Raw genomic sequence first — 120,119 nt, 5'->3', positions numbered from 1 at the left:
AAACCAGAAACCAGGTGTGAAAATGCTGTGATCTGCCCATTTGCACGAGAAAAGCTTGAAATAATGAAGCCTAAATGTCCACAAGAGATAGAACTCCCAGCTACATGGTTGACAGCAAGTAGCTAAAACAAATGGTCATATGCTGGGTTTGTCCACTTGGCTATTCGCTGTGTCCCTGTGCAGAGTCAGATTCAGTTATCTCCTGACAGCAGGTACAGCCCACCTGTTGCTCTGGTGATGGTGAGAATTTACTGTTGGAAGCAAACAGCAGGAACCAAAAGCAATAACAGCAGGGCGGCGATCACAGCGGCGATGCAGTGAAGATCCAGCAGAGAAATTCACTTTAAGTCAGCGGCTCTCACCTGCTCGACGTCTTACCAGATCCATGTTCTTCCTGTCCTGTGTGGTTGCACTTTATTTGCTGTCATTCCTTTTCTCCCATAGAGTGATGTTTTAATTTTAGATTTCTCTGCAAATATGACATCTGTTGCACATCTGTCCGTCCTGGAAGCAGGATCCTCCTCTTCCTCTGGAGCTCTGCGTGAGATTTCTTCCTTTTTTCTCCATCAAATGTTTTGTGTTATTTGAACAGGAATAAAAAAAGGAGAGATAGAAAAAGAACAAATAAACAATAAAAACGATAGAAAATGAACAGGAATATTTAGGGAATCTACAGATTGAGGGGATCATATAATGTATTGATTGCAAAGGCTTGATTGCCATGTGTGCCATGTGTATCCTTTCATTTTCTAACACTGTTTACAGATCTGGATCCAGATCTGAACATTTTCTGTCGTTAAAACAGCAGCTTTCAGGGATTTTGCAGTCTTGCAGGAGTTATGTGCTCTCTCAATGCTTTCTTGTCTTAAAGTCCCACGGCATGGTACCAAACACCTCACAGTAAATGAACAAACAATGGGGACAAATTGAACTAAAAACCCACACAAATCCTTTAACGCTCCTTGTTTTGATGATGGCGGAGTCCCATAGGACTGGGCTGAGACCGTGACTCACATCATTTTCATACTGAGCAAACCGTGCAGGGACCCCTGCAAAAGCTGCTGCATTTAGGTTCCTTCACTCGTTTATTCTCTTTTAATCTGAGGAAAACTGGACTTTGTGGTTCCTCCCTCAGGTTAAAAGCTGTCCTGTACATTTATTAGACTTGGTAAATTAATTGACAACAATTCCATTGAGTTCTCTGCTCCAATACGTCGAATAGCTGTTAGTTAAAGAGGCATCTAATCAGGGGTGTGTGTGTGTGTGTGTGTGTGTGTGTGTGTTACATGTGCATGCTTCTGCCATGTTGAATGGAAAGCACCGGGCTCTCATAACCTCTTCTTCTACCTTTAAAATTGTTTCAGCTCCCCGGTGGCGTCCCACCATTTCTCTGCTATTAGATGAAAACCTCGTATTGGGGTCTCATATCTCCAAAATGTCAACTTTTTGGGAGCTAAAAATAGCCTGCTCGCTTTCAGCTTGTCCGCCATGTTTTTCTTCTGCATGAAACAAAGAAAAAGCATAAACAGTGCAGGTGGCATCGTGGAAATTTCCATCACAACAGTAATTTGTTGAGGTAGAGGTGATAGAACGACTGGAAGGGCTTTTCAAGGATTACAGTCCAGCTTGACTAATTATCTGTTTCCTTATATGAATATTTTCTGATTATATAATATCTCTCCCTCTGTTATGCTGCAGCAGTCCATCCCAGAGGCATAATTACTCCCCTGTCTACATCTGTTTTTGTTCCCTAAAAGCAGTTTGAGTTTGTTTTGGGTAAATTGGGAGTTTTATGTCAAGGAGCAGAAAGAAAAGAGAGGGCAGACTGACAGAGGGGGGAAACTCCATTCAGCGGGGCATCTATCTGCAGAGCCCAGCCTTAATTACACACAGCAACACGACCGCCGCTGAGCTGCCTCGTTAGCAAAGAACGTCTCCTTTCCGGAAAACACCTCAAATGGAGCCTTGACGAGGAGGAGGAGGGAAGGAAGGGAAGAAAGAAGATGAGGTGACATAAGAGGATCACGTCAGAGCTATTCTGTAGCTTTCACTCACAAACACACACACACACACACATACACACACACAAACTCCAGTATGTCTTCTCAACGCTGGTTTTTGATTGGTCATCAGATGGCATACCAGACTCTTGCAGCAAAGAAGGGTCGGGTGTTAATTCCAGTGGTGAGTCATCACTAATTGCTGTATCTGGAGCCTCACAAGTCAACAGTGAGAAATAAGACCATGATTAATGAGCATCATTACTGTACCGGTGTCAAGCATATGTGATGTAAAGTTTAAAACACGAAGCCGCTCTCTGAGTGTGACTCCACCGGTGGCTGTCGCGTCTAATTTCACGACTGAGTGAGTCATCGATGTAGCTGTCGTCTGTGTGGACGCTGTCGTGGGATCAGTCTCCCTCTCCACCTGAACAACATGGAGATTTGACCGCAGAAATTAATGAAGTGAATGTTCATGAACCTGTCCCCGGCAGATGTCTCTGTAGTAGCTTGTCTGATGTTTCAGGTGCACACACACACACACACACCACTTCATATAGCTGCCACATTTTAAGGTTGCATGCGAGTGTGTGAGGACATGCTGAATACGCCTTATGTGTTAATCTTATACCTGTTGGTGAGTCACCTCACTTTGCTACAGTTTGATAAAAGTTGTCGTGCTGCTGTGAGGCTTCACTTTACCTGCATGGGATCGATAAAGTTAATCTCACCTTCTATTACACCTTCACTTTCTATTAGGGCAAACTTTATAAAGTCTGGTGTTTATTCTTCATATTTGGTAACAAAGCAGTTATACATGTTGGGAACCAATTAATAAATGTATAATAAGTTGTTAATAAATTGATTTTTTTTCTACAGCCATTTTCCAGAAGGTGATCAAAGGGATTTTCACAACAACAGTTGTTGTTTACAGCTTGCAGCTGATCTACAAAGCATTTGTATAATGATTTAATAAAAGGCGACTCATTAGAAACTGGTTCCAGTTCATCTTTTGTTAGCTTTGAAACAAGACTTCAAAGATCTGCAGTCATGCTAGCAACTCTGTACTTTGACACAGTTGTGCTTTGCGCTAAATGCTAGCGTCAGTATGCTAGCATGCTCACAATAACAATGCTAACACGCTGATGCTAAGCAGGTGCAATGTTTACCATTTTCACCTTCTTGGTTTAGTGTGTTAGCACTTGCTAACTAGCATTAAACACAAAGAACAACGAGGCTGATGGGATTATCATCAGCTTTGCAGGTATTTGGTCACAAATCAAAGTATCGGACAAGTGAAGTATCTGATCCATTGATGGGAGGAGACGTGAAGTTAGGGGGTCTGCAGAGTTATTAGAATTCATCTTGAGATCGAGGGATGTAAATGTGTCCAAATGCTGAGAGATATGACAGTCCACATGAAGCGACTGTGTACTGTGAATGTGAAAAGGATCACTTGTTGCCTGATATGAGACACAAGTGTCGACTCTCTGCTCTGTGTTTCCACCTTCAGTCTGACTTTGCCTCCAGTCTGACCGATTTCCGTGGGGGAGGTGGATTTGATTTTGCAATCACTAGAGACCAACGTGTCCGCCTTGCCTGGGTCCAGACCTCTGAATCCGCCCACTCCACAGCTATTCTGTCTGATATCGGGCCATAAACCTCTTCAAAGCAGAGTGCTCTTCTGATTTCAGAGCAAGTGGTACTTTTAATCATTTTAGAACAGCTTCAATAGCAGCATCTTGTCTATTGCAGTCATTAAAAGTGTTGTCATGCATCCTTGACAAAAGCATGATGGCGTCAGTCCCGCTCAGGACGCTGATTGGCTAATAATTAGGCCCCCCGTGGCTGATTGGATTGATTGCTTTCATGTCATGATGACAGATGAATCAGTCAACTTGGTGGACGGATTCAAAGGTCTGGACTGGGCAAGATCACTTGGTGACATCATTAGAAAGCACAATGTTTGTTTCCATAATTACGCTGATGACACACAACTGTACGTCTCTGCCAAACCCAGTGATGCTGCAGCTACAGACCCCATTACTAACTGCCTGCTGGCAATAAATCAATGGATGAACAATCATTTCTTCAAGTTAAATGAGGACAAAACTGAAATTGTACTTGTTGGCCCTAAAGCAAAAAGAGAAATGCTGTTTAATAATCTGGGAAATTCATTCCCTGGATTAAATCTGAGGTTACAGGTCTTGGTGTTCTCCTAGATTGAGATCTAAGATGAAGGCCATTTATAAATCAAAAAGAGGCTGAAAAACAGATCCATGCCTGTATTTCAAGCCGACTCATTTACAGTAACACACTATTTATTTACTGGCCTCCAGATCATTTAAAACTCTGCAGCTCGGCTGTGAACCAGAACCAAGAGGAGAGAGCGCATTAGTGCGGTTTTAGCTGCTCTGCACTGGCTTCCTTTAAGGTCCTCCTCCTTGTAAACAAAGCACTTAATGGGCTTTAAAACTCTGCTGCTCGTCTACTGGAGGTTCCCATCAACAGCCAAAAGAAAATCAGGGATGCAGCCTTTGTCAATGACGCCCCAAAGCTCTGAAACAAACTGCCATCAGATATCAGGGAAGCAGCTCGCTGAATATTTTCAAAAGAAAGCTTTCCCTGTTACCCCTGTTTTAATGTCTATTTTGTGTCTTTTCTATGTGAAGCACTCACTTGGTGCATGTGATCTCTTTGTTGTGAAGCATTTTAAGCTGCAATTCCTGTATGAAAGGTGCCATACAAACAAAGTTTATTAGCTGAAGAGCCAGCTATTCCCCTCAGAGGGTGGAGACCAAAACAGAGCGATAAGAGAGTGAATACTGGACTTGCATTCACCTGGTGGTCAGAAGCATAACTCCAGATGATGGTTGTATTTTTCTGTGTGTCTGCTGGATGTGTAAATAGGCTGTAAACTGTTTGCTGACAAGTCCGCCATTACAACTTAATGGTGCTGTGGTGCATTCAGAAGCGTTGTGCTTGTTGTTTCCACAGTAACCAAAGAATCCAACACATTCTCACCCCCAACTGGTCAGGACACCTGGTCTGGACCCCTGACCCCCGTCATTTTGCACATGCAGGGGAGTCCAATTAGACTTTTATAGACACCAAGTAGTTTTGTTGCATGAACTGAAATGCGACCATTTCACAACGTGAACCATGTCTTTTTAATTGTTGTCAGTCAGCTTTATTTTGAAAATCAAATTTGACATTCCATTTTTATTATCGTTAACTTGATTACGGGGCCCTGCGCGTTGTAAAATGGCATTGAAGGGGTACCCAGTGCCTTAAAAAGTGCCGCCAAGGGAACCTTACCAAACGTCTGTATGCTGGGAGTGAGAAAACATTCCTGAAGTAATTATGGCTTCACCGTCTAATTAAATGCCCCTCATGATAGAACCAGGATTCAACAAACACAGCACAGCAGTAGAAGGTTAGCTCAGTATAAAACAACATGAAAACAAGCCCTGCTGTCAGACATAAGTTGATTCTGTATTGATTGCATCACATGTTGGTCTGGGAGACACTCTGTGCTGCCTGTGAGGTTGATGATGATGATTGCAGATAAATCAGGGCAGAGATTCCTCCAAGAGTCAATCAGCTGTGCGTCCAGGTGTGACAAGGTGTGTTTACCTCAGCAGGTGGGAGCTCCTCTCTTCACACCGTGGTCATAATTATGTGACTGATTTACTGACTGACAGACAGACTGCCAGCGAGAGGCAGCTTCTGGATTTTCTGTTTCAATGACCTTGAACAGCAACAACACTCGCCCAATTAGCATGTCCTAGTCCAAGCAGTCCAGGTTATCCCAAAATAATATCTTAATTTCATATCCCACAACATGCCCCAACACATTTTCTCACCTCTTTTTTTTCCTCCCTCCTTCTTTATTTGCTCTTTACCAGCTTTGCAGAATCCCTCCGGCACAATTTATGCGCTCAAGCAGCTGCCGATTGCCTCCTGTCACAATGAATCCCTTCACTTGATCTGTCAGGTAGATTCTTTTCCTTTTTATACACCCTCTTTAAAATCTCCTGGTTTATTTGACACAATCTGCATCATTAACACGTAGGGGGAAAAGCATCTGTTTCAAACCTGTGTGGGGGGAGGAGATGATTAATGCTAAATCCTGTCAGCTCCTACCATTAAATCATAATGCTAAGCCCCTCAAAGGCTGCCCGGTACACTGAAGACACAAGATGTTTCCGGCGGGGGCTGCAGAAGTCCGACATAAACTGTCTGTCATGTTGCAGAACATTTCAAGCGTAAAAAGGGATGATGAAGCAGCTTTGATCCTCCCTCACTGGGATTAATATTTCAACTTTTATGAAGTGAAAGAAAAGAATATTAAAGAACAAAATATCAAAGACCAGAAAGAATAATGACACTGCACTGAATAATAAACTAATCATGAGGAAAAGTACCTTACTCCGCCCTTTCCTTTTGAACCCTCAGGACGAAGCCGCAGCTCTGAGTTCACTGGATCGGTAAATAACATACACTTGGACAAGTTCACTCTGTCAGCCCAGCATCCTTCAGAGGCGCTCTTGTGCGTCACTGTGAGGTAATTAAGGGTTGTGGGTTCGGGACCTTTTCTGCTTCTGTCTGCCTACACGGCTTACATTTGGCCTTAAATAATGCACGCTGTTCCCTCTTCTGTAATTGCAGTGTAGAGAAACAGTTCGGTGACAGGTTTTTTGCAGCAATGATAAGGATTTCCCTCATCTCTGCTGCTTCTCTGCACGTGTGTGTGTGTGTGCGCGCGCGCGTTTCCACCAATGCAAAGACACGTGACGAAACACACACATGCAGTCTTAAGCACAAATACACAACGTCACATGAACACACACACAATCTATTCTAACAGAGCACATTGACATTAGAAAGTTTCCGATTTTATCTTAAGTAAATGACTATTAAAAGATTTATATGGTTTGTGTGATTACATTTATCTCCAAGCTGGAACATAGGTAAATAGGTTCAGTGAGGTTACTATTACATATTTTTTAGAGCCTCGCTGCTGAAAAGATTAGTCAATTAACCAATTAGTCAACCAGCAGAAAACGAATCAGTTTTGATAACTGATGAGTTCCTCTGAGGTCGACTCTGTGGCTGCAGGTTCGATCACATTGTCTTCTGCTGTTGTCAAAGTCAACATTCAACTTTTAGTCACTTAATAATTTTATTTATCCACGAACCAGACAAGAATCTGCAGCCATGCTATGCTAGCAGCTCCCTGAGTCAGCGTGCTAACATGCTCACAATGACAATGCTAACATGCTGATGTTTATCACGTATAATGTTTAGCATGCTCACCATCGAAGCATCTTGGCATGATAACATTTGCTATTTAGCACTAAACACGAAGCACAGCTGAGGCTGATGGGAAATGAGTTTTCCAGATATTTGATGATAAACCAAAGACAAATAAAAATTTTGACCTGATGATGGCGCTAAAGATGAATAATCCCATTAGAACATGGCGGTCTGGGACCCGTGGTGATCTGTACAAAGTTTCCTGACATTTCATCCAATAGCTGTTGAGATATTTCAGTAAAAGCCACAAATGTGAACCTGTTAATGATCTAAAGTCAGGAAGTCCACAGGATTCATCCTCTGGGGCTCATGAATCAATTGATCCGTGTTACTATTCTTTAGCACTATCACTGATATTGAGTTTTACAGTTGGGAATTTCCACTGTGGCCACTCAGTGTTTGCAGACGTCAGCACCTGAAACTGACTGAGGATCAGTATCTACTTGCACGAATGAATGTTCGACAATTACCGCGAAGTTATATAACAAACAGATTAATCATTAAATCCTCGCAGCACCTTAAATGTATTTGAGCTCTGCTGGGACTTCAATCAATTCCAATCTGAAGTTTCTGTCATTGTCAGAGGTACAGTAGATACAAAGTCATTGCTTTGCCGCTCAAGATGGGGAAAAAAATCAATAACGTCTGAACTGTTCCAGGCTTTTCACAGACATAACATGGCGACTCGAAGTGACAAGGGAGGTCACACAGAAGAAAAGATCCAACCAGGCTGGAAATAGCTGCACAGGCTGAATGTCTTCACCAGGCATCATTTCATGAGCTTTGTATGAGGATGAAAACTTCTGAGAGGAAGCTCTGAAAAAGAAGCTTTTAAAACAGGAGATAGTAATTTTAAACCTTTTCTCATATATATATATATACATATACTCAATTAATACTTCGCCATGTTAAATTTCCATCACAGAGATCATGTTATAGCCTCTACCTGAGCAGACGGCTCACATGTTGGAAACGTCTCCTCTGACACGACAATAACTGGACCATGTAAATGCTGAAGAGTCGATTCGGGCAGTTTGAACTCTGTGATGCATCGACTGCACATACATCAAATTATGAAGGAAAATAGCTGATGTTTGGTCTGATAAGACATGATCAGGTCTCTCCCGAGGTCCTGTTATTATTTGTCTTCCATCATTTTCTTTTATGTGAAATATAAAACAAACTAACATGAATTAAAGCCCCTTTAAAAAACAAGGTAAAAAGGTTGTGGACGACTGGTCTGAGATAGTGTTGTGACGTTCACGAACGAACTGGTTCTTTTGAACGGCTCGTTAACATGAACGATGGGAACCGAGTTGCAGCTGGGAACCGTTCTTTTTTTTTTCCGGGTTACATGGGGAGGTGCGCTGCCCAGCTGCGCGGTGCTTATTAGATCTGTAAATAGCATCACGCCACCTTGTGGACGCTGCCTTCACGTGAGAGCGCCAGTAACAAAAAAAAAAAAAAAAAGCAAAGCACTGTCAAAGCAGTGTGATGTGGCGCCACCCTGTGGAATATTTACAATTAATCCAGATCAGACTTTAAAATCTAATCCACACATGTCAAATAATGTTATAATCAATATTTTAGAATAATTTAAACTCATATTGGTGGGACATCTAAATTCATTCCTCCTAGTGGTTATTTCCAAGATAAAACGAGTTAAGGCCAGACTGCCTTCTTAAAACTTGAGCCAGTTTTTTGAATGGCTCTTTGAAAGGAACGGCGCACCAAGATCCGGCTCCCCTCAAAGAGCCATAAATCCCATCTCTAGTCTGAGAGACAGTAGTGACAAGAGGATTCACTGGACTTAAAGATGGATTCAGTAATGGTTTGTGCTCCAGCTGTTCATACAGTGAGGAGGTCTCATGGACCTTAAAGCAGACCTGATCTGAGGAAAACTCCAAACTCTGAGGAAACACCTCACAACCAGGTGTGAAAAACAAGAAAAAAAGCGGAGGAGGATCTCTGAACTGGACACCGAAGTTTGCATGTATATGTTTTTGTGAGCATTAAGTCTTAGCATGGAGATAGGAGGCGAGGGATGCATCATAAGAGAAAAGCAACAAAAACCAGCAGTTTCTGGGGATCAGCTTGATGTGAGCTTCTCGTCAAGAAACCTCCAGGACGCCCGTCTGCAGCTGCACTCACAAGCTGAAACAAAATGAGTTTGACGTCTTAAGATGTAAAAATGCATTTTCTACTCAACTAAGCAGTTTGTCACACCTCCACCTGTCACTCTCGTGGTGTGTGTTGATGCTTCAAGGGAAGTCGCTGTGGTAGAAACACACTTAATAAATGGCAAAAAGACTAATACACAGCTCGACAACATCATTCCTGAATCAATGGAGGCAATCAGTGGACGCATAATGAGGCAGCGCGGTGGTGTACATTCAAAACCCGCTTTCTTCGTAGTTCTGTGAGGTTTAAAGTATTTTGTTTTACAGACCGGCAGCAAAATGAAGATAATTCACTGACCCTGAAATGAGTTATTTTGCTTTGTGGGATGAAATGACCAAAAGAAACAAGGCTTTCAAGGGGAACAAATGTTGGCACGAAAGTTGTGCATTATAAAGTTGTTTTAGCTGCTTAGCGTACGTTCATTTTATCCCTTTCTTCCAGTGTGCGTGCCTGAATGGAAATGTTAACATTTACACATGACAAATATGAAAATGGGGCAGCCGATTTGTGCCTGACAACACTCTGCATCACAACTTGTAATTTGAATTTCAGAGTCTGTGTTCATTTCACAGTTTTTTAAGAGTCCGTCGAGCCAGACAGCTCCTGGTGTGTCGGGTCAGAAGATGGCTAACGGCAATCAGCTGTGAGCTTTTTTACAATAATCTTAATTTTATAAGACAGGAAAGAGGCGGTGTGGGTTCAAAGCAAGGATTTGTGACACGCTTCTTTAAAAATGAAAAACATTGGACAATTTCACCAAATGTCCAGTAAAGATACGTTTACTCTGGTGGCAGTTATGACTTTAACCCACATGACGATCGTCACCTGACCCTAACCAAGATGTTTCTGTGCCTAAACCTAAACCGTTAACCAGCGAGGTGACAGATCAGAAAACTCGTCCATTCTGGAGGCCAAAGTCGTGGACATGTTGGAGAATGCAGTTTTGCTGACTTCCAACGGTTTGCTGCAGTGACTTTTAGTTCCCATGAGGGGAAATCTTGATGCTACAGTTCAAACGATGTTCCTGTTCCGGTTGCATCACGACAAAGCCGGCGTGCACAAAACCAGCTCCATAAACAGAAGAAGAACAACCTGACCTCAACACCTGCCAACACCCAGCATCAGAGGTGGACCTCATTCATGCTCTTGCGGCTGAATGGGAGCAAATCCTGCAGCCGGTTCCAACATCCGATGGAAAGCTTTAAACCAGGAGCGTGGAGGTGTTCAGCAGCGGATGAATGAACATGGTGTGGAATCATATGGGAGTAATGTTTGTGGGTCCACATATTTAAGCCATGGAAAGTGTGTGAACATAAGCCGTATGCTAACTAGCTAAACGCAGGCAGCAATGTCCAACTGGACGTCCTCCAGGACAACACACTCATTTCATTTGATGAATCAAACAATCCAAACAGCTGATGTGGTCATGTGACATACCAGCTGCGAAACATCTGAGGTGGTAAGAAGCTTTCACAATCATCCATCCTGTTTTCTCAAGAGCCGTCCAACATCAGCTGTGACACTTTTTATTGTCTTCTATTTTTCACACGAGCGCATAAAAGCAGAGAGAGCCGCCGTCCAACCAGCGTCCAAAACTAATTAGACTTCCTGAATAATTAATCCTGGAGAGCAGTGGTTATTAGTTGTTGTAATGACTCACATTAGTCACTGAGGTCTTCTCTCTTTGCTGGTGGACCAACGTATCGTCTTTGTTTGATAATCAAACTTGAGTAATGTCTCGGTGAGGACATTACTTCAGGCCCAAAGGTCAATAGTGAGCTGCCTTAATCTCCTGATGTTCACTGATAGAACATCGCTCACGTCAGGCTGCGTCTCCTGGAACAACATGGACGCCTCGTGAGAAGAAAGAGGCCGTGCAGCAAACATCCAACACTTAATGCTCGTGTTCAGCGAAAAGGACATTTTATTATTACAGGAAGTGATGAGAAATGCTTTTAGAAAATGTCAAGCTGGCGACGGCAGTTTCTCTACTTTTGGAGACGAATTAATCGCTTTTCTTTTTGTATAATGGCTCTGATGGCATCGTGTGACATTAAAAAGAAGCTTATTCAACAATCCACTTTGAAAACTCGCACGATGTCGAGTTTGTTGAGTTCCAAAGTTCATCGTCCATTTTCCGGAGCTTTCAGTCACATCACATGACCTTCACCTGCAGACTGATGTCATTGAGTGTCATTTTGTGGCTTTATAGTCAACTGGACCCCCATCAGCCCATTAAGCTCATATATGATATGATAGACAGTTCGACAGGAATCAACTAATGCTATAAATATTCTCGTAATATTCAAGCTAATACACCCGTTTTGTTTCCTGTTTGCCTTTAATTTAGTTGATTAGAAATTAAATTAGAAAAATAAATGTAAGATATCTGATATTCTGTGTAAAAGGTATCAACAGTTTGTGATGTGACATTAATAATCACACAGAAAAAAAATTGTTGTTTATCATGTCTTCATATTTTTATATTTCCAGTGAGATAGAACTGTGTGTCATTGATGTGAATTTATTGATGTTTGTATATAATAACAGTATTAATATGACTACAGGAGCAATGAATTAGACTAGAGGCTTTCAAATGTCCCATTTCTATGTTCTCTGTCTCAAACTGCTGCAAGTAGTTAATGTTAATAGTTAGTTAATTGTTAGTAGTTAATAAAGTAAACCAGGCAGTATGATCCTCTATTATCTGGTAAAGTCATGAACCCTGCATTGATTTGCTTTTAAGAAAATATATAACTTTATTGAACCCACGCTGGGGAATTAATCATGATGTTTTAATCTCCTGCTTTTTACAAAAATGTTCCACTTGCTTCGGATTTTGGTTGATATTGTGGGAGAAGAATACGTCTGACAGTTAAAGGTGTGAAAGCTCCTTTCACTGCAGGTGACAGCGAAACTCCCTGATCGGATGCCTGGAGGGAAAACCAGTAAGACCAGAGCCACCTCACCAGAGGAGCTCATGCAGGTTTCTGAGGATATTTGTGAAGAAACGGCGCCATCTTGTGGTAGCAGCCACAGTGGCACAGCATGGGGAGAAATTCTTGTTGAAGCATCACGTTTCAGCACAAAAGTGTTTTATTTCCATTTAGTTTGGTATCTGCTTCATCTTTGATTAGGAGAGTCAGTGAGAGGGAGGGTCTGAGCTTGTCCGGCACTCGTTTCATGCACATGGAATCAGTCTAATGACTGAATAAATTAATGAATCCCAACAGCTGGATCCTTTTCATCAAAATCTGATTCATCAACTGTTCATCGCTGTCAAATCTGAGAGTACAGCAAAGACAGAGAAAGTGAAGTCAGGTCATTGTGGAGGAATCATTCAGGAGGAAAAGGAAAACAGCTGAAGCATGTGTTCAACATTAATCTGATGATAAACATCTTTTAAATAAGACTGATTCACAGCACAAGTTTTTCAATCAGGCTGAATATAAACAGGAAGTTAAGCTTTGATAAACGTGTGTTGAACATGGCGCCTGTACGACGGCACAGGACCACAAAATCATCAGAAAGAGTTGGAACTAATTTGTGTTTTGAGTGAAAGAGCATTTTGTGGCATCGGTGAGCGTCCGAGCAGCAGAGCCAGCGGCCTTTAAAAGGTCAGCTTGTTCCAGGTGATACGCCCACACAGGTGTTCTCACTTCCTGCCCCTGATGAGAGCTCGTCTCAGCACTGCGGTCGGGTTCAAGCTAGTTTTGTTCTACCTGTTGGCTTCGGAAATCTTGGACCTCTAACCCACACTGAGGTTAAATGTGAATGTTTTCCAGATAAAATCCAATTATTTGTGTCAGTTTGTTGAGTTTGGTGACCTCAGTTTGTTCAGAGCATAACTCTGTCCAACCTTAACCTGAGCAGAGGTCCAATTAGCCATAATTGGTGAACACACCTGTGTGGGTGTGTGTGCAGGACCTACTGATGACTGACAGGTGCTATTTTTAAGATGATCATTGTGTGTTTTGGGCACATTGACTCTGTGGATGGCAGCCGGTCGGTCTGTTGGTCCAAACTGAAATATCTCAACAACCAATGGATGAATGGCCACAAATGTTTGTACACACACTCGTGGTCCCCTGAGGATGAATCCTACTGACTTTAGTGATCCTGACTTTTACTCTAGCGCCACCAAGAGGTTGACATTTTGTTTTTCATTGAAATATTCTCAATATTCATTAGATGTTTCGCCAGTAAATTCTGTGCAGACATTCCTGTACCCTCAAGACTAATTCTAACTAACATTATACAATACATAATCTAAAATTATTGACTAAAATAAGTGAAGTTTCCTCTAGAGCTGTCACCTGTCGTTGGTTTATGATCGAATAAACTGATGACATTCCCATCAGCCTCGGCTGTTTGTGTTTAGTGCTAATTAAGAAATGTCAGACAGTTAGACGGTGAGCATGTTAAACATTAAACCTGCTGAACATCAGCATGTTAGCATTTTCACAGTGAGCATGTGCTAACATGCTGACATTCCTGTTTATAGGTTTAGTCTTTTATTGTTTACTTGTTATACATCATATGTCATATTATTGTCAGACGGATGTTTTGTACTGACATTAATTTTGGAAGTATTAAAAAAAATCCAAAACTTTGGAGGTGAATGGACTTCATGTACTGGAGTCCACAGCAGTGTGTCCTTCAGCCCTTTACAGAGAGGTCTGGAGATCATTAAGATTATTATTCAAATATGACAATATTCTTATGCCTGATTCTGAATGGAGCTTTTTCCACATTAAGACATGTGGGAGATGCTGATATTAATCAGTCTTTGGGAGAACTCTTTGGACTTTTATTCAGCACATTCAGAACGTCTCAGCTGAGGTTTTTACTACAGTTTTCAGGCTGATGTAGAGACACATTCACAACAGAAACGCCCACATTTCTGTCTGGAAGGAGAAACAGATCTGCTGTTAAAGACTTCAACAGGTTTTGAGATGTGCATGGTTGTTTGCATGAATGAAAGAGGGAGGGTTTGTTAATCAGAGCAGAATAGAGAATATTAGCGGAATGTAAATTTTCAGTAAGTAGAAATATTGTCTTTTTTTGTGCATATAAATGTAGTCAATGCTGCTGGAAAGACGTGGTACATCTTTTAAACTGTATTTTTCAAAGTCATCATGAACAACAGCATGAGTGACTAGTGGTTAAGTGGGAATACAGCGTGTGTCTGTTTGTAATTTGGGTGAACTGACCGTTTAAACATGAACTCTTGACTTCCTGTCCCTCTGCATTGAGTCCCGCCAGCCGTTTCTCTTCTGCTACCTTGAAGTAGCCCAGTCTGGAGCGATGTCATTAACATCGGGCCCACACGGCGACGCCGGCGGCTCACACAGATTGTGTTTTTTACTTCCCCTGCGGGTTATTGGCATCCCGATAAAGTTATTTGCAATCTGAGCAGCGCACTAATTGCGTCTCCGTTCCTGGTCACGGCTCTGCGTCCATCCATAAGCACACACAACCAAAATGTGTTCGTAAAGAACTCAAACTGGAAATGAGGGTTAGATGCCTTGAGTTACATTTGAATTAAATCTCAGTCTAATGGATTTCCATTTGTGCCACAGTGAAAGCTCAATACTCCAAACATTCATATTGAAAATGCGCAACCCAATTACATATCAGTGCCCAGAGATATGCATGATGGATCCTTTTCATAAGCTTCATGGCTCACAGAGTCTGAATGTAATCGCTGTTGGTTTTTCAGGACGTCTGCAGCATTAATGTGATTTAGAAACGCAGGAAGTTGAAATTTTACAAATTTGAAGGTTCAGTGTTTAATGGACCTGTTTCATGAGGGTTCGACAGATTCTTGTATTCAGCGGATGACACGCGGATGAGATGAAGCAGCTGGTATTTTCTGCCAAATTTAAAGCAAATGAAAAACGACGGAAACACTTCACATCATTTATAGAATCATCACGATGGGATTTCCACTCGGGATGGGATGGACGTGTCCTCCTCACTCTCTCAGTTCATGTCTTTTGTTACAGATAATTTCCCTATTTAATTTAATTTGATTTCAGTGGTTTAGTTTGGTTTCTGCCTTGTTTGAAGCACTTTACACTTACACCTTATCAGTTTTGAAGTGTTTTAAAAAAGATTATGCTTATTTTCGATGATTTTAAACTCATTTTTCCCTGAATATTGTCTCCCAGGCTGCCTGCAGTTGCCCTACCCTTTGACTGGTGGAGCCTGTTAGGGCTAAATGCAATTTACCTCAATGTTTCTGGGTAAAGTTAATAATTGAAATTACATTTTAATGTACATGTGACACTTTATTATCATAATATGTTCTTTAAACTTGGTATAATCCAATATTATCTGTGCATAAACTGTCAGTTAAACTGTTTGTATAACATCTCTTTTGTTTGACCACCATGATTATGGAGAGCACAATAACCAATGAATGACTTAATGAAGTGTGTTATTATATAAATGTATGCGAGTGCAAGAAATAGCATTCACATAATTTCAGTTTAGATCAAATTCATGGTAAAAAAAATGACTTTTTGTGTTTGTCAGTTCTGCATCTTCATCCAGTGTTTGGCAACAAGAGTCATAAAGTAGGATCAGATCATTAGTGTCACATTACTTGTAAACATTCATTAGCATCTGCAGGTGTGATTCATACTCCAGCGGTCGGCCATCAAAGAGGATCCATAGTATTGAACAACTGCTTTCACGATGTCCTGTCAAATGCTAATATGTGTTTTGTAAAATAATTAGTTTGGTGTAGTGTGGTACTGCTGCACAACATTAACGGGCACCTTATCACAGTGTGTGCTAATTGGTACCTCAGTGTAATTAAATCACTCTGTGCTCTGAACATCACGCTGAACGGGATCCTGCAAAGAAACTGCCACTGTTTAAAACACTGTCGTCAAATCCTCGTGTGCCAAACTTAAGAAAGCTTAAAGCTGCACTAATCAGTGTCTTTATATGAGCTATGTCTGCATCATGTGTCAGTATAACCTGACTCTGCAGTTCCTCTCAGCTCGACGCAGCGTTTTAGCATCTCTCTGCTCGTTGTTTTGGTTTTTACGTCTGCAGCTTTAGTAACCAGCCATGTCTCGAGCTGCTGCTGTTTTAACCAAAAAGCTCCGTTAACTCCACCGTTCACGACCTGCTCAGCAGCAAACTGCAGCCGGGCGCAGTTAGAGACCAGCTGATGAACACAGTGGAGCATTCAGCAGCTGAAGATCCTTCAGGATTAGATGAGAAAACAGAGCCAAAGGGGGAGTGAATATTGGATTTACATTCATCAGGTGGACACAAACACGAGTCCAAATGAATGTTGCTCTGTGTCAGGCGGATGTGGAAAGAGGCAACTGTTTGCTAAGCAACTTTATACAGTGATAATTCATCAGTGTTGTGTATAAAACACAAAGATCTAGGCTTGTTAGATCAGTTACAGTCAATCTCATCCTTTGTACCACATTTCTGTTTGATTCCTGGCATATAATCACATGCAGAGATGCTCTTTTATTTTCTAACCAACACCTATACAACACTGGCTCATTGTTCATCCCTCATCCTCAGGTAAGAGGACTTGATTATGCTGTTGACATGAGTGCAGCTCGTTTGGGGATTTAGCAAACCGCTAATCAATATTACGAGTGAAGTAATGCAGTCAGACTGGAGGGCAGCAGCAGGGAGCATCAGTCATACAGCTCCATTTCACCACAGGGTTAAAGGTTAACAGCTGAGCCTGTAAGTATTACCTCTGGGCGGCCACTAAACGACTCCCTCTCTAACTGTGTGTCTCTGTTGGCCCTCACATTAAAGAGCTGAACAAAGTAATGTCAGGTCCGGAAAGGAAATTGCTCCATAAATCTCTGAGGAAACATAAAAATGTGCTGTCCGTCTGCAGAGGAGACAAAGGAAACCTCCAATGATCAATAATGAGAGTGATCAGAAGGAATCCCTCTGATTGACCCAAATACTCAGCAGATTGTGAAGAACTGTTTGAACATTATTATCGACCCTCTCTGCATGATTACCCCCCCACCATGGTATATCTTTTTTCATCCAGTTCAGCAGGTTTTATGCACATGTGTATATATTTATTTTAAATAAAGTTTTTCTTACCTCAGGGTAGCTTAGTGTGTTTTGTGATATGTGAATTGCTGCTGCAACACAGCAGTTTCCCTTAGGATCAATAAACTACTCTGTCTGTCTGTCTGTCTGAAGCTGCTTCACAATGCTGCAGGGCTGGAAGAAGATCCTTGACATAAAGTAGTAGTGAGTATTATCAGAAAGATTTACTTAAGTACTTAAAGTAAAAGTGTTGTATCAGTAAAATGTTCCTGTCAGTGTTTCTCTATCATATCTGATGTTTGCTGTTGCATTAATGCTGCATTTTACTGCTGTAGATGTTTGAACAACTTTATATACTGTTGGCTGGTTTAATCTACAGCGATGCATCATATTCTATAAGATCATTGTAGCCTGGCTGTCCTGTGAGAACCTCGTATCTCAGAAAAACAGCCTGTTTTCAGCTTTGTGACGATGCATTTCCAGCTGATCCAAGAGGCTTTTTGAAGGAGGGGTGAGTCACTCTGGAGGAAGATTGTTGATACTGCCGTCTCTCCGTCTTCACAATGCAAGTATCCGTTAGCACCCCAGATTTACTGTCATCTTCGCTCCTTGTCCTGTGCACCAGCACGACGCCACCTGTTGCTGATTGGCTGGAGCCGCGTTGTATGGCTCAGTCCGACCCGCTTTGTTTGTTTTCAATTCACAGAGCCAGGCCTGTACACAAAGCCTGGATTTTCTTTTCAGCGCACACACAGAGTATCAACAGTCTTTTGTCCAGAATGACTCAGCCCACCATTAAAAAGGAGGAGAATTTTGTCCGCCCACAAAGGAACACCTAATCCCTCAGTTTATCACAAACATGCAAAATCAATGCTTTAGGAGATACGTGGTTTTCACTGGACAGGAAGAGTATGAAAAAGTGCAACTAAAGGGATCAGATAAAGGTAATAGAGTAAAAAGTACGATATTTGTAGTTGCGTAGTAGTAGTGAAGTGTAGTGTGGAAGTTACAATGACGTCATCAGAATCACTGTCAGCCAATCACAGTAGAGGTTCATTTACCTGTATGCTAACTCCTCTGTCCTCTCAGATCCTGTGCTTCCTCCTGACCTGTTATAACCCCTGCTCCTGCTGTTCTCCATCACCAAACTGCCCCACGCACCTGCTCACCTGCAGTATCCCATTTTCACCTGTTATTCCAGCCACTCCATCTGTTAACCCCCCCTGACTGATCTTCTGTCTTCAAACTTCAGACTTCTGTCTCTGTTTGCCTGACTGATTTCCTGTCTGCCTTCTGACTTTCAAGTGGTGCTTTTTGGGTCCTAACAAGAATGATGTCGACCTATTGGTCTGCCGTAATGGATTTTACTCATTCGTAATCTTCATAGGCTGCCAGGTTACTATCTTTTAATCATTATCCTCGCAGATAGATCGCATTTCCAGGGTTTACTGAGGAAACAACAACCTGTTTGAGCTACCTGAACAGGGCTGCCTGCTCTGTGTGGCTGCTCTTTGTACAAACACAGGAGCTCTTTGTGGCTCTCAGCAGGCTGGAGAGCTCAGGTGAGCCGCCGAGTCAGCATGTGGAGTCAAAAGACTGAACAAAACAGGAAAGAGGCCATTTGGTCCAGATTTAGACTTTGGAGGGCAAAACTACGTGAAATTTGTTAAATAAAATGCTGTAGATGGAAACCGGACAGTTGAGCAGAAAGTTGTGCTGGAGGCAGGCTTAGAAAAATTGAACTACACGTGACTGTATGTGGGCACTAATGTTTCTAACAAGAGTTTTGAAATATGTGAAAGGATTTGTGCGAAAATGCAAATTAAAAATTGACTAATTTTCCACATTAAAGCGAAACTATGTGAAAGATGCATGAAATACAAAGTTAAATCCACAAGTAATGAAATGCATCATTAATCAGTTCAATGCACTCTGTGCAGCCTTGCTTGGTCTGGTATAGCTGGTAGCTTGTGGTAGTTTAGATAAGGAAGATTAAAACATGAAATTCAGAAGACGCACACACACACACACACTCACACACACACACACACTGTATTTTACCTATTTATTATCTTTAAAATACGTATCTGCAAACTAAAATGCAAAATATCTTTGCATCTGTAGTATATAAATGTAATGTAAATATATCCTGTAAATATTTGCCTTCATCTAATACACGTATTGCAGAGTAGTTTAAATGCGTGTGCTGAGACTCATATACTGTAACACACGAGGTCTTAGTGTGCTCATTGGTGGATGGGATATGATGACTTCCTGAACATGATACCACGCCGCCTTCTTTCCTGCAACAGCCAAAAACAAAAAAGCTCGAGCTAAGCAGAATTCAACAATGGAGGCGCTTTTTATTCACTATTGACTTGTTTTTTATTAGAGGCTAAAGTGCTTTAAAGGAGCAAAAGGGCCTTTGAATGAGCTCTTCAGTGTTTTATGGTGTGCGGATTAAGACCCCGGGGACAAATGAAAAGCATGTATCTGCTGGCTGCAGGCCACATGTTGGCAAGCCGGAGCTGCTCCGCTTTTCAGCGTTTTGTTTTTCATTGTTTGGCGCGTGGCTTTTGTCACAGCTGGATGCTTTGCTTTCATTTGTCACAGTTTGTGGTGAAATACTGCAAAAACACTGTGAGCGAACTTCAATATAAGCTGTGGTTGGATGTGAGCGGGAGGCAGGTGCAAAACTTTAAGAAAGGTCAGTTTCTAAAAGACTAAGAAATAATTCACGCTCAGTTTTATTAAATGCAAACATGCAGGATATTAATACACCTCCAGACGTGTTGAGCTATCCTGCTGCTCGGGGTGTTATAAAAGGTGAATTCATACTGTGCTGCCCTGGACTACACCCGCACCGCGATGACCCGGCTGGTGTTTTCCATCAAATATCAAAAGTTAAATACCTGCTGTGACGTCAGTTTGGTGCTGCAGCAGTTTTCTGGCCTGGAGGGGTTTCAGGGTGTGGATTTGATACCAACTCAGACAAAAGTCAGCGCAGGAGGTCACGTGACGAACACTGTGCTGAAAATAGCCTGCTTCCCATTCTGACCTCCCACTGAGATAAATAATAAGAAAACTACAGATCTAAGTTGACATCAATCAATTTTGAAATAAATGCTAATCGATGCTTTTTATATAAAAAATGAATCTGATTTTTAGCCTCTTTTAGCTCATTGTTTTGGTTTTGCAAACATTCACACATTCGAAGTTGGAGACTCGCTGGTGAACGTCGTGGAACATCTAGCAGCGAAGGACCCAGATATTGTTTCTCAGGAGCCGGTGGAGACCAAAGCAGAGCTGAAAGTAACGCGAGTATTGATCACGTGGACAGAGACACGAGTCCAAATGAATGATAACATTGCTCAGTTTCTGCCGGATGTGTGAATGTGAAACTGTTGGCTGTCATGTTGACCACAACATTTATTTAGGTGATAATACAGCATGTCAGGGCGGGTTTGTCAGACTGTTGAGGGACTTTTTCTGCCCCTAATGGCCAAAATCAATCAATAATAATTATGTATTAAGTCACTTGTTCTATTCAAAAAGTCAAACACTTCTGTGCACTCTTTTGTCGGTTCAGTGGATGACGAGCGATGATGCATCCAGGACGCCTCACAATGTCCCGACACAACAACAAGCTTTCTTTCTCCATGGATGACGAGTTCTATGACATATCACCCAACCAATAGGAGCACGGAGCGCTCTTCAGCTGTAAACACGGTGAAGCGATTGAGGAATGATGATGCTGCTGCTGCGAGGTGGAGCTGTGAAACAGAAAAGCTTTTCCAAACACAAGACTCAGCATCACACACACCTGCCTCCTGATGACATCACGCAGCTTGTGAAAGAGGTTGGAGACTGACGTGTACTCTCTCTCAGCCAAGACACGGCAAGAATTTCTGACTCCAGGCCAAAGTCTGAAACCAGCGTTTGAGATGTTTCATCATTACAAAACTGCATTCATCAGCACGAGTCAGCGCTCTTCTCTTTCCTCAAAGAATTCACTTTACTGTTTGAATCTCTGAAAAGCATCTTAAATATTGGATTCAGAGGTCTGGAACCAGGAAAGACGCTACTGCACAGTACAAAGTGTTAATTTACATGAATGAAATGTGGACTTTTGTGTTTCCTGGTTCATACTGATGCAGAATCCATCTCTCACAGACGTATCATTATTTCCACCGGTGTGTTTTTGTCCCTAACTCGATTAGAATAAGAAGCCTCTGGTTTCATGGAGACGAGGAGAACATGCATCATAAGCTGTTGAGGGGTAAACCATGTCAGGGCTAGTCTCCACATAAATGAAATTACAGTATGTCAGATTGTTTCCCATTTGCTAGTTTAGAAACACTGACTTTCAATCAAAAATGATCATTACTGTCCCCAGAAAACATAAAAGAACAAAAAGGAATTGATTAGCTGTGTAACAGCAGAAGAGTAACAGTCTTCTGAAATGATTATTTCAGTCTGACAGACGTGCAGCAGCGCAGATAAACTGCAGTCGCTCTGAAAAGCTCTCATTTGCACAGTATTGCCCGTCCAGCTGAGTACACTCCATGTAAACTGGCATGGGTGCTGCACAAACAAAATTATACAACCAGTCTTTGCATAACAAGTCACATGTGAGAGTGCACGAAGTCACAGCATACATGCCCCATTTACAATGTCAAAAAAGTTTTTATTTAGCATCTTAGTGATGTTTGTGTCCAGCTTGACATGAAACCAGCTAACGTCTGTTTATTTGACCCCAAGACTGACAGCCCGAGGCCTCAACGTGGACCAGAATATACAATAAAATCCCAGTTAACGACGTGAAGCACGTGCTGATACATGCATTTATTTATGTGAATATGTGGATGCAAAACTCTGGTTAAAACTTGCATCATCCCTGAAATTAAGCACAAATGACAGAAACATGGAGCAAGAAAGTTTGAGTAAACTTTGTGTGCAGGAAATAACCAAAAGATGTGTTAATAAATGTGTTTATTGAACATGAAACATTTACATGCTACAGGAGAACACCAGGGCCGCCAGCAATACAAAGTCCATGCTCATCCTCAGGCAACGGCCAATACAACTACGATGCATAACGGATATAAGTGATGATGCAAGAGCCGCCGAGTCGAGGTTTGTGGCAGTTTGCGGAAGCTGAGCCCGCTGAGGCTGCACAGGGTCGTCATGGAGACGTGATGCTGTGTTACTGAGAGAGAAAATCAAATCTCTGTGCTTCAGATGCATTTGAGCAGGTAGGAGTTGCAGTTGGCTCCTCTGCCGCAGTCGCAGAGCTTCCCGATACGAGGCCCGAACTTCATGGCACACCGGTCGCCCATCCCGCACTGACAGGAGGAGGCAGAGAGACAGGTGAATGACCCGACACACCTTCAGGTGCGTCAATACATCGATGCAACGAGGCCATGAAAATTCCAGAGATCACAGCGATGATTGCCAACTTCCTCACTGTCAGAAATGTATGGAGCAGCGCTAGCACAAGCCTTTGCATGAATTAATTTGCTTTGATTAATTGTATCCATCTCTTTTCAGCTCTTCTTACTTAATTGACACAAGAGAATGAGAACGAGATGTTAATCATTGGCAGCATTTTTCAGTGAAATAATTAAATTCTGTTCATTCGCTGATTCTTTCTTCTCATTGATTTATTCCACTGAGCGGACTGCAGGACTGAAAGGTTTTCGGAGCTTTTCAGCTCATTGGAGTCGAGCTGCAGCCTTGATTAGTCTGTAATTGCACTGAGTGAAAGACTGTTGTTGGCATTTTCGTGTTATCTTTTAATTACTGGAAGGTTTAATTAATTCATTAAACAGCAGTGGACTGATGTATAGAATACACATGACTGAGCATTGTCCAACTAATCACTAAATTACACTTGCTTTCCATTACAGGGCAGTGGTGGCAAGTAACTAAGTACATTTACTCAAGTACTGTACTGTACTTAAATACAATTTTGAGGTATTGAGTGTTTCATTTTGTGGTACTTTATACTTCTTTACTTTATTACTTTATGGAAATACTGCACTTTTTACTCCAAGATGCAAAATATTATCAGCAAATAAAATGTTACATAGATTAATCAATCAGTGATTGCAACCCAGCATCATAATATATATTTTTCTGAATAATCAGTACTAATAATGAGTTTTACTTTTAGTATTTTAAGTATTTTTGATGTTACTTACTTACAATACTTTTGTAAAGTAAGTAAGTAAAATTTTAAAAGCAGGACTTTTGAGTATTTCTACTTTCATTTAACTGAATGGGTGTTTTTTGCAGCACTGTTACAGGGAATAAGGTAAACGTGCTTAAATATAGTGAATAAGGTGGAGGTACCAGTGGGATGCTGCCTCTTTTCTCAGTGGAAGAAATCCGGTTCCTGCCCAGCAGAGCCTCCAGTGCTTCGATCTGCTCGGCAAAGATGGAAAAACACGAAGACACATGAGACCTGAGCAGCCTGTCACAGCTGTCTGTGCAGGTTAACCCCTGAGACTCTTAAACATCCCCTAACTTCTCTTTCAAGATGTAACATCTTCACTGAAGCTGGATGATGCTTTTAAATTGAGATGCAGAGCTTTTTAGGGCAGCACATTCAGTCAAATTGAAATATTCTACATGATTTTATAGATATTTTCCCAAAATTCAGCCTGATGTTTTATGAAACTTCCCCATTACAAGTTAAAATAATGTTCTGCAGGTTTGAACGTGGACTGGCTGCACAGGATGAGGGGCTGGCAGAGTTAGGAGGTTAATCAGTGTTAGATATCAATCACTTTAACTATGAAGACATACAAAACAGGCTCACACAACTCTTTCTGTGGTGCACAGTAGCACAGTTAGCTGTTACTGAGAACTGAATGCTGCCAAGTTTATTCTGTGAAACAAAGGTTTAAGGTGTCCCTCAAGTTAAGGACCAAAGCATCACTTTGACATTCCTCCTTAAACTAACATGAGTGGAGCTCTGCAGGTACTGACCAGGTCTCTGTCTGCGGCCGGCTCCGGCTTGTCCACTCCAAAGTCCTCTGCGGAGACTTCGTGGGACACCTGGCCGTGACACATGACGCACAGCAGGCCGACAAACAGCAGTCCGCGGAGCATCCCGGAGCTGTCCATGGTGCTGGTCCAGGTGGAGCAGGAGGAGGGCGGAGGTCCCGGCAGGAGGCAGCAGATCAGCAGTGAAGGAGCGGAGGGTCGCAGCAGTTCCACAGGAGATTCTCCCTCCACCCACCGGACCTTCTCCTCTCTTATAGTGACTCATAAACTGTGGCTCCGCCCGAAAGGCCACTGCGGGACTCACATGGATGCGGGAGCGTCTGGGCTGAGGGAAGGGATGTCAGGGGTGGATGTGTGGGTGGGAGGGTGGAGGATAATCACTCCGCTTTATGAATTCACATCGACTGTAAGAAGAAATCCAGCGCGAGTCCCGGCTCACATCAGGTGACCCATGTGGCCTCCACAAGTCCACATCGGACACAGGAGCCGCCAGGTCACGTGGTATTCTGTCAGGTAAATTAAAGGATTAATACCATTTTTTTATTTTTAAGAGGCTTATATTCTTAAAAAGCCTTTACAGCGAGCACAAAACCCTCATTAATCATTATCACTTATTTATCAGCCCGAAATCCCACGAAAATACCTGAATCCTACATTATTCTACTCTATTCCTACAATAATCCCACATTAATGTTATTTAACAGGAATTTACGGATTCTGTTTCAAATCAAATGTGTCTTTTTTCTTTTTAGATCCAGGTGAACGGCTCGTGGTCACATGATGTACCGTCAAACACGCACATACTTTACAGTACAGGTGACCACCTGGAGACAGATCCAGGTGTCCCACCTGTGGGTTAGTGTGGCTCCGGAGGACAAATCAAAGGTCTTTTATGAGAGTAAACGAGCTGATTGATCGTCTCCTACTGTCCATACTTCTGTTTAGCTTCAGATTTTATTTCCCACATAAAGTCATTACTTACACCCCCCGCCCAGTTATCAGCCAGAAACCTTGTATCTCCAGAATGTTCACATTTTAAGACGCCAACAGCTTCACTTCATAACAACAACAACAGATTTGATCTGAAGGGCTTTAAATGGAAATCTGCTGTTTTCTCAGCCTGTCCGGTACATCATCTCTCAGCTGGTCTGGAAATGTGAGGTTTTCTCTGACAGCGATCAATTGATGACTGAATGTTGTCATGACAACGACCAACTATATTAAAATAGTTCACATGTTATCATATAACAACCTGACTAGACTTTGCAGGGTTTTTTTGAACGTGTAATAATGTTTCTCTCCATTATGGTAACTTACATAACGAATATTTAATAAAGTCAACTCACTATTTAACACCACAGACACATCAGAGGACATTATGGGATATTATTGGCATATTATAGCATTATTATGGGGAAATGCCCTGTAAGAGCAGTGGAAAGTGTTCAGTATTTTCTGCATCCTGGTGAAGCTGCAACACTCTGTTAACTATTAACGCTGTTAATGAAGCTGCTGATGAGGCTCAGAGGACAGAGGTGTGTCCCGTCAACACTCACCTGTTCTACACTGTCAGCATGTACGACACATGTTCCTGTGTGTTCAGATGGGAAGGAGAACATTATCTAAAGTCGATGATACGTTATGAACCTTTTATTTGGCTGCAGCCGTGACCAAAATGGCATCAGAAGAGAAGAACTGAAGCAGAGGTGTAATTCACACTGTTAATGATGGCTGCATCCCATTCAGCTGGCTGAGTGCTGGCTCGCTGTCATGGCCTACTGGGACACCTCTGTGCTTTATCTGCTACGACAAGTCAAACTGTTTGCTGTGACGGTCGCAGAAAGTGAAGAAGGAAGAAAGCAGCAACAAAAAATGTGCATTTTTCTCTCCTCTGCGTGTGATGCTGCTACAATGAAATGTACGACACAGATTTCCAAACAGTCTGGACTCTGTAAAACATAAATAAACAGATTCAGTCATTAACAAACAAACTGTGTTTCCTGACATCAGTTTCCTGAAGTGTTCCTGAGTCCAGGTGTTAATCTCTTTATCCAATCTAGTGTTGAACCTCGCTCCATCATCGCTGTGAACCACTGAGCCTTTCAATCATGATACTCTCACCTGTTACCAATCAACCTGTTTACCTGTGGAATGTTCCAAACAGGTGTTTTTGGAGCGTTCCACATCTTTCCCAGTCTTTAATTGCTTCTGTCCCATCTTGTTTAAAACATGTTGCTGCATCAGATTCAAGAATAAACAGATATTTATAAAAATCAATCAAGTTGAACATGAAATATACCGTCTTTGTGCTGTTTTCAGTTGGGTTTATGTCAAAAATGATGAGCAGATGATCACATCCTGTTTTAATGATGTTTTACACAGCGTCCACCTTTATTGGAATCAGGGTCGTAGTGGATTATTTGTTCATGCTGCTAATTAAAAACACAGTGAGCAACATGCACTGGTTCACTGTGAATAACAATGATTTATTAAAGAGGAACTCCAGTGATTTTACACACTGAGGTCAGCTTCCTCATCAGGAAGAGTTTCATTTAGTTAGAAAGACATGTTCAACAAAAAAGATCAAATGTAGGATTTGGTGTTTTTGGATTCCAGGGACAAAACATCAGGATGTCTCAGCCTTTACAAAACTAAATAGGTGTAATAGTCCTTTAAATATATCAGTAGGGAAAGTGTGTTGACCTTTCAGTCATGACACCCTGACAGAAAAGGAAAATAGAGCCGGCTGCCTGCTCTGTAGTTGAGAGTTAAGACTGTTTTCAAAGTGAAGGATGAACTTCAGAACAAGAGCAACAATTTAAAGATAAAAGAAAAAAAAACAACTAAAGCAGAGAATATACGCTGAGTGATGACATGAGATAGTTAGAGGTAAAGAACGCTGTGAAAACCACCACAAGTCAGTCTCTGAGAGTGAATCTCCTAACATGTGTTCACTCTTGATAAAACCTACTTCTGTTGTTGAAGTCACTTTTTAAAAGGCAGTAAAATCCACATAGCTCTTTTCAGGTGATCCGTGTGATCGTTTGTATTGTTTGTCCTCCAGGTTTGACTGACAAGCGATTAGAGCTAAATGTGTCAGCTGTTGCTTTGGATGTGAGACCTCCTCCATCAACACATGAGCTCATAATAACTGTTTAAACTGCACCAACGACCGTGCAAAAATATTTCAGCTTTCAGGTCCAGCTTCAGGGCCCCTGGAGGTCCCCGGAGCCCAGTTTGGACACCTGCGTGCAGCGGACAGCAGGGGTCGCTGCGCCTGCACATCGGCCGCCCGGAGGCATCTGAGCTCCGTTTCCTGAAACGCATACTTCAGGATTAGGAAGAACACACCCAGTGACATCAGTGAGGTTTGAAGAAGAAGAAAAACTCTCAGCCCAAACTGTGCAGAGGAGGAACAAGAGGGCCGAAAGGTCCTTCCCGGTTGTTTTAGGCTCTGAGTGTTTTTTTTTTTAGCTCTGGAAAGTTCTGGATCCGAAGCGTCCAGACTGTGCGTAAAGTTTTTACTGAAGCGAATCGCGGAGCGCAGAGAGGATGTCAACTTCAGACGACACAGACGGACTCCGGCCGCGTTATGGCTGTAAGTTCAGACTTTTCTCTGCCCACCTGGAGATGCCAGGCGGGCGGCTTCTCCTCTGTCCGCGCCGGGGGACGCAGCCGCGGACCACAGATCCGCTCCTGCTCATGCAAACGCCCCCAAACTCCAGAAAAGTCGCTTGAGTTTGTCCGAAGCGCGCTCAGTCTGATCGGCTTTTATTTCTGACAGCGTGGTTACTGCCTAATTATGACTTCCGCGTTTTTATAATAATGTAGAGTGGAGAAGGAGGGAGGCCTGCTCTCAGAGTTCACTCCACTTTCTCCACATTGCATTCATACTTGATTACACAGCCTGCGTAATTACACACAGGTAGTCATACCACACGTTAGAAACAGGACAGACTATTAAACGTTTACTCAGCAGAGGCTTTGTGTTTGAGTGTTTGAGACATGAAATCAACCACCGCCCATAGATGGTCTACAGTGAACTTCTAACTCATTTGAGAGCAAATGTATGAATCAGTCCTCCATGTTTTATTTGAATGGAGCAGGACAGCTTTATCCTCTTTTATCCAGCAAATGTGGAAAACAAGAAGTAGTTTGTTTTGCCGATAGATCCCAGTATTTCATTTTTCATGTATCAGTGGTAAAAACAAGCAGGTGCTTGAGAGGACATTTCTCAAGTTTTTTTTGTGGCATGTGGTCTCAGTTTTTGTTGAAATCAGGATTTACCTGCTGCTGATGTTGCCTGTGATCCCAAACAGGCTCAGTTCTCCCACCTCAGATGTGACAGGAGGCTAAAATGGGGCCTCTTTGTAATGCGCGCCCTTCTGGTCCCCATCCCCCTCTCCATAATTTGGAAAAAAAACCCTTCTTTGGGGAACATTGCTGTGCAGGCTGCAGGGCTCCACTCCGTGTCATCTCACGGGAACAGCCCCCATAAACTCCCTGCATTGTTTTTTGCTTGCAGCGTATGAAAAAGCATGACATTTACAGACAAAGGCACGGCCACATCATACAGTGCGACAGTCCTGAGCCACATCGAGCTTGTGTTGGCTGCACAGATGACTAATAAACGAGCCTGTTTCCTTTGTAAAACACCTCAGCATGGGGAGCTTTGGAGGGGCCGAGGGGCCGGACGGAAACGTTTCCCTGCTCATGCATCCAGGGAAAAAGTTAACAAGCAGCTGTTTGTTGATAAATCAACTAAAATATCAAGAAAAATACAACATTCAGCTTTAATCTTTCTGTTCTTTTGGTGTAAATTAAGCATGAAATCCAGAGTTTTCCTGCCTTGAGTCATTGCAGTCATTCCTGTGTTTGTTTTGTGCTCCAGCTGTCCTGGACGGCGTGGAGCGGCTTACAGCGGAGGAGATGGACGAGCGGCGGCAGCAGAACATGGCCTACGAGTATCTGTGTCACCTGGAGGAAGCCAAAAGGTAAGAGCTGGAATACAGTTCACCTGCGAGCTGGTTGAACCTCTGCAGGCTGCTAATGGGCTGCGATGACGCCGACACTGACTCTGATTCTGTCGGGCTTCGCTTTTATTCAGTGGATTTTAGCAAATGTTGTCCTTCCAAAGAATTACATAGACACTAATATGGAGCTGTCGTTACGGCTGCAGAAGCCAAAGAGAATTCATCAAGTAGTGTTTTTCTGTCTCAAAAGAGTCCAAAACCAAAAGATAATCAGTTTCACTATCAAAAAAGAAAGAAAAGAAATAAACTGTTAAGAAGTAAGTAATTTTTTTTGCATTTTTGCTTGAAAAATGACTTAAATGTTTGAACAATGATCAGAATCATTGCTGATTATTTAGGAATATGACTCTTTTCTAGTCTTTCTGACCACTCAAAGCTTTTTACTACACAAGCCAGCATTCACACATTCACACACACATTCATACACTGGCGGCATCAGGAGCAATAACCATTCACACTGGCGGCACAGCTGTTGGCAGCTGGTTTAGGTTCAGTTCAGGGACAAAAACAACAACCTTTTGGTTTAGTGGACGACGGCTCTGCCTCCTGAGTCACAGCCGATTGACCGACTGCTTCAGCTCCAGCTGTTTTGTTAATTGACTAAAATCTCTCACAAACGTGCTTGTACAGTCCAGCTCAGTGCAGTGGATCAGCGGCGGTTATTTAAGCCCTGCTCAGGTTCCAGCCTCAGCTGGAGGATTATTATTCTACTCTGTGTTAAGATTCGATGACCTCTTGTTTTGGGCTGCTGCCAAACCTCAGTGCTGTTTTTTGATGCTGATTGTAACACAGAATCAAAAGTAAGAAACTGTCACGTAGGAAAGTTGGGGTTGAACATCTGGTCCGATCCATCGTGTTCATTGGTTGTTCCACATTTAAAGTCCCTGCACAGCAGCGTGTTTAGACAACATTTAACATCTGACAACTTTTCACTTCTTTTGTAAATAAAATGAACGATCTCGTATAAAAATGTTCTGTGTGGTACCGAATCTCAGGTCTTGTAAAAACATTTCCGTCCTTAGACATTTCCAAGTCCAGGAGATCTGCTGCACAGTGAAATAATGCATGAGTGTGATGCTAAAAAAAGATAATTTCCTGAAAGGTGTCTGAGATTTTCTGAGATTTGAGAATATGATATGAACATTCCCATGCTGTGTAAAGACACTGCTGATAAGTATATCTGCTGAGTTCATTATAAAGCAGATGTAGAAGCTGAGAAAATGATGGCACAACATAAATTTATATTTAGCACATAGACTCTAACTTCTGCTGTCATGTGACACTTGAAATTTCTGAAGAAGTAGTGAGGCCTGTTGCTCAATGCGCGTGCGCACACACACACACACACACACACACACACACACACACACTCGTACGTGTATCTGTGTGTGTCGGTGGTTTTCTGAGCTTCTTAACAGCCGTGTGTGATTGCTTTTCGTGACTCTGGAGTCGACCCCGCTGCAGGCTCGCGGATTCAAAAGAGGAAGCATTGTGCGAGACAGGAAGTGACTCAGTCCCTGTTGATTTTGGTATCTCCCACCGTTGCCACAGGAACTCGCAGTCGTCATAGCAACAGGTTCCGGTGTGAGTGCTGCTGCGAGGTTGTGCACTCTGATTAAAAAAAAAAAAAAGAAAAAAAAGCAGAGATGTTGTAGGACTCCATCCTTCATCACCTGCTGCGTTATTATCGCACATCTGTGATGTTCAGGAAATTCCTGGAGTGATTTACGTTTTGTCTGTAATCATTTTTCCTCCACCTGATGCTTCTGCCTCAGTTTGAGCTCCCCTTCATTCCCCCACATGAATTTCGGAGAACGTCCCAGAACTTTTTGTTCGCGCTGTGAGTGGAAATCAGGAGTTCTCTCCAAAATAAGAGCAAAAGCTTGTTTTTTTTCCAGGCGACAGAAAGATGGTCTCAGTAAGTGTCTCCCTCTCGTCTGGCTGCTGGTCACTCGTCTGCTTCATTCTGTAATGCTGGTTTTCCATTATTCTCCTCCGAGGTTCGTCATGTTGACTCGGCTGCTTTTCTAAACCCGCGACATCGCTGGTGTCAGGCGCTCTGACAGGGATTCCCCCATGACATTTGCATGTCAGGGTGGAACTGTTGTTCTATGTGCTCGTCCAACAGACGTGTTCTTTACTCCATCCGGTTTGATGCCTTGAACTGTTTGATCTCTGTCGAGCACAGTGCTGATATCGATGTGTTATTGAGCTATTGGGCTATTGAGTTAGCACCTTTTAGCTAATAAGTGGGTAGCCAGTAGTGTATACTTGAGACAAAGGATGAGCCACTGTATCTTCTTTTTGAAAATATGCAGCAGCCTGATTATGCTTTTAGTTATACCTTTAATGTGCTCACAGCTAAGCCATGTTAGTGGTTTGTCGTCCAGCAGGTCCCTCAGATGAATGAGTGAGTAAATGCTGCTAACCCCTGTGATTGATGCAGGATTTGTTTCCAAGGACACTGGAGGATCTGTTATGAAAACACACTTAATTAGTCACTGCAGGTTAAAGCACAGCGATGTGACCAAAACCTCCTGATACAGGTCACTTCGATGTAGCACGTTGTCTGTAATTTGAGTGAATTCCTTGCCAGGTATGTTTGTTTTTGATGTCAGACTTATGTCCAAACCATGTGGGCGTGACAGAAGTTGCCCCTCTTTGAGGTACGAGCTGCTGGTTTTGTCTCACCTGGTGGGAATCCTTCATTCAGCGTCACGTTCACTGACCTCCATGTTTGTTTGTGTCGCCTTCATGCAAATGTTCTGCTTGCATATGTGTCTCGTGGAAGAACACAAGTCTCATCCAAATGCTGAAAAATACTGAAGAGTGTGATTTGCGACACAACGGAATTTCGTCGTATCACACAGCCCGACCAAAGGTGTTGCCAAATCCCCCAAAACAGAATATTCAGCATTAACACTTAAGGCAGTCTTGTGAATCGTCTGCTTGTGTTGCTGCTGCAGCTGCACCTCCACGCTGTGAGCCTCCTGATTGGCTGATGAGGTCCCAGCTCATCTCTGGCAGGCGTTTTTCCATCAGGCAGAGTTTCAGGTAGACCGAGCTCCACGTGGGGAACACCTGAGCCTGCAGGGGAACGGTGGGAGGAGGAATGCTGGGAGACAGTTTTGACGCTGTGTGGCATGATGGGAATGTCTCTGACAGGTGCACGGCAAGGTGGGAGAGTCTACCTGTGTGCCTCATGGGCATGGCTACAGGAATGCATTATGGCTCTGTCGCTGTTGTAAGACTCTGTACGACTGTCAGGTGTGCGTTTAAGCGTAGAAGGCCGTTATGGACTAGTTCACTCTGTCCAAGCAGAGAGATGCAAACTATGTGTTATCACTCTTATTTTCATGTTCCCATCAAACGCAGGAACATCCTGTGGCTGAAGCAACCTGCTGTGCACATTATCAGGCATATTTGAATGCTCGGTGACCTGCTCATCTCTTTTGACTTTTCAAACAGTGGAAGTGTGCTAGATGTTGCTTAGGAAGCTTTGCTGTAGAGCCTCGTCTATCACTCGTTCCTTTGTTGATTCATTTTTTCTTAAATTACTTCAGTTAACTGCTTTAATTGCTGGTTTTGTCGTATCATCAGTCCAAAATCAAAAGATATTTAATTAACAAAGATAGAAAGCAGGAAAAATAGCAAATTCTCACATTTAGAAAGCTGGAATCACCACATTTTTAGTTGATAAGTGACTCATTGATTATCAGAAATTGTTTCTTTCTTTGCTGTTCATTCTGTGCATTCCTTTGAATAAATTGAGCCTCACCTCTCTTTCTTTCCCTTTCGCTCTTTCGCTCATGGCTTCAGTCTCTCTGAGAATGCAGCTGGACATGTTTCCAGAACGATACTTGTGTTTATTGATCTGTGCTTGGTGCCACCTGACGTTCCCTCCTCATCACATCAGTGTGCAGCAAACCATTTCAGGTGGTTTCGCTGTGGATTCACCGATGATAAGTGACACCTTTAAAGTCAGGATGTCGTGACCTCGTCACCTCATCTCATCCACATCCGTCTCTTGCTCATTTCCTGTCACCTTTCGCTGTGTGCAGTGATCTCAAACTGGTTGTAAATCACTCACTCAGCAGATGTTTTCAGCAGGCGATGGTGTTATTGTTGGGCGTAGCTGAAAGGTTTTGGCTCTGCAGGTGGAACCAGGGTCCACCCATCAGACGGTGACAGCTGAGTGAAAATGGAAGAGGACCGTTTGTTTTGTCTTTGGGGGAGGAGCAGAGCGAGTAGTGTGGAGTTAGATTGATATTTCAGGTTGATTTTGAACTGTTGTACCTTGGTGTTTTTTCTGATAATTAATTCTCATTTTTGCATTTCGATGGGACGGGTTGCAGACGAACCCCAGTTTTACAAACTTGTGGGGAAGAAGATGAAGAAAGACAAAGATAACCGACCCCCCTGCCTGTCTGGTGTGGAGTCACTTCCTGGTTCAGCTTGTCTGCAGCAGCATTCTGTGCTGTGGAGGATTGTAAAGTTTTTTTCGGGTGTGATCACTTTCAGTTTCAGCTGCTGAAAAGCTTAAAATGGGGGTTTGTTTACAGCCTGTGTGTGATTGTTTGACCTCGTGTGTCTCGTGTTGCTGCCTTACTGGACCCACTGGTTCCAGTGAAGTCAATGCATTTTCACAAGCCCTGCAGTTCACTTGCTAATTAACTGCTGCATAAATTAAAAATGTTGTCAAACTGATTGGAGGGATGACCACAGCTTTGAAAATCAGACCCGAGCGGCAACAAACTGGATGACATGCATGTGTTTTTATTCACTAAAATCAACCCAACGTTAGATACGATTCAGGCTTGATTCAAACTAAACATCTTGTTAGTTTTAGTCTTTTTCTGTTTTCATAGCTGTATCAGTAAAGAATAGAAACTTTATTGTGGAAAATCGTCTTCACATCATCAAAAACATAAAAGCAACACAGCGTTAGAGTGTCAGCTGAAAGCTCCTCTCACCCATTCCTGCTACCATAACTCCCCAAATACTCCTCATTCACTTCACTGCTCATCAGCAATGGTCCCAGTCTGTGGTACTGGTCCCTGTGGTGACAAGAACTACAGAGCGGTGTCTTTTTTTCTGAGAGCCTGCTTCACATTCAGGTCTATTTACGGCACACACACAAATCTTCTGAGCTGGGCTGGCGTCTAATTAGTGTTTTGTGTAAATTTGTGAAATGACAGCGTTCCCAACAGCCATGACATTTCATGAAAGGTTCAGGGTCTGACAAAAAAATAAGCACTTTTGGTAATGAATGGTTTTGAAAGTACTTTACATTTTTAACCAAATATATCACAACTGTCTCTTGAAACGCTTGAAACTTTGTATTGACTTAGTACCAAAATACTGTTTAAAACTGAATTATTTCCAGGGTTGTATGATTGGAACAGATCAGGTTAAAATGATAGTCTTACTTCAAAACATGTCACTTTTGAGTCATTGCCTTTTCACAAACAAGTAAAGCAGCAAATTAAAGCTCACTTTCTGTCACAAAGAGGCCTCGTTTAAGCATCAAAGGGTATATAACTGCCTAAACTCTATAAAACAACGTGTGGCAGATAATTTTACTGGTTAAACAGACGTTCATATTTCCAGAGAGTAATGGAAGGTTCTCTGTCCTGTTTTGTCAAAGCAATAGTTTAACATTTCGGGTGAAAAATGTTCATTTTCTTTCTTGCCAGAATTAAATGAAAAGACTGGTCCCACTCGCATTTCTGTGCAGTAATTATGAAGCTACAGCCAGCTAGCTTAGCTTAGCATAAAGGCTGGAAATGGTAGCCAGCTGCTAGCCTGGCTCTGCCCTATGATGGATTTTGTGTATGCAGCTCATTCATTATGGAGTGATGGAGTGATATGCGGGACTATTTTCTGTCCGTAGCACTATTTGTGCAGATTAAGCAAAGCTGGATGACAGTTGGACTATGAACGTTTACTCTAAATAAAAGTGAAGATCAGGGTGTTTACATTTAGCTTTTACATAATACTTATTAAAATTCTTGTTTGCATGCTGCTGAGCAGACTGGTAAATAACTGGAAACACTTCTTTTGCAGCGTCAGTTACCTTCCAGCATTCAACGTCAAACCTGATCCATCACGTTGCAAGTGTGGTAGCCTTGTGGTTACCTGTGCAGGCTCATCTGAGATGCTGTGCTTTGACTTGATTTGGCTCTTGGCTTTCTTTAGGTGTTTAGCAGAGTCTAGCAGAGTTATGATTAACAAGGGAATACAAGTTAGTTTGTTCTGTTATTTGGGATAGCATCCAGTTGTTTGGTGTTAAAGCAGAAAGCCTCTTTATTCCATCGGTATAAAACGTTTTAAGATCCCAATGATGCTACAACAACTGTTAAGTATTACGTAACAGCGGTGCATACAAAATAGCACAGTAACAAGGTGAGATTAGGTGAGGTTAGCCTTTGTATATTTGGTTCACTATCACTTATTATGGCTGTATTGTGTATAAAACATGCACGTCGTCTCCATGACGCCACCCACAGGTTTCTGAAGAGACGTTGTGGAGCTCAGCGTCAGTGACTCCAGCTGTCACTCTACCAAACTCCTGCCTTATCCAAAAATTAGCAAAGGGGTGGAGCATGGATGGTTGATATAATTTAAATGAGTGAGTATAAAAATTCACGTCTGTATCATTGTCATGAACGGAGACCAAAAATTCCTTATATCTCCTGGAGGTTTTAAAATGGGAGTCTATGGGAATTGACTCGCTTTTGGAGCAGCCTCAAGTGGCCATTCGAGGAACTGCAGTTTTTGGCACTTCCGCGTTAGCTTCATTTTTGCTGTGACGTTATGACGATGATGAACTGCAAAGAGTTGAGCCAAAGATCATGACTGTCATCAAAAGTAACCAGTTAATTTGCATAAGGGGCTAAGGTGTGTACATGACAGTTTCAGGTAGTGCAGCCGTGTAGGAGTGAGTGAGTTTACCTGTTGGTTGGCAGGCTTCCTCCTCACTGTTACTGACGCTGCGGTTTTATTGACTCCGTGCTTTATGCCGATGATGCAGAGTTTTTTTTTTTCCTTGCTGTGGTTTAACCAGTCCTTTCAGCTGAGGTCATAGGAAAAGTGTGTGTGTGTGTGTGTGTGTGTGCGTGAGTTACAGGCAGGTCCGACAGCAAGGATATGAGCTTTGAGTGAAAGACGACAAATGGCTTAATTGCAGAAATCCTCTTTTTGAAGAGGTTTTGAAGCGTTGTGAAAGGTAACTGACGCTAAAGAATCATCAGTATTCACTCCGACAAGAGAAAGACACGAATATCACAGTGGTATTTTATTGGGTTACATCATTGACAGTTGACAGTTTGGTAACATGTTGTTCCTGTTTTGTTTTTTACCCCGGGCTGGAAAAATTTTAGAATTTCTTGATTTATTTTCTTGTTTTTTTTTTCCAAAATGCATTGAAACACTTGCCTTAAGATCAGACTGGATAGATTATTATTATGGGAATTATCATCACACTCTCCTGTAAAAACACCTGCAGGGACACCAGATTTTAACACATGTGTTTGAGTATTGGAGACTGTTGTACGTCCTAAAACAGAAACAGCTTCTCCGAACCTCATTAAGTCTACCATGCTGCTGCCACAGTTAAATACTGCGGTGCAGCCCTCGACAGGCTCTTGTAACTGTATTAAAGCTGGATCGGCTTTTCTGCTGCAGCCGTCTCTGCCGGCCGGAGTCAGACGCAGGAAAACTGCAGTCGATCACAGATGCACCCACAGGAACTTTTCTTTTATTTCTTTTACAGAACCTAATGCAGGAAAAGATGCAGGGGTAACTTCTATTTATTAAATTCCTGGTGACGTTTACTGTTTCCCTGCACTGGTGTCATTTGGGGCGACAATGTTCATTGTTAAACTCCCATCATTACTTTCATCAAGTGTGGAAGCCTGCTGGATTGTGCAGCATCTCTTTATTTTAATCTTCCCTCAAGAGAAGCTGTTTGCGGAAAAAAGACGACTGACAGAATGAGATAATCCATCACGGTAAACAGAGATAATCTCTGTTTTATCTTTAATCCACCGTGCAGACTCGAGCGTTGTCGTATCAGTGCTGATTACACTCCTCCATCCTTGCCTCCCATCTTATCTGACACCCACCTTAAGAGGCTGTCTCCCTGAAGTATTCGCTGTCGCTTTGCAAACTTTGTGCTAAAAATGTTGTGAAATATACATTTTAAAAGGCGATTACTCACTTTATGCATTGTGGCTGTGTGTGTGTGTGTGTGTGTGGGGGGGGGGGGGTCAGATAGACACAAACAGTAGTAAAAGGCTGATTTTATCATTTTGAAATAAAAGCTTGTTTAGGTTGGATCGCAGCAGTTTTTACGGTGTCAAACCCCCGAGCTGAGGGTCTTGCTACATCACCTTAAAGCTTTACAGAAGCTCCATCTTCTCAGACTCACACTTCACCGAAAGACCGGCCCAGTTCCTCCTGAAGCTTTGGCCATTCGCCTGTAATTTCCTGTTTTTAAACAGTTTCCAAACACTGTTGTGTGTAGCCGCTGCTGCAATAAATATTATGTAATGTCAGATCCCAACATTGTGTTGTTGTGAGAACAATGGCAGCAGAGTGATGTGTTCAAAGCTTGTCATAGCGATAAGATCTGCCCCCAGGTGACTGCTCCTGATTGGCTGTCCTGACCTCTGGCTCCCTGTAAACAACAGAAAAAAAAAAAAGTTTTGTCAAATTTAGTTTTTATTTTATTTATCTTCTTAATCAGCGACAGTTTGGATCATGAAGCATAAAAAATTAAAAAGAAATATTGGAAGATCTGTCAAAGATTGTAAATAAATACTAAACCAGGTCAGTCTTGAGCTTAGTTTTAATATTAGCATAGCAGCATGCTATCTGTTAACATTTTGACACTTTAATGTTAGCATGTTGGCATGCTAACGATTAGCAGGCTAACATGCTAGCATTGAGCTCAAAGTACAAGGACTTGTTTGTTAGTTTTAAAAGCATCATATCACGAAGGGAAGATAAGATAAGATCAGTTTTATTGGGGAAAGTCGGTGTTACTGGCAGCATCAATAAAAACAGCAATAGGAAATGCAATGGAAAATAATACAAAATAAGAAAATCAGAAGTTGACTGTATAGTATGTAGTGTCGAACAAGTGATTTGACCAGTTGGTGGCGCTAGACGAAAGGTCAGGGTGTCATAACATCATAAGGATTTGTTCCCTGTTGACCTCGATTGTCTGCCACATTTGATGACAGTTCATTGGGATCGTTAAGTGTTGGACAGCAGGCAGATGTAGTCGTCCTCCGAGCTGTGTGGAATAAGTTGAATGAAGGTCTGATTCTTGTTCACGCTGACAGGAAACAGCACAGCCACAAACACTAACAAGGTGCTAATGTAGAAAGGCTGCACTATCTGTTTAAATCAACATTATTTGGCTTTGAACGTGCCTGCTGACGTCCACGTCGACGCTCCCGAACGCGTGAGTGCTGGTTGCTGTCTAAGTGTCACCTGCTGAGGCTCTGAGGCCTCGGAGAAAACAGGCCTGAGTCACACAGTCTGGCAGCCGGCGCTCGAGAATGTGGGAATGAAAAGAGAGAGGGATCAGCGCTCCATAAAAGCCCTGCAGGAAGCGTCCCGGTCCCGCCCCTCCTCCGCAGCCTCTCACCTGTGAAACCTGAAACAACAAGTTTCTCTTCTGGTTTGGATATTCGTCACAGCCCGGCAACGCTCTCTGAATCCTTCACGGTGATGAAGCCAGTCCGACGCTGATGCTGCAGTTTCATCTGACGGGCTGTCGGCCGCCCCGCCGCGATCACCTCAGGCCTGCGGGGTCTTCTGTTATTTCAATGTTGCATGTCAGGCCTCAGCTGGGATCTGCACTCAGATGACCTCAGCTGGGGACGGTAACGGCTGTAGCGCCGCAGGTCAGATGCGACGGATAATCGTCCTCAGACGGAGGCTCCCGGCTCCACAGTGGGTCAAAGGTCACAGCCTGTGCTTTCATTAGAGGAAAGTAAACCGACTGGAAACTAGAGCAAGAGCTAACATACAAACACATGATGTGTTACATTTATTATGAAAATTAAAACAGCTTTAACGTTCATTTTAACATTTCTTTCATGAGGAAAACACGAGCCACAGGCGTAACAGAAAATAAATGTCTCACACTGAACTTGTGTCGCATCTTTTTGTTTTTGTTGTTTTAATTTGACCAACAGTCCAAAATTTATCACAAAATATTCAGTTTAAGCCAAATAAATCAGACAAAATCAGCAAATCCTCAAATTTGCCAAAGTTTTCCACCTATAAAACACAGAATGTGTGACTTTTTCCTCTGGTTTGAAGAGGTAACGTCATTCAGTAATTAAAAAGAAAAACACAAAGTTTTGATTAAGTTAGTTTGTGTGTGTGTTTTAATTGTGTCCTGCTAATTATCTTACAGTTTTCTCCTGTGAGGGTCTGACTGATTTCAGCTTTTAATTGATTAGCAAAGTGCTCGTTGAATGGCTTTCTTTCAGTCAGCTGATTAGTAATCAGTGAATTGTTCAGCACTAATTAACATTGATTCTTATTGTCTGTGACGCACATGTAAGAGGACACACGTGAGTTCATGTTGTTGTCCTCAGCTTTTCACCAAACATGCACACAGAGGTCAGAGTCACAAGCTGGGAAATCTGCTGCAGGATGAATTCAACGTGGTTGTTTATCTCCTGCACGTTAGCGCGCCGAGCTTGGGTTTCACACGGCGTCGGCCCAGCTGCCATCAGGTTGTTTGAGTGCCGGGAGGACGAGGTCACTTGGTGCGCGGATTCCAGCGTTGCAGCAAAGCATGTAATGGACAACTTGGCTCTCGCTCATCTTTTTCTGTGTGCTCCCGCTTGTCGTTTTTCTCCTCGTTTTCTTCCGCCCGTTCCTTTGTGCTTCGTCCCTTTTGAAACAGCGCCGTGTTGACGAAGCTCTGCTCTCGCTCGAGGTTTTGGTTTCCGGCTGCAGGGTTGTGGCTTGTTGATTCCCAGGATTTCAGATGTTTTCTCCACGGTTGAACGCACAAGCTTGTCTTGAAACTAATCAGACTGCAGCTCATCAACACAATGGAAGAGGTGGAGAGTTAGCGAGATAGAGGATGACAGGGAGGTATGTGTGTTAGTCGTATCTGCGCCTCGACACTGTGCCGATGGGGATAAGCTTTCCCACACGTTATCTGCCTGTCTAGCTATTCTCTAAACAAACTGCACTTCCTTCTCTTTCCTCCTCAGACGTAAATGTATTTTTAGCTCTGGAGACAATATAGACCAGAACGTTATTGAAAAGTACGGGCTCATTGTTCATATTGCAGCAGCGTTGTCGTCACTCAACCTTTTCCATCACACCTCAGTCCCTCTGTTGTCTGTGCTTGGCCTTGTAAAGCCTGTTTTATGTCTTTCTGGTCAAATTGCATCATTGAGATCGTTTATATGCACATCAGGGGTTTTCCTCGGCTTAACTCTAAGCTTAAGTGGTGGGTGGGGTACATGCGTTTGCCTAAGCCTTGCTTTAAGGTTTAAGGCTGCTCAGCTGACAGTTCATCATGTAAAACTGGTCTCTGACAGGAAGACAGCCACATGTGGATCAGTCCGACCTTCAGCCATGGTTAAATTCAAATTAATAAGGGCTGGAAGTGGCATTTATTTACATTATTGATCAATATGTTGATTAGTTTTTTTAACCCTTTATTGTCGCGAATTCGCATCATACTGCTTTAATCCACATTGCAGCCCAATCGCATATGCATTCCTCTAATGCCAGTTTGTGCATATTCAACACACACCTAGGAACCTTTTGCAAGCACTGAAAAGCACGAAAATATGTTTTTACTGCATTTAAGCATTGAAAAAAGTGGACATATACTGTTTGTTTGGACCCTGTTCTAGTTGGTGAACCCACCTAAATGTATATCTATTGTATGTGCTACAGAAAAATTAACAAACTCCTCTTAATTTAGGATCAATATGAAAGCAAAAACACAAAGTATTAATTTTTTAATATAATTCTAAATAAATTCAGAGGTCAAGGGGTTAAATTTAGTAGTCAGAACAGGGTGACACGTTCACCCTGGGCTGTGGGAGAAAATCCTCCCGTTTTTGTAACAACAATTCAGCTAATCAACTAATTGTTTCAGCACTTTAACTCATCAATAATTATCTGCTTCCAGTCACTTTAACACAACATTTCCTGAAGCTCCATCACAGTAAAACACATAATTGGTTCCTTTTGCTGCAAGGTTTTTATTGTGAAACAGCAACAGGAAGTGTGGAGATTGCCAACACAATGCTAAGAAGTAACCTCCGCCCTCCTACAGCTGCCTCATGTCAGCGGTTATAGTTAATTAAAGTCAATTAAAGCTTTTCTGTGTTTCTCCGTAACCTCTTGTGCACAGTGAGAGTTTACGAGAGCTTTTTCTGTAGTCAGCAGGATGTTCGGTGGGTTTGTTTTCGATGCCTCGGCTCACTGTTTGGGAAACACCAACTTCCATCTGGTTTCTGTGATGCTTCTGATGGTAAAGTCAGAAAACACAATGACATCAAACTGTGTGCTGATGCCTAAATAAACTACATGACTGAGCAGAAGTCTGGGTGTAATTCCAGTTGTGCCATGGCCAATTATGCACTTCATGTGGTTGAGATCGTCTGATCAGAAGATGCTGACTTGACAGTTTCCAGCTTCAGAGCATTGCTTCCCCGTTAGCGTGGTTCTGTTCATTTTCAGGTTGATACTAGTACATTTAATTATGAAGGACTTTCTACATATCGACATTTATTAATTAAATGCTGCTGAAACAACATAATTTCAACCACATTTAGGCAGTTTTAGATCTAGTCTAGACATCTTTTGATCTGCAGCTCAATAAATTTTCAGCTCAGTCTAAGCATTAAAATGCCGCTCAAATATCCTGCATGCTATCAGTCCTATCAGCTAGCGGAACGGTAGATGCAAATTATCATTGTCTCTTTATTGCTCTGACCCAGTTTTTCTAAACAATGAGGCAAAGAAACCGATTAGGCCGCTCCCAGAGAGGGACAGGAGAGCAGTGCCTCTTAGCATGACAACAAGGCCTGTGGTCTGTTAGTACAAGCTGAATATTGCCCTGCTCTTATTAAACATTAACTGCAGCCGAAGCACTGTGCCTTTGGCTGTGAGTGAAACCTGGGAAAGGGGAAGTATGTAACTGAAATCCAGTCCAAGCCAAAGTTTTTTTCATGTGCTAATCGTCATTAACAGACCCCCTGCAGACTGAAAGTCCATGCCGTCTCCTCAGCACAGCCATGCTGCAGGAGGAGCTGCAGTGGCCGAGTATATTTAACTCGTGCAGGAGAACAGAGGATGTACCTCGACTGCAGCCGGAGGCGGCCTGCTGCCGAGGTGTCTGTGTGCTTTCCTGGAGAGACAACGGTCAGTAGCAGACCTCTTCCTATGAGACTGACCTCTGACCTCAGCACTGACTTCAGCTTCCTGCCTGCCTGCAGGATCTCCGGAGGGAGGAGATAATGATTCTCTATGTTTCCATGTCTTCCTGTATTGTAGTGCTGTTTGATTTCTGTCAAAAAATGTTGGACCTTATAACCAAGATGGCTTATTGATCCAGTGACAGGAGGTAACAGAAATCTCCACATTACAATCATCATTGCAAAACTTTGTTTAATGTGGATGGACAGTATAATTCACCAGAAGTCTTCTGAAACATTCCCCTATTGCCCCTATTAGCACTGCAGTCACACAAGATAAACATAAATCTAACTTAGAGCAAAGCATAAATAGAATTAATAATTAATAATGTTGTGTGTTAACTGCTGGGGATGTTTGCTTTGCAGCCATTTTGCAGGAGTTTTTTTTATATTGAGTTTCAGTAATGGTTGTCAGAATACATCTTTTCCCATTTGCCTGTGCATATTTCTGGTCTGATGTTATGCTGAATTACGGCTCTTATTTAGAATTATCCTCTAAGGTATGAATATAAACGTGTTTGCAGTGTACATCGGATGGTTATGCTAGCTACAGTGGCCACTAGCTAACCACCATAGCTTTGCTGTAGGGTAGCGATGCTAGCTGCGTATGATTTGTTGGAGTTGCACACTATGAAGAGATGTGCTGGAGCATGTAAACAGCATCATGTCTGTGGTGATTCATGAGGAAATGTACTCAACGCCTGCTGACAAAGAAGTGACTCTACAGTGAATCATTTCCAATACTCTGATGCTAGCATTGCGAGTGTAACTATGCTAGCTAGCTAGTTTTGCTACTTTTTAGCCTGCTTACAGTTATGCTTAACTTCTTAGCACCAGGGTTTGTAAGCTAACAATGAGTTTTGAGTTTGTAATATTTGTAAAATGAATTGTCTTTGTTGACTAATAGTAATATATATATATGTTATATAATAAAGATATTGTGTGGCAGGCTCGTTTTTGTGGCTGCACTTCATGTACCCAGTGTTCCCTCATTGTTATAGGCTGCCTTTCAGACAGGATTGCAGTCACACCAGATAAAACTGTAATTAAAATCTAAATGTACAATTCTGTGTATTTGTAGTGGTTTATTAACGAATGAAACCAAAAGATTCATAGCTTTGTACTTGGCTAGTTTGACTTTTTTAATTAGTTAGTGTAGGATTTGGATGGTTGCAGCCATTTTCTGGTTCACCTGTAGTTTTTTTTTATAAGCTGGGAGATTTTGCATCTATGAGAAGTTTCCGATATCCCCAACTTACAATGACAACTGCAGGGTGACGTGAACATTTGTTCCACTCAGCTGCACTTTAGCTCTGATCTGTACGGTATGACGTTAATGTAGCTTTAGCCTTCAGACAGCTTGTGGCAGGGGATGCTCTTACACCTTCATACCTCTCATCTGACGTGCTATTTGTTTAGCCGGAGTAATTCTGGAGATTCCAGACAACCCTCTCATATTTGTGGCTTTTTCATTCTTTTTTTTTTTTAAATCATAGACATGCCTGTTTGTGTCATAATCACAAGTTGACATTTATTTTGGCTGCTGTCCGCTGTTGTTGGAATCCAGCTGTTGACATTCGTCAGTCTCAGCTCTAGCTAGCGTCCTCACTGGTTAAGTGGAGGGTGTGTCTGTGTTTGTGCTAGCCTGGAAAGGGTGTAGCCCTGATAAAAGAGCCATTAGTTAGCAGTCTTTATGGAGCCTTTCACTGCCCCAGCGTGGAGTGAAAGGAGGGGCTTGTTCCTGGCTGGCAGGCCCAGGCCTTGCACCACGGGTCGGTCACCTCGCCCTCAATAGCGGGCCTGTCTGAAGACCCCATGTCACGACTTCCTGGGAGGGAAGTTGTTTCAGCTGGTGGTTAGCTGGCCTGTGCGGTTGTGAGTGTATCTGTGTGAGGACCAAATGTCTTCACAAGAATTTAAAAGTTAGGAAAATCCCTGAAAATGAGGCAGGAAGAGGACTCTGGTGTGGTGTTAAGATTCGTTTACAGACAGTGGAGGGCCTCACAGCTCTAGTAATGCAAATGTGTGTGTTTAAGGGGGGTGTGTGTGTAGGAGGAAGGCAGTCTTTTCATCTTCCTCAGGATACAGTTCACCTTGTTGCTGCTTGACAAAGACCTTAGTTACAGAGGAGTGGGAGTGTTTTCTTGGCAGATGAAAAGCCAGAGGCTGTTTGCCTTCTGCAGAAGGCCATGTTTGACCTCACTCCGTCTGCCCTCACACTGTGACATTCCTCACAGCCAGCGATAAACTCAAGGTTTTCATAATCACTGCTAATGTTTGGAGGCCTTAATAAAGCAGGGCAGACACTACGGTCAATGGGGAGGAAACGGTGAAGAAACTTAAATAAACGTGAAATAAACGTGTTGCTTTGAGGTGGGAAAAGCAGCTACAGTAAAGTCAGTCATACATTTTAAAGTTGATAAAGACAGATAGACAGATAGATATACTTTATTTATCCCAAGCTGGGAAATTGCAGTGCAGCAGCAGCATTACACACAGTGAAATAAGTGAAAAAGGTCAGGATTAGATTAAAAGAAATGTCCTCATAATAATATCAAATACGATGTGTCACATGTGATGTAAATAAAGTGTGATAACGAAGGAAAGTTGCACTTTTCACATGAAGTCCCTTACTGAGGAAAACTCCTCTTTTGCAGTGACATCTGACCCAGTTGTTGAAATAATTGTTGCTCAGTGAATGTAGCTGGATATAACCTTGATGTCATCTCATGTATTCAAGGAAAAACCACCTTAACATTCAGAGTGGAGTCAACTCACAGAATCTGATAACTTCTAAAGTAAATGTCAGCTTTTCCACACAGGGAGAAATCCACCACAGATAACAACGGTTTTCACATCCAAAGCAGCAGTAAATAGACCTGAATGCACCCACATGCCTGGATTGGGGAGTGACAGTGAACAGACATGACATCTCCACTAACAAGTTGTTGAAGTATGTAGCTGCATCAAAGTGGGATCACTTACGAAGAAAGCTGAACCCCCTCCCTAACAGATCGGTATCTAACAGCGAAGGAAATACCAGGATGATTTATGTCTTGCTGTGTTTAAGTTAAGGGACAGAAGTGGACTGGCTTCGTCCGTAGTGACAGGACGTTGATGACATGAGGTGGTGGAATCCAGTCCACCAGGCCCGTCCCAGTATGAGAGCTCAGCATGTCTCCTCTGTGGCCCAGAGCCGACACGGCCACACAGCAGGAATGTGACTTCACAATATGACCTCAAAGAAACGAAATGTCACACGAGGAATGCTGGGAACCTGGTGTTCAGGAGGGGAGGCTGCTACAGGCCACGTTAGGTGTTTGCTGTCCTGGAGGTTCTGCTTCAGCCAGACCAGTTTTTTCTAATTCATGAGATGGTGCTGTGTTTTATGGAGGAACATGGAGGCGAGTGGTGCTGTACAGCACAGTCCGTACCTGTGAGAGCTAATTCTACCTCTGTACTGGCATCCTTTCACCGTGAGGTTGAACTCAATGACACATCATTTTCTTCTCAAACACAATGAGTGCTGGTCCTCCCTTTTCCTCCTTGTGTGCTGCAATAACAGATGAATCAGTCCGTTGATCAGTGGAATGTGAGTGTGATTAAGTAACTTAATATTTAACACATGGTGAAGTAATTGTGGTAAAAATGTTATAAGCTTAAAAAAACTACAGATATATCACCAGACCGAAGCTGTATTAACATACATGAGCATCGTCTGTTATAGCCATTATACAGGGTGTCTAATCACACAAAGCTTTTAGCAACTACAGTAGCATCATATTTGTGTTTTTCTGTTTTATAGTCACACAGTTTGAGAAAAAAGTGATGCTGCTGCAGCTACATGTGTCGGAGAGGATTACTGGTACCCGCGAATGTCTTCTCAGACCCTGAGTGGGGCCAAAAGCATCACATTGTTGCTTGGCAACAGATCAAAAATGTCTCTCACCTGAAGACTGTGCATCTTCTCTCATCTTAGGCTCAGCTTGTCAGGCTCAGCTCGACATTGTCTGACCTGGTTAGCTGTCATCAGTTTGTCAGCCTCAGCTGCACCCGCTAACGCTATGCATACATGATATGTTGACATTTAGCATACTAGCATTAGTCTCAAAGCACAGCTGAGGCTAAGAGGAATTTGGATGTTGGTTTTAGAGGCATTCTGTGTGTTGGAAGCAGAAGTTTTGACCTGCTGGCGAAGCTAGAGAGAAAGTCACAGCATCACCACAGCAGCTACGATTCAAACAGTTGCCTGGTGGAGGCTACAGACGCCATTGATCTGCTGTTCGACCAAATCACTTTAAATGGAAAGCGACGGTTTTATTTAACCTGAGCACAGCTGGACGTGCTTTGCTCCGGATGTAACTGAAATTCAAACAAATCAAAACAGCGTTTTCAGTTTCAGTTTCGTACACTCTGCGCCTGTGTGAATGAGTCTTTTTTTTTTAAATGTGTCTTTGAGTCGACATTCATTGAACAATGCTTTTTGTTTTCAAGTGCCAGGACACCCTTGTTGAAATAAAATCCCCCTGAAGTCTGGATGTCTTGTGGCTTCTATAAAAAATGAATCTGTATTGTATCATCTGTAGGGAAGCAGCTATGATTTCAATATGAATGCATGTTTCCTCCTCATGTTCACTGTGATATGTGATGTGCGTCTGCTGTGCCTTCTTCGCAGATGGATGGAGGCCTGTCTGGACGAGGAGTTGCCTCCCACCACAGAGCTGGAGGAGGGCCTGAGGAACGGCGTCTACCTGGCCAAGCTGGGCAACTTCTTCGCCCCGCGAACCGTCTCTCTCAAGAAGATCTACGACCGCGAGCAGACACGCTACAAGGTGAAAGCATTCTGTGTTTATACGTCAGGGAAAGATACAACGCTGGTTGGTTGAACGGGGCCTCGCAGTTTGTTGTCGGATTTGAACCTTTGAGTTCGGCCTGAACAGCACGTTTCCCGTCTTCTGACATTTGGTTTCTCTCTGACAGGCGACGGGTCTCCATTTCAGACACACAGACAATGTCATCCAGTGGCTCAACGCCATGTCAGAGAAGGGACTGCCAAAGGTGAGCGTGGCTCGCATGCACCTGTGTACATACACCAATACTACAGTATCTGTAGCATGCAAATGAGCCTATAAGTGGAATTAGAGTCACAAATGAAAGATTTTTCTTTACAAATATTTTTCCTCGAGATTTTTGTATTTGTTCATTCATTTTTTTTTCAATTGTTCTTTTAAGTTAATTAATTTTAGCTACTAAACACTGGTGCTACAGGTCTCCCTGCACTGAAGGACCATGACAGTTTTGCACGATTTTGATCAATAACTGCAAATATACGAGTTATACCGAGTTTATTGAATTCTATTTGTTCGTAGATTGGCTTGCTACCTTCAGGGCATCAGTTAGTAGCAGTTTATTTCAACACAGTTTGAAAATGAACTTGCAGAGACTTGCTGATTTTGCTTGAGATGCAGTAAATTACTGTCACACAGGAATGTAGCTGAGATTACGTTTTATTTTTCAGACTCTTCCTTTGGAGCGCAATCGAGAAAACGTCATTATTTTAGATTTAAGTAAGACATGAGAAAAGCTTTTGGTCATTTACTTTGATATAAAGGTTGCTGCTCAGAAACCTTGGATGCTGGAGTTTTTTGCAGTGTTTGCGTCCAGATCCCTTCCTCGTCAGCATCCCAGATGCTTTTCTTGATTTCGTTTTCCACTGCAGCTGGTACCCCCTCGATGTAGGCAGGATTCTCAGCTGATCTAGTGCCTTGACTAAGATATAGTCATATTATGTATTTTATTTTGATATCTTAAGATGATCTTATATATCAGCGGTGCTGAGCTGATTGTCGTGGCTTCGCCGGGTCGAACTCACCTTTAACATGACTCAAACACACAGGAACAGTGGAGGAAGTCCTTTCCTTTCATGATCCTTTCATCAGAAATCAAACAGAGGAACATCTGCACTGAGTCTGGGTTGAGCGAATAAAAAAAAAAATGAGGTCACAGTTTGTGGCCGTAGTACATGCTCAGTGGTCTGCAGTGTTTTCACTCCGCTGTTTAGTATTGGCTCAACTCACTTGGTGAAAAAGTAGCAGGTAACAGGTACGATCAACAACTTTTGACAGTGGAAAAGCAAAAAAGAGCGTCTCAAAGGGAGCCGAGCCGGGCCAGGCCGAGGCGAGCAGCGGAAACACAGCAATTAATTGCTTTCCAGGTCGCTGTATTATAATTTTGACAAAATAAGAAATGGCAACAAACAATGTTCATAGTGATTGATTATCTACCTCAAACACGGTTTCCAGTCAGTGCAAGTTAATTTCCATCCTGAGGTGAAATGAACTGCAGCCAGTGGCTCACTGGAGAGGAGTTCAGTAGATGTAGAAACATTTTGTAGTTAATACTTTGAAATGGTCCTTTAAGTGTCTCCTCGCCCTAAAAGAAGTAAACAGTGGCCTATTATTTTAGCTCAGGGGAAACTCTGAATACTTCTCACTATGTTGGCAAAAATTGAGTATCAGCCCAAAATATCACCAGTTGGCAGCTACAACAGAAAATATAAGTAACTGCCTTCAAAACTTCCATTTCAGTTACACCACTACGATGATGCCAGGACGTGTGAATGCACATTTACGTTGTGTAACCCCCACCCCTCTCTTGAATCACACCTGCGTACATGCCGCGACACGCTGGCATGCTATCCTGGACCCGCTGAAAGTGCTGCTCTGACTGACTCATTGTCCCCTCTGCGTTTCAGATCTTCTACCCTGAAACCACAGACATATATGACCGAAAGAACATGCCACGCTGCATCTACTGCATACACGCACTCAGGTACTCTCTCTGTTTCTGCTCCTCTTTGTACGTCTGTGTCTGATCTCACAGCATGTGGGTTCATCACAATCGGACCGCTGCTCAGATTCCTCTGCTGGTCTGTTGAACAAACTGAACACCATTGAAAAACGCTGTGTTGGGGTCAACAAACAGCGTGTTTTAAATCAGTGGTCCCTAACCTTTTCTGTACCATGGCCCAGTTTGTGTCTGACAGTATTTTCACGGCCCAGTCTAAAGGTGTAGCAGATAAAAACAAAATAAAATGATAAGATCGGCATTAAAAACTGTGGTATTTTCTCTTTAATAATAATAATAACAACAATAATGAACGTAAATCCACTTTTTAATCATGTCAAGAGGACCTGGCTGCAGACTGGCACTGTCAGGCACCACCAAATTATGTGAAAAAACAAAATAATGGAAATTATTTTTTCTTTCTGTGCGGCCCAGTACCAAATGACCCACGGGTTGGGGATCAATGTTTTAAATGAATCATATTATATAATGAATTCCTCATTCAGTGGATTGACAAGCTGTTTATTCCCTGTGGTCTGTGCATACTTCAAGTCTGACATTTTTACGAGGTGAACGGTGCCGTTTTGCAGCAGAGAGGCATTCGGAGGTGTGAGGTATGGAGCATACCTCGTTCTTCTGAGTGTTTGTTTTAATAGAGCATTCCAGCTCAGGTAAAATGGATGCAGTGGCCAACCAGCAGAGCAGAGCACAGGTATGGTGTCTGTGCTTGTGTGCTTGGCGGTGGCCAGGCCGTGTGACTGGTCCAAACACAAACCAGTCACACCCAGATGCCACAGGAGCACGCCCGTTCGCTGCTGTGCCCAAAAACCACAACCAGCATAATTAGGTGTTGTCATGATAACTGACAGAATCGCAGCATCGGCCTCTAAAGGTTGGATTCTACTCCAGAGCTGCAACAGGTAGTTTATCTGTGTGGCAGCGTCAGCACAGAAGATTTACCGTAATGTGACAAGCAAAACATATTTCACCTCATTTCTGGGATTCAGGTCAAGACATGATGTTTGACTTCTTCTTCAAACTGAAGTTACCTGTTGTCCACGTCCATATGACATATACACTACACTTTCAACAATAAACACAGCCACATGTTCATGTCTTTATGGCTTTTAATCTGAGAATCATTTTGCTTCCTACAAAGCAGCACAGTTTTATTGGTTTACCTCATCCTGCGCCAGTAGGTGAACAAATTACGGCAAATAATTCAGCTGCATATGTTTGAATTATTCCCGTCTGCAGCCTCAGAACAGCCAAGTGACGGGCGTGGGCAGCACGGTGACACCTTTCTTTGCCCTAAAATGGTTGCATTCTGATATTTGTTTCGCCTGCCTTCTCAACCTGTGAGCTCCTCTTGCTCCCCTCAGCTTGTTGTGATTAATATGTTGCATCGAAATCGTGACATTCAGGACAACAATTTGTTCCTGAGCAAAAATGCATGGAATTGTTTTTCGTGTCGTTCCCATGCTAGTGTGACGATTCGCCTCTGCTGCTGACGCACTCTGTCATGTTTCTTTATTTATTGTGTCTCCTTTCGCAGCCTGTACCTGTTCAAGCTTGGCCTGGCCCCTCAGATCCAGGATCTGTATGGAAAAGTGGATTTCACTGGTAAGAGTGTTTCCCGCATTATGTCCCAATTATGTCGTCTTAAATCCAGAGCATTACAAACGTCCCCGTGTTGGCAAAGTTAGCATTAGGTTTAAGTTGTGTTAAGTTTGTCTGCACCCTGAAAGCAGCGCTGCGAGGACGGCGTGGAGACGCTGCTGGAAATGTGAAAGTCATCAGTAATTGTGAGAGTTTTTCCTGTCAGTTGAATTCCTGCTTGGCTCCCTGTCCCGCAGCCAGAGTCAGAAATGTGATTATCACACATGAGCCAGGAACAGTCTGTCTCCACAGTCCCAGCCCCCGTCTGCTCCCGGCCCCCTCCTTCGGTTTTTTTCACCTCAGTCCATTGATCTGTTCCTTCTGCTCTGTCTTCTCTCCCAGAGGAGGAGATCAACAACATGAAGAGTGAGCTGGAGAAGTATGGCATCCAGATGCCCGCCTTCAGCAAGATTGGCGGGATCCTGGCCAATGAGCTCTCTGTTGATGAAGCTGCATGTGAGAGGGGCTCAGATGTCATGGGGGGAGGGAGGGAACTGTTGCTGCAGATTATAGAGTTCAGTTGACTCATGCTTTCACAATGAAACAGAAACAAATATCCTAAACCCTCCGGAGGTCATTATAATGCAGCATTTTTTTGGGATTTCTCATTTATTTGCCAAAGAAAGCCTTTTTGCAGCATCATTTTGTTAAGCACAAATAGTCTGTTTTTCTTTTGTGCAGGTCTGTTTTTTTTTTCCACAGTTTCACTTACGACGAGTCAGTCTCCTTCTCTGAATCAATTCAAAGTCTACAATAAAGACAGCTTTATTCATATGGTTTAGACACAATTCTTCATCTCAGATAAAATTTAAAAAGTTGGTTTTGTCTTTGTGCAACAAACAAAAACCCTGTTTTGGCCCAAATTCCCGAGATGATTGCTTCACCTCCACTTTGTCTCCAGACCTTGAAGTTACATTGGTTTAGGGATTAAAATTCACTTTTGTCTCCACTTGTGTTGAAAGCAGTTTTATTCATCAGAGTCACTGGCGAGTGGTGTCAATATATCTCCTGCCGAGAAAGCGAAAACGCATATTTCCCAAAAAACTGTTCCTTTAAGTTTAAGAACATCAGTAACACAAGATAGATACAGTATTGATTGACTGATAATTAATGTCATTAGTAAGATAAGATCAAAAAGCACAGATTAAAGCTGAAGCCAGCTCCTTACCAGCTCCTCTTCATCCTCAGTACATGCTGCTGTGATCGCCATCAACGAGGCCATCGACCAGGGCGTGCCAGAGGGCACGATGGCTGCTATGCAGAACCCCAACGCCATGCTGGTCAACCTGGATGGCACCTCTGCCCGTCAGTACCACGACACGCTGTACCAGGCCAAAGGAGAGAAGGTGGCCAACTCACGCAAGCGGGTACAAAGTTTTTAACTTCAGACGACGAGGGAGGAGGGACAGAGCGCGGTGCCTGCTGTGCACAGGTTTCAGATGGCTGGGAAAGAATGGTGGCCTGCAGCACATTATCCTTAAGAGCCCATAAAAGGCCCATATAATTAAAAATTGTCCACCTTTTGATTAGAAAATAATTGAACTTACAGCCTGAAGCAGAAGGTCATTTTGGCATCAGACAGAATAAAATGCCGAGGCCACACAAACCACTGTGGCAAATAGAGAGAGCCACTACAGTAAAGAGCAGTGGCTGGAAGATGGATGCTGGGCGCAGAGAGAGGAATAAAATCACTCCACCCTCTTGTGACAGATTTATCAGCAGTTTCTTGTTGTGTGTGGGGGGGGGGTAAGTAGCCTGTGTGATGATTTGGAAATGTAAAAAAGTTTGGAAAAGCAAATAAATGACCCAAATTACCCTGAATATCAGATCAAGAGAACAAACGTTCCCTCTGCAAAGAGGTGTATTTTACTGTGGTGGAGGGGGGATGTGATGACACGTACTGAGGCTGTGTGATGCTGTTTGTTAGCTGCTGGACACATTTCGTTGCTCTGCTCCAACAGCAAATGGAGAATGCAGACGCAGAGAGGGATATCTACGACGAGCTTCTCACCCAGGCTGAAATCCAGGGCAACGTCAACAAGGTCAATGGTAAGTCACACACACACACACACACACACAGTTATTCACTGATTTGTTAACTTGGTTTCCATGGCACAGAAGTGAAATGTCAACCTTTCTCCTACAGTGAGCAACGCCTTGAGTGCAGCTGAACAGGCGTTGCTGAGTGGCGATGAGAATAAGTTATATGAGGCCCTTAAAGCCATGGGCATTCAGAACCTGCAGGCCCAGAACAAAGGCTGGTACCTGAAACAGCTGCAGGCTGACCGAGAGAGTAAAGAGCAGGTAGGGCTCAAAGGAAGCTGCATACTTGTATGAAGCTTGTTTGTTTCGTGTATAATTATAAAAGTTCAACTTGATTTCTTCCTCGTCAGGGCTCTCCAGGAGAAGCACTCACTAAGGATGAGCTGCAGAGCGGCGTGGATGTGGCCAATGAGATTGCAGAAGGCTACCTAAAGAGTATGCACACATCACACACACACACATATTTTAACAAAAGTTGTCTCAGTTTTTTTTAAATGTACCCATCACTGTTAATTTTCTGTACGTGCAGTGTTGAAGGCCGTGGAGCGCATCAACGCCGCCATCAGGGCTGGTGTGCCAGAGAAGACGGTGGAAGAGCTGATGAACCCCGACGCTCAGCTGCCCGAAGTCTACCCCAGTGCTGCAGACCTCTACCAGAGAGAGCTGGTCAGCCTGCAGCAGCAAAGCCCCGAGGTACCCCCGGAGAAACACGCTCACGCCGAGTGTAACACACACACAAGTGCATGCTTCCTGCACCGTCGTATCAGGCTGCGCAGAAAACATGTGATCATGTGGCTTTTGAGGCTAAATTGTAGAAGCAGTTGACCTGAAACTCACCTCATCAGTCAGGACCACACTGACATTTGAACAGCTGATACTGTATAACTGCAGGTGTGGTCTCACGCTCTCTGTCGATAGCTGAGTTTATTTCATGTTGAACTGAAAAGATTTTTAGACACAGTGGAATGAAAACAACTTCTTCTTACTGACTTCTTGCCTTATTTTCCAAACGATAACGATACACATTAATGCTCCAAATCTCACATTTTTAGCACAGTGCTGAAACGGTCATGATCAGGTAAACAAAATATTAATCCTGACTGATCATCAGTCAATTTTTCTTTATCGAGCACAAACACCAAACAGAAGACACTGGAAGACGTCACCCGGGGAACTGTTGACGGGCATCATATAGCCTAAACCGATGAGTCAATAATAGAAAACATTACTTATAATTAGTGGTAATATTTCCTGCTCTGTCTACCTGTAAGGAATATAGTAGATTACATTTCCAAGCATTTTTAACCTGTATCTGTCTTTATTGAGCACTTCATCACTGACACACCAGTTGCATTAGACTGGACCCTGTTTGATGTTCCAGCCTGGCCATGTTTCCTCTGATCTGACTATTGGACAACAAATCAGGACACCTTTAACATATTGTTTGCCCCTGGTAGTCTGGCAGTTTGACATATGAGGTAAATTTGTGGCCCGTTTCCCGCAGGGCTCGCTGTCTCACCCCGAGCTGCTTGTTGCCGTGGAGATGCTGTCAGCGGTGGTGCTGATGAACGAGGCGATGGATGTTGGAGACCGAGCCGCCCTCTGGAAACAGCTGTCCAGCGCTGTCACTGGGCTTAGTAACGTGGAGGATGAATATGCACAGAGGTGAGCGAACACACCAGGAGTCAGGGACACACTCCTCAGCGGGGGGGGTTTCGTGTATTTCTTGCATGGACTGAGGCGGGCTGTTGAAGGTGGTACCCTACCTGTGTGTTCCTCAGGTACATGGATGAACTGATGCGTCTTAAGGCGGCAGCCAGAGAGGAGGGCTGCGACTATCTGACCTGGAACGACATTCAAGCCTGCATCGACCAAGTCAACCTGACCGTGCAGGAGGAGCATGAACGTAAGAGCCGGCCGCTCGCATCCATGTACACCCAAACGCTTAATCTGTGACACAGTGCAGAAGAGATCCATGAAGAGTAAGGCAGACACGTTTTTCAATCCAAGGTAGATCTTCATCGACTCAGAATGTTTAAAAATGGGTTCCCAAATAAGCTAATAGGCTAATAGCTTTTGTGCTAACAGGTGATCTGCCCAGTTTTGAGGATAAACACTATTACATTTTTCAATAGTATGCAATGAGTGCTTCATCAGTAGTACGTTCCTCCCTTTCCTATAGTCCTGCTCATTCTGCCATATTCTATGTTCATATGATCATACACCCTGTTGACACCTTGCATCGTCATGCGTCTTGGGTGATCCGATGTGCCCAAGGTGTCCAGCTGACAGCTTCTGTTCAGATTTCGTGACTGCCTATGTCACTGCTGCTAGAAGGTCGAAGGGCTGTGAGCAGTTATTGCCTGTTGCCAGATTTATTTCTCTTCACAGCTAAGAAAGCATAAACGTTTCAAGAACTCATTTACATGTACGAGCTATTCCAACTGTTGAGATTGGCACAACAGACAAGTCAGTTATGACTATACTATTCCGAAGAAAACGATGTGTCCTGGTGGTTGTTCACACTTGTACGCTGTCCAGTGGTGATCGGAGCACCAGTGTTAACATAAACAGGGTCTCAGAGATTGAATTGGTCTGTCTGGACGTCTGCATGTGCATTTGCAGGCATTGCTGCCATCGGACTGATAAACGAGGCCCTGGATGAAGGGGATCCCATGAAGACCCTGGCCATGCTGCAGAACCCCTCGGCGAAGCTCACAGATGTGGACCCGTCAGTGGCTCAGCACTACCATGACAAACTGCTGGAGGCCCGCAGGGAGAAGGCTCACGTAAGACACACACACACACACACACACACACACACACACACACACACACACACACACACAACATAGACAACATAGTACAGCTGATTTAGAGAGGTGGATGTAAAAAATAGATCAGGTTATCATCTATTGATAGATTAGCCCAGCTGCAGTGTCGGCGTCCTGGTTTCTCCCTTTGTGATTTGCTTTTTTCGTGTGTATCTGGTATTCAGCTGAGCATTATGCAAACACGTCATGCAAACAGCTGCTGGCTACAGTTACATCCCGGCTTTGCAGCTCGTACAGTTGAAAGTTGTCAGGGCTCTATGCAGAATGACTCGGCATGTGATGTGATGCATTTTAACAGTTCTAACGAATGCAGTTGCTCAAACTAGTTATTATAAGTGTAAAAAGAGTCCGGTTTCCTGCTTAAATGAGCTGTGCAGCTGTTGGAGGTTTAATATTTTGTCTAGTTCAGGCAGTAAGCTGCTGGTTAAGAGCTCAGATTTCTGCTCGCGCTTCCAAAATACTAGAGTCCAGCAAGTTTTCTGTAGAATTGATGCATATGAGTTACAATTAGTATTTTGTGTTGTGAATGTTAGCAAATTCATAGTTTTTGCTAATGATGCTTGTCCCCAGGTAGCATGCAGGCTGCTGGTTTGGAGTATTTTGTTCCGGTTCAAGCATTTTAATCCATATTGATACTGATAATTCATGTGTGAAGTCACTCTCATAGCGAAATGCTACATAGATGTATTGTTGCGCTGTTTGGTCGTAGCTCAGTGGGATCGTGGTTGCAGATGACTCCGTGTGACTCAGGCCTCTGAGCATCACATGACATCACCAGACTGCTGATGTCACCGTGTGATCATCCTTTCCCCCCACTCACTTCCTGTCGTATGTGTCTGTATCTGAGCTGTCTGTCCCAGCCTCCTTGTTCTCTCTGGCTCTTCGGTTTTCCGAGGCTCGATCAGTCTTTTCTGTTTTCAGTCGCGCTCCCTGGTTTCACGCGTTTACCTCTGCGTCCGGGGACGGATACGCGTTGAACAGAAGCGCCGCCTTTCTTGAAAGCGGTTCATCAGCTCTCTGCTCTCTCTTACTCATTTGCCTGTGTTATCATTACTTGAGTGAGTCGAGCAGATGAATATGGCTCTTGTGTGTGTGTGTGTGTGTGTGTGTGTGTGTGTGTCTTTGCAGCACATTTGCATGTGATGTTACAGGAAGACAACCATGTTTGGGTTGATTTCTTGTCGTAGGAGAAGCAAAGGCCAGCAGAGCCGCTGCTGCTGAGGTCAGGCTGTCGGAGCCGGGTATGGTTTCACCACAGTGAAGGTGACGACAGGGTGACAGTTCTTCATAAACATGAACTTATCACTCAGAAGTGCTCCAGATTTCTCCAGAATAACGTCTGTAAATAGACCAGTCCTCGCTGTATCCATTTTAGTACTGAGTCTGTTTTTGTTCTGTGTAAATACAGATAAAGGAAGTCTCTTGTCAAGGTTGGATAATAAGTGGTCACTGCCCACACTGTTTCAAATGTCAACAGGCATCAGTTACATCTAAACCCTTGAATACATCATGTGGGAACCGTCACACTTTCATTACGGGACCCAGAAAAAAAGGAGCGGAAAAAAAGGAGCGCTATTTTCCTGCCGATTCCACAGACATAGGAAATAACAAGCCGGGCCTCAGACATTTACTTCCATAAAAGGGCAGAAAGCTGACCACTGTGTTAAATGGGCCAGACCTCTGGGCACACACACGGGTTGTTGATTGGCGAAAGTGGCTGTTTGTGGTGATGAGCTAAACACTTGATAGAGTTGATAGAGCATTGTGAGCTTCCTGTTGGCTTTCAGGGGGTCATTGCCAATGAGATGTTCCCCTGCTGAGAAGGAATGATCAGAAGGCTGAGGAGGAAGACTCGCATCCATGTGGAGCTGTCGTAGTCAGCCTGCAAGGTGGCTGCTTCCAGGTGATCTGAGGTCAGGGGAGTTTGGAGCAGAAGGAACAACAAAAGTTTGTTTTGTTGCCTGTGGTTCAGTTTGTCGCTGGCTTCTTGTCAGTGTCGCCTCATTAACTCTGCAGTATTACAACAGTTAGTCACCAAGACAGTCAGACAGAAGTTGGCTTTGACCGTGGGCTGAGGGCTGAGCCTACATAAACAGCAGGAAGTCCTGCCCAGACCCTGCTGACTAACAAGCTGAATATAGTCCACTACAGTATGCCTCTCAGATGGTTATCACTTCACTTTGTGATTGCAACAATTACAAGTCTGAGCATGCGCTTTGTTCTGCATGCGTGTTTTCAAGCTTCCCACACGCATAAAGACATGTGAATGAGCTCATAGTTTCTAAGGAAGTTAAAAAAAAAAGGTGTTCTGTAGAAGAAAAGTTGAATTATGAACCCAGCCCCCTCAGCTTTCCCTTCCTCTAGTTCCATAATTACTTTTAACGTGTGATGAACTACCCCAAGCTACGCCCAAGTCCTCCTCCAGTCCCCTGCCCACTCGGGCACCACACCCTGTCTAGCACCTCCCGCCAGCTGCAGTGACTCATCACCTACAAATACCTATTAGAGCGCCAAGTGCAAACATACAAACACTAATCAGCGCTCGCCCAGGTACGGCTTTGTTTACTATAAAGAGGGAGCTCATTTGACTCCTGGTGCATGCTGTTGCAGATGTTAGCGGCCAAGCCCCCTCTCCTTGCATAAGAGCTCTTCAGGATCAGGTAGCAGTCTCACCCGCCCACCTCTTTCACATAGGCGCACACCTCCTCTCATCTACCCCGAAGCACAACTTGAAGGGGCGGGACACATGGAGGGGGAGGCTGAAACCAAATCTTTGACTGGGCTCTAGAAAGTAGCAGCAGCAAACAGCAACCAGCTGCAACACACTTTATAAAGTGACAGAGTGCGCCATCTGGATGTAGTTAGGTGTAACTGCAGCTGATGATCATGCAGTGTTGATTTCAGTGTTGGTCTGTGTGGTGAGTGAATGGAATCAAGCAACATAAAGAAAAAAATCCCCACAGAAACATCTGTTGGTGACATTTCTGACATTTTTACATCTGTTTGTGGTTTTCTTCTGTACCTGTGGATAAATGGACAAATGTAGCTGGTGTGACAGCGTGTGTGTGTTTCCAGCAGCTGCAGGAACAGTTAATAACTGCAAATACATCAGCGATGCTAATGCATATAGGAAGTATAGGCTCATAAGTGTAACTATAGGACTGTGGTTTCAATTTGTGAAACCCACTCCTGATGATTTTTTTTAAATAGAGTTAAAATGAGTCAGAAATTAGGTGCATTTCCTGTTAATTTGCTATATATTTCATCATATTCACAATGAACTGGTTATCTCAGCCCTCTTGTGCTGCTCATGCTGCATATTTGGCTCTTTCTGTTTTAGCCAGCAGCAGGTGAAATAATACTGGTCTTCGCCTCGATAAAGGTTTGCCAGACTGTGAAAACACCAGGTACAATGACAGAAATAAATCCAAGACTGCGGGTCAGTTATGTTATAATTTATGATTATATTACAGTGATAAACCAAACCAAACCCTGCTGAGTCCATTGTCAGTTAGAAGACAGATGGTGTGTGTGTGTGTGGTTTCTGAACATATTTTCCTGTGTCCTTCCAGGAGACACAAGACCCGTCTGCTGTGCTGTGGCTGGATGAGATCCAGGACGCCATTTTGAAGGCTAACCAGGACACACGGGAGGCCTTACAGTGTAAGAACACACACTTGTTTCCTTTTACTGGACCCATTTTATATATAACACAATGCATTCCAGCCGTCCTCGATGTCCCTGATGCTGGGACGGTGTGAAGAGCAGCAAAGGCTGATGTTTGTGTTTGTATCTGCAGTCTCGCAGTCCATCCAGGCCATCAATGAGGCGGTGGACTCCGGTGATCCACCACAGACCTTGGCTGCTCTGCGTAACCCCGGGGCAGGACTGTACGGTGTCACCTCTGAGTGCGCCCAGACCTACCAGGATGACCTGGCTAAGATCAAGGACGGGAAAAAGGCCGAAGGTGAGGACAGAAATGAAGGATGAGTAAGAGGACAGATGAGTGTATTTATCAGATGTGGTTTAGTGGTTACTGTAGGGCCATCAGAGCAGTGACAGTCGCTGTGCCTGTTGATATCGGGCAATTCTGATGACCTCTGATGAAGGAATGATGCATCTTGTCAGTGGGTTCCAGTGCTTTCAAAGTCACAATATTTGGTATGACGAGGAAATTATCATTTGATATCCAAATTTGGTACTTTGAATGGTGGCAGGCTGCAACACTGTGAATCTGGTAGACAGGAAACCTTGTACACACATGCAGCCTTTTGCAAACCACAATGACCTGCTTTTTCATGTGATTTGCAAACAAAAAAACCCCCTAACAAACTGAATACCCTCAGCTTTCAAGCACGAAAGCTGCTCTCTAGAGCTGTGCTTGGTTTGTCCGTTCAGGGCTACTGTAGAAACATGGTGGACTGGAGGAGCAGCTCCCTCTATAGATATAAAGAGCTCAGAAACACAGTGGTTCTTATTTTCAGGTGATTTTCAGGTGATTATACACTAGTGAAAACATACTTTTGAATATTTTATCTCATTTCAGCCAGCAGATCCCCCTAAATCCTGCACACTGGACCTTAAAAACCATCTAATATTGTAATTAAAAATCATAATCCAAACTACAAACCTGCTGCCCTACGCTACTGAAATACATCACAAAAGCTTCTTGCTAATTATTGGACCAAGTTGTGTCTCCATCTTGTTCACTCGCATCCTGTAATGCTGTCTGTCCAGGCGATAATGGCAGTGAGTGGGTGAAGCACTGGGTGAAGGGAGGACACAACTACTACTATAATCTGAATACCAAGGAGGGTACCTGGGTGGAGCCGGAGGGCTTCCTACAAAACAACAGCCAGCTCAACAAGGAGGAGATCCAGGTAGGTTTCTGAGCCTGTGCAGCACTGCGCGGCTGCAGCGTTTTAACACCACATTAAACTGCTTTCATTCTCCCTGTCAGTCGGTGGTTTCTGGGGTAACCACAGCCTACAATCGAGAGCAGCTGTGGCTGGCCAATGAGACTCTAATTGCCAAGCTGCAAGCTCGTTGCCGTGGCTACCTGGTGAGAAATGGCCTAAAGGAGCGGATTAACTTCCTGAAATCCCAAGGCCCTGCCGTTACACGCATACAGGTGAGATAGACGTACTGTATATACAGCCATCATCCTAAATATGTACACAGAAACCTCTGCTCTCAGGTCTCATTATCACACTGAGCCTCAATGTTGTTTTCCTCAGGCCCACTGGAAAGGCCACAAACAGAGGAAGAAGTTCAATGACCGTAAGCAGTATCTGAAAGACCACACTGATGAGGCTGTCAAGGTGAGATGATTCTGCAATGCCTGTCCTGTCAGTATTATCAGGAGGGTAAATGCAATTGAGACTAAAGGAGTTGTTTTTGTCCTGCTCAGATCCAGTCCATGGTTCGGATGCACCAAGCTCGTAAGAAATTTAAGGATCGACTAAAGTACTTCAAAGATCACGTGAGTATTAGTAGCCTGGAACCTCATTGCATTAAATTAGCTGCAAATTGAGTTTTGGACCACAGCAAACTAAAGGCATTGTAAATTTTGTGTCACAAAAATTAGGTTTTCAAGTGAACAAATTGCAGTGTTATCTAATAAAAGCTTAAAATCACTGTGCATAAATTTCCCCTGACACATCCGCTGACATTTACTCTGAGTCCTGGGGGCTTTGAGGGAGGCAGATGGCTCATTTAGCACTCAGACATGTGTGAAGTCATTTCCACTCCAACTCACAGAGGATTCCTGTGGTTTATAATGAAGGCTATTGATCAAGCAAGTGATTGCTGTTTATACTGCAGATCAATGATGTGGTGAAGATTCAGGCTTTCATCAGAGCCAACAAGGCCAGAGACGACTACAAGACGCTGAGTGAGTAGAATCCTGACAAGTGTGCTCAAACAGACTCCTCTCGTGCTGTGAATTGGACTCCCGGTGGTTTCTTGACTCTTAAAATGTCCTTCCTCACACAGTCAGCGCTGACAATCCTCCGATGGCGGTGGTGAGGAAGTTCGTCCACCTGCTGGACCACAGCGACCAGGACTTCCAGGAGGAGTTGGAGCTGATGCGGCTCCGTGAGGAGGTGGTCACCAACATCCGCTCCAACCAGCAGCTGGAGAACGACCTGAACCTGATGGACATCAAGATCGGCCTGCTGGTGAAGAACAAGATCACTCTGCAGGAGGTGGTGTCCCACAGCAAGAAGCTGACCAAGAAGAACAAGGGCCAGCTGTCCAACATGATGATGATGAACAAGCAGAGGGGAGGCCTGAAGGCCCTCAGCAAGGAGAAGAGGCTCAAACTGGAGGCCTACCAGTACCTCTTTTACCTGTTACAGGTAACATCACAAAACAGCTCTGTTCTTTGATTGCTTTGTCTCTGCCTGGACCTGTATCCGGATCTGTTATCTGGATCTTAAACGATCTGATCTTGGCTTTGTGTTTACACCTGCTGTTTTTACTGCCTTCTCGTTATCCTCGTTGAGCTCAGATCTCTGTCCTCCAGAGCAAAACCTGTGTGCAAGTAATGTGGGGTGGTGGGTAGTCAGCCCCAGACTCCATTTAAAAAAATCAGAGTTGTGTGAGTTGTTGAGTTAGAGGAAACTTTATAAACTTTGTGAAGTGCTGTCTGCGAGAAATTCTTGATTATTTGTCCCCTCTTGCGAACTCGGCAAATGTAAGACATGAAGTTCTTCCTTCGTTTGTATAATAAATATTACTCCTGTTATTGCTGCCACTCTGTGCCTGGACAAATGATCTGCCTTGTTAACAGCAGATCAGCTGCACAGATGAGTGCACCCTGTCGCACACACAGCTGTTTCTTACTGGATTTCATTCCTCTCCACCTTTATTGGTTTAATTTTTCATGCACTTCTGTTAAATAACGCAGCTTTTGGCGCTTTCATGGCACAGAATAGACGTGTAAGCAGTAATTAGAGGCCGGTCTCTTTCAGCCTTCTCACTTGCTCGCTCTCTAACAGCTTCTATTTTGTGATTGCTAAAAGCAAATATCTGTATCAGCCATGTTGTGAATGGATGCCAGCGTGTTGTATGGATTGCATTTACACCTACCGAAGATCCAAACACAATGTGAGCCAATGATGACGTATTTACACCTTCCGTTGCGACATGCGTCACGTTATCTTTATCCAGATAACACCTCCTCATACAGATTGCATTTGCATTGCATTTTAATACCAGGTGTAAATGGGGTCAGAGATGCTGAACAGCATTATCATAAAGCTGAAGATACTGGCAGCTGCAGCTGTCTTCCCAGTCGTTACCTGTAGCATTTAACTAAATTTCTGCTTCCCTTTAGACCAACCCCACGTATCTCGCCAAGTTGATCTTCCAGATGCCACAGAATAAATCCACAAAGTTCATGGACTCTGTAATCTTCACCCTGTATAACTACGCCTCCAACCAGAGAGAGGAGTACCTGCTGCTGAAGCTCTTCAAAACTGCCCTGCAGGAGGAGATCAAGTGAGAGACAGACACTGAAACCCAGTCAACAGTCATTCAGGACCACAGTTTGAAATCAGATGAGGCCTGGTTCATGAATGCACAGTAAAATGTTGCCTCTAACAACCGTCCACAGGTCAAAAGTGGACCAGATGAAGGAGATCGTCACAGGAAACCCCACAGTCATCAAGATGGTGGTGAGTTTCCACCGAGGTGCGCGAGGACAGAACGCGCTGCGGCAGATCCTGGCACCGGTCGTCAAGGAGATCATGGATGACAAAACGCTAAACATCAAGACCGACCCGGTGGACATCTATAAGAGCTGGGTCAACCAGATGGAGACACAGACGGGAGAGGCCAGGTGAGCTTGAGCTGGAGACAGTACCTGCTTCATTGCTGCATGATTTTTGTGTAGCTTTAAAGAAATCTTACCGAGTCATTGTCACTTGCAGATTTTTTCTTTGGTGCCAGCTAAAGTGCTGCAGCAAAAAAGGCTTCCGAGGTGTTGATCAGCATTGATGGTTCCTCTGGTTCTCCATCTCTGTCTGCCCCTCTCCTCTCCTCTTTCTGTCCTGTGCTCAACAGTAAGCTGCCCTATGACGTGACTCCGGAGCAGGCTATGGCCCACGAGGAGGTGAGGACAAGACTGGAAGCCTCCATCAAGAACATGAAGACCATCACTGACAAATTCCTGTCTGCCATAATCGTCTCGGTGGATAAAATTCCGTACGTTCCTCTCTTACAGCGTCACCGTCTGCATGGACCACATTTTTACCGGCAGAAGTCAGCTGCTTCCACCCAGACATGATTATTTTCCCCCTGTCTAACCTTGTCTGTCTCATGCTGTCTGTCAGATACGGGATGCGTTTCATCTCCAAGGTGCTGAAGGACACCCTCCATGAAAAGTTCCCAGATGCTACAGAGGATGAGCTGCTCAAGGTTTGCATCTTTAATTTGGATGCTTAATGTTTGACGCCCTTTGCTCCGCTATATGTGGAAGGTCAGTTCACTCAAATCACAAAGAAAAATCCCGATAGTGCCCTCTGGCCATGAGATCATTCCAGTTCGATGTGGAAATGAGTGAAATGAGTGTGAGACCTCTGCCACTGAGGCTTATGCTACAACCTCAGGTCAGTTGAGATGCATTTCATTCGTAGCACTTAAAACATTGGATTTTGTCAGCTTTGACCGCCACATCCCTCTACATGCAGATAGTTTACAGTCAGGCTATGATAGGAAATCCTGTTGAAACCCGGGTGAACTGACCCTTTAATCCCGGTGAGCTGGACAAACACAGCTCTTCCTCTCTGGCCTCCTCCGGCCTTCTCATCTCCTGCCTGTCTCTCCTTTCCCTGTTTTTTTACACGTATCTTTCCTCTTTTTTCTTCTTCTTCTGCCGCTGCTCTGTCCGCCCTGCCGTCCAGCTGCAGCCTCTCTGTCGGGGTGGAGGCGTCCTCCTCCTCTCTGTCTGCTGAAATTACGGCGAGCTGTGCCACTCCTCTGGCTCTCCTCCTCTTCCTGCACAAGCTGTGTGTCCTGACACGTTCAACAGCTTTTCCTCATTTTACAGTCGCACCGAGCAAAGCTTTAAATCTCAACTCAAGATGTAATTTACAGCCCTTTTTTTGTATGACAACAAATGCATAAGATATATGAAAGTAGGTTAATGTCTGCTTCTTAAATGCTTTTTATGTTGAAGTTTTATGTTAATGTGTTTTGCTCCGTTCAAAGAGCTTTTGGATGCTAATGTAACTTGTGCTTTTCATCCTGAAACGGCTCATAAAGCATGAAAAATATGTCACATTTTTTGATCATGATCATTTCAACCCACTGAGTCGTTTGATTTTGACGTTTCAGATTGTGGGGAACCTCTTGTATTACCGCTACATGAACCCGGCCATCGTCGCACCAGATGCCTTCGACATCATCGAGGTGTCGGCGGGGGGCCAGCTGACCACGGAGCAGCGACGAAACCTGGGCTCTGTGGCCAAGATGCTGCAGCACGCCGCCTCCAATAAGATGTTTCTGGGAGACAACGCCCACCTCAATCCCATCAATGAATATCTCAGTGCCTCCTATCAGAAGTTCAGGTCTGCTGTTAATTGTTTTGCAATATGGAGTAGATGTGTTTTTTACAGGGAGGAAGGAGCCTTCAGATATTTGAGGACGATCTTAGTAATTGTCCAGTTCTTTTCTTCTTCCTCCATCCTCCCTTGATTCCTCCATCCTCCACCACAGGCGATTCTTCCTGGCAGCGTGTGACGTGCCCTCACTTGAAGATAAGTTCAATGTGGATCAGTACTCTGACTTGGTCACCGTCACCAAACCTGTCATCTACATCTCCATCGGAGAGATTATCAACACTCACACAGTGAGTTTGGTCCACTTCACTTTCGCTCTTCCTGTCTTAAATCACCCTCCCTGCATGCTGGGGTGCCACATGTGTGTTTCTGTCTGTCGGTGCCAAAAGTTCTTCATTTCCAGATGTTTGTGAGCGGTTTTGTCTTCTGCAGTATGACTGACAGGCTGTACTTCTGTCCTGTTAGCTGCTGCTGGACCATCAGGACGCCATTGCTCCAGAGCACAATGACCCCATCCATGAGCTGCTGGAGGACCTGGGCGAAGTTCCCACTGTAGAGTCGCTCATTGGTGAGTGGAGGGAGGTGGGGAAGGATCGCGCTCAGAACGCTTCAGAGTGTGTTGCACAGGAAGAATGAATTTGCACCACAGACTGATTTTTGTGATCACATGAAACTTAAACAAGCAACACATCCGGTAATTCAGCAGTTCACAGATGAGATGAGAGCAGCTATTAACAGAAAGCACCCAGGATTGGATCTGATTAGCTCTTCATCTCATTCAGGTGAAAATCCTCTTCCTCCTGACGACCCCAACAAAGAGCTGATGGGGAAAACTGAGGTTTCACTCACTCTCACTAACAAGTTTGATGTCCCTGGTGAGGCCAATGCTGAGATGGACGCCAAGACTCTCCTGCTCAAGTAGGTCCATCGTGTACATTCGGAGCTAATTGGTGGCACGAGGCAATGCAAGAGCCACTCGCCTTCTATAGCTTAAAGAGCTATAGAAGGCGGGTGGCTCGAGCATAGCTCAGCAGGTGGGGCAGAAGTTACACGCGCACACACATACACATTCAGACACACATATACCAGACACATCTCCATGTAGGAACTGGTTTGGCTGCTTGTTCAAAATACTTGGGACAATTTGATAAATGTGTAGTTCAAGCAGACACGCACACAAACAGACGAAGACATACATACATATATACATACATACGCAGTCACACACAATGACAGATACATATACACACACACACAGTCACACAAATACAGTTAAATACACACAGACAGCCTCATATACACAGACAGACACAATGCCGTCAGCTCTATTGTTAGCACCGTTAGCTCTGTTAGCACCATTAGCTGTTAGCTCCGTTAGTGTTAGCTCTGTTAGCATTAGCTCTGTTAGCACCGTTAGCGTTAGCGCCGTTAGCTCTGTTAGCGTTAGCGCCGTTAGCTCTATTAGCGCCATTAGCTGTTAGCTCCGTTAGTGTTAGCTCTGTTAGCATTAGCTCTGTTAGCACCGTTAGCGTTAGCGCCGTTAGCTCTGTTAGTAAAAGGAAACTTTGGATGATAATAGAGATGGTTCATTTCCATTAAGTTCATTCATATTTATTGATTCAGTTAATAAGACCAGCAGCCCCCTCGTGCCACTGTCAAAATTTTGGCGGCGCCGAAATTGTCTAGTTAAAAATATTGTTGTGGTTGTTTCAGAAAATTCAGCGGCTTCTTGTCTTTTCAGCACCAAGAGGCTCATTGTGGATGTGATCAGGTTCCAGCCTGGGGAGACACTCACTGAGATCCTGGACTCAACAGCAGGCGTAGAACAGGTCAGAAATAAGACTTAGGGCCAACAAAGCTGCTACACTCACAGGTGCTACTGCATGTTTGCGTGCTGAACATCAATAATGTGAAGCCATAATTACGGTAAACAAGCCAGACCTTCACCATGAGACAGTCTGCCAGTAGCTTTGTCTTCACTGCAGGTTTCATCTGGGTAGAACAACTGGATCCCTTTATGGCACACAACAGGAAGAGGGTGCTCTACTTCCTTTCTACATGAATTTAAAGAAAATATCTATGACAGCATCCTCTCTCCAACAGAGGCAGCTGAGGAATATTAAAAAACATTATGACTAACGATACCAATAAAATAGTTTCATTTATTTACTGTAAGTCCACCAAATTATCATAATACTATAGTATGTACTTGTGAAGTACATGCTACGCAAATGCCAAAGAATCTAAGCAGACATGACAAAATTCATTCCAGATGTGACACTGAGGGAACAGTACTGTTAAAATGACACCTCAAAATTAAATAAGGACCATGCTGTCGCTTACAGAAGTGTGATGTTGTTCGTTTTATAGAAATGTAGAAACTAGGATAACTAGAACGCCTCTTGTTTCCCCGGACGACAGGAAGCAGAGTACCAGCGGGCCATGCAGAGGAGGGCCATCAGAGACGCCAAGACTCCAGAGAAGATGAAGCAGGTCAAACCGGTGGTGGACGACAGCCTGACGCTGCAGGGCAAGAAGGACAAGATCAAGAGCAACCTGCAGAGGCTGGCAGAGCTGGGGAAGGTTCACCCCCAGAACCGCTATCAGGACCTCATCAACGACATAGCCAAGGTGAAATGAACAGATGATCTCTGGAGGTGGACAGTTAAAACCACCGTCTCCTCAGTGTTTCATGTAAATGTGATATATTTGTATACGCGCGTTGCAGGACATCAGAAATCAGCGGCGGTATCGTCAGCGCCGGAAAGCCGAGCTGGTGAGGCTGCAGCAGACCAACGCCGCCCTCAATTCAAAGACCAACTTTTACAACGTTCAGATCGATTCTTACAATCAGTATATCAAGACGTGCATGGACAACCTGGCCAGCAAGGGCAAGTGAGTGGCCTTTAATTTCATAACGCTTCACGATTCTCGTTTGTAGGTCAGTCGTCTCTTAACAGTCTCCACTGAAACATGTTCTGTGCTGTAACTGATCCTGTGTCAGATCTTGCTCACTTAAAGGTGAGTCATATAGATTCCTGTTTACACGCCAAACAACCCACATGCATGCATGATTAGACTGCAGACAGACGCCTTCGTGTGTTCTTACAGGACAGAATTATATTTGAGGCTGGGTTGATGCAAGAGTGCACATCCCAGGTTTAAGGCTGGAGGGGGGGCAGCTGCAGGGACCTGTAGTCCCCGTCTCTTTAAGTTTGGAGACACCAGAAAACGCAGCAGTCAAATATCATGAAATATCCGAGCTGTCCACGTCTGACTGTCAGACTCATTGCATTCATACTCATTACATACAGTTTGAATTCTCCCTGTTCACGTGTTCAGAGCACTTTTCTGAACTGTGTCACACGTGTGCACAAATCAGAACTGGGTCACATGTAACAGGCGGCGGGCCACAGTGTTGATCCTGCTGCTGGACTTCTAATCAGGGGCTGTTTTGCTCCTGGAGTGCAGAATGCAATTAAGCACATCTGCAGCCTGGTTAGATGGAAAACCTGCACTGTGGGTAGCAAGAACCAGGATCTAAACCACCACAGTAGAGGTCCTCCTTCCTGAAATGGGAGGTCAGAGGTGAAATTAAGATTATAGTCTGTTGATCTCTGAGCAGACTGCAAAGATAAAGCCAAGATGAAGGCTGGAATAAAGGATTTGATTGCTGATGATGATGATTGCTGAACATGCTGATGAATAAGAATGAATCTCCTCCTCCTACATGGTGCATTTTCACTCTTAACCACAACACAGATGTATTTTCTAAGAATAATAAACCCCAGCTCGGGTTTGAAATAGTATGACTTGAAGAACCATTAACACTCTGCGCTGAGAGCTGGTTTTATGTTGCACTTCATGCTTGTCTTTCTCTCTCCCTGCTCAGATTGTCAAAGAAACCAGGCGACAACAAGCCCAAGAAGAGTAAACAGGTTTCGCAGAAATACACGGCCTCCCGCCTCCATGAGAAGGGCGTGCTGATCGCGATAGAGGATCTGCAGCCCAACCAGTGAGTTCTGCTTCCTTTTAATGCAAAAGCTTCAACTTTCACACCTGCCAGGCACCAAATCCTGGTTAGAAATGTGTGTTTTTTCCAGGAAAATCAGTCGCACTTGCCATTCTGGACTGTATAGTTGTGAGGCAATGACACTGTGGATGTCTCAGATTTCTACAGTTTTTAATCTTTCATATCTAAACTGGCTGCAGTAATGAAATTAATTGGTTGTTGATTGGTTGCCTGTTATGCTGCTCAACACTCTCATTTCATGTACCGTATTTTCCGCACTATAAGGCACACCGGATTATAACACGCACCTTCAATGAATGGCCTATTTTAAAACTTTTTTCATATATAGGGCGCACCGCATTATAAGGTGCATAGACAGAAACTACCGTACTGTGGTGTCTGGGTTGCGTTATGCATCCATTAGATCAGGGGTCGGCAACCCGCGGCTCTTTCATCCCTCTGATGCGGCTCTTGAAAATAATTAATGAGCATTTATTTAAAATGTATTTTACTTTAGTTTGTTCGTTTTGAAACAAACACCGCGCGCTCACAGATGACAGCTTATCCTGCGTAAAGATGCAGGTGATGGCGCACAGCGCTGATGTGCAGACGCTGTGCGCTGAGGTTCAGGAGCAGAAATCACATTAACCACGTTTGATTAATATTTTAATTGCCTATTATTCAGCACATATTCATATGTTTTCATTGTTCAGTGAAATAGTCATTTTATTATTCAGGCTGACAGCTGACTGCACGTCAGGATGACGGCACGCAGAGAGCGGAATGCCCTTTACACTTTTACCGCTGTTACTTCGGCCACGCCCCCTGACTACGATAGCCATAATTAACCAATATTGATCCATATAAAAGGCGCGTTGGATTATAAGGCGCACTGTCAGTTTTTGAGAAAAGTAAAGGCTTTTAGGTGCGCCTTATAGTCCGGAAAATACGGTACCTTTAAATATCAGGTCGAGTCCTCTATCGTCCTCTTAAACTTCTGTCAAAACACAGTTTACTTTGTTTCAGCAGTTTCAGTGGAATTGATGACAGATTTTGAACCTGATCAGTTTCTTGTCCCTTAGTTCCTCCACATTAACGAGTCTTCCTTCCTTTTTACTCTCTTCGCAGGTTCAAGAACGTTATTTTTGAGATTTCTCCGTCAGAGGCTGTTGGAGTTTTTGATGTGAAGGCCAAGTTAATGGGCGTGCACTTGGAGACATTGCAGATAGAATATCAGGTATTCCTCCTCTTCTGTCTTTTCTTCCTACAGTAAAGTAGATTGGTACATATTTCTTAATTTACGGTTGGCTGCGATTGATTGATTGATCGTGTCTGATCTTTTCTCGGCCGTTTCTCAGGATCTCCTCCAGCTGCAGTATGAAGGCGTGGCGGTGATGAAGCTCTTTGATAAGGCCACCATCAATGTCAACCTGCTCATTTTCCTGCTCAACAAGAAATTTTATGGGAAATAGAAAAAAGGATGACAGGGCTACAGACACTGATTTAAACCACAAAGCCCACTTTGAGGGTTGCAGAAAGCCCTGACCTGAACCATCCCGGCTTTCCTACACATTCCCTACTGCACTTCTCTCATGTGCCTATGCAAATTTATGTGCATTATTTTTTATTATGTGGATCACCATATGTGCTTTATTCTTAATGGAACACTCCGTTGTGCGACTCGGGCCAGCACCCCGCAGGAGCTCGCTGGAGTCTTTTTCTTACTGTCTTCATCTTCTGTAACTGCAGCTAGGTCAGAGGTTCAAGATTTGTATGTTTTGCTTTAAATGTTATGAATATCTTGTGCATGGGCTTTGATTAATGATAAAAATGTATGTTTTATGTAAAGAGATCATGTTTTGTGTCTTTCTTAGCTGTTAAGTCTCTTTGCTCACCTGACTGATGAACATCCTCTGCCAACGCAGAAGTGCCAGCGTGCTTTTCAGCAGGGCCGTAGAACACGAGACGACTCCGTCTCCCCTCGGCCGTTTTTTGTGTTCGATGTTGTGTTGCTGCTTCAAACCGGTTGGAGAGAAAACCTGAAAGAGCTGTGGGGACGAGATGCACTCCTGCCTCCCTCTTTGCCAGATTTTATTTTGAAAACACTGTCGTTAAAATACTTCTCATCTATTTTGAACCGAATATGATTTGACCCACCTCGCCCATAAATATTCTGGTATCTATGCAAAGAGAAGGTGGCGTCACACATGGCATTTGACACGAGTTTCAAAAAAATGCCATGCATATTGAGCCATTCAGCCGAAAACTTTTTTTAATTTATTGCATGAAAATGGATCACATTACACCACTCAAATCCAGTCTGTGCTAGCAGTCGCTGGCTCTGCAGTCTTTCCTGTCTGTCCTGACTAGTCAGGATGTTGGTTTGTCTTGGACTGGACTGAGTCGGCCATGGCTGCAGCCCTGCTGCTCAGAGCTGACCTGCAGTGTATTAGAGACACGGCGCTCCTGCACACTCAGCTGTGCAGAGCTGCTCATTCAGATTGTTTACTGGACGTTATATTTCTCTTGGGTTGTCTTTAACAGCAGCACAGATTATTGTTGCATCACAAAATCAGTTCAGCAAACGTGACATCACGTCTTAATCTGTAAAACAGGATGGGATGTAGACGTGCAAGCTTGACATTGAATACAGAGCTTTTTATGTCTTGTTGAAAGTAACAAAGTTTCCCTTATTTATATTTTATGTTGTCAGTCCACATTATACTGTAGTCGATGTTCACAAAGCCTAAGACGGATCATGTAAGTGAGCCTGAGGATGTGCATTTTAACAGTAATTAGACCTGCGGGTCCAGTAGATGTCACTCTACACCATCCAAGTTTTACTTAAGTCTTTACTGTATCAGAGATTGACTTATTACAAGAAGACGTTGATGTTGATTTTCTGTCTCATGTAAAGTTGCCATGATCAGAGGTTGACACTGTTCTTTGAAATGGAGGAGGCCGTTCTCTCTGTACATTATTTTCTCTCTCACACACATTAAATGTATTTGACCTGTTCTAGAATAAAGTTCTACAGAGGCAATGTGTAAATCGACTCAAGTACTTTTCGGGTACTTGTGCTTTACTTGAGAATTTCTATTTTATGGTACTTTATTCTTCCACACTACGGCATTTCACAGGGAAATATATTACATTTACTCCACTACATTTGTTTGACCACTATAGTTACAGAAGGTTTTGCTTACCAAACTCAGAAGAACTCTGAACTCTAACATATGATTCATAGTTAAAATCAGTTCTCTCTTAGTCAGCTAACACATTGACAGTTTGTCAGTGCTTCCACATTAATAATCAAATATCATTAAAAATTACATAAATGTAAAATATAACATTCACAGGAGACATACTTTTAGTTTGGATAAAGTAAATATATTTTGCTCGTAAGACTTCTATTTTACTTGTAATTGAGTAGTTTTTCTACTTTTATATTTAATTAGATGATGTGAATGCTTGTTCCACCACTGTGTGCAGGCTGACAGTACTTCCTTACAAGTTTAACCAACATGAGGTTGCTTCAGAAATAAAGTTGTAGTAATACATGAGTGGCTTCTTAACATAAACCCACTTTCACTTGACTTCCTCCACAGTAGAGCTGGCAAGGCTTCTACTTCAGATCCAGGATTTGAACCCAGACCATCTATTGAAATAATTAAGGCTCCTAGTATTAACTTCCCTAAGATATTGATAATAACAGTGATTAGTAATCCCACAGAGAGCCAGGGTAATGCGGCCGGTTTGTCGCCGCCCTGTGGACATCGCGGGTATTGACGGTGTTTAACGAGGTAATGTTTTTCTCGCTGTAGTGTGAGGATAACAAGCCAGCGGATCTGAGTTGCGGTTACAAGCCCTGTCAACCGACGGCTAATAAGCTGAAAACATTTGGAGCAATTTCTCAGAAGAATTGTGGTCTGGCAGCGACGAAGAAACAGGGTTTTCTGTCGGCGTTGTTTGTTTATCTTTACGGAGCCGTCGGGCTGGAGTTTGTCTGAAATCTCTCTGCTGTCCGTGGATTAACACAAGACTCGACTCAGAAGCGCCGTGATATCAATTTAAGTGTGAGATTATGGATTATGCGCCCGCATTTCGTGTGAATCTTTGCATTTTGGAGGTTGCTTGTTTCCCAATTCGTGGTTAACAATCAAGTCGAAATTCGGTGGAGTCGGAACAGGACCCAGCGGACACTTGTTGAAATACAATTTACCGAGCAAACCTTTGCCCAACTGCTCGTGAGCTTTGCTAACGTCAGTAGCGAGATTTAGCTAACGAGGCTAACAACTTTCTGTGACACCAGCGCTGAGTCTTTTGGTACAAACTGCTTCTAATACGTGTCTGTTGGATGGTGACCGAGGTCGAGTGTCGACAAGTTGGCAAAGTGCGTTTGCCAGAATCGTTGAGATGGCACTGACAGCGGCTTAGCTAACTTGGCTAGCTGCAACTGTAAAACTCGGCTCTCCGTTCACCTCCAACGTTATGTTAGCAATGACAGCTAACGTTATGTTAACGTTAGATTCAAACAAGTGGTTCGCTGAAAATGTGTCAATATGAAGTTATATTTTACCGTTAACTTCTTGTAATCAACACACCATTCCTTTCGAAAGTTTTTACAGTTAACTTGCAAACAGATAATTTACAGAGGCTTTTATTACTCTGCTCTTTAGGCATAAGAAGACAACTTTTATTAACGAGCGCTTCAACGTTAGCTTAGCTACGTTAGCTACTAGCTCGGCTTACAGTGACACACTCTGTTGGTGCTGCAGCCAGCAGAGCTGACTGAATTAACTTTGGCCAGCCCGAATGTGTGCTATGTTTTTAAGACACTGATGGATTCACTGCAGCGCTTATTGGTGGACTTTGAAAAATAGACTTCCCGCACCGTCTTACACTTTTTTTCCAAGTAGCTGAAGTTGTGAAACTGCGGCCCGCACAATGTCCGGCTCCCCGGGCACAGGTGGCTCAAACCCCAGGAAGTTCAGCGAGAAGATAGCGCTGCACAACCAGAAGCAAGCAGAGGAGACGCGGGCCTTTGAGCAGCTGATGACAGACCTCACTGTTTCAAGGGTAAATGCACTTCATTTTCAGCTCTTTTATCAGTGGTCTTTTGCACGAGTGCGTTCACGGTAACTAGAGACAGAGCCTTTGACACAGCCTCGGCTGCAGCAAGCTGCCTGCTCGCTGTCTTGCTTACTTCATCTGCTGACTGAGATTTCTGGTATTCAACCAGAACTTCTGGTTTCTCTTCATGCATGCTTTCAGCAGTGGCAAACCCAATTTTGTTGCAATCATAAAAACAAAACAAACAATGAAGAACCAAAGCTTGAGCTTGCAAATGCAGAGAAAGTGTAAACACTATGTTACAGATCTGACCAGTTGGGGTGCAGTATCTCACTGTACAAGACCTGTTTTGTTTTTTTGTTTGTTTGTTTTTCATTTTGATTGCAGTCAGCAGTGAAACAGGAACCAAAGGAAGCAGCGTTGCCCATTAAGATACAGCATGCGTGGCCTATGCTCTTTACATCTTGTCACTATCACATTTAATGGCTTCCCATGGGTTAAACCTCAAGTGCATCCTTGGCACTGTGGACAGACTGCACAGAAAAGAGGATGGTTAAAAATTGGGCATATCAGTCACATACAGTCATGTTTGTATTGCACAATGCTCCTGTTTGCAGTGTAGGTGCTCAGGTGTCTTGATGGGTGAGTGCAGCTAAATGAATCAAGGTTACTGTAACATTCAGCTCAATGAAATTGTTTTTTCAGATTCAAGCATGAAACAAGAGTTTTGTCTCATGTATTTATTGTTGTTTCTCAGCAGCATGTAATAACCCCCCCCCCCCCCCAATCCTTGGTGCTTTACAATAAGGTGGCAGCTAACAATAATATTAATCAGTATTGGTTAATATGGTCACATTTTCTTTAATTAATCAATATGTTGTTCAGACTTTAAACTGTCAGGGACAGTGAAAACTGTACATCACAGCTTCCCAGAGTGCATGGTGGCATCTGTGGATCACTTCTTTTGTCCAACCAGCTGTCCAAAGCTCAATCATATCTTAGTTGCAGTGATATGAAATAGAAAAAAAGTACCAGATCCTCCCATTAAAAAGGTTGGAAGTAGAGAATGCCATTTCACATTTCAAGTCAAAATGGTTTAAATTGCGAAACTTTCTCTTTCTCTCAAATATAGGTATTTGCTGCTCTTCTTTGTCATATATCATTGTAAATAAATACAAGACATCACTGCATGATGAATAATCAAGAAAATAATCTGCAGATTAATCAATAAGAAGAAATAATCATCAGCTGCGGTCCTAAAATTAGCAAGGATTGAGCTGATGGCTCAGCGTCAGATAGCTAAAAGCTAAATTAATATTAGACGAAAATAATATGGCCTGTGGTTTGTGTATGGCATCCAGCTGCACTGACCCTAGGTCAGACTTGCAGTTGCTATGCCAGTGCTCTAAATATTCTTTGGATATGTTCAAAATAAACAAAGGATTATTTATCTTAATTAGTCACATGCTTTTTTTTTTTTTTAAGATTTACCCTTTTATCGCTCCATCTCATGATAATGTCAAGTATATGCTGTACTCTACACATTCTACACAGTAATAAAAATAGTGGCCCTGGAGAGGACATACAGTGAAGGCCCCTTTTTCATGTTATTCTCATGCCATTGGTTCACAATGTGCTCTTTCTATGAGAGGGAGAGTCCTGAATGGCCAGTCAAAGAGGATGTGGTTTTGAGGCGACAGTGAATGAAGTTTGCCATAAGGTATGAACTGCTGGTGACCCTCGTGAAACAGACAAGCCCAGTCAGCGAGCCTGAGGCTGGCCAGGGCACAGGACGCACTGCCAGCAAACAGCTGGAATTAGAAGTAGCTGCTTCAACATTTACACCAGTGACCAAAGGACTGAATATAAGCCCCCCGAGGGGCTCTGAAGAGCTGTACATGGTGCCTGAGTGCACAGATTCCAGCCTTCTCACAGCTCTTGTGCTCGAGGGAATTGGCATCCATGTGAATCATATATGTGGATAGTCTGCATTCGTCCTTAATGGAACATTTAGTGTTACTGGCTTTTGTCTGTAACATGTATGTCTTTCTGTCTCTCTGCTTTGGCAGCCACAGCAGTTGCCGTCTGACATTCATTAAGACAGAATGAAATTTGCATTTTGTTGCCTGCTACATTATATTTGAAGGTATAAAGTGTGACTCCTCTGAACCAGTTGTCAGATTTGGGTGCAGCTTTCAAGGTTCAAGTACTGTGGCTGAATTATAGATGTTTTGTTGTGGAAGTTTTAATGAGACCTTTTTGTTCATATCTTGTGTAGAGGGAAGCTCAAGTATCCACAGCAGGACAGTCAGGGTTGTTTTTGCCTCTTTCAGGAAGAGAAGCAGTTTTTCAGTTGTTGGAACTATTTTTTGTTGATGAATTGAAATGATGAAAAGACAAGTTTGTTGTAGGCAACTAAGATAAATGCACTGAATGACCAGACTGTACTGTGGTTTACACCATACTTTCAACACATTAACTGACAAATGTAGCACCAAAGGGCAAGTTTTTTGATCACATTCTCCATACCATCCCTAATATCTTGTCATATTCACAATCTCTGAGAGAGACCTCTGTCCGTTCTCTGTAAATCTGTTGCTAAAATCAAATAAGGTCAGTCTTTGAGATTCAAATTTTGCCCTTTCAGCAGTCTAAGGAAGAAATGCCCCTCTAATTTGCCTATTCTTGATCACAGTTTGTGATTGGATCTGTTTACCTTACCTTGGCAGAACAAGCTGCTTTCTGTTTTCTGCGAGGTAATCATTGTGATATCTCTTGGTATCATGCGTCTGTGGAGGCCAAGCTGCCCATTTCCTAGAATGTGTCCCCTCAACTTGTGTCCCATAAATTTCAGCTCTTGCTGAATTTGCATTTGCATATGCAATCCTACATTACTTCTGTGTCCCATTTGGTAAGAAGAGCATTTGATTCGTTGGGTTGTTTGGCAGACAGAATAAATGTACACAGTAGCTGTAATGTGCGACAGTTGTTGTTTCACCACTAGAGTATCTGATTACATCACAATATGACTTTACAACACTTGAATTTTGTACATCCCAGTTTGCTGTGAATGCTTTGAAGACACATATGCAGACAAATGAAAGTGGACATTTTAAGAGCACTGAAAATTGGGGGGGTAATATGACAAAGGAGAAGAAAGGAACCAGTGAGCTGATCTCCACAGGTTTTGGGTTTGGGTTTATTTCTGTTAAGAGAAAGGCAATGACAGTGGTGGGAAGGAAAAGCCCTAATCTGCACAGATTGTAATTTAAGAAATATCCTCTCTACATATCCAGAGTTCATGAACCCCGACTTTTGTTTGTTTATTTTTGTCGCTCTTTTGACTGACAGGTGCAGTTTCAGAAGATCCAGCAGCTTCGTCTGTCTCAGTCACGGGCGCCGTACTATGGAGGCTCTCTGCCTAACGTCAATCAGATCGGCAACACCAGCACCGAATTTCAGGTGAGATCTCATCACAGTCGAAACATACAGCACCACCACAAAATAACATGTCCTGGACGGCTTTAGCATTTATGAAGCCTGGTCCTAGACTATTTTTGTTTTTGTCTCGGTCAAGGCATAATCTCTATTATCCCTTTAGGTTTATCAATAGTGCTTATTCCAGGGTTTTTGCAGTGAATCACACTGTACATTGAACACTGTCAGCGATATAGTTAGTCCACCCAGTGTAAATGATTTCTGAACTTGTGTTCAGACAGACAGCTTGAACTCAGCGAACTACGCCACTTTGTTCCGTCGAGTGTGAATTTCTGTCTTTTCATTGACTGCGTATGCAATCGTCGATACTGAAGTTTGCTTTGTGTTTTGTCTGACCACACAACTTGATTCCACCAGACGTGGCTGCTTAGCATTTGGCTGCAATGTTACCACTCAGCTCCACTGGAAATGCGGGACTAGTCTGTTTGTGATAGAAGCTGCATCGAGCAGATAGAGCTGGGCAGGAAGTCAGACACTGGAATGGCATAGAGCATCCGGGCAATTTTCAAAATACAGCCTTGTGCCGTCTCCTGATCACATATCGAATCAAAGCAGTCAAAAAAAAGAAAACATTTATCTATGCAGCCTACTTGCCCGTAGTAGAAGCACAAAAGCCAAGTAAAAAACACCAAGTCAACAAAATCAGGAGGGCCAAACCCTCCACTTCTGAACCACCTTGAACGCGACACAGCCGTGCCCGATGGAATCAAGACGTGACAGTTGTCTGGTCTTTGTTGCGGGGTGTTCAGACCTGTGATGTCCCATTGCCACGTTCAACTTTGTGGCTGGATGACCCTGCTGAGGTTTCTGGATGAAGCCCTCCACATCAGCTACGCAGCAGTGCCAACACAGCAGTGTGATTCAAATAAATGTGGAGGTGGCGTTTTTTCACATAGTGGTTTGAGTCAGTCTGATCACAGCCTGGTAGATGTACCGGGGCTGTAATTCAGTGCAGTTTAGTTTGTGTGAATACTTAAATGCTTTCCTTTAAGCAAAACGATGTTTGATGTAAAACTAAACATGAATGTTTTCTTTAAAACCCTGCTTACCTTGGGATTACAATCTAGCAAATTCAAGGTCTTGTTCTCGTTCAGGGGCTTTTCAAGGCCTGTTCACAGAAACCCCCAGTTCTTCATGCTGTCTTGTCCAGCGGTTACCAAACTTCTTTATACCCCTTCAAAGGAAATGGTTGTCATGGCAACCCTGAGCCACCCAACCCACAATATGACATGCACATAAGAACACTGATGGCTGTCTTTTTTTTTTTTAACAATTTTGGATTATCAAATTATTGTTATATTAAAAATATCTTTTGTCATTTAAGTTGAATAATATAGGCCCAGTCTCAGTCGTTTAGAATAAAAGCTAAGAAATGCTCTGCCAATACAGATAGTTAACTTAAATAAACTGTGTGAGATATGCTAATATGTTAAATACATTTCATTTTGCTCTAAATTAAAATGAGTGAATGTTTAAGGTGCACAAGGGCAAAAAAACAAAACAAGAAAGGTTGCAGAGATTTTAATGAGACATGTGAGGCTGCTGTTGGAACGCTCTCTGATGTGGGAAGAGGGACCACAACCCGCAGGTCTGACTCCAGAGACAGGCGCCTTCTAGTCTTAGTTTCATACGTGCCAGGGATGAGAGAGCCGGATCACACACACGTGACGTTGAGAGTGCACAACACCACAGTGAATTTGCCGGACAATAATGGATCTCCGTCTCCCTCGAGCAGAAAAAACCTCTCCGTTAAGCTGTTAGCCTTGAGTCTGATTTAAGTTTTGTTGGCGGCTCAGATTCAGTCCGCTCAGACTGTGTTTAAGGCTGAGTTGTATCCGCATTTCTTCCAGCTCTCTTTACTGTGCCAAATCTTCCCGTTGCTTCTCTGACGGCCACTATTTTTGTGATTGCAGACCTCCACCAGAGCGGTCATTCGTTGGCATACTTGCAAATTAAACCATTTTTAATACAGCGATTTTGATGTTTCTTTTTAGTTCTGATTTGAAAACATGATCTAGAACATAATTAATGTGAGTGTCACTGATTTTAATGAATGTGGTGAAAGGTTATTGAAGATGCACAACAGATGAACAAAGATGTGATAAACCTTGCGACACCAAGGCGCCCCAGTTTTGCAGCTGCTGATCTAACCCAACTGCAAAAACAGCAAAACGCTGTAGTGGACTTTCAAAAGTGCAAACAAGCTTCTCCGGAGAACGTTAAATAATTTAGCTGCTGACAGAAAAAAATATGGAATACAAGATTAGTGCTGCAGTTCTCAGCGCTCCTTCTAGCAGTGCAGTGCAGTGCAGTGCTGTACATGATCCAACAGTATCTGTGTCAGCTCTCTGAGGAGTGGGCTGTGCTGGGATACGCAGGGTCCAGGTGAAAGTGCCCTTGTTACTTGAAAGAATGGCCCTTTGAGGTAGAGCAGTAACTGCAACAGTGTGGTCGGGTCCAGAAATCAATCCCCACATGGGGGGAGAAAGCCCCTCTCACTTATGAAATCCACTCACCTTCTCTTCTGGGAAAAACTCGACTTCTAGATTCCATTTGATGATAACGTGTTTTTTTTTTTTTAATCAAGTTAAATGAATGCAGAGAACCTTTTGTACGCGATTCTCTCCTCTGCATACTGTTAACTCTGACTGGTGCTGTGCTCCAACTACATGTATTAGAGTGTGTTTGTGTTTTATTCTAATTTTATCCCATTTGTTATTTGTTTTTGTTTTTTTGGCGTGAGTGTATTTTGTCTTTACTACATTAATTCAATTGCTATGATATATAAATGTTCTGACTTTCAAATCTGGCATTTTTGTTTTTAAAGTATTTTTCACTTAAATCCACATGGCTGCTTAGGTCATGTACCATTGTGTGTCATTATATTAAAGTAAAGCCAGTATATTTAATTGCACCTTCGTGTGTGGAGTGTTTATCAGCACTCCTTTTTGTCTAAAGTGCCATCATGACCTAAAAAGCATTTGAAACTTAGCAGTATAAGTAATAACCAGTTTTTAAACAGTTCATTAAAATGGCACATTGTTTATAAAATACTGGCACTTTAGACTTCAGTTGAGGCTTATTATAAAAGAAATATTGTTTTTTTTTCCCCTAAATGAACAAAAATGGAGCCAATACTGCATTCAGATACTTCAGTTTGATTAAAATGACACTTGGCAAAGTGATTCCTCTTGTTCTGCCATCCTGTAGGAAACGTCAATGTGTATGTCTGATGTCTCTTTCTCAGGGCGGCTTTCCTTCAGGGTTGGACTCCATCAGAGGGACCCGCCACCACGGGCTGGTCGAGAGGGTCCACAGGGACCGCAATCGCATCAACTCTCCCCATCGCCGACCCATCGACAAGCACGGACGGCAGATATCCTTCCAAGCCTAAATCATTGACAGTAGGAGATTTCGAAGGGTGATCAGTGATGTGGAAGTGGCTTCCAGGTGGTTGGTCTTCATTGTTGTTGTGTGTGTGTGCTTGTATATGTGTGTGTTTTAATTGCAGTTTGTGTTTGTGGTGTGGTTTCAAGCGTGACGACACTTACCAGTGTAGGCAGCTGTTTTGTAGCCTCAGGAACAGAATTAGTCATTATGCTAATTTGAAATGTGACGCAGAGACAGCACGCTTTACTTATGCCCAATGGACATTGACAGTCGGAGATTCTCAGCGCACTCTGAATGCACACTAAGGTTGTGTATCCGTGTGGGTATTTTGCATCTAGGTGTTTCAGCAGATGAGATTTTTTTGAGGAAGCTGCAGAAGGGTCTGATCATTGTAAGTGTGACAATACACAGAATGAGGAACAGAGGAGTTAGTGCTTGCACTTAAAATTTCAGCGACACACTTTCAAATCCATTTTCCCAGACTTTCCGTAGTGTTGAAGTGAGAAAGAGCAGAAAATGTGTCTATTTCTGCTTGACTCTGCTGCCATTTTGGTATATCCATCATGTGTAGTCATATAATTCAGACTTTTTAAGTTTCATACGCCAGATTGCGTTAGATAAACTGCTCCCATTTACAACGCACAGCTAATCACTGTGGATGTTGTCAGCAGTCAGCTATCACATGTGCAGTGTGTGTGTCAGAATTTATCACAGAATTCACCACAACTGCATAGGTATATATATCCTATGCAGACATGTAAACCAGTGATTGAATTTTGACCCAGAAAAGCAGCCGTTTTACGTTAGCAGAATTGAAGCACTGCTTCCAAATTAGTCCTGAAGTTTGAGCTGCTCCTAAGAACAGCTTGATATACGTGGCCATCGAAACATCTGAAGCGCAGGAAGACCAGTATCCTGACTTCTTCCCAAGCTGAATGAGACCGCTGTCTACAGTCCCTATTATAACTCTATACATGATCAAGCTAAAGTGGTCACTTCTTGTAAGTGGACATGAGACCTGTTGAAACACTAAATACAGTTGAGTTGTGGCTTGCACATTACAGTGTAGTGCCTCTTCTCCTCAATATCATTACTAAGTCACTTTATTTTGTAAAATATTTTATATTTATTTTGTTTAACAAGTGCTAATTCACAGTAACTAAGACCACATACACGCATGCATGCACACGTTCATGCATTCACACACGCACACAGATACCCTCACAAACTCTTGACCTCCATGGCAATTTTTAGCCTCATAGAAAGAAAGTTTTTCCCAAACTTTTCACTGAACTTTGGGCAAGGTTTGTGGACTGACCAACCGACAGAGCGAGCTGTGGAGCTGGTCACAGCTAATATAAAGGTGCTCTATGAATACTTTTTAATGAGGTAGTTTATAGTAAAGAGATACAAGACATAGACTTAATTTGCTTTCTGGATTCACACCCAACACATCGTATTTACATGAAATGACACTTAGCCCACTGATCCATCAGTACGCCCCCACCGCCGAGTGTTTTAGATAGCGGATCTGTTTATTTCCTGCCTCGGGATGGAGATGATTCAGTGACCTGTCACTATGGTGTGTGTGATAGCTGGAGGGGCGTTTGTCCTGTGTCCCAGCATGCAATGCCATACCAGTGTATGTTTCTGTGGAGAACCATCAAAATAGAGCCATAATGTAGTGATCATTAGGACACATGCAGTATGCTAAAGAAAAAATTCAGTTTTTCTTTCATTGTCAATCCAGTGTGACATCATAGTTGAAACTTGTTGTTTCTGCAGTTTGTATAGAGTCATGTATGTTTTTCATATGTGGGCGAGGTTCATGTTTACAATAAACGGTGGTAGCATCAAGTCTAAACATACTTTTGGGAGGCTGTTTCAGATGGTTTCTGTAATTTAGGAAAAGCATAAGCAAGCTCTGTGTCTGAAATGTCCTTGTTTATTGTGAGTATGTGTTGTACAGTAGAACACACTCTAATGTATACAACCTGGGTGGAGGCACTCCTATAAAAGTCTCTTGTTAGCATAAAAAAGAAGCACTTGGCCTGTTTGGTGGGTGGTGTCGGTTCCACATATGCGCATACTGTGCATGCACATGTCCTGTATGCGTAGAGACGGCGTGGTCAGAGTGGTGTAAAGGTCACTGCTGAAAGAGATTGTTGGTGTTGTTGCTGCCAAAATAGACAGAACTGTCCTCCTCCAAGTTACATTTGTCAGTCTTGAAATCTCAGCAGAAGGAATGATGAGCAGCCAAGTCCGACCTTGATTCTGTTCATGTCTTTATATTCTTTGAGAAAAGAGTGCGTTTGTTAAAGCAGGCTTGTTTGTTACAGAAGAGGTAAAAAGTCATGGTAGCAAAACAGACAGGGCAAAATCTGACGTGGATCCCGAAGCCCAAACCAGCCCTGAAGAGGTCAGGTCTGTGGGTCATGTGGGGCCGCCGTTAGTCTTAAACTTTTCTGTTCCGTACAGACACAAACCGACACTGATGAAAGTTTTTTTTTTTTCCTGTGTGTAGTTGCTTATTTCTTTCATTTTATTATTTTACCTGTTTTGTTAAGAATGCTGTGACTCCGTGCTGTGTATGGAGAAGTTATTGCAGCCAACCACCAACACATACAACTGACGCCACCATTTGATTACATATAACCTACAAGAATCAAAATAAACTCTGTTTTGATTTACTGTTGGGCGAAAATTTAAGAGCATTTAAGACTTTGAGATGCTTTGAAAATTGGTCAAAGTACTTCTTGGATGATCGCAGCTCTGCACATGAACCGTTGTGTAAAAAAAAAAAAAAGCTCCTTTTTAAGTAGATAAATGAACGGTTCAGCTTTCAAGTCTTGATCTTATTCATACTGTGTGCATGAATGAGGATTATTGATCTTATCTCTGATGTGTCCTTCAGCTGAAACTCCACAGCCCAGTGAATGAAATGAGGATCCAATTCCACAATCCTTATTCACATTCCAAACTATAAATACTTACTTCAAGGCTGCCCAGCAAAAACAATGTGATTCTGTATTGATGCAGCGACGCCTGTAGGGAAAGTCAGTGAGCTCTTTTCTTGTGGAAATATTTCAAAACCGTAATTTTTTTGTCAAGACAAAGACATTCACCAAGAGCCAGTCTAAGCTTTTTGGGACCGTGGGTAATATCTAGCTTCTAAACCACTTTCCCCATTTCTCCACTTTTGCAAAACTGCTGATATTAGAACAAATGTACAATGCATGATTCAAAACAAATTATTTTATTATAGAGCCAAATTGTGCGTATCACCAAAATATATTTTTTTCATTTTCAGTTTTCAATTTTTAACGCTTTTTCCCCCCCAATAGCTCAGACTGCTGTAATGTGGCACTGAATACCCGGTCAGATTCATAGTCTTATTTAATCATTCTTTATTACATATTTACTGATTGAATCATTATTTTACAGATTTTGATGGGCTCCTTGTGCTTCTCATGTGAAATGATAAAAGTTTTTATGCAGAAAAATGTGTTTATCTTCCACTGAGTTAGGTATTGAAAAAAATATTGTTTTGTAGTGATTGTATCTAAATGCAGGTATCATACCAGCACCAGTGTTGGAAATACTGCATCCACTGAATCCGTTGAACCTGGCAGCTGCAAACCAGAACATAGAGTGCTATAGAGAGTGGTTTAAATGATGATGACAGGGAGCAGCACAGCATCTTTAAATTAATAATGTGTGGTGCGGTTTGTGGCTCTGGCTTATACAATCATACTGCCATATTTTCAAAATGGAAAAAGTGGTTATATCCCAATTTTACAGTCACTGGTTGTACAGTAGTGTGTAGTTTCTACATATTGGACACGCAACTGAAGCGTGCCATCTATAGTTTGGGGTTGACCCCACTGTTACAGTTGTTGATAGGTGTTAAGTAAGAGCACATGCACCAGTCAAATAACCAGTTTGACGAGATTGTTCCCTTCCCTCTTCTGTGTCTGGAGAAACCACGACAGTGTCCTTAGTTGTATTTGGGTATATTTGAAAAGGGGCTTATCCCATGTTTTGTGTGAGGGGTGATGAGCGATAGCAGGGCTCCAGTCTCTGTAAATCTGTCTCACTGCTGATAATAATTTGTCCGAGGCCTAAACAGATGCCGTGTAGAGCGGCGGTCGGCCTTGTGCGGCACCAAATCTCTGCTCTAATTTGTTTTTGTTGACCGGTCAACATTTTGAACACCCCTCTCTAAACGACTACCCAGACAGGAGACAGATTTTAGAGCAGAGGAGCTCGGCTCGCAAACACGAGAGCAGTGACTGTCAGCGAGACGGAACACCACCCTTCTGAAGTCCTGCCCTTTCACAGACAATGCCAGGAACTGCCTCTGCACTCAGTAGTAAATCAAATAATGCTGTCATTGTTTCATTAAGTATTTGAAAAAGGCAGCTCTATTGTTCACACTTGTCTTTCGCTGCAGTAGGGCTTTGATGAGCACATGCTCACAGTATGAATGCTATTTTCTCTTTCTTAAACTGTCATCCTCTAAGATTTTATGTCACGCATTTGCACTCAGAGCTGTAGCTATAACTCATCCTTGTGTCATTTTTAAAAAAAGAAGTCAGGGTGAAGTAGACTACCTTTGAGTTCAAGTCATTTCTCTGTCTGTGTGGTAGTATCTAATAACATGGAAATACATACATGTAGTCTTTAATAAAATAGTGATGTTTCTTTGTTTGTGCTAATAATTTCCTTAACTGAAACCTACATGGAGAGCTCTCCATATGGAGCAGTGTACCTGTCCCCACCTTTGGACAACAACTGGAGAAGGTGAGTAGCACATCTGTTCAGCTGCTGACAGAAAGGTTATTGTCTTCTCTTCCTCCTCTAACTAGATTATTTTACAACAGGAACTGTTTCCTCTTGCCAGTCTGTTTCCTGTATCAAGCTTCTTTGTGTCTTTCTGTATCCAGCCACCAACCGTCTCTGTGAAGCACAAATCAGAAATGTCGGTGATCAGTGGGTCAGAACTGAGGGAGGATGGCGGGTCGAGTTATTGGCTTTCATTGTTTCTGCACAAATGTTTCGAGTGTCACGATGCTGTGTTAGCCCTTGGAAGGCTGCATCTACCTAAAGGTGTTTGACAGGTAGCCTTTTGCTTTAAAGGTCATGCCCAACAGCAATTGTCCTGCTGTTTAGGGATTTCACGTTTTCACAGAACCACAGCCCCGTGGTGCCCTTCTCCAGCTTAGCAGAAATTCAACCGCAGTACCTGCTGGAAAACAGTGCTACACAAGCTGACCTTGATGTGAGCTTCAAGATCCCTTTTTCCAGCTCTGGTTGTGCCCACGTAGAGCAGTCAGTATATCGGTCGACAGCTTTTCCTCAGTGTTCACAAGAGAGTGAATTACGGCCCTGTGATAAAAGGCTCAGCCAAGCTCCTCCCCACTCGCTCTCTTTCACTCTTGCTCTGTCTCCACACTTGTGTTTTGTGTGCGGCTTGGCCTGCTGCCAGCCACCCTTCCTCGTCTTCTGGCACAGCGCTGACACAGACGTTCGCCAGGCTCCGTGTTGAGCGTACTATAACAGCCTGTGCTGTAGAAGTGAACAAGGCCCACGCCCTCTCGTCATTGTTGACAGCACAAAACAGGTTGGCTGACAAACGTCCTCGCGGAGCAACCAGACGTCAGTGTTCTCAGAGTGGGTGTGTTTGTGGGAGAGCCATGTGGCACAAAGCACCGAAGGCAGACTGACATTTCATTTTACGCGCCACTACTTTGTTCCAGACTGTGTTTGTCAATGAAAGATCGAGCATCATATCGTCTAAACTTCAGTTAGAGTATGAAAAATGTGACAGCCGTTTTCATTTAAACTGGCAATAGGCAAAAACGTGTCTTTGCTTTATCATCATCATTGTGAATTGCACAGTGTAATGGCTTTAGAATAATCACCATCTACATTTAGACTGGTTCTATATAAGCCGTGCTTTCACTGTGCAGGTCTGTCTGCCACCAGGTACGATCTCCTGGTAAAATGAAGGCTGACTAGTGATCCAGTCCAGCTGGATTATAGACTGAATGAATCAATCAAGTTACGCTCTTTCTCCTATTGCTTTCTTGTACTCCTCACTCCACCCTGACGCCAGCCCCTGTAGTAGTTACTTGTTTGTGCGAAGCAATACTACAGTGTTATTTCTTCATGTAAAACTGGAACAATTTCACTTTTCCTCTCCTGTGAACATGCTTCTTTCCTCTCTCGTATTTCCAGCGTGCTGCTGGTCATTTCTTCACAGAAGTTTGGAAACAGATGCAGTAGGTCTTGTGTTGTTGGTGGTTGCTGGGCTCTGAGGAAAACATGAAGTGATCCAGTTGTCTTTGTGACAGCGGCATCAACAGCGGTGCCACTTGGAAACGCTAGAAGGGTTGAAAAGTTGTCTGTTTCCACTTTAATGAAATAATTACACGAAGGCACATGCAGGCTTGGCTAGCAGACCTTTCATTCATACTTTACATGATGTGAATCATTCTGTAGCACACACCTGTTTGTCATATGCTGTAAAACAGTTTATGACAAATTATTTTCCATTGATTGAACAGTTCTGTTTTTATTTGTAGCTGTTAAATCACAAACTCCTTGTTTTTCGAGTGGTTAAAAAACAAACGTTACATAAATGAAAGTATTTTCACGTAACCTTGTGAGATGGCATACTATTTGTCCCTACTTTATTCTACTCGTGCTCATTTCTCCACTTGGATGTTTCTTCTCTTCCACCATTCCCCACAAGTAGTCCTGTATATGTGATTGGCATCAGCTCTGTCAAGTCTCTGCAGGCCAAGCCTGGTCTCCTGCTCCAACCTGCAGCAGATTGTTGTCACAGTGTGTAACAGGGATAAACTTCCCCCTCAGCAGTGGATTTTGGCCCACCTCACTGTCACAGGCGGAGATAAGTTCCCCCTTAGAACTGGCCTTAACTGACTGTGTACGAAAGCTTGGAGAGCCCTCAAACCAATCTGCTTAATGTCAACATATCCACTTTGCATAACATTTGACCATAACTATTGACCATAGTTAAGTTAGGGTGTGACCAGCTCACAACAAAGTTCTCATTTGATCTACATCTTTCATGCTCTTGCATCTTTTTTTCTGAAGATTCAGCCAAGACAAACGCTCCTGGCTTCTCGCTCTTATTTCTAGTAGCTCTCTGTGCTCCTGCTATGTAAAGTAGCTGGCTAGTCCTCCCTCCTGAAACTTTGCTTATCGGGATCTGGCAGGATGTCATGAATGAATTAGACTTTTATGATTCATGGTTGATTTACAGAGGCTGGTTTTAACAGAGAAGGAGTTGAGTGAAAGAATAAGATGAAGATGGTTGCTGCATAGATGTGATAGGAGAGAACATGTCTTAATTGAAGTGTAGCTTGAGATGCATTTAGCAGGCACTCCTCAAAATCAAACCAGGAAGCTCTTACGGACAAGAACTTCAAATTTCTAGCCTGTACAGTTGTAGAAAGCAAGTTCACGAAGGAAAGCAATCCAGGATTTCCCCTAGAGAATTGGACAATGCTGCTACACCATCATTCTGTACCATAGTGCATATTCTCATGTAATTTTAGCATAGAATATATAAACTTATTGAAGTATGATAGCTGCATGATTTCCACGTGTCATAGGTAGACCGCTGGATTCAAGCAGAGCTGAAATTTGTTCAGTTGTTTGTGCTAATCGTCATATAACATTTTATCACTTTCTGGGACCCATGAGCAAAATTGCACCACTTGCCGGGGTCATATTCAAGACAGATGTTTCCATTGCAACCTGGAAATTTCGCAAATTCTATCATGATTAATGTCATTTCAACAGCAATATTGCGCAAGCGTGTCCTTGTCCTGTAAGCTTTATATGTGGCCAAAATGAATGAACAGGACAAAAGCATGCTTTTGCACAATCAGTGTTGTGTTTAAGTAAAGAAATAACAGGGTTGTTTGAGGGGAAATGGGAAATTAGAGTCTGGACTGAAGCCTAGCCAGATTAAGGAGGCTCTTCTTCCAGTAGCCTGTTGGAAATCCCGTTGATGAAAATGATCTTTTGTTGTACTCATTTTCAAAAGACTGTTGTCAATATACTGTGATTTTTAAAAGTTAAAACCATTTCCCTTTTGTCCAAAGAATAGATCAGTGTCTCAGCCTAATATCTATCCATGGTAATGGTCTTAGGCTCTTGTGTTGTTGCAGTGAGAGGCAGATTCCCTGCTTGACCGTCTCAGGGGAGAGTGGGGCGGTAAGTGTTTACAGCGCCAACCACATCTGCACTGCATTACCGCCAGTCAGCTCTGGAGTCGAGCCACAGAGCTCTTTAACTGTTTCAGTGCTTTAACTAACGCAACAGTGCTGAGCTGTGTGCTGTACGCCCAGCCTCTCGCACTGACCACTAAGAACAAGGGGACAGAGAGGATGTGCAGTGAGCATGCATACTTTAAAACACATTATATTTTTACTGCTGTATGATTGTATTAAGATGACACATGCCAAGCTTCCCAGCCTCTTTTAGGTCAGGACTTGGAAGCAGTGGGCCAGTGCTAAGGGATCGTCCGGCATGACAGAAATGCAGGGGAACAGAGCCGTTCACATAGCCTTTAACCGCTCTAGGACCAGCAGTCTGGCCAACAGATTTTATCATCTCTTTGAATATTTTTTTCCCCTCTCTCCCCCCCTAGCAGTGATTTCCCAACTTAGTCCATCTGTTGTGAGTCAGGCCATGATGTTTTACATCCACCATCTGTCCTATAGAGTTTAAGTTTACTCAAAGTGTAGTGCTTGTTTGGAACTGTGGCGTGTCAAAGAATAATACTACCCGCTGGTGTCTGGGAAGAGGATTCGTTCTAGGGGATTGGTTCCTGGGGTCATCAGGCATCAGACCTGAGTACAGCCTTGGATGCGTCCCTTCGGAGACCATCTGTTTCAGGGTCAGAGCCTCGATCCAGTCCCACGCCCTTCTCCTCCTCCATTCACCCTTCTTTGGCCTGCTATTCCTGTACCAGCCTCTCTCGGGATGAAATCTCAGACCAAGCTCCCTGTAGATTGCTCAGCAGAAAGGCCCTCCAGAGGAGAGATCTTAAAATGTCCTCTTTGGAAGATGTGGTGTGATGATTCTCGGGGGCTTTTATCCTCCATCTAGGTGGTCTGATTGCTGCACTTCTATAAAAATGGCCAATGTTTCTGCTCGTAAACACCAACTTCTCTCTCACCCTAAAATACATCACCAACTTGGTGCCCTTAGAATTCAGGTACTCCAAGACTCATGGCAGTGATAAACAAAAACAAAATCCCCATGTCGTTGTGTCAGACAGATATTTGTTGCTGGATGGGTGGAGTGCCAGAGCTCATCTGCGTTCCATAGCCTACATCATGTATCTAAATATAAATATAAGCTATTACACCCAGCAGTGAGAAGCATGGAGTCTAGACCAGGTGATGTGACACACGTGGAGGTGTTTGTCTGCTTTTGATTTTCCACTGCTCAGCAAGTGTCACATTGCATGATGGGAAGCTGCTGTGCCAGAGAGGGCCACCTGTAGGATGACTGGAGACCGACAGGCTTTAATGTTGCATCATGTTGAACTTTAAAAGCCTGACTCAAAGCCTTGTTTTTGGTGTTTTGCTGATTAACAGCAAGTGTGGCCAGATGTATCAATAATGTGTTAAAATGTAGTCGTGAAGCGTCATAAAGTCAGTGAACTGACTCAGCAATGTCAGCTTTGTCTATTACTATCAGCTACTGGCCGTACCAGACCAAGCAAGACTAAAAAAAAATCTTAAATATATTAAACCTAGAGGGGGTGGGATTTTTTTTCTTATGAATTCAACTTATAATTTGCAAGAAGAAGGATGTGTGATTTGAGCTTTCAAAAGTGACACCTCGCTTTCAAAGATAATTCTGGTTTATTATGACCTGGAAATAATCAGGATCAGGGTGAGATAAATGGCTTGTGGTCATTGGATTAGTTGCTAAATTTATGTGCAATTCTTTCTTTTAAAGGGACGTTGTGTCAAAATCTAGTTTCAGTGCCTTATTTCAATTGATGTTGTGCTTGCTGTATGTACCTGACGGGTAATTAAAACCAATATGATACATACTCGAATGCACAGAGAGTGGGACGAAGGAGCCCCCCAGCTGGTTAACTGGTTATCCAACATTCCTATTAGTCATAATAACCTTGTACTCACCAAGTTAGTTACTGAGCTCTGGGACTGCAGTAACAAAAATATCTCAAGAGATGAAAAACCTGTGCTCAATTTCAGTTTTACCTCCCATCAGTTGGTTTAGATAATCTGGCTAAACTGTGGCCCTTTTTACAACCTGTCTCATTATCTGACCTCTTGTGTGTCTTGACCCGTCTGACTTTATTCTAGAGATGTCACTGTGTTCCCAGATCTCAGCAGTTGTTTTGAGTACAGTGTTATCCAAACCAAAAGAACTGATAACCCAAACTATGAACTAAGACCTCAGGTTGTAAACTGAAATTGTTTTTAAACCTAAGAGCCATAATAGTTTTTGGATGAAGAAACCACTGTGTAATTCTTTAATTAAAGCTGAAAAACAAGAAAACTTCCAAAATTCTGTACATATGTTCTGGTAAGCAAGCATACCAAGTCCATGACCACCAGCACGGCTGGAAAGAGGGGTGGCCCAGCACTAAAAGGACATTTGAGCTCTTTTATGGACCATTTGTATTTTTAGAAGAATAGTCGTACCGGCTGAAAAAAAAAAGCAGCGGTTGGTTTTGTGTACTTTAAGCCTAAGGAAGAGTCAAGACCCCTTTTTGCTGAACGCTTCAGAAAAATCCACTTAGTCACTGTTCCCACTCCACCGTTTCAGGCTTTGACAATGACCCTTCACATCAAGTTGTTTACGTTGTTTCTGTCTCTGGCCAGCCGTTCCCCAGAGAGCTGCTCGTGTTGCACCAGTTTTCTCTCCCCATTAGATTTGGGAGCTTGTAACTGCTCTCAGCTGCAGGTTTATAAACCTGGCTCGCCGTCATTCTTCTCGTTAGCACTCCTGTCTTTGTTTGCCTTCATTTTTTCCGTCTCATCTGTCTTCACTCTGCTTTTAATTTATTCTGTCTTTCCATTTTCCTCCAATATACAATGGTATTGTGCTGTATTTGAGTGTTTTCCAGGGTCTTTCTTCCTTCCACTCATGCTCCGACACAGACTCATCGTACACAAAGATATTTTCTCCTCTTCACAACCTGTAAGGCAGGAGCAGGGGGTCTCTGCTTTCACACAGTAAATTTGTCTGTCCTTCTATTCCTCTGTCTCTCCTTGAAGGGAACAGCAGCCATGGACTGAGGAAAAACGGCCTGGGTTTAGATTAATATCACAACTCAACAGGTGACCCTTGACCCCACCCCCCTCCCCGTCTGTCGCTCTCCTTCACTCAGTCTGTCTTGACCGCTTCATCCCTCGCTCACACAGAGGCCAACAATTCTGTTCTTTGTCTTTTTCTCCCTCTTGACTACATCGCGTCCTGGTTTCTATCCTTTGTAAATCTCTGCCTGATTTGTAACATGTCAATAATCCCCTCCTTTCTTCCTTTGAAGCACTGAGATAGAGACACAATCTCAGCTACAGACTGTTATGGTTGATTCATTAATCTTTTTTCCTTCTAGTTTTCCATTCATCTGTCCAGTTTGGAATTTGTGCAACACTGCACAGCAGTTCATGTCTCACTAACCCAGCTGTAACACGTAGCTGTAACGACTCCTTCGCAGTCTAACATCAAGGCTCCTTACTAACATTTTCTTCCTTTCAGCCTTTTCACGTTCTTCTCCAAATGTTGCATTTGTATTGTTTTTGTAATTGATTTTTTTTGTGAATTAAAGTTTTCGGCATTCAATGCAAATCTTGTTTGTACTGACCGTTGAGAGCACATGGGACCGACACAGAGAGGAGTTCTGATTACACCCCCGAACTTGTTTTCAAAACTCTTTAGTAGCAACTGTACTTATTGTAAGTGGTTCACTGAGGGTAATCTGAGAAGTTTATTTCTTTAATTGCTTATTTGCTGTCTTAGCAAGAGTTGAATGAGACAATTAATATAAATTTGACCTTTGTGGCTTCAGTTCAGAGGAAGCTCGGACATGTTTATTCTAGCTTTGCATAAGACTGGATGTGGGTAGGCACCAGTGCATCCAAGAGCCAGCTGGCCTTTGCTGAGAGTTACGAGGTCAGTAGCTTCATTTTAAGGACTTCAGGACTTCAGAGATGCTGTGCGCAGTCACTGCCCAGCTGTAAAGAGATGGATTCAGTGCATAATCTGTGCAACTGCATGTTAAACTAGTGTTTTTTTTATATATATATGTTTTTAGTATACAGAGTGCCTGGATATGATTCCAGAGTTTAAGCACGGATGCAAAAACCTTACTTTGAGAAATATAAAACTTTTTCCTGTTATTCCTATTTATTACCTAAACTCAAGCAAGTGTGCGTATAACAATAACTGTATAAAAACTTCAAGAGAAAATAAACGAGACTCTGACTTTGATGAGGCATTCAACGCCAACATTCGATGCTTGACAGTTTTTGAAACCCAACATTTTTAAAGGTCGATATCCTGCCCCAACAATATGTTAAACTAGGAGAAACAGAGCATATTTAATACACAAATATAGAAATGATATGGCTCTCACTTAACTCCCTTTAAGATGCCGAATAAGCACATCTCTGAAAATGTCTTTGATTATGACTTGTTTAGGCTGTAAACATTCAGAATGTTATAAATATGTGTTTTGTAAAGATAAAACTTGTGATAGTTGTTTCAGTGTAATGAAATGTTGTGACCTTCCTGTTTAATCTAAAACAGCACATTTATTCCATTATGTACCATGTGCGTTCCATCATTGGAATAATTCCTTAGACTCTCGTGTTGCTTTCCATCTTTTTAATTTAAAATACAACTTTAATAAGCATGGAGGCTGAAGCGCCAACCTTAAGTGTGGTTACGCTCGCAGCTGGGGTGATAAAGGACTCGGGTTTGTGTGGGCTGGCCCGTGTGTGCGTGTGTGTTCGAGAGCCTGGTACAAGTGAACTGTAAACATGTGTAAGTGTGTGAATTTACGGTTCTTATTAGATTTATACAACCAAGAAGACAGGCTATTAAACAGATCACTGTCGGATCAGTTCCAGGCAGAAATATTACACAGAAATATTTCCCCTTATTTTCCTGTATCGGTATAATTAGGGATAACAAGCAATATCAAGTTTATATGAAGCACTTTAAGGTGATCTTTATTTCATCACTGAGCCAGAATGTGTTTTCATCAGAGACTCACAAACATTTAGTCCAGTGCTGTGAGGATGTTTATGACTAAGGTCAGTGTGAGCTTTGAGATGAATGCAGCTTGTGTGGAGGCAGAGCAGGAAGCAGAATGACTCACTGACCTTACGGCCCTGAGAAATCCTCTGCCTCTGTCCAAGGTGCTGGAACACTTTGCATAATTTTCCTCTTCCTCCTCCTCCTCTTCCTCCTACACAGAACCAACTCAGACTCTGCTCTCCATACGAGTGCTATGAACCCAAACCCTCAGGACCCCTTTGGCATGCATCAGCAGATGGGTCGAGGTCCTCCCCAGCGTAATGGTGAGAGTAACCCACGCGTGTGCACTCACACTCACACTCTCTCTCTCTCTCTCTCTCTCTCTCTCTCTCTTTCTCTCTCTCTCTCTCACACACACGCACGCACACACTCACACTCACTCACTCTAAAGAGAGCAGTTCTTTATTTGTATGTCTGCTTGACTGTTTATGATTTTTGTCATCCACAAATGTGTCCTTAACTCCACAGCAGTTTATGGAGGCTTGTGCCTTGGCGCCATCGTTTGACCCATTTTGTCTTTTCACACTTCATCTCTGTCTAGTTTCATTTTTCTCTCTATTATAGCTGCACAATTTAAAACCTCTTGCACTGATCGTTTGGAGTGTTTTCTCATAAAGAGTATAATCTGATCACCCCATGGGTAGGAAGTGCAAATGCTGTCCATATTCAAACTGGTCTCAGTTGTTTAAGTCACCTGATTGGCCATCAACTAATCTTAAATTTAGCTAGAGACATGCATGATTTGTGACATCACAGCTAGTGTTGAGGTCACTCATGTTCCAATATGCAACAAGTGTGACGTGGAAATCTTTGTGCAGATTCACTGGACTTTTCAGAGACGTAGGAGACATCTCGTGTCCAGCAGTTAAACTTCTGGGGTCAGTTGCACTAACAGGGCTTACACCTGGTCTTAAGCTATGTTGTTCTTGGCGTTCGAAGTCCGACCTAGTTAGTTAGGCCAGTCGCGCCATTGAGGCTTACACCTTTTTCCTCCTAAGGCCAGGTCTAAACCTTATGCCGAGTCAGGAGCAGGCCTAAAGTCAACATTTAGGCAGTTTCTATAGTAACGGCTTTAAACAACACAGCTTGTAGCACTGATCAATGACATATATATCGCCTTTACAACGAGAAACAGTACTGCTACCCTGCTGTTTGTGATTGTTTTTACATTACATACTTATTCCACATATGTGTCAGTTGTGTGAACAGAGTGCGTGAGAGACGCAGACACACACACACACACACAGGGGAAGGAGTTATAGAAAAAATGAAGCCCCGACTTACACATAAAAAGCTTTATGGTATAAATTCACGAGGTCATGATGAAGATCAGCTCAATGTGTGATTAGAAAAGAGCAGAGGAGCAGAATCGCTTGCTGACCACATGGAGAACTGCGCTCTTCTTTATACGTCGTTTATATTTGTTTTGTGACGAGCAGACATTTATCAAGACAGTAGGAGATTGTTAACAATGTATCCTAGCAACACACACTGTGAAGCCGTGTGGGCACCACATAGACGCTCATCGCTAAGATCGGGTGTGGTTAAGTTCGGTTGGTGCAAACGACATTAAGTCCACTGTAAAGACTGGTCTTAAAGACTGGCTGAGCAGTTAGGACCAGGCTTGGTAAAGACCAGTTGGTGTAACCATCTCTGGAATGAACCGACTTCTTCAAAGGAGAGTATCTGCGTATCTCTAAAAACATGTCCGGAGGGGATCTTCGAGCTTGTTCTCAACCTTGTACTGTCCTCCTAGCAGAAAGTAGTTTTTCCTTACAAGCAGAGCCTTTGCCTTGATATAAGAACAGGAGGAACTGCATTAGATGTTCGCTGTAAAAGCTTAACAGACTCAAATCTTAATTCAGGAAGTAAAAAGCAGGTCTCGAGTCATTCCTTATTATCCCTGCCTGTTAGCAGAGCTGTTACCTCTGACAGATCTCGTTATACTGATTTTCAGTCTAGCTGCATTGGATTAGTCTTTCACTGGGGCAGTCTTATTAAATGTTTTATGCCTTTTTAATGATTACATGCCTGTGGTAGCTTTGCAGTCTCCCTTTCTTTGAACTTTTTATACTTTGAAAACAAACTCTCCGACATAAAATAATCTATTCATTTAATTTTTCTCTCTCTTTTGTTTAAATTTCTGCTTGGCCTTAATTTGGGTGAAGTGCTGCTGCTAAACCAGGACTAACTTGGTCCTGCATGTGTTGCTGACCTAATGTGACACAAACCCGTGTTGTTTCTTGGAATGAGTGTGAATGACCACGAGGAGCAGAGCTGGCAGGATCTATTAGCAGATGGAAAGGTGGTGGAATATTCAGTGTGACATGCGTACCGCCAACAAGGGCAAGACACCGCCTTGAGAGACTAATCAAGATCCACCTGTGTATTGCAACATCACCACTTACACTCATCCAGTGCATTATACTATGCAGCTCAGGTGCAGCCTTGTGAGAGCAGATCTCGGGCTCAGTGCTGCACAGAGCTAATGTGTTTTTAAACTAGATTCCCTCTCAGTCACATGCAGCATGCAGGCTGCTGCTGGACGGGGCCCATGTAGTAATCGTGCTAGTTTATGGTGTTTGTGTTTCTATTCCTCTGGTCATTTATTAACAGGGAACACAGTCCATACAGCCAACTGCTTTTCAGTCTTATAAACCCCTCTGGGCTCAGCTACACAAATCACCATCAGGCCGTTGTCGTTTTAAAATGTTCTGTTTATACCTTTTGGAATTGTAATTGGTCCAAAGACAAAGATCTAACTCAAACTCAAAGAATTCATCTTCCTCCCTACCTGCTTTTCACGCTCTCCGTCCATTCCCCCAGAGCTGTGTCCATACGGAGCGTCCAGTGTGTTTTTGACAGTGTTTGTCACCTGTGTTTGATCTCAGTGCTGATGAAGTGTGGAGTGGATGAGGGAAGTGCTCCTGTAGTGCATTACTACCCACTGTGTTTAGCCAACAAGTTTAAACAGGATATTGCCTTAAGATCTTGGCCAACTTTGAGTTTCACATACAAACAGAATTAACCCAGTGTAGACGCATGAATTACAGTGTGCTGTGCTTTGAATGGCTCACCTTAGACCCAGTTTGAAATCTTAGCCTGTGGGTGTATGTTGATGACAAAAAAGCTGATATCAGGTATTTAATTTTTATGATTGCTCCCAGTTTGTTATACCCATGTCCTGTGAAACTCTTATGCTGGGTTGCAACTAACAATTATTTTCATTATCGTGTAATCTACAATTCATTTTCTTGATAAATCATTTGGTTCCAACCCATGATGACATTTCAAAATGTCTTGTTTTGTCCGATCAACAGTCTCAACCCAAAGATATTCTGTTTACTATCACAGAAGATTAATAAAACACCTAATATTTCAATTTCAGAAGCCAAAGCAAGTCAATTTACAGTCAACAATTAATTTTTTTGTTGATTGACTTATTTATTATTTCAGCTCTACTCTGCAGATCCTCCTTCAGAGCTGAGCCAGCAGACCCAGAATCAAGTCATTGTAGTTAAATTGTGTCTGTAAGAAGATGATTAGATTCCCTCGAAGGTGTACTGAGCTGCCTGTGGAGGTTCACATCGTATATCCAGTACAGGCTTCTTGCATAGGCTGCTGTATTCAGTCCACCAGCAAATACTACACATAGCTGCATAGGCTCTATATCCTGTCCTCTAAAAGAGGCTTTGACACCAAACTGTGAGGAAGGAGCAGCGCAGCCTCGTCGCCTCGCTGCTGCCATCACAGGGATGCAGAGAGCTGTGAAGCCCCAGGGCCTCGTTGACACCTCTAAAGGTTTCAGTGGGTTTTGAGTGGTGTTAAGCCCTGGCTGATTAAAGAAGCATCTAACTAGAAATTACAGCTATGAGTCACACTGCCGAAGTGGAAACACTTCAGCAGATGAGTTCAGCTGCAGTCTGTTTGCTCTGATCTCTTTTCTGCCAGTTGTTCTCAGTGGAAAAGGAGCAGCATCATTCATAAGAACTCTAATGTTACCTGAAAGACCTCTGATGACTGCTCTGCTGTAGCAATACACAGTGACTTTTTTTTTCTGAATCGTGACCATTTACAACATTGAATGCATTGCATGGTGTAAGTGATCCAGCCAGGGACACAAGCCAGCCATTTTCCATCCCAGTTGTTCTGTTTCCGTCCCAGTTGTGCCTCTGCGAGAATCAGCAACAAGACACCTCTGAAGGGGAAATGTACCGATGCCAGACTGTTGTATCGCCTCATTGTCCCATCTGTTCCAGCAGCCGAAAAGCCACCTCTCAAAATGAATGGGCCTCAGAGAGACTGAGAGCATGGAAGGACAAGGAATGGGCGGGCAATCGTTCAAAGGCTAATGTAAGAGAAGCCCAGTTAAAGTCGAAGCGACGTGGAGACATCAAGAAAAGCAAAACATATTTTTCTAATAAGGACCAGAGTGAACTGGAAGTGTTGTTGCTAAACACCAGAGTCAGACACGAAATAGGCAAAGTTAAAAGGAGGAAAAGACAAAGGCATGTGTATCTGGCATCGGGTCACCAGTAAGAAGTAACAGAAAGAGGCTCTTTGTGGCACGAGAAAAACAATGGCACTCTATTCCTCATCAGCCTATGAGCCCCCCACCCAACTTCTTCCTCCCTCTTCTCGTCTGTGTGACTAATAACATGATGCCAGATGCCCAGCTGTTGTGTTTATGATACTGCGCAGTAATTGCAGTGTGTACTCCAGAGGGCCTGTTCCTGTCAGGGACTGATTATTGTGCCAGACATGTTTGGATAATTCAAACAGCTGGTTAATATTGAATATCCTCTAATGTTGCTCTGTTTTTGTTTTTCTACCTTTCTTTATTCCTCCATCCATCTTTCCTCCCCCTCTCCCTTTTCTCGTTTGTTTGTTTCTGGCGGGGGCTCGGATGCAGCTAGCGTTAATGAGGCAGAGGTGGACGGCTCCGGAAATGGTGAGTTGCACTTTGCTTTTAAAAGTCGAGAGATAATCTATAGTTTGTCTGTTGGACCTGTTTCACCAAAGTGCACTTTCTTCTCTGCAGTCTTCTCCTTCCCCTCCCTGCCCAACGAGGAGAGTCTAATAGGTGTCAGTAAGCCGCTTCCCAAGCAGCTGTGGGAGGCCAAGAAGGTGAGGCTGTTGCTCACTCATTGCTTCAGTGCCTGGATGATGTTTTTCTGTGTCGTTCGCTGTATGATAACTCCATATGAAAGCAGACTGTCATGTGTATAACTTGGCATTCACTGCAGGGACCAGGCACAACATGACAACACACATTAAACACAGTTTGTCTGTCAATGTCATTCTAACTTACATGCATACATTTATTGAGTCACGGCTGGCTGCGGGCGAGCTTTATGTCCAGGTTTGCAGTGTTATCATCTGGTGAGACGAGTAATTTATTTTTTGTGATTCTGTTTCAGGTCCAGTCTCTGGCATCAAGGCCTAAATCATGTGAAGTGCCTGGAATCAAGTAAGTCTGAAGGCAGAAGCACAGGGCCCAACATGCCCTTTTACCCCATTGTACCGAAGTCGTCATCATTGTGATGTTGCACAAAGCATTTTAATGCCTCAAAGGCAGCAGCTGGACAGCAGCAACAGTGGAATCCTAGAAATGAAATACCACACATTCCCACCTCGTCAAACAGGATGTCTGTGTTCCTCTTTACGTGGCTGACACTTTTGAAATAAGAGGAACAGAGTTATTACAATCAGATTCCAGAGGCGTCGGTTCACAACACTTTGCTAAGACTATTGTTTTCCCACTGTAAACACCTCCGGTGTCATGTCATGATTTAGAAGCAAACGGATGTCTCTGTTCATTAGCTTTAGCTGCAGTTTTCCTCTCATGTTGCCGTAGATCAGACTTCATGTAGAGTTCATATAATATTATATAATTATTATTATTATTATCATTCAGACAGCAGTCGTCTGATTAACAGATTTAAGATTCTTAGAAAGAAGTCCTCTTGTCTAACGAAGGCATAAACATAAATAAAGATGGAACAATTTGACATGTGCAACCAGCAGCAACAAAGAGACACACAGTTTGTGTCATTGTTTTGTGTTGGGCCTTTTTCTGTGTGTGTAACTGAGTGGGGACAGACAACAGTGAGTCACTGTTGCTGTTGTTGATGCAGCATATGAGCATAAATGGAAATTAGAGAAATAATAGAGGAAATGGAGAGTGGGTGGAAAAAAGAGGAGGCTAGAACGAGTGGATGGGAGTCAACGAAACGTCTTCTCGATGTGAAATGGCAACGGCAGCACATTTAGTACTTACCCTACCTTTAAGATGAAGATGCAATATTTACATTAATTCAAATGCACTGAGCATCAGTTTTGTTTCTGCCGTGTCAAACTCTTATGTACGTTCGCTGCAGTATATTCCCGTCTCCGGAGCAGAACCCCGGTCTGTCCCACTACCAGGGCTTGTTAAATACTGGCGGCTCCCTGCCCGACCTCAGCAACCTGCACTTCCCCTCACCACTCTCCACCCCGCTGGACCCTGAGGACAACGGAGGGTACCCCAACCTCAGCGGGGGCAGCAGCACCGGAAACCTGCCGGCTGCCATGATGCACCTCGGCATCGGCAACTCACAGGGTGGGTGGAGCTCAGCCGTGTGCGTGCGTGCGTGCGTGCGTGCGTGCGTGCGTGTACAGACATTTTGGTCATACTTTTTAAAATATATATTCTTTTATATAATACCTGAACTGCTCAGACCTCGATGGATTGAGTCTGTTCAGTCAGGGTCAGTTTGTATTGACAGTCAGGAGAGGGATCATATGTTTGGTGATGTTTAAAGATTCAAATTGTTTTTCTCCTGATCAAGTTGCTGCATTTTCTTCTCCTCAAGTTTAGTTTAAATATGTTAAATTCGTACAAATAGAAGTGGGCTGTTGGCGTCATACAGGGGAAGGAGTGATCATTAAAAAACTGAGACAGATGTCAGATAATCATTTCAGAACTTTCAGGGTCTGTAGATTCACAAAGACAACAGTCCTCTATACATGAGGAAAAGCTTTTTAAACAGGATTCAGAGCTTAGTGTGGAGCAGGATTGGCGTTCTGTGTTTGAACACAACACACTTGTACACATTCCAGAGAACAGAGCTAATTTGGTTGGAAGACTTAAATGAATCACACCTCACACTGAAAACATACAATCCACCATTTAATCCAAATTTAGCACTTTGTCTCCTTTTCTGTTTTTTTTTCCTGTGTTCTTTCAAAAACGACAACGTCCTGAAGAGACCTGTTTTTTTTTTTCTCTTCCTCTGCTTTGGTACCATCACTCATGAGAATTTGCCTCGTCTTTCGGATTTGGCTCGGTTAGAGTTGTGTTGCCGTCAATCAGAGCCTACCTGTCATTCAGTGTATTATCTGAATGTATTCAGTCGTTCAACACGTGCCTCTTCTGACCGTCAGGACTAAAGAATGTGTTTATGCCAGTGGACGTGAGTCATCATCTGCTGGGATTCTAGTCGTCGTAGGTTTAATAATGATAAGGTCTGTTCCAGCTTTGGACTTAACGTTGGGAACCACTGCTCCAGAGCTTTGAACAGGTTCCAGGTCTTCCTCTGCCAGCCGGCCGTACATTACGGATAACTCATTGAATGATGTCTCTGTCTCTGACTTCCTCGCTGTGAACTGCTGCCTGATCTGATCGCGCCCGCCGCTGCTCCCGCCCCGTCTTTCCTCTCTGTACTCTGTCAGCGTATGCGCGGTTGGGCTCTCATGACGAACGCAGTTCAGCTTGGCCGAGCACCAAAGTGACAGAGGGACTCTGACCCTGTTTCAGCTCACTACAATCAGCTCTTTTCTTTCCCCTCTGTCTTCTCATTTTCCTTTCCTCTGCCCTCCATCTTTCTCTCCGTCCCCAGTCACACAATAAAGTCTAGTGTTTTTGGTCGAGGATTGGAGAGCACGCTGGAAAATTGAGTCCATACTGCTTCATAACTTCCACATGTTCTGTTTCTAAGGGCTCGTATCTGCTCTGGATTCACAGCTGCCACATCGTTTTCACTCTGATGTATATTTTCACTTTTGAATCCCTCATCGATCCCTCATTGTCTTCACTGCCCCTGCAGGTCTCTCCTCCTCTCTGAGCAATCCCTCGATCCAGGCGTCCCTCAACAACTGCCAGCTGCAGTCGTCGCTCAGCAATCCCTCCATCAACTCGTCCCTGCGTCTGTCCAACAACTCCCCCCGGCGACGGCCCGCTCCCATCAGCCCCCTCACCCTGTCTCCTGGCACCGAGCAGCGCAGGGGTCTGACCAAGCAGCTGTCTCCCACCATGTCCCCCTCGCTGTCCCCCATCACACAGGTACACACACGTCACACTGAAGCTTTCACTTGCACTGGAATAACAACAGCTAAAATTAATCCATCCATAAAACTAAAGCATGACAAACATGAGTAGTTTTTGTCTGCAGATCAATAGAAATAAATCCAGGGGTGTTTTGTGTTGAACTCTGGTTGATTAGGGGTCCTGGCATCTCCAGTCTCCACTAAGAACCACTGCTGTCATACATAAACTCAAAAACACTTGTAGCAATCAGAAATGTGCGATGATGTAAAGTCTGACCTCTCAGTAAAAAATTCTCCCATTGCAAGAAAAAAAAAACACTGGTGCAGTTGTTTTTACTCCAGCCTTGATGGGGAAAGTGTAGTTGAGTAATGACACAAAGATCCAAATAAATAAACTTTAAGTCTCAGCATCTGTAGTCTATACTGACTCCTGCTGGCTTCCTCTGTTCCGTGTAGGGAGTCGCTTTGGATACCAGCAACATGCCAAGGGAGCCGCCCCCACCCTATCCACTCTACCAACAGTCCCAGCATGCCGTGGACCAGAGCCGACAACGCCAGCAGCAGCAGCCGCAGCAGCAGCAGCAGCCTGTTTCCCCCCTTCAGAACATCCAAGTGGACTTCAACACGAGCCAAGTGAGTGCTGCGTCTGTGTCGGGGCGCGTGTGCGTGGACGCCGCCGTGCGTGTCCATTGTTTGACATTCATGACTTGCTTCCGTCTGTCTGAAAGGCAGAAATTAATGTTGGAGATTTGATTCAACATTCAGACTTTGTTAACTCAGCAGAGGTTGATCACATTAACTCTTCAGCTTGTTCTCTTGCTGAATGGGCCAACAGATAAAACATATTCTGCTGAATATTCCTCCTCACATGGGAGAGGCTGGAAGCAATAAGAGAAGATTTGACATTAATGGATCATCAGAATTTCTGCAGAATAATTTTCTGTCAGTCAGCTGATCATTGCAGACAGTTTTTTATTTTATTTCCTAACACAACTAAAGCCTTGTCTGCTCACCCTCAATCAACAGCTGATCAAAAGAACAAAGGAAACAGATCAGTTTTTCTTCAACACTGATATTTTGGGGCTCTTTTCTTCTCTGACAGCACAACAACATGGCGGCGCTCTTCAACGACCCCTTCATGGAGCCACAGTTCTCCAATCGCCAGAGCAAGACCCTCCCCTATCAGGTAGAGGTTCACGCACACACTGGACTGAATGTCGTTTTTTTGTTCTGTTTTGGTTTGTTTTTTACATTTGAAGCTTTAATTGAGGTTTTCTAATGAAGCTTCAAATGTCTGTCATCATATTTTACTCTCAAGAGTTGGACCACAGGATCATTTGTGTTAATTTGTTAACAGTCAGATGCTGAACGTTACGCCGGGATCAGACTACACGATTCTTTTGTCTTTGACAGTGATCACTGTATCAGATCTAATGATCACAGCACCATAAACTCTAGACTAGACTACATGTATGACCCCGACCAATCAGAGCACATCTTATGTCGCGATCAGGCACGAGTTTGGATGTCATCAGGGAGGCGGGCGAAGCAACTGTCAATCAAACTGACAGAAGCGTGTGTGTGTGTGAACAAACTATGCACTCTAGCATTAAAAGCGAGTGCAAGAGGCAGACTTAACTTCGGCCCCTTCGGTCATTATTTATGCATCTACTGGGAAGCATCCGCATAACAATTAGGATACAAGTTTCACATATAGTCATTTTATTTTTACGGTTATTTATTCTAAGGGGAGCAGGCTCGGCTGTTTTGGCATCAAACAGGCTACACCTGTCCCACCTGACAGCAGCAACCTCAGCATCCCTCCTCCTCCTCCTACAACACAAGTATAGATTCTGATTGTCACTAATGATTGGCCACGATGCTGGTAGTTGGTATGGAGACACATTTCAACCAGTAAAGTTCGCCGTGTGGAAAAAATCTTGAGTGACTGAAGAATCTACTCGAACGTCTTCAGCCAAGAACATTCTAGTAATGCAGGGTCAGTTTGTCTACAGGATGTCTTTATGGCCCACGCACTAACTGGTAACCACAGAGCTGTACAGAACAGTTGTGGTGTTAATAAGGTTTTCTCTGCACTGTAGTTGTTCGGAGAAAATATGTGAAGTAGAATTAAGCTGCCAGGATGAACACATCGACAACTCGCCTCACTGATTCTTTGCATTTTATTTCGTTGCCATTTTCTCTCCACCATCTGCCGGCTAGTTGGACCAGTTCACTCTGTTGGAAAACACAATGAGCTCCACTGCAGGGGGTACTTGCTTCGACCCTTCCTCCTCCTCCTCCTTACTCTACTACTCCCAGGCTGCCCTCTCAGGGCTGGGTGGCAGCCATGGCAACCTGCAGGACCCGGTGCCCATGAGGTCCAACATGCTGTACTCCAACTGCAGCGGAGGACTGCCCAACATCATCCTCACTGGTAGGTTCAACAGGTCGGTCAGTTGTCATAGGCCACCATGCAAATTACTGCATAATGTAAAGGAAGAAACAGGAAACTCAAACAACCAACATGGAGAAAAGACAGACAGACAGACAGACAGACAGACAGACGCACAGTCCTGACAGGCAGGTAGAGGTCAGCATCAGCTGCCTGCCGTAAAACTTCACAGTTGGTAGTAACTCATTACCATGAGTGACTCCATTCCCACCACCTGCAGTAATTTGATTCAGGTAATTAATGCAGCTTTTGTTGTTAAGATAATTTTTGCTATTTTCTTTATGATTCTAATGAGAGACGAGGAAACGTGGTAAAGATAAGGAAGGCTGGCTACAGTGCAGTGTCCTGCATATATTCTGCATGCGTAGATGTTCTGCAGTTCTTTGCAGCGAAAGCATTAATTAATTAACTCATCTGTAAAGAGATGAGAATGTTTCCTTGAATCATCTTTATTGACACACTGCTGTGTGACACACTGAGTGCAGACATTAGCAGGAGCGTGTTGTCATGTTACAGATTCTTTCCTGAGGCTCTAATCAAAGACGAGCGTCTGCAGAGCAGCTTGTTTTTCAGGAATCACATTTCTCACAGGCAGAAAATGGTCCCGCACTCATGACGTTGTTGGCTTGTGTCTGCGCTGCCTCGGGCTCCGGCTTTGTTTTGGAGGTGCTGATATTTGGGTCTTTTTATCTTTGGCAGTGTCAGATTTATTTACAAGAGCTGTCAGGACTAACGATGAGGGCAGTGAGAGTGTTAGCTATAGCGAGAGGAAGTGTTTTCTGGACCAGAGGAAACACTCACCCACCATCATCTGTTTCTCTCTCTCAGATGACTCCAACCCCAGTCTGTCAAAGGACATCAGCAGTACACTCTCTACGGTGCCTGAATGTTTTGACTCAGAGGGAGGCTTCCCGTTGGAAGACGAGCTGCGCATCGAGCCCCTCAGCCTGGACGGTCTGAGCATGCTCAGTGATCCCGACATGGTGCTGCCGGACCCATCGGTGGAGGATACGTTCCGCAGTGACAGACTCTGAACACAAAGAGCGTCACAGCTTTCGAGAAAGACAACATGCACACACGTGGATTTGCAGCGTGTAGAGTGTACAAATCTGAATATGCATGCAGTCAATCTCTATAGGGCCACTTAGCATGCGTCCACTGCCACTAAGATTCATTAAATGTGAAAGACATGAACATGTACACAGTCGTGCACACACACTTTTAAAGGAGGAGACTTGTGAACAAACACTGTTTACACCTGCTTCATGCAAAGTTAGCCTCGCACACGCTCGAGCTCGTGCTTCTCACACATTAGTTTAGATGAGCTGGATCGATGCGGTTTTGGGTTTAGGACCGGGTTCGGCTCTGAGAGTCTGCATCTCCTCCAGACCGCTTCTCCCCCTCCACCCAGAAAGACTCGGACGAACATGTGAGACGAAGTCCTCCCGCTTCTTTCCCTCATCATCCGCTGACAAGCCCCCCTCAAGCCATGGCAACCTCATCGCCATGGTTACACACCATAGCAACCCCATCGCCGTGCTGAAGAGCAGCAGAAATGCCAACACACAATTTCCTTTTGTGACAGCAGTAAATGAGGGAACGGCAGGCCGGAGCTGCTCACAGCTGGAGCAGGTACATGTGTCGGCGGTGGAACACCTGGAACCCAGTTCTCTTCAGGTCCAGTAGAAACCGGCCCTGCCGTGGCTACTTCAGGCTCTAGAACAATCCCTCTAAAAGTGAAGACCTGGAGGGATTAGAGCTTTTATTTTAAATGTATTTCTTTACACATGGTATCAGATTATTTTTGAGATGTTTGCCACAGATCTATAAATATGAATATATATATATATATAAAGTACATATATATATAAGCCTCAATTTCAGTCTGATTAGAATGTATTTTCAAACTAGAAACAAAAAGGGCAAAGTGTTTACAAAGATGAGATTTTAATAAGTAAATATTACTTAAGAGTATAGATTTTTTTGGATTTCTAATGAGAAATAAAATTCAAAGATGTAAGAAATGCTTTATTTTTCCTCGTCACTTGGATGGATTTTCCCCTTCTCCTCAGTCACAGACGAGTCGGCTGTGATTTCCTCCGACAGCACTGGGACAGCGTCAAATGACATTTTTAAAAGGAACTTCGCATCTTTTCAGTTGTTTTTGAAAAGACGTCTGTGTACCTACATGCATTGCATATGTTTTATTTTACATTTTGTACCGACTTGTAATGGCGCTTGTTCTGTACTTTAAATCTTGTGAATAAGGGCATGCGCTGAGCTACTGTGGATCGATTATGTCCTGAATAACTTTTTGCATCTGGCTTTCTGTCCTCGTGTTCTGGCAGTACAGTAACCCCCCCCCCCCACCCTGTGGCTGAACCGTCAAAGTGATTCAGAGAGCAGGCTGTAATCATGTGGACATCGGACATCATGTAACATTGCACTTAATCTCTTTTGCACTAATTGGTTCACAGTGTGTAGACTGATATTTGTGTTATTTTTTTCCTGATAACCCAAAGAAGTTCAATGAAGCCATGATTCAGAAAAGTGACACTTTATGTAACTAAATGTGTATATTATTACTGCACGCACACATTTTAAAACACCAGCAAACAGGTGTTACATTTTGACATGAGGTGAGAAAATCGATGAAATTTGATTTTATAGTGATGTGTTTTTGTGAGAGCTCATATTTACAGGTGATTATGTAATAACTTGGTAATTTAGGGCATTGAGTGCCCCCCAGTGTCTGTTTTAATAAAGTCAACGAGATATTTTTCATATTGCTTCTGAAAAGGATTTGGAGCAAACGTCTTACTTTGCACCTTCAGCTATGCAAATACTTTGATGAAGTGAGACCTGTTGAACAGGTGCAGCTTGAACATTATGCAGTGTAACATGGCTTGCAGGTTTCTTTCATGTTCACAATGTGGGGGATCAAATATCTGAGAAATCACAATATTACATGAGTCCAGTGTCCACAGTGTGTGCTGACTCTGGGTCAGCGAGAAGAGCGTCTGATTCAAAGGGACAGTTTGGATTGCGGGCAGGTGGAGCGTGGCACTTTGTTTATTTTCGACTGTCCAGTCAGAAGATGTCTCACCTGCACTGTGTGGACGGTCGCGTCTGTGTATGAGAGAGACTGAGTGTGATGGGCTTTGGGGTTATCATGAGGTTGTTTTATAAAGAGTTTCTGTTCAGTTACAGCTGTTCTGCAGTTTTCCCTGCTCTCTTGTTGACTCTGGAGGACAGTGGGCGAGTGATGGAGCCACTTTGCAGTTGAATTCGCTTTTGTTTTTGTCTGATCGTCCCTCTGTCCCAGCCTGTCTGCTGCTGTCTAAACGCCTGCCTTCTGCTGCCTTACTTTGTTGTATTTTGACTTTTCATTTTCCAGCAGTAACCTGTATCAGCTAGTAATCACCTCCCTTTAGCTTTAGCTCTGTTTGGTACTCACTGCCATCCTTCTTTTCTGCCAGTTTCATTTGTCTCTTAGGGTTTTTTTTGTGTGTGTCTTACTTTTTCTAGTTGCATATTAAAATGTACAGTTCTGTTATTTAAAGAATGTTTTTGTCCACTAGTGTTACTACTACTTCTTTTTTTTTTTTTTTTTTTTTTTGTAATGTCATTTGAGTTTTTTCCTCGAGATATAAAATGTTTTTGGTTTGTAACGTATGTTATAGTGCTTATCTTTCTGATTTAATATAAACAATAAAACTCTATGCTGTGTATTAAGTATAACAGTTCTGTTGTCTTTATGAAGGTTGTTTTATTATCAGATTGTGCAGCTGAGGCTGATGGGAGTGAGAAGAGAAGGGTCAGCGTGCAGCAGGCTTCAGGTTGGACTCAGACCTGGGCTGCTGCTGAGGAGGGATCCACCAGGTGATCCACCAGGCTGCCAGGTTCAGTTGTCTTCATGTATGTCACAGGATGTAGTTCTTGTTCCTGCCAGCAGATGGCAGCAGTGTGGTGAAGTTCAGATGTGCATGTCCCTCTAACAGAAGAGCCCTGTGTTGAGTTTGAAAAAATATTTTAAAAATACAGAGCTTTCTGCCTTTCTGCCCTGCTTTCTGCTAACTAATAATTTCAAATCAAGTCATATTTTTCTCTCTCTTCAGTGAAAAACTCATCATCCTTATTGGCTGTATGTTTTAAAACCAGCCATCAGCTTAGGAAGAGAAGCCAGAGGTGACTTTGAGTGTATTTGATTTCTGTAATTTGTCGTTTGTCCTCAGCCAACACTCGCTGAACTACACCATCAATCCTTCAGTTCTTCACTTTTAAAATATAGATTTTTTTACATGCATCAAAGAAAAAAAAAAAACATCTGGACTTTCTTCAGAAGATTCCTTTCAAATTTTCTCTTGGTTTTCTCTGAAGTGAAACGTCACTGACCCCCGGCCTGTTTTTATACAAAGTAGACAAATGTGCTTTTTCTTGCTATTCCAGCTGCGCCCGGCTCATCAAAGGCCACCAGAAAGTCCTTTCAGGTGTAACCGATGGCTGTAATACTCATGTTTATTTGCAACGATCCAAATTGGAGTCAGATGGGAACAATTTCATGCTGGTTTCTACCTCCCTACCAGCCTGCAGGGACCATCAAGTGTTGGGTGAAGTGACGAGGGACAAGATTCACGTCCTTCTCTACCAAACTCTTTCTTTGTTTCCCCTTAACAGTGATTCCTTGTGAGCTGCAGAGGGAGGGCAGTCAGAAAAAGACAAAAAGTTCTGTAACTTTGAGCCCCTTGATTGGTTTGATACAAGCTTTTGCTAAAGTCTTGCACCACTTGGACTGTAAACGTGTTCAGAAAGGATCTGTTTATGGTCAGTGTGCACGGGAAGAACCAATAAAGCAACCAGAAACTGCTTCAGCGTTCTGTACATAATCGTTTTGAGAGAGAAAAACATGAATCCTTTAACTATTTTAACAAGAAATGGTTCACTTCAACAGTTAAATGGGCTATTCTCAAATGATTAATGGTGGATTTAAAAATCTGACATTTGGTGCCCAGTGGGTGGGAACTACAGCCCATGCATTCACACACACACACACACACACAAAGGCAATATATATATACTGTAGATAAGAGTGTGTGAGGACAGTATAGTTTGACAGATGGACAGTGTGGGCTCCTGGAAATCAGCCAACCTCATGTGTAGAGTGCAATCTGGGAGTGAGTTCCCAAAACAACACACACACACACACACACACAGGGAGCTGAACAGATAATCACAGTCATCAGTCAGAGAGCTGGAGTTGGTCCACATAGTGAGTCTGGGCAGGTCAGGATGCCAGCCTGAAATTCCTCTGAGGATGATGTTTGTGTGTGTGTGTGAGTGTGTGAGTGTGTACACCATCCAGCCGGTGGGAACCTGAAGGAGTTCTGAACTGAGCTGCTGGCTGAAAGTAATTAATGAAGTCTGTTGAGCCACTGGCAGGCTAACTGTGTCGCAGCAAACTGGTCTTACTGTTGTTGAAGCTGAAATCCTGACTTGCAGCGATGAGCAGTCTGTACAAAGTTTGGGATATATGGATATAATCACTAAGAGGATACATCAATATTCATGATCTTAACTTATCGATTTCCAGCAGAAGCACAAGCTGCGATAAACCTCCAACAGCAGAGACAGAAAGTTAACAAGCAGCTGGTGGAGAAAATCGAGCATCAGCAGCTAAGATAAGACTTATCTTATCTTAATGGGCCAGATAGTTTTCATGACTGCTAATGTTGTTCTGTGTCTGTGCACATATTCTTTCGCTAACACGTTTAGCATACCAGCCTGAAAAAGTTTTTCAGCTTGTTCTGCTGCCCCCAAGTGGCCTAAAAGTGAATTCATGCATGATGATCATCATATGTGTTACAAGTACAAAAAAAATCTTTATAACCGACATATTCAGTGGCTGTCACCCCCCGTTTCAATCGATTTTATTAAAATCTTGAAATCTCTTTGAACAGTTCTGTGGTCTGTGGTTTCTCCACCTTCTGCTGTGTGAGATGTGTCTTTGTGCCATGAATCAGGCAGATCGCCGTGTACGGACCCCGACCACGGAGTCCTGAGAGTGGATTTCATCCCATCATCTCTTGAAGACTTCATAAACGCCGCCTCACCTGTCGGCCTCTATCTTTGTAATCTGACAGCGTCTCGTCTGCTTCCTGCTCGTCGCAGCTCGTTCGCTCATTGTGAGACGATTTTCTTTCTTTCTTTTCTTTCTCTCGGACCTCCTGAAGCTTCTCTTTAAAACCCCCCAGGACTGTGTTTGTCTGCTCTGGTTTTGTCCAGCTGTCACTCACTGTTCATCACTGTTCATTCATAACATATTTATAACAGAATTTATATATAATCATTACTTGTCGCCAATCAGTGTATTTGTTGACTGTTACTAAGGCAACAAGAGCATCTTCATCCACCTGTTTTTATAAACATTTTCAGTCAGGGCAAAGGTTTAATTGAAATATCCGCCAACAACTAATAATATTCAGATAATGTTAGTGGATGGAATCGCATATTCATTCATATTTTTAATCGCTGATTCTTTGAAAATTCAGATAAATTTGTGCTAAATGTTGACGGAGACTCGACTATCTTGAACGTACGGAAATTCTTAATTTATGTGTTTGATTTGAAAATTCTTTACTTAGACGACACCTAGTGGTCGTGTCAAGAATGACACTATTATCACTTAAAAATCTTTGAATGTTATTATTAAGTAAAGTTATTATGTAAAAATATAGCTAATAATTTAAAGTAATTATTACAGGTAGATAAATTTATCTTGATTTTATTAAACTGATGTTTCTGGCTTTTGCCTGGCAGTAAAAACCTTTCAGATTGTAGATTTTGATCACCGTGTTTTGTCTCGTCCTTTCATTTTCATTTCTGACATAGGATGAAACTCTGGGTGCTGTTATATTAAAACGTACTTCTTGTCACCACCGGTAAGCACCATTCTGACTTTAACTACATCACTAAACCACATCATTTCCTCTCGTGTCCACGTTCTCTTCCTGTGTGGTTTTTCTTTCATTTGTTTGCAGTTAACTGTGCTTTTACTGTTTGCAGCGAGACGCATCCTTGACCTTCACTGCCGTGACTCAGTGTTTTTACCACATGTTTTGCTGATGTTTATGTGGCGGGGCGAGTCCTGCTCTCTGCGGGTTATCTGCCAGCTAATTCCACCCAGAACCCACAGAGAAAAACTGTGAGCTCTCTCCAGATTGTATTTCTTCAGGTGGTTGTGATATTGATAAAAGAGGAGACAGAAATGTGTCCCGTTTTCATTTAAAGGCTGGGCAGATTTCAAAAAGTGTTGGCATGGAATGAAAGTGAGGCAGCGGCCCACGCTCCCTGATGGACTCAGTGTTCATTGAGTGCAGAATAAAAGACTCGTAACAGAGCCGCTTGAATCTTTTCTGCTGTTTGAGGCACAAAACATACAGTGAAGTCATTTAATACTCTGTCACTGCTGCTCTTCTGGCATCAATTGTATATGTGTGAAAGAGAAGAAGAAAGAAGAAGAAAATCTACATGTAATTCCAAGACTTAAAGCCTCAGTGCAAACTGTGCAAAGAGCCAAATAAATACAAAAAATAAAATATAAATTATTATTATAAAATATAATATTGCCGTGTTTTTTGAAAACCTTCTGGAGCATTCAAGGAAAAGTCCAATAACTCGTCTTCCTTTGTCTCCCATCCTCCACGCCACACATCGTGGACAATGAAAGTGGTCTCTTTGCTGTCCCATGTGGTCAAAGCATAGACTGCAGAAGCTCGGTGACTCCGGCAGTCGCTGTCTCCACCGAACTCCCAGCTAATCCAAAAATGGGTGGAGCTGAGTGAGGCCTGGTTGCTGAAACCAAGCTGGTAGCTGTCACTCACTGAAAGTGGCCTTTCCCATAATTATTAAGCCTTAATATAACTTAAATAAGTGACCAATTCACACCTGTACAGTTGTCATGAATGAAGAAGTGAGCTTTACCTGTTTTTGTATGTTTATTTCTGCTGTAAAATTGGGCATTTTAACATGGAGGTCTATGGGGTTTGGCTCACTTTTGGGACCATCCTCAAGTGGCCATTTGAGGAACTGCAGTTTTTTGCATTGGCTTTATTTTCCAGCCCAGGAGGGAAAACTACAATACTGCAGGCAACGGCTGACGCGTAAAGTGATTTTCTCCAGTCGGCCACAGGTGGCGACAGTGAGCCGATTCCATCAGAAAGAAGGGAAGAAGACCCGTGCAGGTACACAAGGCAGCCAGATTGGAAATGTTTTAAATGCATAACATTACATCCATTTTGCAGACATTTTTGTCTAAAGAGGACACTCTGACATGTGGACAGGAGGAGCTCAGGCTGGATGAAGGGTGCAGTTGTAAATCTATCCTGTAGTGATGGTCAAGTAAAGTTTGACAACATCTGATCACAGTTACAGCTGAGAAACCCCTCAGTTATCACAGCGTGTAAATGCTTGTGATGCGTATTTTTGGCCTGCTGGTGCTCAGATGGCAGCGCGAGTGACTGAAATAGCTTAATCCCACACAACAGGAGCAGGATCAGAGCCGAACGGGCTCAAATAAACCTCATTCCCAGAACAGGAGGCGGAGCGGGAGCATCTGATCTGCGGTCGGCCTTGTGAATGGAGGCCTGGACGTGGTTGGTGCCGGTTTTGGCTTTTGTTTAGATGCTTGTGTGTTATTCTCAGCCAACGAGTTTGAGCCGCATTCCTGCTCAGTGGGAACATCTGTCGGCAACAAGCGAGCCGGGGATGACTTTGTTTACTGCGTGTTTGTGATTTTAATTTTGTAGATGTCGAGTTATTTTTGCATGCACACACACACACACACACACACACACACGGTGGTGTTGATTCACTCCTGCAGCTGTGTTTGGTGGCTTATAGATGTTTGCACTGAGATGATGAGATCTGTTTCTTAGACTACCGTGCCGCTGACATAAACACAACTTCTCAGCCACGTCTGTGCAACCTGAGGCCCTGAGAGACTCTGTTTATCTGTGTGTAATTTATTGTACACGCAGTAACATCCAGTTTGCCGTACAGGAGGCAGCCTGCACTGAAGCGTGATGTTTGCTGGACTTCACATGTGGAGGAGAGACACTTAGATAACGTCAGTCTGGACGGAGGCGGCAGATGTTTCCCATCCAGGCGCCTTGTTTAAGCCGACTCTGACGGCTTACAGGTCGCTGTGCATTTACAAGGAAAAGCCGCACAGGTTGCTGCCTCAGTGTGTAGGTATCCTCACATATCATGGTTCAATTCAGCTTGAAACTGAAAATTTAGCTCAATGTGAAAGTCTGCACTTTTACTGTCATCATGTTACAAAGTGCTTTACAAAATAAACCAAACGTGGTTTTGTTTCACACGCAACAATCCTCACAAATAACCCATCACACGCCACATTTTTCACTTTTCAAGTCGTCAATCATATCAAACCTGCAGCCCACAACAATCGCTGTTGCATGGATGGTTTTACATCTGATGTGGATCAACAAGCAAACCACTGTGAGGCCGCGAAAAAAAACATCTTCTGACCTAAACAGCAAAATGTTTCTGTCGTGCAAAACGTTCATCTCGTCGTCTGGCTGCACACGCTGGCCTTGACCTCCCCCTGCACAGAATGTACCCACTTCTTCATGCAGCCCGTTCAGAGCAGCGTGTGACTGTTTGGTTTCCGTACATAAACTCCTGTTGCAGATGTTTAGCCTGTTTTACAATATTCAAACAGTGCAGTAAATGCATGGATGGTATTTACAGGAGGTTTTAAGTGGCTTTTTGCGTGTGTTACTTTCTCCTTTGGGAGAGTGGTTGGTAAAATTTCCATGCTGCTTGCATGTAATGAAAAGCTCTTATTATGATGTCTTTGGACAACATGTAACTCATGACTGACTCGAGTCCTGAGGAACAAGCGTGGCTGCACACTCGGGTTTTTCAGTGTTTCTAACCTGAGAGTTACAGACTGTTTAATTCCCTCATACCTTCCTGCCAGCAGTAAATCAAAGTTGTTGTTGTCTTTGTTCCACCTCTGTTATTTTATGAACTTTATGAACCCCATACATCAAACCGTCACAGCCTCTGTGCCTGCCCACTATGTAATTCTGCTCCAGCCATTAAGCCAGTGCCACATCCAAAACATGTCACGACATCACATCCATGTGTACAGTAATATGTTGCCCAGGTGACGACGACAGCTTCAGATGAAAGCAGGAAGCGCCTGCAGGGTCGTGTGAAGACTTTCAGGCTTTCAAAATATAAAAGCCTGTCATGTCATCCGGCGGGCACATACACCTCCGCTTCAAATACCACCCATGATGCATGCTGGGATGCTGCCATTTCGCTGCATATGTAGACTATCAGAGAATTGTTTCACCCTACTTCATATCTTTTTCTTCTTTTATCTTTTTTTCAGCTGAACTGCGTCTGGTGTAAAATGAATTCAATCAATCTTAAGAGAGTCCCAGTTTTCATTTGCTGTGGAAGCACCATATGTTGACAAACTTCCCAAATGCTCCAGACGATTAGTATTTTTTCCACTGCTGGATGACAGTCTTCCAGATTTTAATCGCCTGTCTGTGCTGCCCAGACCTGCATGTTGTCTTGTTACAGATTCAGTTTTAGCCTGCTGGGCAAACATGCAACGAGTGAAATGGCACCGAGAGAGCGGATACCTCTGCCAAGGGTGCTCAAGCAAGTTTTTTTGGGCTAATGTTAGCATCTGCCGCTGGATCGGCATCAAAAACACAGTGACCTAATCACAGGATGAAAAAAATAAACGTGATTATACAGTTAACATGCGGTGAGGAGGCGTAAATTCACTGTAGACATAGATTAAAGTTTAGGTGTAGCTGTGCTCCATCGTTACTGAACGTGGTGTAAACCTTTCACCGTGTGCTCTGTGTGTTTATAACCTCTTTCTAACATAACATTAAATCCATGCTCACGTTTACTTCTTTGTGTCAAACAAACGACAGCTATTGAAGACATAATGTGACGTTCTCTGTGAGGTGTGCAGCAGTCACACTGTGCTGCTGCAGCATTGAACAGCTGACGTGCACGTGTCACCCTGATTCATTCTGCTCTGTTTATACTGATCTCGTTTGTATTTCTCTAATTTCTATGTGATGCACAAAAAAAGTTTCTTCTCCCTCTTCATCCCAACATGAGCTCAGAACATCTGCACATACAACTGAATTGTTTGCATTAGACAGTAACGGAAATTATTAGCAGTGTCTTAATGAGCTGTAACAGGTGAAAGAACCATTAGTCAGGTGTAGGTATGTGGTTAGCGTGCTCTCTGTGTGCAAGTGTTTGAAATGTTCACGACCATCAAAAGACGGTCGTGGATATGGAGGATTAGTTTCCGATCAACAGAGTGGAGAGTTTTTATTACATTTCCTGACATAGCTGATCGCTTCACCTCACACTCAACTATTAACGAGCTGGTGGAGTAAACAACGGCCTTCTGATGGACGAAGAGCAGTCGTCTCAAACTTCATATCGCTATTTTGACCTTTGCAGCTCTGAATCAGGATCAGCAAGAGTGCAGCAGAATTTTAAATATATTTTAAAACCACAAATCAGGTCAGGAAGCGTTTGATTTGTTCACTTTATAACTGGAAGGCTACGAAACTGTTAACAATAAGCTTTTGAGTGTCCTGATTATAAGCTATTTAAAGAAGACATAAGTAGCACTAATGTGTTATGTTACTGGACATTAATGATCTTGCCTATAACACTTTTAATGCTTGTGTTTGGAGCGATTCCCCTCAGTTGTTGTGCCGCTTTGGAGCTAAATTTTGTGCATCCTCAACATTTAACACAGCGCATCTGCGAGATGCAATTCTGCAAGCGAACAGAGGGGGCAGTCTAGCAGGGTGTGACTTAAGGTCAGCAGCAGACATGGCTGAAGAGACACAAACACAGCTTGTGGTTGTGATCGTAGCCACAGTTATGATGTGCAAAGTCAGAAGTTCTCCACAACATGAAGTAAAATCCTGACGTCTGCCTGATCTGCCTCTCTGGTGGATGAACATTTTAATCGTCCGTGTGCGCACAAACTATTAAAGCGAGAGTTAAATTTCAGCAGACAGCAACAACACTTCTTACAAGCTCAAACACATTTCACTTCCTAGCTGCAGCTGTGTACGGCTGCATGTAATGAATGAGACTTTTCACACCAGCACCGGCAGCCTTTCATCAGTGCTGGTGTGTGAAACCCAGTCCGCCCATCAAGTTTCTCCACTCATACTGGCAGACTGCCAAACTCAGTAAAAACCTGAAAGACTCCAGCCCCCCCACCCTCCAGCCCGATAATGTCTTTGAGGAGCGGTGGAGTTCCTCTTCAGCTCAGAAGCCTCTTATTACAGAGCAGCTCGCTCTATGCCGCCAAATGCACAAATACAGAAAGAGAGAGCGAACGAGCGCGAACGTGATGATTACTGTAAATACTCGACTATCTGTCTCTCAGTAAACACACAGTGACGTGTGTTCAGCAGCGATGGGGGAACTATGGGGAGGGCACAGCAAAATGTCTCTACAAGCCTCAACAAGCTCGCAGACCTCTGAGCACTTGACTAATCATTATGAGCACCGAGGAAGGTGCCGAGGAGAGTCAACTCACAGCGCCGTCGTTTCAGGTCTGACTGCTGAGCTTTAGCATCATTTCTAGCCTGCGTCTCACTGCACGGACACACGTGATTACAGCTGTACGTTCACCTTCATCTTAATCAGAATCTTCACAACACATACGGGAATCAGAGATCAAGACCAAGAATCTAAAGGCCCCATAATGTGAATATGTTGGACAAAACAAATCACCCCTCGCCGAGTGTTACTCAGAGATGAACTTCATACTGAAAAGAAGCTAATGAACCATACACCTGCTTCATCTGACTGAATCAGACCAGCCCAGTCTCACGCCAAAGCTTGTAATAGACCCACTGACCCTCTAGAGGGCCACACACACGGCCATCACACAGGAGACCCGGGTCCGTGAAACCAGCGTGGATTGTTTGAGAAAGCAGTTATTTTAAGCCAAACCATGTTTTCCTAAACCAAACTGTGCCCGTCACCTCGAAAAGTTCTCATCAAGCTTTATTTTGGCAGTCTAGCTAGCTGTTTCAAATTTATTATCGCTAAGTTGACTGCAATTTCACACCGAGGTGACACAGACACGGTGGACCGGCGAGGACCGGCTGGTGTCTGCACCTAAATTTAACCGAGTGTGTTCAACAACAGCCAAACCCAAAGAAATCTGTCAGTTTATTGAAGTTAATGTTCATTTCATTTGGTCACCTTGACCCCTTTTTGCTCTCACTTCATTTGAATCTCAGGAAACACCAGATGATCCGTCAGAGAGGGAGGAAGGAAGTCAGCGAACATGAACGTCCATGAACGTTGACGGTTGTCTAACAATGAAGAGGACATCTCGTTGCTTAACGACGTCCCCAGACTACGTCTTTTCTTACTGTTTTGATTGAGAGACTCGTAGCGGCAGAATCGACTTGCTGTGCATTTAATGAAACCAAACCTGTGTTATCGAGGATGAAGCGGTGGACTGTGCAGTGACACACCTGCACTCTGCTGATTGCTGCTGCCTGTCTGATCCTCCTGAAGATTTATGGCGCTGCAGGCTCATGTTGTCTGCAAGCTTGTAGGTTTGTAAATCATCTTTTGGCATCTGCAAAGGGCTTCAAATGACTGCAGCGTCACTTCCTGCGCACTGGTAAGTGGTTTGAGTCAGCATAATATTTACACCAGCAACATGACCCTGTGTGGTCAGAAACAAGCCAACTGCTTACGAGCAGCAACAGAAACTGACAGCTGAGATCTCAGTTAAGCTCTGAGACAGATACGACTTCTTAACGCCCCTGCAGCTCCGAGTGGACAAACTGCTTCCTCTGTTATGTCTGCACGGCTCCAGATGAGAGTTCAAGGTCGCGTGTTGAAACTGTAGCACGGCTCGGATGAATTGTCTCCGCCTTGGCTGAGCTTAAAGGGACTGT

The 120,119-nt window shown here is 43.3% G+C and overlaps 3 protein-coding genes across 4 annotated transcripts; 2 read left to right on the top strand and 1 right to left on the bottom strand.

Annotated features, from left to right (window-relative positions):
* Positions 1-22,731: 22,731 nt before the first annotated feature.
* Positions 22,732-25,152, bottom strand: cartl (cocaine- and amphetamine-regulated transcript-like). The gene is made up of 3 exons (XM_041963914.1): positions 24,549-25,152; positions 23,910-23,981; positions 22,732-22,900 (listed from the first exon to the last, which is right to left on the bottom strand). Exons 1-3 carry the CDS (start codon positions 24,684-24,686, stop codon positions 22,793-22,795), a joined length of 318 nt encoding a protein of 105 aa, XP_041819848.1. The 5' UTR covers positions 24,687-25,152; the 3' UTR covers positions 22,732-22,792.
* A 2,857-nt stretch (positions 25,153-28,009) lies between these two features.
* On the top strand, positions 28,010-71,877 carry iqgap1 (IQ motif containing GTPase activating protein 1). The gene is made up of 37 exons (XM_041962770.1): positions 28,010-28,164; positions 29,458-29,560; positions 47,750-47,906; positions 48,055-48,132; positions 49,829-49,905; positions 51,476-51,543; positions 51,922-52,035; positions 52,768-52,946; positions 53,541-53,628; positions 53,726-53,883; positions 53,973-54,057; positions 54,152-54,315; positions 55,127-55,287; positions 55,404-55,528; positions 56,248-56,411; positions 60,029-60,119; positions 60,256-60,423; positions 61,194-61,336; positions 61,417-61,587; positions 61,694-61,777; positions 61,867-61,938; positions 62,280-62,349; positions 62,451-62,815; positions 63,796-63,959; positions 64,075-64,299; positions 64,524-64,664; positions 64,793-64,877; positions 65,796-66,028; positions 66,177-66,309; positions 66,485-66,587; positions 66,802-66,937; positions 67,761-67,848; positions 68,441-68,650; positions 68,748-68,914; positions 69,912-70,034; positions 71,160-71,268; positions 71,390-71,877. Exons 1-37 carry the CDS (start codon positions 28,119-28,121, stop codon positions 71,501-71,503), a joined length of 4,962 nt encoding a protein of 1,653 aa, XP_041818704.1. The 5' UTR covers positions 28,010-28,118; the 3' UTR covers positions 71,504-71,877.
* A 1,989-nt stretch (positions 71,878-73,866) lies between these two features.
* On the top strand, positions 73,867-109,691 carry crtc3 (CREB regulated transcription coactivator 3). Of its 2 annotated transcripts, XM_041940874.1 has the most exons (15): positions 73,867-75,110; positions 78,456-78,566; positions 81,850-81,978; positions 86,734-86,795; positions 93,293-93,355; positions 95,499-95,602; positions 100,252-100,290; positions 100,381-100,466; positions 100,760-100,809; positions 101,720-101,940; positions 103,427-103,662; positions 104,103-104,279; positions 104,749-104,832; positions 105,870-106,083; positions 106,930-109,691. In XM_041940874.1, the coding sequence occupies exons 1-15, from the start codon at positions 74,979-74,981 to the stop codon at positions 107,133-107,135; spliced, it is 1,914 nt and encodes a 637-aa protein (XP_041796808.1). In that variant the 5' UTR covers positions 73,867-74,978; the 3' UTR covers positions 107,136-109,691. The 2 variants fall into 2 exon arrangements, with proteins under 2 accessions (XP_041796808.1, XP_041796816.1); XM_041940882.1 differs by lacking the exon at positions 93,293-93,355.
* Positions 109,692-120,119: the final 10,428 nt, after the last annotated feature.

Source organism: Chelmon rostratus, chromosome 1 (assembly GCF_017976325.1).
Source record: "Chelmon rostratus isolate fCheRos1 chromosome 1, fCheRos1.pri, whole genome shotgun sequence".
NCBI lineage: Eukaryota > Metazoa > Chordata > Actinopteri > Chaetodontiformes > Chaetodontidae > Chelmon > Chelmon rostratus.
The sequence above is the reverse complement of the archived record's forward strand: the minus strand, read 5'-3'. Positions and strand labels throughout refer to the sequence as shown.

Excerpts from the sequence above, each read along its gene's own strand:
- iqgap1 (XM_041962770.1), top strand. The coding sequence starts at position 28,119 with ATGTCAACTTCAGACGACACAGACGGACTCCGGCCGCGTTATGGCT. Across the intron at positions 51,544-51,921 it reads TGGAAAAGTGGATTTCACTG|AGGAGGAGATCAACAACATG; the intron begins GTAAGAGTGTTT and ends CTTCTCTCCCAG. Across the intron at positions 60,424-61,193 it reads GGACGGGAAAAAGGCCGAAG|GCGATAATGGCAGTGAGTGG; the intron begins GTGAGGACAGAA and ends CTGTCTGTCCAG.
- cartl (XM_041963914.1), bottom strand. The coding sequence starts at position 24,686 with ATGGACAGCTCCGGGATGCTCCGCGGACTGCTGTTTGTCGGCCTGCTG. Across the intron at positions 23,982-24,548 it reads CGGCCGCAGACAGAGACCTG|ATCGAAGCACTGGAGGCTCT; the intron begins GTCAGTACCTGC and ends TTTGCCGAGCAG. Across the intron at positions 22,901-23,909 it reads AAAGAGGCAGCATCCCACTG|TGCGGGATGGGCGACCGGTG; the intron begins GTACCTCCACCT and ends TCCTCCTGTCAG.
- crtc3 (XM_041940874.1), top strand. The coding sequence starts at position 74,979 with ATGTCCGGCTCCCCGGGCACAGGTGGCTCAAACCCCAGGAAGTTCAGC. Across the intron at positions 95,603-100,251 it reads AGGTCCTCCCCAGCGTAATG|CTAGCGTTAATGAGGCAGAG; the intron begins GTGAGAGTAACC and ends GCTCGGATGCAG. Across the intron at positions 100,291-100,380 it reads GGTGGACGGCTCCGGAAATG|TCTTCTCCTTCCCCTCCCTG; the intron begins GTGAGTTGCACT and ends TCTTCTCTGCAG.